Source organism: Euphorbia lathyris, chromosome 10 (assembly GCF_963576675.1).
Source record: "Euphorbia lathyris chromosome 10, ddEupLath1.1, whole genome shotgun sequence".
NCBI lineage: Eukaryota > Viridiplantae > Streptophyta > Magnoliopsida > Malpighiales > Euphorbiaceae > Euphorbia > Euphorbia lathyris.
In genome coordinates, this window is record NC_088919.1 from 18488468 (window position 1) to 18610954 (window position 122487).

The following is a 122487-nucleotide window of genomic DNA, read 5'->3' on the forward strand; positions in this document are numbered from 1 at the left end:
ACCCAGAATTCACCAGCAGCGGATGGAAGAAGTCCGACGAATACCCGACATTGACTTAGAAGATCAATTACGAAGTATGATGGAGCGAATGGGGTATTCGCCTAGGCCGAGAGCAGAGATCCAGAGCGATTCACCTTTTGCCCCTTCGTTACGGGAATTCATTCCAGATCATAGAATCAAAGCGCCTGCCATACCAAAATACTATGGGGATCCAAATTCTGACCCTGAGGCTCATGTCAGGAACTACAGAGAGTTAATGGATGTTGCAGGGGCAAGCGAAAGCATAATTTGCAGGTTATTCTCGACAACTTTGGGCGGTGCGGCATCTGATTGGTTTCGATCTTTACCGGCAGAATCTATTCACAATTGGCAACAATATAGTCGGGATTTCTGTGCGAAGTTCGTGGGCTGTAAAGCAGCAGATGTGACAGATAAGCAGCTGAAGGAGATCAAACAGAGGAACTATAATTCCCTAAGGGAATTTGTTGTCGCCTTTAACGATATCCTGGTGCGATTGCAGAACCCAGATATCGTGAGTATTCGCAACATCATGGCGGATGGAACCACAGATTGGAGCATGCGGGAAGAAATCATCTGTAACAAACCACGCACTGTAGCCGAGCTCATGAAAATAGCAAAGGAATTCATGGAAGTGGATGATGTCAACAGGGAACATAGGGCCCAAACTCGGCGAGAAAGAGATGCCGCTAGAACCACTTCGGACAGTCGGCGTCAGACCCAGTCCAAAAGTAATTTTGTTCGAAGAGGAGATCGTCCCTTTCAAGGTGGAGGATATCACACGCCACTAAACGCGACTCGCCAGGAGGTGTTACTTTGGATCGAAAAGAGCCCCCTGAAGAAGGATGTGCGGTTCCCCGAGGTAAAAGGTCGAACCAGTTTGGGGCGACATCCTAACAAATATTGCAGGTTCCACAGGTTGAATGGCCATGACACAGATGATTGCTACGAACTGAAGAAGGAAATAGAAAAACTGATCGAGAGAGGCAAGCTGAATCAATTTGTAAGAAAAGATACAGCTGATGAGAAAACAACGCTCCCGCATGAGGGAGAAACACGGCCAGAAAAGAAGCAGAAGAAAGGGGTGATAAACGTGATAGCAGGCGGAATCTACGAGCCTCCAACAAAAAGAACTCGCCGTGAATGGCGAAAGAGCAATACACATAGGGGGGATGCCCTCAATTACTCATTTACGAGAATCACGGAGCCGCATGCGGATGCCCTGGTGATCACGATGGCCGTTGAAGGATGGGACGTCAAACGGGTCCTTATCGACACAGGCAGTTCTTGCAATGTCATTACCCGGACAGCATTCAACAAGTTGGGAATCAACGACGAGCGGGTGGAACACACCTTCATGGATGTAACTGGTTTTTGGGGTCAATCCTCCCAAACGAGTGGGCAGGTGGTGTTGGAGGCAGAAATGGGCGATAAGAATCTAAAATGGCGAGGTGATTTAGAATTCGCAATTGTTGATCTCCCACTGGCCTACAACATAATTCTGGGACGGCCATTCCTGTCGGAGACGGAGTCGCTCATCTCAATGAAGCATTTAACGTTACATTTGCCAACACACCAAGGGCGAGTCATAGTTGAAGGTGATCAACTTGTATCTCAACAGGCCTATACATTATCACTTGAACCAAAACCGGAAGAGGAGGATAAAGTCGAAGATAAGCTCCCGGCGGAAGCATTGGGAGAAACGGAACTATTCGCCATCTCGAATGACAAGAACGTGCGAATAGCGGCTGGACTCTCAGAAGAAACAAAGAAGGCCATTACCGAGGTATTGATCCAATGTGAGTCGGCATTTGCCGCCCCAAATGAAGTGTTAAAAGGGATAAGCCCAGACGTAGCAACCCATCGGTTGAATGTAGACAAAGGGGTAACCCCAGTGCGGCAAAAGAAGAGGGGACATGCTCCTGAGCGGCAAAAGGCGATTGAAAAAGCAGTGGCGGATTTGCTAAAGTCAGATGCAATTCGAGAAGTCACCTATCCGGAGTGGTTAGCCAATGTGGTGCTAGTCAAAAAGCCGAATGGAACGTACAGAATGTGCGTCGACTTCAAAGACTTGAACAAGGCATGTCCGAAAGATATGTATCCACTTCCTAACATTGATATATTGGTAGATGGAACTGCAGGATATGAAGCTTTATCGTTCACCGACGTGAAATCCAGTTACCATCAGATACCCATGGAGAAGGCGGATGAAATCAAAACATCATTCATAACTCACCAGGCGACTTATTACTTCAAGGTGATGCCCTTTGGATTGAAAAATGCGGGAGCAACATACCAGAGGATGATGAACAAGATATTTTCAGACAAATCCGGCGAGAACTTCTCGATCTATGTTGATGACATGATCATCAAAAGCAAGAAAATGCAAGACCACCCGCGGGATATCAAAGAAATCCTAGAAGTGTTGATCAAATATGGCCTCAAATTGAACCCAGAGAAGTGCACATTCGGAGCAAGAGCGGGAAAGTTCCTAGGTTTCATTGTTAGCGGCAAAGGGGTTGAGGCGAATCCTGAGAAGGTTAAAGCAGTAATGGAGATGAAGACGCCAAGGAACATAAGAGAAGTACAGAGACTGAACGGGCGGTTGGTGGCATTAGGGCGATTCATCTCATGCTCAGCTAGGCGATGTCTACCTTTCTACAATGCCATCAAAAAATCCAAGTCCTTTGAATGGACGCCGGATTGTCAAGAAGCATTTGAGGGGATAAAGCGATTACTATGTTATCCACCCTTAATGAGCAGGCCGGAAGACGGAGAAGATTTGTTTCTTTATGTATCCGTCACCAGCATGGCGATATGCACTGTGATGGTGCGAGAAGAAAAAGGGCAACAATATCCAGTGTACTACGTGAGCAAAGTCCTGAAGGATGCAGAACTCCGGTATTCGAAGTTGGACAAAATGGCCCTCGCAGTGATAACCACGGCGGCTAGATTGAAACCATACTTTCAGGCGCACACTATCATTGTGAGAACTGGCATCCCAATGCGAAAGGTACTGCAGAAACCTGACGCATCCGGCCGGTTGATGGAATGGTCAATTCGCCTGGGCGAATTCGATATCCGCTATGAAGGAAGACCAGCGCTAAAGAGCCAAGTGCTCGCCGACTTCGTGAACGAATTCACCTGGGATGATGATGAATGTCCAAAGGCACAAAAAGAAGAGTGGAGCATGTACACAGATGGGGCCTTATCTGCAGACGGAGCTGGGCTAGGAGTAGTCATCAAGGGTCCGGAGGTTATTCGCCTGTGCTATGCAGCGAAATTAACTTTCAAAACTACCAATAATGCCGCAGAGTATGAAGCAATGATATGCGGATTGAAGTTGCTCAATGAACTCACCCCAGAAAGAGTGGTAATCTACAGCGATTCCAAACTCATGATAAACCAGATCACAAAAAATTATGTGGTGAAACAGGAGGAGCTTGTAAAATACCATCAGGTAGTCGGCCGATTGACACAAGAGTTAACGCACAAGGGAGTCGTTTGGGAGATGGTGCATGTTCCACGAGGCCAAAATGCAAAAGCTGACGAATTGGCAAAAGCAGCGGCAAGTAGAGAACCATGGAGTCAAAAAGCATGCAGCTTGGAAATAAAATCGGCACCAGCATTCGAGGTTGATCAGATTATGATCATCGAGGAACTGGAAGACGATGAAGATTGGCGGATACCAATCCGTCAGTATCTGGAGCAGGGAGATTTGCCGGTTGATAAGAGCTTAGCCAGAAAAATAATTGGGCAGTCGACACGATACTCAATGCGGGATGGAACTTTGTATCGGAGATCATACACATGTCCATGGTTGAAATGCGTTAGTCGCAATGAAGGAGACTATGTGCTGCGAGAACTACACGAAGGAATTTGTGGCGCGCACGAAGCTTCGGCGGCATTGGCAAGAAAGGTCAAACTGTTGGGATACTACTGGCCCAAGGTGGTGGAAGATTCCCAGAAGATGGTTGCGGAATGTCACAACTGTCAAATCCATACGAATGAAAAGCATGTTCCCGGAGCTGAACAAATCACTATAATGACGGCGTGGCCATTCGCAACATGGGGAATTGATATAGTGGGTCCATTCCCAGAAACAACAAAGAAAAGGAAGTATTTGATAGTCGCAGTAGACCACTTCAGCAAATGGGTAGAAGCGGAGGCAGTAACCGCACAAACACCTGAGCGAATGATCGAGTTCTTACGAGAGAACATTATCATGCGATTTGGGATCCCACAGAAGCTTATAACTGACAATGGCACCCAGTTCAACTGTGCCAAGTTCAAAACATACTGCGAAAGCATGGGAATCAAGAATCATTTTTCTTCGGTAAACCATCCCCAATCAAATGGTATGACAGAAGTTACCAACCGGGCCATGGTTCAAGGCATCAAGAAGCGACTAGGTGATAAAAAAACAGGTTGGGCGGATGAGATACCCCATATGTTGTGGGCATACAGAACCTCTGTAAAGGCAGCAACAGGCGAAACACCTTTCTCGCTAGTTTATGGAGCCGAAGCAGTCCTACCTGTTGAAATCAATTCGCCCACAGATCGGACAATTTATTATTGCGACACACAAAATCCTATCAACATCAGAGATGCTTTGGATTCTGTGGAGGAACGAAGAGAGAAAGCTTACATGCGAATGGCAATGTACCGCAATAGAATCAAGAAATACCACGACAGAAGAATGCGAAAAGTAATAATCAACGAAAACGACTTGGTCTTGAAAAAAGCGGATAAAATACAATCCAGAGATGGCAAAGGCAAGCTGGGCGTCAACTGGATCGGACCATACAAAGTATCCAAGAAGCTGGGACCAGCCACTTTTGAAATAGAAGAAATGAGCGGAAAGAAGCTCCCGCGCACCTGGAATCTAGAGAATCTACGCCTATATAGAAAGGCCGAGTAGTTCGAGGAAATGACGAGTACTCTTTTTCCTTTTATGAGTTTTTCCCACTGGGTTTTCTGATAAAAGGTTTTAATGAGGCTTCGATCCCGCACAATTGGTGTACATATGTAATAAACTTTTTCTCGTCATCAATAAAAGTTATTGCATTCACTCAGTATGTTACAACAAAATGCGGATTCTTTACAAAAAACACATAAATGTGTTGCCTCTTAAAGAAAGGCGGATGCATGATTACGCATCACTCGCAAAAAACCTTAGGGTTAAAATCAATAACACATAAATGTGTTGCCTCTTAAAGAAAGGCGGATGCATGATTACGCATCACTCGCAAAAAACCTTAGGGTTAAAATCAAAAAAAAACCTTAGGGTTAAAATCAAAAACACATAAACGTGTTGCCTATTAAAGAAAGGCGGATGCATGATTACGCATCACTCGCAAAACCTTATGATCAAAACTTATGATTATTTTCGAAAGAAGAATTATAAGTTAAGGCATAAAATTAAGCGGATAAACGAGTACTCAAAATTGCAAAAAGGGTCTGGCCACCCTAGCTATGAAAAAACACAAATATGGAGTCGGCAAAAAGACAAAGGGCACATATAAAGGGCAAAAAAGTGACAATCACACACATATGAAAACCAACAACCGAAAGAAAATATATATATCAGAGCGGTTTGTTACATGGTTTTTACATACAAAAGTCCAAATATAAGTTAAGCTATGCTACAGCTTCCTCTCCTTCGCCCCTAATGCCCTCCTGGACTGCGGCAACTCCCTCATCTCCTCCGGTAGGAGGATCTACTTCAAGCGAATCCTCAACCCTTGAATCGGTAACCGCTTCAGTAACCTCTTCGGTGAGAGGTACCTCTCGCACAGGTTGAGAAACGGCTTGGGGTGCCTCTCCTTCCGCGGGCTGAATAGTGATCTCGCAGCTAATCGGAGGATCCTGAAGACTCTTCCAATCTAAGAAGAGTACCTCATCCATATCAGCATCCTCGGCTTCCAGCTTATCCCACTCCCCAGTTAAATCCTTTTCAGGGATGGGAACTTTGGGGCGGTTAAGTACTAGACCCTGATGCCCGTGCTCATAAGCCGCATGAATCCGCTCCCCATACCAGTAGATGCGGGCGCCATCTTCAGCCAAAATCTCCTCAACCCTCTTCTTTTGGGCCTCCTTGAAAGCAGCTAGGTCGTCGAGGGCTTTTTGCAGTTCATCGGACTTGGCCTGAAGGGATTTAAGGGCCTCCTCCTTCTCGCCCACGGCCTTCTGACAGGTGCCCTCTAGGACCTTCACCTTCCCTTGGACATCATCATAAAGCGACTTCTGAGTCGCCAATTCTGTACCAAGACTTTCCAACTCCTGGGCTCGCTCTGCATCCCTTCGGAGAATGCCCTCAGTGAAATTGATAATCTGCATATAACACGTCTCACAAATAAAAATGGGCGAATAGAAATATGCGGTTACAATGAACACAAGATATTTGAAAGCGAAAGGACAAAGCAATAATATACCTCTACAGAACGCTTCTCGATCCCTTCCACAGCAGTAGGGAGCGATACTTGCTCGCGCACACGGGAGGCAGAGGGAAGTCGCCCGAGGACATTGCATATGGAAGATACAATATCCTTGCAAGAGAAGTTCACGGCCAGGCCGAAAGTCCTAGTCCACCATCCGCTAATATCGGGGATTGGCTGCAAGAGCATAAAGAAAAATATCAAGGAGTGGCAGATAGCTCATGAGGAAAAAGCAGCAATATGAGAGGGAGTAGATCAAGATACCTCGTGAATGGGGGTACTGCTCTTTCCTTTAGACGAGGCGGATACAGGTGCGCCGCCAACAGTAAGGGACACAGAAGTGTTCTTCTTTTTAGAACGAGAGGACTCTGTATCCGCACTTATCTTCCGCTTCCTAGTTAAAGGAAGATCCTCGGAGGCAGAAGCAGGACCTTGTGAAGCGGAAGCCCTAACCGGGGAAGCCGCCCCAATAGAAGGAATCGTCCCTCCAGAAGGATCCGCCCCTACAACGGAAGCGGTTTCCGTCATCCGTTTCTTTCTTCTCGCCAGGGCTTTGGCCTCCCGATCTGCAGCGATTTGAGATAAAGGATCACCCCTGCAAAGGGTTAAAAGAAACCATCAACTTGGAAATAAAAAGTACCTTGCACAAAAACGCGATAAGGAATATAGACAACGCGATCCCCCTCGCGGTATGCAATCGCTACTCGGCTCCTTAGCATATGAAAGGCCTGATCGTATGTCCATACAAAAGGTGGAGTGCTCTTCAGGAACTTGATAACGGCGGATTCTTCCTGGCTAGGATACCCGAAGTTCAAACTCTTTACGTTGGGTCGGCTCCAGCAATGAAGGAAGTTCAGGTTTTCCTCATTAAACTTGATAAAAAAGTAAGATCGATCCCACTCGCGGATCTTGTTCAGCTTCTCGTCAAAACCATAGTATCCGCTCTGGCGGATGAAAGTGAAATACCCCGCCGAGCTTTTGAAATGGTGGAGCTTGGAGAAGATCTTGAGCGAAAAGGGAACCTCCAAACAATCCGCCAAAAATTTGTCCAGAGTCAAATCGGCCCAGCCGTTAGGATGCAGTTGCCCGGGCACGATTCCATAACCACCTAAGACGGAAGCAATCTCATCCGCCAGCGGATAAGTGAAGCCGCAGATAATCTGGGCCACGAAAACAGTGAAGTACCCCTTTGGGTAATCGCCCGGCCCCCTATCCTCTCCAGGAATGATCGTCTCGAGACCTCGGAGCCAGGGATAATGCTCCCGCAAATCATCGATTGTCTCTTGACAAACCAGACTTCCCGACTTGTCCTTCTTGGGTAACAAACGAGGGGTTGGGACAGGTGGCGGAATCAACTTTTTGGGGTCAAAACCTAAACCCTCGTCGGTTGTATTCGCCAGATGAAGGAAGTCGGCGGGATGAGAATTACACCCAGGAGAGCTGGTTGAAGCTTCCTCAACCATCTCTTCGACCTCGTTAGAGACCTCGCGGACATAATCGTCGTCAAACGGCGCGAAATCGAGGTCTGACATGATCGATAAAAGGAAAACAGAAGCAAAAAGCCGAACAAGGAGCAAATGTGAAAAGAAAAACTTACATGAAAAAGACAACACAGTGAAGTGACGGGATTAAGAAGTCAACGCCGGAAAAGAAGTAACGGAATTAAAAGGTCGACGCCGGAGAAAACGAAAGAGGGAAAATGCACAAATTCAAAAACTTTGAAATAATCGGACAAAGACGAAGCGTCCCCTATAAAAAGACCCTAAAAGGGCTCTTGTTAGACCAAGGGGGAGGCATGTGATAACCCGCGAAGCCCAAAACGGGTTATACTCATTTCGCAAGCCCAGCCCATATTAAAGCCCATGGGCTAAGATTGGACGGGACCCAAATGAAGGAAGCGGGCGCAGCGAGTAAACCGCCCCTAATTCCTAAACGGAGCGACAAGACTCCCACTCAGAACCACGTTCGTTGCCATGAAGACCACGAAAGGGACATGGCCTAAAAAGGGGGAACCGCCCTCAGAACGTGGCCCACTAAGGAGTAACCGCCCTCGGCGGTTACCCAAAAATACCTATAAAAGGCCTTAAGAATAAGGGGGAAGGTACGTTCACATTTTTTCCCACAAAGCTATTGCTAAATTATAGACTCATCCTTACAAAAACTGACTTGATCGTCGGAGAGTTTTCCCGGAGATCCTGTCTCCGGTTTTGTTTTGCAGGTAACTCCGGCAAAGGATATCAAAGCGGATCCAGCAAGTTATCAATATGTTATTTTGAGCTTTATCTGTACCCAAAATTAAGAAATTAACCTACCAAAAATAAATCAAATTTGACTTGGTAATTAAAAAGGATTTTTGGTAGGATAATTAATTAATTAATTTTAGGTGAATTATCTAAATAATATTTTATAAGATTATGTGCAGATTTTTAGAGATAAATGTGGAGATTTTTAAGGATCGGAATCAGAACCCACTCGGCACATCAAATTCAACTAAAAATCATGCAGAATATTTTGGCAGATTTTAGGGATTATCTTTGGGCTTTTTGTATTTAAATAATTAGATTTTTTTTCCCCTAAAGATAAATTAGTTTTTATTAGATAATAATTGGAGAGTTATTTTTCCATTAGAATAGCTCTTTATTAATTAGTCTTTCGTTAGGAAAGCTTTTTATTAATTGGTCTTTTATTAGGAATATGTTTTATTAATTAGTTTTTTATTAGGAATAGGTTTTAGTTTTTCATTATAAATAGTTCCATTTGTTAGGAATTATTATATCTTTTATCTTTGTAAAAACCCTAGCTTCCACCTTCAGAAATCCTTTCCACCTCCTCCATCTCCTTCAACCTCCATTGAAGACACCTCCGAGAAGCTCCGTTCATCGAGGATTGCTCAAGTTCCATCCTTAAGTCCTAGGAAGACGCCTGTATTGGTAGACAGGTTCCCTAAAAGGGATTTTTCTTCTCTTTTTATATTCTGTCTAGCCTCTGATCCATGTTATGAATCCTAGGCTCATTGTATCTTTGTGACAATACTTTTCATCTTTAATATATATTATACTTTTGTTTGTTCAATTGTTTTATTGCTTAAATCTTTGTCTTACGCTTTGTCTGATTGGTTTAACTCATTCGATAATCCCAATATTAAGTTGGCACATATTGCGAGCTGAATCTGACCTAGTCAGTGCCTATAGGATTGACGACCCTATAAAAGATTAAGCCCAAATTGCTAAGCCTTAGAGCCAGTTTCGGCCTTACAAGGGAATCACGAACTAGGTACCTCAGGAGGATATGTAGGGTTAATCGCCTCGGACACAAGTGACTTAGATTAGGTTTTAAATCCGTTGTCTAAATAATCTATTTTCATTATTATCGTATCACCTCATGTCCCTTCGGGCAATTACATTGGTAAAAGATCACTTAGGAGTAGAATAATTTAGATATGAGTAGAAGTAACTTAATTAGGAGTAGGTTAATTTAATCAAAACCAAATTCAAACCCCACACAGCCTAGATAACACCTGAGACCCAGTAGTTCGATACTTGCAGGAATAAATCATGTGGATTCGATACCTGGACTTGTCCAGATTTTATTACTTGATAACGATGGGGTACACTTATCCCTTAGTGAGCCTTGCGGTACAAACACCGTGAGGCGCATCAGTGCTCGGCGAGCAGCATAAGAAGGTGCTCGGCGAGCAGCAGCAGAAAATGCTCGACGAGCAATATCAGCAGCCGTAGCAGGAACATCCAACGTTGGACCAACAGCAGCATCAATAGGATCATCCGACATTTGACCAGCAGGTACAGACGACGTTGGGCCAGTAGAGGGAAGCCGTACCAGAACAGCAGCATCTCCCTCAGATGATTTCTGGTACTTCTTCTAATCTTCCAGGAAATTCAAACCAGTATGAACAGTAACAGTAGTAGGTACAAAGCGCGTATTCCATATCAGATCATTCCTGCTTTTCCAAATAGACCATAAGACAACAGCAATAGTACACATCAGATCCTTGCGCATTGTTACGCACAGATTAAGAATGCTGCTACTGAGATATTCATAATTAAATACATATGTATTAATTCCACATTGATTCCAGCAATCAATAGCATAAGGGCACCCAACAAAAAGATGATAATCATGTTCAATATCATTAGGGCAAAAAGGACATGAAGTCGTTATAGACAGATGCCGTATACTAAGCCTATGTCCTGTCAGAAGGCAGTTTGAACATAGCTTCCATAGAAAAGCCTTGATTTTTGGAGGTACTTGAAGCAACCACAACTCACCCCACCCCGACTCATTTATTACATGCCTAGTTTGATTCTCCAATGCCCTGTAACCAGATCTGGCTTTATAAATACCATCCTTCGTGTAGTGCCAGACCAGTCTATCAGTCACAATCCAAAACAGAATCACCATATGTGATATCAATTTGGCTTCAACCTGGTTAAAATAAGCAACCACCTTGCCTCTATCCCACAGATGGGTTCCAGGGACAAAAAGAGTATGTACCTTATCATTTTCATGCCCCTTGGGCAAAGATGTCGTCACTTTGAATGCACCCTCCCTATTTAACCATGGACCCTTCCATATTGATATTGCACGACCATCCCCAACCCTCCACCTCAATCCCAATGACAGTAATTTTATAGAACCCCACACACTCCAAACAAAACTAGGATTATTGCCCAATTTGGAGGAAAGGAAAGAAACTCTTGGAAAATATCTAGCTTTGAAAATTCTACTAACCAAGATGTGTGGATTATTGATAAACTTCCACCCCTGCTTACCCAAAAGTGCCAAATTGAAATCATGCAAATCTCTAAACCCCATACCTCCCTGATTCATCTGTTTACAAAGTTGAGACCAGCCACTCCAGTGAATACTTCTCCTGCCCTCAGCCTTTTTACCCCACCAAAATGAATTCATGATTTTCTGGAGTTCATCACATGTAGATTTTGGCAACATGAAAGTGCTCATACAAAAAGTTGGTAAAGCCTGAGCTACCGACTTCAAAAGAACCTCCTTACCAGCAGCAGAAAGAAATCTGAAACCCCAACTGTTAAATCTTCTACGCAGCCTGCCTTTGAGGAATCCAAAGATTGCTTTTTTAGATCTACCAATGAGAGACGATAAACCCAGATATCGCCCCGTATGCAACGGGAGATGAACCTGCAATAAATTGCAAAGCACAGCTTGCTCCTCCTGTTTTACATTAGGACTGAAAAAAATTCTGGATTTCTGCTTATTTATAGCTTGACCAAAAGCAGCTTCATAGATGGTAAGGATATCCAGAATACAAGTGCTCTCCTTAGTGGTTGCCTTAAAAAACAGAAAGCTATCATCAACGAAAAACAGATGAGAGACCCTAGGAGCCCCTCTAACAATAGAGCAACCATGCAGCTTCCCTTCTTCCTCAGCTTTTGTAATCAATTTAGAAAGGACTTCAGCACAAAGTATAAACAGATAAGGGGAAAGAGGATCCCCTTGTCTAAGGCCCCTACCAGGTTTAATAGGCCCCACAAACGCTCCATTTACAGCCACCGAATATTCAACAGTACTGACACAAAGCATAATCTATTGAATCCAATCATGAAAACCCATTCTAACCAGGACAGCCTGCAAAAAACCCCAATCCACACGATCATATGCTTTACTAATATCAATTTTAAGGCCAATCTCACCAATATTGCCTCTGTTTTTCCGTTTCATGTAGTGTAGGGACTCAAAAGAAACCTGAATATTATCAACAATTGAATGATCCGGTTCAAAAGCGGATTGATTTTCAGAGATAATCCCAGGGAGCACACTCTTAAGTCTGTTAGCCAAGACTTTTGCAATTAATTTGTAAAACACATTACATAAAGCAATTGGTCGAAGATCTTTCATCTGCTCAGGATTGTCGACTTTAGGAATAAGAACAAGAATAGTAGCATTCAAGCTAGGTGGAAATTCCTTCCTTGTCAGAAAACCATTACATGCATTAAACACCTCAGTTCCAATCGTTTCCCAAAAAACCTGGAAAAAAACCCGGTGATAGTCCATCAGGCCCAGGTGATTTGTCAGCTTGCATTTGGAAAATAGCTACTTTAAATTCTTCAATATCAAAAGGGGCAATAAGCATGTTATTCATATCATCAGTAATAACGCAAGGTAAAATATCCACAACATCATAACAATTTCCGGCAGCCGGTTCAAAAAGAGCAGTAAAATAATTACTTACCGCTCGAGCCATATCAGACTCGGCCTCCCAAACAATACCGGCATCATCCCTAAGCCTTTCAATTCGGTTTCTCTGTTTCCGTGATTGAACGCAAGCATGAAAAAACCGTGTATTTTGATCCCCATCAGCAAGCCAAAACGCTTTCGCTCTTTGCTGCCAACAGCGAGATTCGACTTCCAGAAAACCGTTAAGCATCCTTTTGGCTTCAAAAAAATCAGTTACAGATGCGCTATCTGTTCTATCTTGTAGCCTACGCATCTTTGATTTACAAAGCTCAATTCCCCTCATAAACCGATGGTTAAAAGCTCGACCCCTTTGATCCATATTGCTAGCATATGCTGCTAACTTTCTTAAAAGATCAACTTCAACTCCTGCCACCCAACCTATACGCAGACATGAGTACAGAAAGCCTAAAATCAGGAAACCGACTACTCTAGGAGGGAGAGGCCAGTGCCTTATCCAACTTTTCGTGAACCCAGAATCGAGTTCCTCTACTTCTCTCCTAAGTGAACAGCCCACCTTGCATAGCCAAATCCGTCAATGAATTGGAAGCTACTGTATTATTAAAATTCTCCATTAAATAATTCGGATAAGGAGGGCCACCAGCCTTTTCATGTTGAGCAAGGAGACAATTGAAATCCCCAATCAGCAGTAAAGGTAGAATAGAGAAAGAGCAAATTGAATTTAACAGCGACCAAGACTCACTCTGCTTGTTTCTATCAGCATAACCATAAAAACCCACAAACCGCCAATCACCTTTCTCACCATCCCGAATATTAGCTTCAATATGGTGGTCCGAGAAAGATTTTATAGAAACCACATCAGTATCCCTCCACAAAAGAGCCAATCCGCCACTCCTACCCTTGCAATCAACAGAAAAACATCATGGATACTGAAATTGACGGCTCAACACTTCCAGACGACTCTTTAACACTAAAGTTTCCATTAGGAAGACAATATTAGGCTTACTTGATTTAATAAGCTCGCCTAATGATCTAACTGCTCGGGGATTGCCTAGTCCCCGACAGTTCCAGCTTAAGCAATTCATGGCTCTCGGTGGACCTACGCTTCAGGTCTCGCCGCTTCAAAATTGGGAGAAGGTACCAAATCCTTGTTAGGCAAAGAAATAGGAACCTTCAAAGTATCAATTGCAGGTTGTTGAATGTTTTGGAAATTGGGATCCTGAGTTAAAACAATCTCAGGTCCCCCACGTCTTCTCTTCCTATCGTTAGAAAACTCCATTCCCTCCTCCTCCTCCTCATCTACACTCATATTCTCATCAATATGAACAGCACCCTCAGTCAATTTGTGACCCACTTATGGAGCTTTACCCTTCATTACCTTCTAACCAGATGCCCCAATGTCTGTATTAACCAGGCCCAAAGGAGGTACAGTTGCTGTTGCAGGGCAAGGTATCCCCGGATCACGCAACCATTTGACTGTAGCATTTTCTCCACTTCTACGAATAGGAGCCTTCAACCAATCTCCCCAATCCCTTGTCACCACTTCAGGTGTAGTGCCGAACAACTTCTCACAGAATCTCTCAGTATGCCCAAAAATTCCACAAAAGTAGCAGAAATTACCAAGTCTCTCATACTTAAACTTGATATATGCCCAATCACTCTGACTCTTCTTAATCTTCTTAAACCTCTTCAATGGTTTCCTCACATCAATCAAGACCCTAATCCGCATATATTGTCTGCGAAGACCCACATTATTCTTGGAATCATACTCTTGAAATACACCCAAAAAGTCTCCAATTTGCTTTTCCACTACTTCAGAGATTGATCCAATCGGCAAATCATAAATTTGGACCCAGAAAGCAGCCCAATTCAACTCCACCATATCAGGGGAGGCTTCAGTTTTCCATTCCTTCAATACCAGAGTGTGATTATCAAAAGACCAAGGCCCCCCCTCAATCACCCTATCACGGTTAATAACATGGAAAAACTCGAACACAAAGACATTTGTCTCAAATTCAGAAATTGCAACACCTTTAACTGGCTGCCATATGGTGGCTAAACGATTCTTCATGGCTATGACATTTATTGGTATAACCCAGAGTTCTGCACTAACAGATTCGTACTCGAACCACTCAAATCCAACTCCTCTTCCTCCCAAGCCACAATTGACAGATTCGCCAAATCCTTCTCCATCGACAACCAAACCAACAAGAAAGTAAATTGACAAAGAATGAGATGAAAGAGAACAATGAAAAAGACAGAAACAACCAAATACCAGCATTTCTACTCAATCGGCGGTGATGATCAGAAGAAAACCAACTCTCACGAATCGATCGATCGGAGAGGCGCACAACCTCTCACAAACGTGGAGAGAAAAAACGGTTATTTTTTGTTATAGATTATGAAGTTAGAATGGAATCATTCTTTAGTTGTTTATAACTGATGGGTGTCGAATCCACCAAAAGTAATTAATACTTTACTTGACCGAAATATGGATTTGTAACAAGGGTAAGCAAAGGTCGAACCCAAAGGAATATTACTGACTCAAAACAATAATGACTTGATAAATAAACAAAGTAAATAAACAAGGGGTTTTGATTTGTGAGATTTAACCAATTGAGAATTTCAAATAAAATAAAATTAGCAAGAGTAAATATGATTTGTAAACAACGTTTTGGAGAAATCCGATTAAGGGGGTTCGCAGGTAGGTAATTCACTCAGTATCGATCACAGACAGATAAAATAGACTCTTATACACATACCAGATCGGTTTGGAGTATTCTTCCTTAATATTAAACTGGTCAAGCACGCGCGTATAACCAGTTCCTAATCAATAAATAATCCTGCCTTAGCAGTCAAGATTTAATCTATTGACAGCCTGATGAATTAGAAAAACCCGACCTTAGCCAACCGACACTCAGCGTAGACGATTCAGAAACTAAATTACTTGTTCATGCGACTCAAATAAACCTAATTAATTTTGTATTAATGTCACATGAAAGACAATCTCAGGTTGTCAAATCTGAATCTATTCTTTCAAATATAAAACTAACTCAATTTATATTATCGATTGCTACTATGATTGGTTCATTTAGGTAAAACTCTAACTTTACCAATTCAGCCGTATGACAATCCAATTCAAAGAACGATCTACAGTTATCATTCGAAGATTGTTTAATCAATTGAGAATAAATCCCTAAATACAATTAACAAATAAACAGTAGATTAATAAGAATAATTAAAGCACAACAATCTCACGATAATGAAGAAAACCCTCCTTTGAATTAACCCTTAACCGAATATAGAAGTTTAGCTACGAATAGCCATGGAAGAACACATGTTTCTGTTCCAAAGAGAGAACAAAATAATACTGAAAAATAAAACCTAAAAAGAACCTATTTTAAGAACGTAAATCAGGCTTTTTTATAAAGAAAAGCCTCTCCTAAAAATTAGCTAACCAAATAATCTTCTTTTCCAATCACAAATCTTTTCTAATTTTTATATTTCCTAATTTCGTGCATGCTTAGTCATTCCCAACTGTCCAGGTTCATTCTTGATAGAATAAGGGAGAGTCCTGATCAATTCTGGAGTCTGCGATTCCCGAAATCCTTAGTCTTGGGCAAGACTAACTCCATTTTCATTTCAGCTCCTCCGAATCAGCTCCAAATTCCCTTCTTGTCCAAATTTGCTTCAATTAAGTCCAATTCTGCTCCTTTTAATCATTTGAGTCATGTGGAGGCAAATCAAACCAAAAATAGCAATAATACCCAAAATAACACAAAATTAATTAAATAACCTAGCATTAAAGTGGACATTTGAACGTTGAATTGGACACTTATCAAATACCCCACACTTACCCAATGCTTGTCCCTAAGCATATCAGATCATGTCAACAGCTCTTTACTCTTATGATTTCGTGTTAACCAACCTTTCCCAATCCCCCCTCATAATGTGAAGATTATCAGCCATCAACTCTCAAAGCCAAGACATTATTCATGTTTGAACATACAATGTAACCACTTGAAAAATCTCAGCAAACAAGCTTTTGACCATGTACATAAGGTGTGAATTAAAATCAACAGCACCCTCATGGAAATCACTCATTACACTCAAGTGTTTAGGCTATGATTAATTTTCAAGAAATCGCTCAATTCACAACCTAGAATGCAATTACCATAGGCTTGCCAATATGTCAAATCTCCACCACTTAGTATGAATTCAAGTCAATAAATCAAAGGGACTTAAAACAGGGTGTAATGTAGGCTGGTGTTAAGGTTTGAAAAAGAAAGGGAGAAGAAAGGGAAACCAAGAGTAGTAAAAATATACATTCTACTCTGAAAAAGGCCAAAATGAAAAATCAAAACTCAATTATTTACAAACGACTTACAATTCTTGAATTTCAATATGAATGAATGTTCAAGATGAACTTAGATATTAACATACTCTTTCTTTTCTACCTCTGATTTGTTTTTTTCTTTTTTTTTTCTTCTTTCTTTTTTCTTTTGAGGCTCTTTTCCTGGGTTTTCTTCTTTTTTAAAGATAATACTGGAATAAGAAATCGTCCATTTAGACACCTTTTGAAGCACAACCACATATAATTAAAGGACTATTCAATTGAATCCTTATACTTTAACGAACCCGTGATTTTTGAACATGGACATTACTCAAATCAGCAACTAAAATTGAATAAAATAACAGAATATATAGACTCTGATGGCTAAAATGTCCCTGGCCAAGGGATTCAAACAAGGGTTATATCAAGAATAGTGAAAAAGCTCAAATGTGGCTAACTAAGGGCTGGTACTGTTTATTTTTGTTAGTCTTGGGCAAGACTATTTGAAATGGCTAAGAAAAGAAACATACTACCCTTATCATTTTTAATATTTGAATACATCAGTGTGGTCTCGAAATGCATAACATGGCAAGTTCTAGAATTTCAAACTAGAATTGGACAACTCTCAGAAAGAATAGAACAAAGTGTAATGTTTTTGTTCTTGCATGTAGGCTCAAAAACTTTCCAAAAATTGGGGTAAATTGGTGTTGTTTCATTCAAAACGCCTGTCATGTAATGGGAAATTAATCAAGTGGTTCATATGCATGCTCAAGACAATTGTGCAATCCTGACCTTTTGAAATCGACAGCTTTACTCAAAACAAGACTTAGGGGTTTCAATACTAAGTTGGCAACCTAGTTTCAACCGAGTGCAAAACTGAGAGCTAGCATTGTTATTTCTAGGGACAAAACAAATGGTGGACACCCCACACTAGACTCGAGCATATTTTTCGGGTTTTTTTTCACTCGAGGTGGACACCTCACACTAATTTAGCACATATTCCATAAAATTGAACCCACAAAATTGCAGCAGTAAAATAAGGAAATTTCAGCAGCAGTAAATTTTCAAAACAGTCAGAAGCCCTTCAACAAATTAACCATCACACTCAGCCAATTAACCATGAAATCAAACACTTCTATAGCAAAGATCCCTCCCCCACTTTTCTCCTCGCATTGTCCTCAATGCGGAATTCAAACAATCAGGAGAGAAGGACAACAAACAAGAGGAAAGTAATAAATTGAAAAAGAAAAATTCACTTACTGCACTATTTGGAGGAACATGTCCTTAAGCCCACTTAACAAGAAACTAAAGCTTATTCCACCATTTTCAAGCTCTTTGACACCTGCAAATTAAATCGAAAGGAAACACATGCCTATTGAAGAAGATGATGGCAGTTAAGTCAGTTATTAAAAAAAACAAAAACAAAAACAAAACATAAAGGATAACTTGGATCTTTGAGCAAGACCAACTTGGGCTGCCTCCCAATAGCGCCGCTAGTTAACGTCTTTGGCTAGACACTCTTGAACTCTAAATCTAGTCTCCTGGGTCAAGATATTGAACTTCTCCAGAGACTCCAATTGGGATATTCTTGTAAAATGGCTTGAGTCTGTGGCCATTTACTTTTTGCACTTTCCCATTCTCCAGGCTCTTAATTTCCACAGCACCTTGAGGGTAAATCTTCATGACCATGAAAGGTCCTATCCATTTGGACTTTAATTTTCTAGAAAACAATCTCAATCGATAATGGTGTAAAAATACCTTCTGTCCTATTCGAAATTGTTTCTGGATAATCATATCATCATGAAATTTCTTGGTTTTCAACTTATTGATTCTCGGGCTTTCGCAAGCTTCATTCTTCAACTCTTCAAGCTCCTGTACTTGTAGCTTCCTAACACTTTCAATTTCGATGCTCTTTTCAACAACCACCTGTAATTCATCTTCCCTATAAAAATCAGAATCATGTTGTGTTATTGGTTCGACAACATCTATACCACAAACGGAAGACAGTTCATTAGGAATTTTTATGGCCTTATAAACATCAAATTGAACAATTTTACCATCAAACTCCATAGTCATTGTTCCTTTGTGGACATCGATTTTTGTCCGAGCAGTTGTTAGGAATGGTCTACCTAACAGGATTTCCGATGAATCCGAAGAGCGATCTTCATCTTCCATGTCTACGACATAGAAATCAGCTTGAAAAATTAAACCATTAACCTGCACAAGAACATCTTCCAACAAACATTCGGGATAAACTATAGACCGGTTAGCGAGTTGGATTACTACTCCTGTTTCCTCTAAAGGACCAGTATTTAAAGATGAATAAATTGATTTAGGCATGACATTAATTGACGCTCCTAGATCACACATTGCTCTTTTAATGCTAGTATTTCCGATTTGGCAGGAAATAGCAAACATACCTCTGTCCTTGCACTTTTGGGGCATTTTTCCTTGTAGGACAGCAGATACATTCTCACACATTGTTATCTTTTCATATCCAACTTTCTTGGTTTTATTAGCACACAATTCTTTGAGAAATTTTGCATATCGGGGTATTTGTTTTATAGCATTAAGCAAAGGAATATTTACCTCCACCTTGCGGAATGTATCAAAGATGTCTTTCTCCTCCTTTTCATTCTTTGATTTGGCCAAACGACTAGGGAAAGGTGGTCTAATTACCAAAGGTGTGTCTTGATTTGTGGCTTTTTCTCCAGATGACTTACCAACTGAACCTTCTGTCTCATTTTGATATACCTGATCTTTACTTGCAGATTTCTCTAACACAGGCTGTTCTGATTCGGAAATAGACTTAGTCTTGGGCAAGACTAATGCTTTTCCGCTGCAAAGCGAGATTTCACTCACATTCTGTCTTGGATTCGCCTCAGTTTGTGAAGGTAACTTCCCCTGGGATTGTATTGCACTCAGAATGGTTGCTATCTGACTCATTTGCTTCTCTAAATTTTGGAAATTTGCTTGAACATTTACATTGATCTTGCTTTGTTCTTCCTGAAATTTCAACAAGTTAGAAAGAACAGATTGGTCATTAGGATTTGGCAGCATACCTAAATTTGGATCTGTTTGAACATGTATATATTGTTGAGGTCTTTGCTGATATTGTTGGGGAATGTTTGGTTGAAGCACATTATTTTGCTGCTTGTAGCTGAGGTTCGGATGATCACGTAATCCGGGATTATATGAATTTGAGTATGGGTCATACTTATGTGGAGGTTTCCCCTGATATCCGAGGACGGCATTAATCTGTTCCGGTGTTCCTTCATGCAATGTGGGACATTCATTTGTGGCATGTCCAGTAACTGTACAGATCCCACATGCCTTAACTTGAACTACATTTCCTACAACCAAATTTTGCACAAGAGATGTCAAAGAATTTATTTTTTCTTCAATGGAAGAAGTACTTACCTCATAAGCTTTCCTTGGACCATCTTGCTGCTTCCCAAATTGTTGGGAAGTTTCTGCCATACTTTTGATCAAATCTTTAGCCGTATTTGGTGTTTTATCAATAAGGCTTCCCCCACTAGCAGCATCTATCATCTTTCTTTCCATACCTAGAATTCCCTCATAAAAATATTGAATAAGAGAATGTTCAGTTATCCCATGTTGGGGACAGCTTGCACATAGCCTTTTGAACCTCTCCCAATAGTCATGGAGTGTCTCAATATCTTTTTGCCTTATTCCACTAATCTCCCTACGAATCATTGATGCTCGAGAAGCTGGAAAATACTTCTCTAGGAATGCTTGCGTCATGCCAATCCATGTTGTGATGGATCCAGATGGTAGGTTGAGAAACCAGTCTTTAGCTGCATCCTGCAAAGAAAAGGGAAAAGCTCTTAATTTCACTTGTTCCTCGGTTATTCCTTGGGGACTCATACCTGAGCAGACCGCATGAAATTCTTTGAGATGATTATGCGGATTTTCGCTTTCCATTCCATGAAACTTAGGCAAATAATGAATCAGTCCTGATTTAAGTTCAAAAGCCGCATTTAGGACTGGGTATGTGACGCATAAGGGCTGTTGATCAGCCTGAGGTGCATGAAGTTGTCTTAAAGTTCTGGCTGCCATCGTTTCCTCTTCAGATTGTTCACTTTCTTCACTGGAAATTTCTTCTTCCTCACTAGAAGTGGAAGTTTCAGACCTGGTCATAAATTGCTTTAAATCAAGTTAGAATATTCCCCGGCAACGGCGCCAAAATTTGATGGGTGTCGAATCCACCAAAAATAATTAATACTTTACTTGACCGAAATATGGATTTGTAACAAGGGTAAGCAAAGGTCGAACCCAAAGGAATATTACTGACTCAAAACAATAATGACTTGATAAATAAACAAAGTAAATAAACAAGGGGTTTTGATTTGTGAGATTTAACCAATTGAGAATTTCAAATAAAATAAAATTAGCAAGAGTAAATATGATTTGTAAACAACGTTTTGGAGAAATCCGATTAAGGGGGTTCGCAGGTAGGTAATTCACTCAGTATCGATCACAGACAGATAAAATAGACTCTTATACACATACTAGATCGGTTTGGAGTATTCTTCCTTAATATTAAACTGGTCAAGCACGCGCGTATAACCAGTTCCTAATCAATAAATAATCCTGCCTTAGCGGTCAAGATTTAATCTATTGACAGCCTGATGAATTAGAAAAACCCGACCTTAGCCAACCGACACTCAGCGTAGACGATTCAGAAACTAAATTACTTGTTCATTCGACTCAAATAAACCTAATTAATTTTGTATTAATGTCACATGAAAGACAATCTCAGGTTGTCAAATCTGAATCTATTCTTTCAAATACAAAACTAACTCAATTTATATTATCGATTGCTACTATGATTGGTTCATTTAGGTAAAACTCTAACTTTACCAATTCAGCCGTATGACAATCCAATTCAAAGAACGATCTGCAGTTATCATTCGAAGATTGTTTAATCAATTGAAAATAAATCCTTAAATACAATGAACAAATAAACGGTAGATTAATAAGAATAATTAAAGCACAACAATCTCACAATAATGAAGAAAACCCTCATTTGAATTAACCCTTAACCGAATATAGAAGTTTAGCTACGAATAGCCATGGAAGAACACATGTTTCTGTTTCAAAGAGAGAACAAAATAATACTGAAAAATAAAACCTAAAAAGAACCTATTTTAAGAACGTAAATCAGGCTTTTTATAAAGAAAAGCCTCTCCTAAAAATTAGCTAACCAAATAATCTTCTTTTCCAATCACAAATCTTTTCTAATTTTTATATCTCCTAATTTCGTGCATGCTTAGTAATTCCCAACTGTCTAGGTTCATTCTTGATAGAATAAGGGAGAGTCCTGATCAATTCTGGAGTCTGCGATTCCCGAAATCCTTAGTCTTGGGCAAGACTAACTCCATTTTCGTTTCAGCTCCTCCGAATCAGCTCCAAATTCCCTTCTAGTCCAAATTTGCTTCAATTAAGTCCAATTCCGCTCCTTTTAATCATTTGAGTCCTGTGGAGGCAAATCAAACCAAAACAAGCAATAATACCCAAAATAACACCAAATTAATTAAATAACCTAGCATTAAAGTGGACATTTGAACGTTGAATTGGACACTTATCAAATACCTCACACTTACCCAATGCTTGTCCCTAAGCATATCAGATCATGTCAACAGCTCTTTACTCTTATGATTTCGTGTTAACCAACCTTTCCCAATCCCCCCTCATAATGTGAAGATTATCAGCCATCAACTCTCAAAGCCAAGACATTATTCATGTTTGAACATACAATGTAACCACTTGAAAAATCTCAGCAAACAAGCTTTTGACCATGTACATAAGGTGTGAATTAAAATCAACAGCACCCTCACGGAAATCACTCATTACACTCAAGTGTTTAGGCTATGATTAATTTTCAAGAAATCGCTCAATTCACAACCTAGAATGCAATTACCATAGGCTTGCCAATATATCAAATCTCGACCACTTAGTATGAATTCAAGTCAATAAATCAAAGGGACTTAAAACAGGGTGTAATACAGGCTGGGGTTAAGGTTTGAAAAAGAAAGGGAGAAGAAAGGGAAACCAAGAGTAGTAAAAATATACATTCTACTCTGAAAAAAGGCCAAAATGAAAAATCAAAACTCAATTATTTACAAACGACTTACAATTCTTGAATTTCAATATGAATGAATGTTCAAGATGAACTTAGATATTAACATACTCTTTCTTTTCTGCCTCTGATTTGTTTTTTTCTTTTTTTTCTTCTTTCTTTTTTCTTTTGAGGCTCTTTTCCTGGGTTTTCTTCTTTTTTAAAGATAATACTGGAATAAGAAATCGTCCATTTAGACACCTTTTGAAGCACAACCACATATAATTAAAGGACTATTCAATTGAATCCTTATACTTTAACGAACCCGTGATTTTTGAACATGGACATTACTCAAATCAGCAACTAAAATTGAATAAAATAACAGAATATACAGACTCTGATGGCTAAAATGTCCCTGGCCAAGGGATTCAAACAAGGGTTATATCAAGAATAGTGAAAAAGCTCAAATGTGGCTAACTAAGGGCTGGTACTGTTTATTTTTGTTAGTCTTGGGCAAGACTATTTGAAATGGCTAAGAAAAGAAACCTACTGCCCTTATCATTTTTAATGTTTTAATACATCAGTGTGGTCTCGAAATGCATAACATGGCAAGTTCTAGAATTTCAAACTAGAATTGGACAACTCTCAGAAAGAATAGAACAAAGTGTAATGTTTTTGTTCTTGCATTTAGGCTCAAAAACTTTCCAAAAATTGGGGTAAATTGGTGTTGTTTCATTCAAAACGTCTGTCATGTAATGGGAAATTAATCAAGTGGTTCATATGCATGCTCAAGACAATTGTGCAATCCTGACCTTTTGAAATCGACAGCTTTACTCAAAACAAGACTTAGGGGTTTCAATACTAAGTTGGCAACCTAGTTTCAACCGAGTGCAAAACTGAGAGCTAGCATTGTTATTTCTAGGGACAACACAAAGGGTGGACACCCCACACTAGACTCAAGCATATTTTTCAGGTTTTTTTTTCACTCGAGGTGGACACCTCACACTAATTTAGCACATATTCCATAAAATTGAACCCACAAAATTGCAGTAGTAAAATAAGGAAATTTCAGCAGCAGTAAATTTTCAATGCTAGACGGTAAACCCAGATATCGCCCCGTATCCAACGGGAGATGAACCTGCAATAAATTGCAAAGCACAGCTTGCTCCTCCTGTTTTACATTAGGACTGAAAAAAATTCTGGATTTCTGCTTATTTATAGCTTGACCAAAAGCAGCTTCATAGATGGTAAGGATATCCATAATACAAGTGCTCTCCTTAGTGGTTGCCTTAAAAAACAGAAAGCTATCATCAACGAAAAACAGATGAGAGACCCTAGGAGCCCCTCTAACAATAGAGGAACCATGTGTTGAAACACCTTTCCACATAATTTTGATTTGACAAAATTGTTTAAGTATAATTGAAATACATATTCTAAACACACTAAGTTTAAATGCTTTGATTTATTCTACTAATGTGTTTGTTCAATGTTGAGTTAAAATTGTTTATAAGACACAAGAATTAAAAGGCCCAAGCCCAATACGGAAGTCAAGGCCCAAGTCAAACAACTCAGTACAACTCGGCCCGCCTTTGTTAAAACGTTGTCGCTTTGGACGAAACGCAACTCAGCAAGAGAAGGATCTAGAAGACCTTCGGGAACAACTTCAAGATGAAGCTGCTGAGTAGACTCGACAAAGCGTACAAGACAGCAACTGGCTAAGGAAAACTTCCAGACAAAGTATTTCTACTTTGGGTAAAGTTCAGACGACACAGTATGCTGTCTAGTTGACTTTACCATAAAAGGAGAGACATTCTGCTGAGCTGACCGAGGACAGAAGATACACAAATCTGATTGGCCGAGAGCTCTGAGCAAGTCAGGATGACAACGACAGGAAGCCGTTTACCTCCAACGGTTATTTTGAAATTCGAAATGACCGATGCCCAGACGTCTCTATAAATAGGGCCATCAGAAGCTTCATTCAACACAGAACTTGATCAAGCCATTACGCTGACCAAATTTCTACACAAGTTCTGCAAGCAAGAAGCAAAGCAAATCTTACACTACAATTCATACATTTGTGTAAAAGTCTAGAGTGATTATTTCAATCGTCTAAAGTGTCTTAGCAAATCATTGTATAGGACAAAACACTTATCATTTCTAGAGAATAGAAATGAGAGGCTGAGTACTCGGTTATAGTACTCAGCAAGAGATTAGGATTGAGTAGAGGTATAGAGGAGGGTACTCTTGTCATACTCAGTTGCTAAGATTGTAAAAGGTTTGAGGCTCTACCTTTAAAGAGCTCAGTAGAGGATTCGAAATCTCGGAACGTGTTCCGGGGACAGGACGTAGGCTTAGAAGAAGCCGAACCTGGATAAATCTGCTGAGTAAAGTATTTCTTACCTTTAACTCCTTATATATATTGCTTGCTTAAAATAACCAAAAACTGACCAAGTAAAGAGGTCAAGTTGAGTTGTGCGTGTTGAACATCTGAGCTCAGGAATAGACTCTAAGTGCTATCTCCTGACTCAAGCTAAGAAACTGACCTAATCACCAGTTGACTAAGCCAGTATCTTGCTGTTTACTCAGTGCCGCTGTTAAAACCTTTTTCCTTAGAAAAAGAAGTCTGCCCTAATTGCGAAAAAGTTTAAATAGTTCCTAACCCCCCCCCCCCCCTTGGAACTATACTTGCAACCTTACAAGGGACCAATAAGTGGTATCAGAGCTTAAAAGCTCACTGTAAAAGGTCTAACAACCTTGAGCTGATCCCTACCATGGGCAAAAACAGCACTTGGTTTCTCCCTGGAAACCAAACAACTCAGATATTACCTGAGGGGCTGTCCATTACTAGGCCTCCCCTATTCTTCGGGTCAAACTATACCTTCTGGAAGAATATGATGAAAAATTTCATTCAGGCTACAAACATGAGTGTCTGGCTATCTATAGTCCAAGGCCCATTTGTACCTGTCGAAGTTGTGGCTGGCCAAACAGTTGTAAAAGCTGAGGCCAAATGGACAGAGGATGATCTTAAGAAGCTCCAAAATCATGCTTCGGCTATCAATATGCTTCACTGTGCACTCGATGCTGCAGAATATAATAAAATCTCAGGTTGTGAGTCGGCGCAAGAGATCTGGAAAAAGCTGGAAGTCACCTACGAGGGAACCAATAAAGTAAATGAGTCCAAGGTGAATCAGCAGATGAGACTGTACGAGCTGTTCGAGATGAACAATGATGAGGGCATTTCAGACATGAATGCAAGGTTTACCAACATCATTAATGAGCTCAAGAGACTTGGGAAAATCTTCACTGAGGAAGAACAAGACAAAAAGATTCTCAGGAGTCTTCCTAAAGACTGGCAAGCAAAGAAGACAGCTGTTGAGGAAGCTCAGGATTTAACCACCTACAAATATGACGAACTCATCGGCTCGTTGCTGACCCATGAGATATCTATGAAAAACTTCGAGGTGAAGGAAAAATCTGAAGACAAGAAGCAGAAATCCCTTGTCATGAAAGCTGACTCCACTGACGGGAGCTCAACTGATGATGAGGAGATGGCCATGTTCACAAGAAAGATGAAAAGGCTATTCAGGAAGAATGACAAATACTCTAAGAAGCCTTACAGAAAGTTTGATAAGTATAAAGCTGACTCAAGCGACAGCAAATACAAAAAGGACAGCTCAAAGCCCATTACATGCTTTGAGTGCCATCAAACCGGCCATATTAAGTCAAGCTGCCCCACACTGAGGAAAGACAAGAAGAACGGCAAAAAGGCAATGGTGGCTACATGGAGCGACAGTGATGAGTCTTCATCTACAGAAACTGAGGCCACCGAGTCAGCGAAGATATGCTTCATGGCTGACGAACTTGCTGAGTCGTGCGTCTCTGAGCATGCTGACCTATCCGTTGCATCAGATGACGAAGAGCAATCAAATGAGGTAATTACCCTTCCCCAGCTCAGAAACGATATGGTTAATGCCCTGAGTGATCTCTACACACTTGTCAAGAAGTGTAATAAGAAAGTTAGAGCACTCAGCAGGCGCTGTGACAAAGTGGAAGAGGTCAAACTGAGTGACCTCAGATTCCTTCTTCAGGACAATTCAACTCTGCATGATAACATGAAGATCATACATGAGTCTGTCTCTGAAGTCCAATCAGTTTCAAAGAAACTGAGAAAGGACGTCACAACTATCCAGAACCAACTAAAGGTTCCAAATAAAAGAAATAGTCCTCTGAGAACTCAGTACCAAGGTACTCAGCAGAGATGGAATCCCCAGCGAAAAGTCCAGTGTGACTTTTGTGGGAAGAAAGGACACACCACTAAGGTGTGCTGGCACGCTCAGCACTGGGGTGCTGACAAGTCAGTGAAACATCCTAAACAGAAGGTCAGCTGTGACTTCTGTGGAAAGAATGGCCATACTGTCCAAGTATGTCGCCATAAAATAAAATATGATGCTTTACCTGTTGCACCTAACAAGCAAGGACCCAAAAAGAATTGGGTACCTAAAAGTAACTAGTTACAATGCAGGTAAGCCTGAGATGTGCCGAGAAGTTAAAGATGTGGTATATTGACAGCGCATGCTCAAGGCATATGACTGGTGATGAAACTCAGTTCATCACGTTTGAGCGTAAACGAGGAGGAAATGTAAGTTTTGGAGACAACAAGAAGGGTAAGATAGTAGGGTCAGGAACCATCGGAGGTAATCCTACTATTGAATCTGTCTCCCTAGTCAGCGGACTCAAATATAACTTACTCAGCGTAGCTCAGCTATGTGACAATGGGAGAAAAGTTATATTTGATGCTACTGGATGTAAAATATACGAGGGTAAAACAAATGAGTTAATCTTAACTGCCCCTCGCATAGATAATGTCTTTATGCTAGACTTAGAGAAAAAGTTTTCAAAAACTGTGTGCTTAGTATCAAAGGAAGAGAATTCCTGGCTATGGCACAGGAGACTTGGTCATGTAAGCATGGACCTCCTGGCCAAACTAGCAAGAAAGCAATTGGTTGAGGGACTGCCTGAACTTAAATTTGAAAAAGATCAATTATGCCACGCTTGCCAAGCTGGAAAACAAACCAAACAATCTTTTCACAGCAAAAATATTGTCTCAACTAAGCGTCCGTTAGAGTTACTACACTTGGATCTCTTTGGTCCAGTCCAGCCGCTGAGTCTGGGTGGAAGAAGATTTTCCTTGCTCATTGTAGATGACTTCTCTCGGTACACGTGGGTCATCTTGCTGACCAGCAAGGATGAGACCTTTGAGACATTTTCAAATTTGGTTAGAAAAATTGAAAATGATAAAGACCTAAAATTAGCTCACATCCGTAGTGATAATGGTGGAGAATTCAAAAACCAAAAGTTTGTTGAATTCTGTGAAGCCAGCGGCATTGACCATAATTTTTCTGCTCCTAGAACACCTCAACAAAATGGGGTTGTAGAAAGGAAGAACAGAACTCTGGTTGAAATAGCCAGGACAATGCTGGATGAGCATAGGCTTCCAAAGTATTTTTGGGGAGAGGCTGTTAACACAGCGTGCTATATTCTTAATAGGGCTTTAGTTAGACTTATACTCAAGAAAACCCCCTATGAACTATGGAAAGGACGAAAGCCCAATATTGGATACTTTCGTGCCTTTGGCTGTAAATGTTTTATTTTAAATACCAAAGATAGCTTAGCAAAGTTTGACTCAAAAGCTGATGAGGCTATCTTTTTGGGCTACTCAACAAACAGCAAAGCATATAGAGTTTTTAATAAGCGAACTCAAGTTTTAGAAGAGTCAGTACATGTAGAGTTCGACGAAACTAACCCTGCAGGTAGATACCAGCCGCTGACCGAAGATGATCCACACTCAGTGACCACCGCTGACCAAGAACCAGCTACTGAGTCATTCACTAAAAGGCTGACCAAGAGTAAGAGTGAACCTAAGATTACTTTTACTGACCCATCTACTTCTGCGGAGATTGTTGAAACACAGACAGCACAAGACATGAATCTACCTAAAGAGATAAGGATCCCAAGAGGGCACTCAGAAAGTGCAATCCTTGATTCTGCTGGGAATACCCTGATGACGAGGAATCAACTCAAGAAGTACCTCAGCAATGTTGCTTTCGTCTCAGTTCAAGAACCGAAGAATTTCGCTGAAGCTGAGTACGATGAATTCTGGATGAACGCAATGCAAGAGGAGCTCGATCAATTCAGAAGAAACGATGTATGGGAACTAGTGCCTCATCCAAAGAGTCAAAAGACCATTAGAACAAGATGGGTCTTCAGGAACAAGATGGATGAACAAGGAAATGTAGTCAGGAACAAAGCAAGGCTTGTAGCTCAGGGCTACAGTCAGCAAGAAGGTATTGACTACGGTGAGACCTTTGCCCCAGTGGCAAGGCTAGAGGCAATTAGAATTCTATGTGCATATGCATCTTACATGAACTTTAAATTATTCCAAATGGATGTCAAAAGTGAATTTCTTGATGGAGTTATAAACGAGGAGGTTTATGTTAATCAACCTCCAGGTTTTGAGGACCATAAGTTCCCTAACCATGTTTACAAACTCAAAAAGGCTCTATACGGCCTCAAGCAAGCACCACGTGCTTGGTATGAGAGGCTGACCAGTTTCCTGCTGACTAGAAATTACGTCAGGGGCAAAGCTGATACAACCTTATTCATTAAGAGAAAGGGTAAAGATACCCTGCTGGCCCAAATTTATGTTGATGATATAATATTTGGTGCAACTAACGAATCAATGTGCAAGGAGTTTAGCAAACAAATGCAGACTGAGTTCGAAATGTCCATGATGGGAGAACTCAACTTCTTCCTCGGTCTTCAAATTAAACAAGGAAAGAATGGCATCTTCATCAGTCAAGCCAAATATGCCAAGGAGATATTAAAGAAATATGACTTGGAGAATTGCAAGCCAATATCCACTCCTATGGGCACTGACACTGTCCTCTGCGCTGACGAGAATGGTAAGTCAGTAGACAGCAAATTATATCGAGGTATGATAGGCTCTCTACTTTACTTAACAGCCAGTAGACCGGACATTCAGTTTTCAGTATGCTATTGTGCTAGATATCAATCTAACCCTAAGGAATCTCATTACATTGCTGTAAAAAGAATCCTTAGATATTTGCAAAGCTCAGTGAACGCAGGTTTATGGTATCCCAATACTCATAATTTCACACTCATCGGATTCACTGACGCTGACTATGGACGGGATAAGCTGGAACGTAAAAGCACCTCTAGAGGATGTCACTTCTTAGGAAGCTGTCTTGTATCCTAGTTCAGCAAAAAGCAGGCGTCAGTAGCCTTGTCTACCACTGAAGCTGAGTACATTGCTGCTGGTCATTGTGTTGCTCAAGTCCTATGGATTAAGCAACAGCTTGAAGACTATTGTGTTCAAACGAAGACAATTGAAGTCAAATATGACAACAAAAGTGCAATTGATCTTTCAAAGAACCCAATTCAACACAGCAGAATGAAGCATGTCAGCATCAGACATCACTTCATTAGAGACCATGTACTCAAAGATGAGATCAAACTAACCTTTGTCCCAACGGACGAGCAGCTTGCGGATATCTTCACGAAGCCACTGGCCCGTGAGCAGTTCAGCATACTGAGAGAAGCTATTGGTATGTTTAATCCTCTTCAGTAAATTCCTGAACTAAATGAATATGCATGCTGAGTGAATTACTATGCTGAATGATTGTTTTTGCTGTGTACTCATTGAAATCAATTAAACAGCAAATACTGAGTAAACTTGCACACTGAGTTAGTTAGTCTTAAAACTTAGAAATCATCCTTTTATGCAATACTGGCCACTCAGAATATCAAACGCTTGGCATTCTAAACGCTGAGTGTTAGATCCGTTAGAATAATTGCAAAAGCACGCGTATAGCCACCAAGGATGACGTACGCGCCGAATGTGTCATAAATGCCAGGATTATTGTCGGTTCACAATCCCGAGGCAAAACTGACACATGGATTCGATAAGATCCATTCCTCACCTCTATAAATAATGGGTAATTCCCCATTTTTATTCTTTACGCTTATCGAACTCTCTGGCAAAGAAATTCTTTCTCTCTAAAAACCCCTCTAAGCTTTCCCATCCTCAACTATGACTAAGGTTTCCTACAACATCTCCGGTGCCGGCCACCAAAAGTCCAACTCCGGTGAACCTACAGGGAATCCTCCCACACCCAGCAAAGGAAAAGCTGGCCATTCCTCTTCTGGTAAGGGCAAGAATGTCAGGACCTACACAAAGGTCTTCGAAAATGTACGGGAATGGAAGGTTGAGCCCTCAAGATGGGTATCTGAAGCCTTCGTACAGAACGAACAACCCTTCTGTGAGTGGATTTCACAGAATGGATGGACTGAGCTATTTTCGATTAGGGATTACACCTATCCTGACCTGGTAAAGGAGTTTTACCACAACCTCCGTGTTGCAAATGACAATCCTGACTATCTGTGTACAGTGGTGAAAGAGAAAACCATCTTCATCAACCCTCTCTACTTAGGAAATCTGCTCAAATTAAAAACTGAGGGAGCAAGGCTGAGGAGATCTGGAGATCAGGATGGAACTGGGTATGCAACTAACTTCTGTAAACCTGAGGGTCACTCAGGAGAAGTCTCAGCTTCATCTATGGGTCAGCACCAGAAGATGGCTCATTACTTGCTGACCTACTTCATCTACCCGAAGATCAACTGCACTACCTCAGTAACGAACTTCGAGCAATGCTTTATATGGCATATGCTGACGTACACACCAATCAATATGCCAGTCTTTCTTGTCGCTGGCTTCCTACGGAGTACTGGTACGCTGAGGCTAGGATCAATCATCACAAGAATCCTCATTGACCACAAAGTTGATCTTGTCGATGAGGAGATGACTCGAGGATCTGAGATCACATCGGCTTCGCTGAGAGCATTAAAATTCGGACAGCCTTTGAAGAAAGGTAAAGCTGCTGCTGCTGCTGGACAAGCTGAGGAAACTGCTGTCCCAAAGAAAGGGAGAAGGACTAAGGCCCCAGCTTCCCGAAAAAGAAAAGCTGCTGAGACTCCTTCCAAAGATGTTGAGTCTCCAGCTAAAAGGCAGAAGTCAGCTGGTAAGTCAGCTGAGAAACGAAGCAGGCAAGGTGAGCCTGGAACTGAGGAAACTATTGAGCAACCTCAGAAGAAGCAGAAGCCTTCTACACTGACTCCCCTCAATGCCATACCTACAGACTTTGTTGTACCTGGTGACTCCCACTTCACCCAGTGTCAAGGTACAGTAGCTGAGCATGACGAACATGAGGTACAACTGGATGATCATTTCATCTCCCAAGTAGAGGAAGAACTCGATGGTGACAGTACAGAAGAAGAAGAAGAAGAAGAGGCCAGCGGTCAGGATGACGCTGAGGACACTGAGGAGACAGCCAGTGAACATGAGACTGAGCAGGCCAATACTGTGTTGGCTGCTGGAGAAGAGCAAGTACTTGACCAATACAATGTTGATCAAGTCCAAGTGCAAGCTGACCAGCCTCATGATGAGCAACAAGAATCTTCTCCTTCTCACTCAGGAGATCCTAGTCAAACTGTCACTCCACCTCGTAGAAGAAGAAAGTTGGTTAAGGCCAGTGAGAACCCTGTCAGTGAACCTCATGTGCCACCACCAACTCTTCCTGACTTTGTTATTTCAAAGCCAACTAAGGACCCCTCTACAGTCAAGCTGAAATTTTTCAAACGCCAACAAACCTCTACAGCATCGGCGTCCTTAGAAAAGCAAGCCTCTGTTGCTTCTCAACAGGAACATGCTGACCAAAATGCCTCTGCCACCTCAACAAGTCAGGTTGAGCCAATTACTGTTAATGCTATTACTCCAAGCATGGTGCTGACTCCAAACATATCCGCCCCCATCAGCACAGACAGTATTCAAGTTACTACTTCTTCACCTCATCTATCTGCCGATCAATCAACTATACCTGAAACTCAAGTGCAGATTGAAAACGCTATTCCAGTCACTGACCAGGTCACTCCTTTCACTCCTCTTCCTTCCGGTCACACTGATGTCCCTGAAGGCTCTCAAAGCTATTTGAATGCCACTGAGTCCGGCAAAAGGATAATTGACTCAGTGCAAGCGTTGATCAGAGACCTTCAACAATCTACTCCTCCTGCTGCTGGATTATCAACTCTTGAGACTACTCAGCTTTCCCAGGTCACTCAGCTTCTCAACGAAGTTAAGGGACTCAAGGACCTGCTGAACGTCATCATTTCTTTTCAAGCACAGCAAGCTAAGCATGATTCAATTACCAAGCTGGCTGAGATCCAGCTGACAACTGTGCAACACTTGAACTCTTTACAACAACAAATTCAGAACTTGTCAGCTGTGAACCCCGACTATGCCACTTCATCTGAAGTCAAGATGCTCTTTGCTCAGCTTCACACCGAGCAACTCAAGACCAATGAGCAAATGGTTTCTTACAATCAGTGCTCAGTAGAGCAAATTGGTGAGGCTATTCGCTTGCTGAATCTGAATAAGCAAGAGATGGATACTGACGCAATGAAACAGAATGAGATGCTGTCTATCACACGACAAACCTTCAACCACATTCGTCATACCAATATTCAACGTCAATATTACGACACAGCCCTTTTAAAGACCTTTCACCAAGTCTTTGCTGGTCTTACTGAAGCACTCATCTGGCAAGGCAAAGCTCAGGCGTTTAACGTCAACATGATCAGTGCTGCTGAACTCAACATACCCGAAGAGGTATCCACTGATGGAGTTGCAATTTTTGACGGCGTCAATGAAAGCGCTGAGAAACTTAAGGCGCTGTCCCAAGAACTGACTCGAGCTGTCTTAACTGATGCCTTCAGACTTCCTCCTCCTGATGCTGACAAAACGGGGGAGAAAGAACAATCAGCTAGAGCTCAGCATGAGCGTAGTCAGTCTCAGCAAAAGAAAAAGAAATAGAGATAGGCTAGAACTAGAACGTTTTTTTATGTTATCCCTTGTACCTATTTCTGTTATTTCTAATGCACTGACTACTTATATAATTACTTGCATCGTTCATTATATGAGTTATGAGTTATTTTACCTTGATGCCAAGTATTAAGTCATTATGTATCTTCAATTAATCAGCCATGTTTAATACTTATAAAACTTATTGATTGAATCAAATGCTGATAACATGTTTGACATTGACCTATATGTTTATAAAACATTGTCTTATAAAACTCATTGAACCAACAAATTACTCAGCGCACTCTAAATGATTAAACCTTCCGCTTAATACTGAGTAAATAGAATATGTAGAATAAGCTGACCTATATCTGAAAACTGACCTTAGACTTACTCGATCAAACCGTAAAATGTTTAGAGTAAAACCAAGTCAGTAGCTCAACCCTTACGGGGGAGTTTTCTAAGTTATACTAGGTCAACTATCAAGGGGGAGCTCAATACTGAGTTCCTCGCTGAATAGTTTTGCCAACATCAAAATGGGGGAGTTTGTTGAAACACCTTTCCACATAATTTTGATTTGACAAAATTGTTTAAGTATAATTGAAATACATATTCTAAACACACTAAGTTTAAATGCTTTGATTTATTCTACTAATGTGTATGTTCAATGTTGAGTTAAAATTGTTTATAAGACACAAGAATTAAAAGGCCCAAGCCCAATACGGAAGTCAAGGCCCAAGTCAAACAACTCAGTACAACTCGGCCCGCGTTTGTTAAAACGTTGTCGCTTTGGACAAAACGCAACTCAGCAAGAGAAGGATCTAGAAGACCTTCGGGAACAACTTCAAGATGAAGCTGCTGAGTAGACTCGACAAAGCGTATAAGACAGCAACTGGCTAAGGAAAACTTCCAGACAAAGTATTTCTACTTTAGGTAAAGTTCAGATGACACAGTATGCTGTCTAGTTGACTTTACTATAAAAGGAGAGACATTCTGCTGAGCTGACCGAGGACAGAAGATACACAAATCCGATTGGCCGAGAGCTCTGAGCAAGTCAGGATGACAACGACAGGAAGCCGTTTACCTCCAACGGTTATTTCGAAATTCGAAATGACCGATGCCCAGACGTCTCTATAAATAGGGCCATCAGAAGCTTCATTCAACACAGAACTTGATCAAGCCATTACGCTGACCAAATTTCTATACAAGTTCTGCAAGCAAGAAGCAAAGCAAATCTTACACTACAATTCATACATTTGTGTAAAAGTCTAGAGTGATTATTTCAATCGTCTAAAGTGTCTTAGCAAATCATTGTATAGGACAAAACACTTATCATTTCTAGAGAATAGAAAGGAGAGGCTGAGTACTCGGTTATAGTACTCAGCAAGAGATTAGGATTGAGTAGAGGTATAGAGGAGGGTACTCTTGTCATACTCAGTTGCTAAGATTGTAAAAGGTTTGAGGCTCTACCTTTAAAGAGCTCAGTAGAGGATTCGAAATCTCGGAACGTGTTCCGGGGATAGGACGTAGGCTTAGAAGAAGCCGAACCTGGATAAATCTGCTGAGTAAAGTATTTCTTACCTTTAACTCCTTATATATATTGCTTGCTTAAAATAACCAAAAACTGACCAAGTAAAGAGGTCAAGTTGAGTTGTGCGTGTTGAACATCTGAGCTCAGGAATAGACTCTAAGTGTTATCTCCTGACTCAAGCTAAGAAACTGACCTAGTCACCAGTTGACTAAGCCAGTATCTTGCTGTTTACTCAGCGCCGCTGTTAAAACCTTTTTCCTTAGAAAAAGAAGTCTGCCCTAATTGTGAAAAAGTTTAAATAGTTCCTAACCCCCCCCCCCCTTGGAACTATACTTGCAACCTTACAAGGGACCAACACCATGCAGCTTCCCTTCTTCCTCGGCTTTTGTAATCAATTTAGAAAGGACTTCAGCACAAAGTATAAACAGATAAGGGGAAAGAGGATCCCCTTGTCTAAGGCCCCTACCAGGTTTAATAGGCCCCACAAACGCTCCATTTACAGCCACCGAATATTCAACAGTACTGACACAAAGCATAATCTATTGAATCCAACTATCATGAAAACCCATTCTAACCAGGACAGCCTGCAAAAAACCCCAATCCACACGATCATATGCTTTACTAATATCAATTTTAAGGCCAATCTCACCAACATTGCCTCTGTTTTTCTGTTTCATGTAGTGTAGGGACTCAAAAGCAACCTGAATATTATCAACAATTGAATGATCCGATACAAAAGCAGATTGATTTTCAGAGATAATCCCAGGGAGCACACTCTTAAGTCTGTTAGCCAAGACTTTTGCAATTAATTTGTAAAACACATTACATAAAGCGATTGGTCGAAGATCTTTCATCTGCTCAGGATTGTCGACTTTAGGAATAAGAACAAGAATAGTAGCATTCAAGCTAGGTGGAAATTCCTTCCTTGTCAGAAAACCATTACATGCATTAAACACCTCAGTTCCAATCGTTTCCCAAAAAAACCTGGAAAAAAAACCCGGTGATAGTCCATCAGGCCCAGGTGATTTGTCAGCTTGCATTTGGAAAATAGCTACTTTAAATTCTTCAATATCAAAAGGGGCAATAAGCATGTTATTCATATCATCAGTAATAACGCAAGGTAAAATATCCACATCATCATAACAATTTCCGACAGCCGGTTCAAAAAGAGCAGTAAAATAATTACTTACCATTCGAGCCATATCAGACTCGGCCTCCCAAACAATACCGGCATCATCCCTAAGCCTTTCAATTCGGTTTCTCTGTTTCCGTGATTGACGCAAGCATGAAAAAACCGTGTATTTTGATCCCCATCAGCAAGCCAAAACGCTTTCGCTCTTTGCTGCCAACAGCGAGATTCGACTTCCAGAAAACCGTTAAGCATCCTTTTGGCTTCAAAAAAATCAGTTATAGATGCGCTATCTGTTCTATCTTGTAGCCTACGCATCTTTGATTTACAAAGCTCAATTCCCCTCATAAACCGATGGTTAAAAGCTCGACCCCATTGATCCATATTGCTAGCATATGCTGCTAACTTTCTTAAAAGATCAACTTCAACTCCTGCCACCCAACCCATACGAACCATCTCGATAAACTGTTGATCCTTCAACCAGACATTATCAAACTTAAAACTTCTATTACGTTCCACATGCGACCGATGAACCGTTTCAAGAAGAAGGGGAGAATGATCCGAATAGGCAGACATGAGTACAGAAAGCCTAAAATCAGGAAACCGACTACTCTAGGAGGGAGAGGCCAGTGCCCTATCCAACTTCTCGTGAACCCAGAATCGAGTTCCTCTACTTCTCTCCCAAGTAAATAGCCCACCTTGCATAGCCAAATCCGTCAATGAATTGGAAGCTACTGTATTATTAAAATTCTCCATTAAATAATTCGGATAAGGAGGGCCACCAGCCTTTTCATGCTGAGCAAGGAGACAATTGAAATCCCCAATCAGCAGTAAAGGTAGAATAGAGAAAGAGCAAATTGAATTTAACAGCGACCAAGACTCACTCTGCTTGTTTCTATCAGCATAACCATAAAAACCCACAAACCGCCAATCACCTTTCTCACCATCCCGAATATCACCTTCAATATGGTGGTCCGAGAAAGATTTTATAGAAACCACATCAGTATCCCTCCACAAAAGAGCCAATCCGCCACTCCTACCCTTGCAATCAACAGAAAAACATCGTGGATACTGAAATTGACGGCTCAACACTTCCAGACGACTCTTTAACACTAAAGTTTCCATTAGGAAGACAATATTAGGCTTACTTGATTTAATAAGCTCGCCTAATGATCTAACTGCTCGGGGATTGCCTAGTCCCCGACAGTTCCAGCTTAAGCAATTCATGGCTCTCAGCGGACCTACGCTTCAGGTCTCGCCGCTTCAAAATTGGGAGAAGGTACCAAATCCTTGTTAGGCAAAGAAATAGGAACCTTCAAAGTATCAATTGCAGGTTGTTGAATGTTTTGGAAATTGGGATCCTGAGTTAAAACAATCTCAGGTCCCCCACGTCTTCTCTTCCTATTGGTAGAAAACTCCATTCCCTCCTCCTCCTCCTCATCTACACTCATATTCTCATCAATATGAACAGCACCCTCAGTCAATTTGTGACCCACTTGTGGAGCTTTACCCTTCATTACCTTCTAACCAGATGCCCCAATGTCTGTATTAACCAGGCCCAAAGGAGGTACAGTTGCTGTTGCAGGGCAAGGTATCCCCGGATCACGCAACCATTTGACTGTAGCATTTTCTCCACTTCTACGAACAGGAGCCTTCAACCAATCTCCCCAATCCCTTGTCACCACTTCAGGTATAGTGCCGAACAACTTCCACAGAATCTCTCAGTATGCCCAAAAATTCCACAAAAGTAGCAGAAATTACCAAGTCTCTCATACTTAAACTTGATATATGCCCAATCACTCTGACTCTTCTTAATCTTCTTAAACCTCTTCAATGGTTTCCTCACATCAATCAAGACCCTAATCTGCATATATTGTCTGCGAAGACCCACATTATTCTTGGAATCGTACTCTTGAAACACACCCAAAAAGTCTCCAATTTGCTTTTCCACTACTTCAGAGATTGATCCAATCGGCAAATCATAAATTTGGACCCAGAAAGCAGCCCAATTCAACTCCACCATATCAGGGGAGGCTTCAGTTTTCCATTCCTTCAATACCAGAGTGTGATTATCAAAAGACCAAGGCTCCCCCCTCAATCACCCTATCACGGTTAATAACATGGAAAAACTCGAACACAAAGACATTTGTCTCAAATTCAGAAATTGCAACACCTTTAACTGGCTGCCATATGGTGGCTAAACGATTCTTCATGGCTATGACATTTATTGGTATAACCCAGAGTTCTGCACTAACAGATTCGTACTCGAACCACTCAAATCCAACTCCTCTTCCTCCCAAGCCACAATTGACAGATTCGCCAAATCCTTCTCCATCGACAACCAAACCAACAAGAAAGTAAATTGACAAAGAATGAGATGAAAGAGAACAATGAAAAAGACAGAAACAACCAAATACCAGCATTTCTACTCAATCGGCGGTGATGATCAGAAGAAAACCAACTTTCACGAATCGATCGATCGGAGAGGCGCACAACCTCTCACAAACGTGGAGAGAAAAAACGGTTATTTTTTGTTATAGATTATGAAGTTAGAATGGAATCATTCTTTAGTTGTTTATAACTGATGGGTGTCGAATCCACCAAAAATAATTAATACTTTACTTGACCGAAATATGGATTTGTAACAAGGGTAAGCAAAGGTCGAACCCAAAGGAATATTACTGACTCAAAACAATAATGACTTGATAAATAAACAAAGTAAATAAACAAGGGGTTTTGATTTGTGAGATTTAACCAATTGAGAATTTCAAATAAAATAAAATTAGCAAGAGTAAATATGATTTGTAAACAACGTTTTGGAGAAATCCGATTAAGGGGGTTCGCAGGTAGGTAATTCACTCAGTATCGATCACAGACAGATAAAATAGACTCTTATACACATACCAGATCGGTTTGGAGTATTCTTCCTTAATATTAAACTGGTCAAGCACGCGCGTATAACCAGTTCCTAATCAATAAATAATCCTGCCTTAGCGGTCAAGATTTAATCTATTGACAGCCTGATGAATTAGAAAAACCCGACCTTAGCCAACCGACACTCAGCGTAGACGATTCAGAAACTAAATTACTTGTTCATTCGACTCAAATAAACCTAATTAATTTTGTATTAATGTCACATGAAAGACAATCTCAGGTTGTCAAATCTGAATCTATTCTTTCAAATATAAAACTAACTCAATTTATATTATCGATTGCTACTATGATTGGTTCATTTAGGTAAAACTCTAACTTTACCAATTCAGCCGTATGATAATCCAATTCAAAGAACGATCTGCAGTTATCATTCGAAGATTGTTTAATCAATTGAGAATAAATCCCTAAATACAATTAACAAATAAACGGTAGATTAATAAGAATAATTAAAGCACAACAATCTCACGATAATGAAGAAAACCCTCCTTTGAATTAACCCTTAACCGAATATAGAAGTTTAGCTACGAATAGCCATGGAAGAACACATGTTTCTGTTTCAAAGAGAGAACAAAATAATACTGAAAAATAAAACCTAAAAAGAACCTATTTTAAGAACGTAAATCAGGCTTTTTATAAAGAAAAGCCTCTCCTAAAAATTAGCTAACCAAATAATCTTCTTTTCCAATCACAAATCTTTTCTAATTTTTATATCTCCTAATTTCGTGCATGCTTAGTCATTCCCAACTGTCCAGGTTCATTCTTGATAGAACAAGGGAGAGTCCTGATCAATTTTGGAGTCTGCGATTCCCGAAATCCTTAGTCTTGGGTAAGACTAACTCCATTTTCGTTTCAGCTCCTCCGAATCAGCTCCAAATTCCCTTCTAGTCCAAATTTGCTTCAATTAAGTCCAATTCTGCTCCTTTTAATCATTTGAGTCCTGTGGAGGCAAATCAAACCAAAACAAACAATAATACCCAAAATAATACCAAATTAATTAAATAACCTAGCATTAAACTGGACATTTGAACGTTGAATTGGACATTTATCAATAACACAGCAAATGTTTTGTTAGCCTCTCTTATATACGGATATTTGTATAGTTTCTACAGCTTTATTTAGTCGCATCAGTTGCTTCATGGCTAATCTCAGCATTTCAAGTTTGAAAGTTCTTTTAGTAATTATTTGGTTGAATTTGGATTCGAACTGACATGATATTTAAATGGAAAAACTTTTGTTTCGTCTACAAGATTCGAATTTGAGATCCAAGATCAGAAAATGAGCTATTAGCTTGCTTAATAATCTCCAAGTTGAAACTTGAAAATTGAAAAACAAGCACGGACAAGAAAAGGGTGTCTGATCAACTCTAGACCACCAAACCAATCTATCGATTCAATTACAATATATATATATATATATATATATATATATAATTTGCTTGTAACCTTATTCTGCACTATCCTAATGTTCACTGAAAATTATTTGCAAAGTCAATTTGGGATGAATGTAACAAATTTATAGAAGAAAAAAAGAGTTCCTACTTAGAATAAATAGCAGTATTCATATATTCAAAACATTGATAAGAATAAGAGATAACCATTACTTGTAACCTTTGAATTATGATAGAAGCTTCAAGGCAACAAAAAAATAATCGGATAAGATATTATGATGAGTTTTCTTGGCCTTTTGGCAAAGAGCTACAAGTAAGAAAGTTTCCAGACCATTATGTATTCTCAAATCTCAATGGTGTTTCAGAGTTTTCTCATGTAGTGTAATATACATTTTCTTTATCTAAACTCAAATTTGCATGCTTTCCTCAGTGCAGCTGCAAAACTAAGCATATCACAAAATATTAATCAATGTTCATTATCCAAACCTTATGATGACTTCTCTTCTAGTTTCAGAGGAGTAAATTTAGCATTTACTAGTTCAGCAGCAGCACGGGCTGCTGCAGTTGCACGCTCTGCGGAGGCAATGGCAATTCGAGCTCTCTCCAACACATCAGACGATTGTGATGCTGTTCCCCTTTTATTGTCAGTAACCGATCCTGCAGTATGATTCTCAATTGATGCTTCAATTTTGTTAGTATCAACCGAGTTGAGGTTACTTGTGGGGCTAGGGGTCTGAGGATGTGGAGATCCTTGCTTGCTATCTGTAAATGTATTAGGAGTTGCCCCACTAGAAGGTGGAGGTTTATGAGATCTCTGTTCCATGAAAGCTTGAGAAACTCCGGCTTGAGCTACAATTTGCTTTGATCCACCCTAAAGACAAAAGGTTATAAGTCTTTCTTAAGCATTCAAGAGACTGACAATAATAATGGTACAATAAAAGGTGCAGCAGAGTATTCCAGAGCTATTCAAATTCTAATATATCATTCCGTTCAATAGAATTATGCAGCTTAGAACTTTTCAAGCACAAAAGTGGGTTAGGGTCTAAAGCTTTTGGGGAAAATCATATTAATCCTTAATGTTCTTTTTTCCAATGTCACCCTCAACGTCTTTGTCCTAGCTCAGTTTTGCCCTTCTTGGAATTTTCACTTGGAAAATCTGTTGTATTACTGACATCTCAGTTTCTTGGGTTTTCATGAAAAGAAAAAAAAATTGAGTTAGATCACAAACATGAGGGGAACATTGAAAGAAAGGAAAAAAAAAAGTTAGGAGTTAATATAATTTTCGGCAAAAATGTTGAGGTTACTTAACCCCAAAAAAGCAATGTCAAATTAGCCTGACAAAGGAAATTACAACCAGATGAGGAAGTGGAAACGGGGGATGGGAAGGCAAGTGTATCAAAGATAAGCTATATACTTCACGACCATTGAATGAAGAGGTTTTCATGGAATCCTTACCTACTTTTTCTTTCAAATGTATAAATAAGCAGGAAGAGGAGTGGACAGAATTCACAATATAAGATATCTTTAGAAAACATAAGAGCGGTGTTGCACGGGACACTCCTCTTTAGCAGTGTTTCCACTTTTCGTGTCCATGTCCGTTTTCGTTTGCGGGCTATTTTATGAAGGTTATGTTTTAGAAATAACGTTTCTTGGTATCTGTTTCCATGTCTGTGCAACATAGCATAGGAGTGTTCCCAGATGTCAATGGATAGATTATACCATGAATCAAGTAATAATTCCCAACAATGTGCTAAGCAAGCATAATGCAAATACAAATAAAATCAAAAGCAAAAAACAATGCCTAGTTTACCAGCAGATCTTCATGCTTTTTACAAAGCTCAGCTTCTGTACCAGAAGGATCCCAGGCTAAGTTATATTCTTGTGCAATTTCTTTCAAAACCTTAAGCCTTGACTCTGCTGATGGAGCATTAACTGAAAGGTTTTCAATGATCTACATAAACAGCAATCAAAGAATTAATTACCCATACCAACACATTTTAGTTTTCAGGTTCCTACTGCAAAAAATTGTCAGACCAATAGAAGTAAATAAGTTAAAGCCAATTAACTGCACGGTTGACACCAGAGTCAGGACGGAGCTCAGAGGCAGCCATGACATATTCCTTCCCATATTTTGCAGCAAACAGATTCTTGATCTGCAATAATTCTGGCACCTCCGAGCATCTTGGAGCAGCAAAAATTATGCTTGCAATAGCCTCTCGCAATTCAACAGGGCATTCCCTGTTATATAGAAGAGGATGTTCAAAGAAGTTTGGAATAGCAGAGTGGGAAAAAAAAATCTCACTGAAACTGAACCATATTGTTCATTGTGTTGCAAAATTCACCCAGCATTTCTTAAGCAGCACGGGGAACAACTTCCCCCAAGATATTGATACAGTAATTAATATAAGCAATTAAATAGCGTATAGATCCTCTGGAAAAAAGATTCGATTTCTTTAGTCTATATATTTCATTTTTATTAAATTCATTTCTATATTATGTTTTCTTCATGCAATTATTATATTAGATCTGAGGATAAACCTGGAACGAAGGAGAAGAAAATATCCTACAATTCATCAATCTGCCTATCTAAAGGCTCAATTTTAGTCTTCTGAACATTTTATGCAAGGAAAATAAATCTATATTTGAGTTGAAAGACCATTTTGAAACTAAAGTAGCAATCAAAGAATGACATTGATGTTACTGGTGGAATTATAAAAACGTAGAAGTCAATAAAATTCTTAGACTGAATTATAAAGAGATATTTTGGAAATAAATATCAAAGCAGAGTTTCTATTTACGTACATATAACCCCATCATATACTGGTTTATAGATTCAAACTTCTTCACAAATGTACATCATGTCAAAGTCAGGAAATTATTGCTTAAAATTAGCAGTTACCAACTTAAGAAACTATTCCCCATCTTGTATACATGTCAACTTGCACAATATTATACTTCGAAGATATGCATTCATCTCTCATCTTTCTAGTGCTATTTTTCATCTATTGCATAATCAACACAAGAAACTTAATTTGCTCATGGAAATATTCAAGGATCAATTTTTTTAATTTCTGACTAACCTAGGACCAATAACAAATTCTTGCCTTTAACTGAACAAAGTTGTACCACATATTTTGCTGTCAATCAGAAAGAGATACTTTTGCATCCCAAAGAGAGTTTGATAAATGTGAGCTAAAGCCGAGTAGCTAAATTACATGACTCTGCTGAACAAGAAGTTCTTCATACATGCAGTAAATTCATCAAAAACTAGACAATCATCAACTTCAACTCAGTGCCAAAAGGATATGAGCTCAGAATAATAATAATAATAATATATATATATCGAACTGATGACTTCCACCGCGTCAGGGTGAAACTCTACCGCTGAGTTATATCCCTCCCCCATCATATATATAAACAAACTCTTGATGTAGGGCATCGGAAAATTTGTACTAAGACTGGCTCTGTGAATGGCATTTTGAGACTATGTAGTTCTATTGATCCCAATTGACAGAAAATCAATATTCAATGAAAAATTCAAGGGACTACAGGTTGTTTGAAAATTTAAAGAAAAAAATAGTTTAGATTTTGCTAGCATTACATCTGGGTTTATAATTGCATCAGTCTTCAAAGAGTCCAGAGAAAGCACTTTAATGAGAGTTGCAAACTAATTCTCTCAATTACTTCAAGGAGAATTAGATATGTCATGGAACCAATTGAACTAAAAGCTTAAGGTGTGTACAACACAGGCTCATCTCATTATCACGTGTTGAAATTAAATCAACAAATGGTATTGCCACGAATCGGAGATAACATGTCATGAAACCAATTGATCTAAAAGTTTAAGCTGATAGTTAAAGGTCCAACTCATATTAATTTCTGACAAGATAAATATGTAACTAGTAGGCTAAATTTTGCCAGTCTATAACAAAATTTTAGATTCTGAACAAGAAACTAAAATGATTAGGTACCAAACAACTTTAGACCTCTAAAGATAAGAACAAAGTTAAAGTGAAAGGTCCATAAAAGACCCAAAACACTGAGGATAATGAATAAAGGTAGCTGTCCTAAAACTTTGAGGTAACACTCAAATGGAGAAGAGAATTCCCACTAAATATGGCAGTAGTGCAGTAGTGGATCAACTTGCGTACCAAACAAACTTTAAGGTACCTTTCAACAACTGTAGAGCAAATTGTCAAGGATTTTAAAGATGATTCCCTTGAACCCAACAAAACATAAATAAGAAAAGTGGGAAGACAGAGGAGAGTTCATATCTACTTCAACCTATGTGAAGAAAGGAGTATTGAAAGACATCATCTGATCACAAGCAAATAAGTACCTCCAATAGCACATAGCAGAAAATTAAGAAAGAAATTCAAAAATTGTTTATACAAGATACCCTAATATGATTAACTAAATATTTAAAAAGCGTATTATACCAGATTTGGACCTATATCTAATGTCTATAACTCAAGCATCGAAAAACGAAGTTGAAGAGTGGCATCTAATGACAAGTTGCAGCCACAAATTTAGCTCAATTTGTGGAGGCTTTGTAGATGAGTGAAGTGCCATTAGACTTGTTATCTCAGCTTGTTTTTGCTCAACGTTAGTTATAGAGGTAAAAGGCATCAATCACAAAATCAGATCCAATAACTCTAGGTATCATCACCTTATATATATTCACGTGAGCATGAGTATTTCTAGTGCAGACAGAAGAAAAATGGCATTTGTGGATTTTATGAAATCAAATGACAAATTTCACTTTGCCAGTTTAATAAGTTCATCATTGTTAAAACTCAGAACAATTGCAACTTTTGCACCAATATGTGGTAATAAATGTTTCTTAAGTCTTAACAGTATTGGGAGGATTTACATCATTAAGAAAATAGATCCTTTCCATTTTAATACAACAAAAGGTGCTATCAACTAAAACCAACAGAAAATTGCCTTAAAATGAAGGGAAGTAGCATTTTCCAGATGAAAATTATTGAAAAACATGAAATTAAGGCTGAATAACATAACTACGCAAAAACATAAACTCTATACTTCAAATGTTATCAAGAATAATAATTACTTCTGATTTTCAAGAATTGGAACACGTGCAAGAACAAATTCGCAGAATAGCTCCAGGATCTCATAAGCAGCCCATATATTTTGTTCTCGTATCACATGCTCGACCTAACCAAGAAGATGAAGTGAACAAAAAAGTAGAAAAAAAGATTCAAATAATAACAAAGAAACAAAAAATCCGGATCAAGCAATTCATGTGATGGTCAAAACTTAATACAGTACCCGAATTCGAGCAATTGCTTCTTGGCCAGCCTGCAAAAATTGTGCTATCTCCTTGCGCATATGTTTGAGCTGCAAATCCCTCTTATTTTGCAACAATTTCATGCGTGAGATTGCCAGGTTTAAGCATGTTTTACTGCAAAACCCAATTGAGAAAACAAAATTCACACAATCTTCCAATTTTGCTTTAAATTACAATTATGCTTTAAATTTTTTGAGAGCACCTGAAAGTAATAATTTGATCAGATGTACACAATTAAGCTATGGAAACATTAAATAAAATAAGTGGTCAAAACATTTGATGTAAATTAAACGACATTATCTACAAAAGTTATGCCAATAATTCTGATTCTTCTGCAGAACGGCATGAACCCACACACCAAATCTATTGATTGGGTATATCGGGGAAAAAAAAGCGAGTTTCCGTTAAACATCAAACACAATTCAGTGAGCATGAACCTGCATACTAGAAAGAAGTTGACTAGCATAGATTGGGGAAGAAAATAAGAGAAAAATGGCAAATCATAATCAAATCGTTAACAAATTAAGCACAATTTTCAGCAATTAAAAAACAAAACTAGGAAAAACTAGAAAGAAATGTAAAAGCAAACGAAAGATGAATAAAGAGGAGAAAAAGAAATGATCATACCATTTAGTACCAAAAACACCTCTGTTGAAGAGTTGATTTAAGAGTGACATTGATTGTCAAGTTGAAAGGACAGAGTAAGGTTCTGACTTCAAAATAAATTAGCCCCTTTTCTGATCGACCGTCGCTATGTCAAAATCTGTTAATCTGTTTTCATATTTTTCTTCTATTAGGAGTTCGGACCGACGGACTCCGTCGGAGTTGGCTTAAACCAATTAATTCGGAGTTACCTAAAAGAGTAAAGCTAAATAATTTAGTGATTTAAATCATATATAAAATTATAATTAATTTTTAATATATTATTATCTTTTATATATAATAAATTATGATTTTATATTTTAATTTATAAATTTTAAATCTAAAAAATAAATCGTAGATATTTCAAGATTGAAATATAGTAAGAATAATAATTTATTTAAAATTATTATTTGCCATAGTTATAGATAATTTTTTAAAAATAAATTTTTATGTAAATTTTTCAATAATAATAATTTATTAATAATGAGTTGCACATATTATATTATATAATCAATCTATTTGTATTGAAAAACAAATTATATAGTTTATAAATTTTGATAAAACTAATTGCTTAATCTTTGACAACATTGCCATAGCTCAGGAGTAAGAAGGGTTTGGTGGCTATAAAAATTGATCTTGAAAAGGCATACAACAGACAAGATTGGGATTTTATCTCAGATACTCTAGTGAAGGCAAGAATACCGACAAACTGGGATAGGATTATTGACCAGTGTATTAGAACAAGCTCAATGCAAGTCTTGATAAATGGTGAAATGTTAGACTCTTTTAACCCAACAAGAGGAATTAGACAAGGCGATCCCATTTCGCCTTATCTTTTCGTTCTATGCATGGCTAGATTAGACCATATGTTGAAAGAAGCAACTACTAGCAAATTGTTTAATCCTATTCGTCTATCTCGCCAGGGTCCAGATATGAGCCATTTATTCTTTGCTGATGACATCCTAATTTTTATAGAGGCTGAAGTTCAGCAGGTTGAAGCGGTTATAGATGTTATGTTGGAATTCTGCAAAATTTCAGGCCAGAAAATCAACCTTCATAAGTCTAAAATGGCAGTCTCCAAAAACGTTTCTTCTAACTTGGCACGAGACCTTAGCTATGCCTGCAAGATACCATTGACAGACTGTCTAGGAAAGTATCTGGGAGTTCCTCTGCTCCATGATAGAGTGAACAAGATGACATTTGTAGAAACATTGGATAAGTTGAATGCTAAACTAAGCGCCTGGAAAGCCAACTCCTTATCTTTAGCGGGCAGAATGACCCTAGTTCAATCAGTCTCCTCAACTACTGCCAACCATATCATGCAAACAAATATGTTACCGTCATCGATCCTAAAACAAATGGATAAAGCTAATAGAAGATTTATTTGGGGAGGGAACGGGGACGTTAAGAAGATTCATTTGCTGCCATGGGACTCATTGTGTTGTCCAAAGGATATGGGAGGAGCTGGGATTCGAAAAGCGTGTGATACTAACAAAATCTTTCTGATGAAACTCTTCTGGCGGTTATGGAAGGAGCCAGATGCATTATGGGTTCGGATCCTTTCTTCAAAATACAAAAAGGATGTGATTTTTGGAGGAAATAAGAAACTGGTTTCCAACAGATCCCACCTCTGGAGGAGCGTTCATGCTGTGTTTGAGGAGTTTATGAATGGGCTTGCTTGGAGCATTGGGAATGGGGAAAGAGTCTCCTTTTGGGATGACATCTGGCTGGACAATATCAGACTTAGTAACGTTGCTATCATCCCTATCGACAACAACCACAAAAGTTGGAAAGTAGTAGAGGTGATGACGGAATCCGGTGATGACTGAGATGCATCCTAGCAAACAAAAAGGCAGAAATTGGAGATATGCTCGGTGGAAAAACTCAAAGAATGGAGAATTTTCTTGTAAAGCGGCTTATGAACTCTTAATGGAAAATAGAGATCCACAAAACTCTAATACCATATGCAAGAAGATCTGGAAACTTAAAATCCCTCAAAGGATTAAATCCTTCACTTGGCTATGCTACCATGATAGGCTTCTGACTAACCAAGAAAGACAAAGGAGACACTTAATTGAATATGCAAACTGCCAAAGGTGTAGTGAAGGAGTGGAATCGCTGACTCGTGCTCTTCGGGACTGCCCAGTTAGTGCAAAAACTTGGAAGGAGCTGATTCCCCAAGCAGAGTGGAGAAGGTTTTTTTCAATCCCATCACAACAATGGTTTAAGGACTGCTTGTTAAAAGAGGGAAATTTATTTAATTCCTCTAATTGGCACCCCACTTTTGCAATAACTACTCATTACATGTGGAGATGGAGGAACTTCGCTATTTTCAAAGAAAATGATCAAATCCCCCAAAATAAGGGACAGTTCATAAATCAGAAAATCCATGAAATATGCGGTAGCTTGAACAAACTGGATATGCTGATGAATAACAATGATAAGCAGGTAGTCAATTTATGTTGGATCAGTCCTCCGGTTGGAACATTGAAGCTGAATGTCGATGGCTCGAAGTGTAGAGATTCTGAGAAAATAGCAGCAAGAGGGCTCATCCGAGATAGTGAGGGAAAATGGGTAATTGGTTTCTGTCATAATGCAGGTCTGGGCTCAGCTTTCGAATCAGAACTCTGGGGAGTTTTTACTGGAATTTCTCTAGCCATTCAGATGGAATTGAAGGTCCTAGAGATTGAAACGGATTGCTTAGAAGCCGTTAACATCATAAACCACAAGTGTCCCCTGCACCACCCAGCCAGAACCATCATTTGGGGCATCCAGAAAATGCTGAAGCTTTTTGGTAAGGTTAGTGTATGCCATGTACACAGAGAAAGGAACAGAGCTGCAGATTTTATGGCCTCACATGCGCACAACTATCCTGTGAGAATCACGACTCTAAAACGAGCTCCACCCGGCATCAGAAACGTTCTACATACGGACAAGAGCGGATGCTCTCTGGCTAGATTGATTGCTAACTTAGAGTTACCCTCCTGAAGCCTATTTGTTCTTTTTTTCCTTTTGCACTTTCTTTTTTTAGTTTTTTTTAGTGTTTGCTGCACTTTTGTTTTTTTCTCTGTGTTTGCTGTTTGTCTAGGTACTTTTGTTTTCTTTTTTCCTTTTCTCCCTTGCCTTTGCGTTGTAATTTCTTTCAGTTATCAACCAAAAAAAATAAACTAATTACTTAATGCGACTATAAAAATTAATATTTTTTTAGAAAACTATAGAAAATAATATTAGTATTCAATATATTTTCAAAAATAAATAAATAATCAAATTTATGATAATATACTTTTTTAGAAAATAATAATATAATATTTTAATTAGGATAATAATAATGTTTATTTTATTCAACTTTTATAATTTATATACTAATAAGTTATTTCAGTGTTTCATTTTTTATTTGAAATGGATTCCGTATTTTATAATGTTCGATAAATTAATATAATAAGCAGGAATTCGATCAGATTGAGTTCTCCCATGTGTTTCGTGAGAAAAACCGAGTTGCTGATCGTTTGGCTTCAGATCGACACATTGCGGCTCTAGGTGGGTCGATTCTCTCAAGACCTCTGGAGTCGGTGTCAAACTTACTTCTGGAAGATATCGTGGGAGCTTGTTTTCCCAAGTTGTTGCCTGGCTAGTTTTTTCTTTTTGTTTGTTGCTTTCTCATCTTACAAAAGAAAAAAAAACAATAATGTAACGCTCAATTATTTTTTACTAAACCAATTAAGTTTGACTTGAGTGATTAAAGATTTCAAATCGCTTAAACTAAAGATTTCGAGTTCAAGTCCCAGTATTCCAAAAAAAAATTAATTAGAAGAAAATTCACATAAAAGTGTCTAACTAGTCTCGAACCGAGCAATCAGATAAATTATAAAAAAAATTTATTAAAATAGTATATATTAAAATTAATTATTAATAATTTCATAAATTTCATTCCAAAAAAAATCATAAATTTAGTTTCACCAATTATATTATAAAAATAATGATTATTTAATTTATATTTCAAACAACACATATCTAATTTATATTCCATCATTAATTGATAAATTATAAATTTAATAACAAACCTAATATAAAATAAATAGTCTACAAAGATATGTTTATAATTTTAAATTAAAATATTAAATTATTATCAAATTAATTACCTATTTTAATCAAAAATTAATTAAATAACAATACAATTTTATTTTATTTTAACTTATTTTTCACAATCTAAGGTTGTTAACTAGCCGGACTGAGATCAAATTGAGATTTGACAAGGTCGGGCTCTGTTCGAGCTCAAAGCTCGTCGAGCTTGAAATTTTAGGCTCCACTCGAGCTCAAGAGAACCAAATATTGGCTTGGCCCGAGAAAAACTCAAGAATGGCTCGATATACGGTAGAGATTTAATAAGCCAATTTAAATAAGTGCGGTGCTAAATATGACGTTTTTAAAATATACGGTAGAGGTTGGCCTTTTTAGAAAAGTACATGGGACTAAAGATATATTTAAGCCAAATAAAACTCAAAAACATCACTTCTCGTTCTAAGTAATTGAGTTGACATTGTACTGATTTCGACATGTATACAATCTTCATACTGATTAGGTAAATGTCATGCGTCATTATAAACTCATGAATGTTCGAATTGATTTTGAAGCTCAAACACTACATCAAAATGTTATAGCCCTATCATCTGCAAAGCAGAGATGGTTCAACTTTAAAGAACCATACCCTTTATGAAAACAAAAACTAATAGGCATACGAAATTTCAGAAAACTAAAAACATATTACAACAAGGAAAGAATCATTCAAATCCTCTATTTAAAAGAAATTGAGATATAACTGAAAATGTAGAATTTTGCTACTTGATGGAACTCGGAAGCATAGCAACAATACTATATTGTAGTGAAGTTCAAACAACAAATTCTCTTAAATAAATAAAAAAATCAAAACTACATGTGATAAAGTAAAACACAAATTAGAATGCGAAAATGTAAATTAAATTTAAAAACCATGATAAATCTATAATTCTATAAACCAAAGTCATGTCCAACCCATAATGAGAATGGCACATTTAATTCTATAAACCCTAATTAGGAAATTGAATATCAGATTATACCCCCATAATCATTATTTGTTGAATATTACGGTTACATAATAAATTATTTTGTCTTGATTTTTTTGTCTCATTTATGTTGAATATTAATGTTATTTAATATAAATGAACATTTGACTTTGTAAAACAAGTATAAAAGCTAATAAATATGTATTAAGCCGTTAAAATGTACCTTGTTAATAATTCTCTAAACAAAACAATTTTAGATATGATAAAATAAAATCCAAATTAGAATGCAGAAATGTAAATTAAATTTAAAACCCATGATTACCGTTACATAATATAAATGAATATTTGACTTTTTTGAACAAGTATAAGCCATTAAAATGCATATTGACAGAATGCAGAAATTCAAATTAAAATAACAATTAAAACCTCACATTTATTTCTATAAACCCTGGTTTAGAAAGTAACGTCAGATTCCATATGTAGCAAACCAAAAGTGAATTCCCTATAAATCATACACGTTCAACTAAACCTTTTCACTTCTACAACTCCATATTCATTTTCATTCTCCTAGAAACCAAACACCAAATATGGCCTCCCCTTCTTCTTCTTTTTCAAACTCTATAATGAGCCAAGAAGAGTTGAAGATATTTTATAACATTTACAGAATGTTATACACTAAGCTTGTTATTAATCTTGAACGTGACCCAGCCGAGTCAATGCAAGTCATGGGTTTTTTTATATGGCTAGAAAGGGCACGCCATGTCCGATTTTTGGTCAAAGAATTAGTGTCTTTGTCTGATGCTCTTATAAATTCCATTGCTGATCAGGCTCTTTTTTGCTTGAAATGTATGGAAACACAACAATTTATTCGTCTTCCTACCGTTCCTTTACTTCTCAAATTGTCAAAAACCGGACTTTCCCTTAGTTTCTTCCATGAAAACAGTGTAAGTGTTCTAAATTGGGTTCGGGAGATTGTGAAACAAGTTTGCTGCAAAGTATTTCAAGATATTTTTGCAGAAGCAATGACTCTAAAAGCAGGGAAGAGAATACTACCCTTTTCTAATTATTCTCCTAATGTGTTGCGAAATGCTTCCATTGGAAGTAGTTCTCATCATGATAATCGGTATGAAGGAGGGAATTCTAGTCATAGTGAAATTGTTGACAAGTTGAGTGGTATTGAGATTGGTACTCGCGGTGAAGAAGAGAGGGTTCCGGCGAACGATCAGTCTCTTTTTTTTACCTTTTCAAAAGGTTATCGGGTTTTTGAAGAAGAAAACAGAGATTACTTCACTAGGTTCCCTCTTCATCTCTTTTCATTTAAATTTATATGCACTATTACTCATTCTAAAATCTTTTATAATCTATAATGGTCTAGGCCCATATGGATCTGACAAATAAAACATTGTTGATAATCGAATCCAAACAGAAATTTTTAATTATAAATTGTTTACAGTTATTAGGTTCAATTTCACAGTTGAGCTTATTTCGATTTTCTAATTAACTGATAATTTTATGTGTTTAAATAAAATACATCAAATGTCATTCTAGAATTCTCGAGGTCATTTGTATTCTACCACTAATAAATGAACTACTTTATTAATTTATTAACATCAGTAATTTCCATACAGTGTTTAGCATAGCTTTATTTTCTTTATTATTTTGTTTAGTGTAATTTTATTAATTTGTGTTTGGTTAATTTGATTTATAAAAGTGCATACTACATGGAAACTGTATAGAAGCAATATACATGCAAAAACTGTCCACATAGGAACATTAGCCGTTGTATGCAAGATGTACTTTTAAGCCGAAGCAATACACATGTGTTGTTCGTTCGCCTGGAATAATGGAAACAATACTAGAGGGAAAGAGAAAAGTGAAGTTCTTCATAAATACAAAACATGTTTGGGCTCGAAAATATATTGGCAAAAACCCCAAAGTCCCTCCATAATGATCCTCACCATCTTCGCATCCGACTTCTCCTTTCCTACTTTGATATCATATGTTAAAATTGGATTTAGATTCTTTCAAGTTGAGTTTTAACTTTTATGTACTTTTGTTTCTTTTAATCTATTTGCTTTTTCGAATTAACTTGTATGGTTTGGACTTCAAGGTTTGATTGGTAATAATATCTAACTCTGCATGGATCTAATGTTGATTTGGATAAATTATACTATGTCACATAGTGCTATATAGGCATCCTATTTAAAAGTAACAATAAAAAATATATAGTATAATTCCTTAATTAATTGCCATAATAAAGCACACTAAACAATCCAAGGTTAGATGTAAGCATACATTCAATATTAATTTCTAATCAGTGTATCTTCAAAAAAAATACTAAAAGTACCCTAAGCTATACTTCGGGATTTCTAAACTATTTTCGGCCGAAACATAAATGCATAGTTTAAATTATATAAAAAAAACTGCAATAATAATGGGTAAATTACATACGGGATGTACAACTTTTACATGTTATCACACTTTGGTGTACAACCTTTAATTTTGCACACTAAAATATACAACCTTCTGTTGACTTCCCACTAAAGTATACAGCAGGTAAAAATGACCGGTCAACCCTGTTAACCACTTGGTCAACATTACACATCATCAATTTTCACTACTTAAAAATTAAATGTGGTCCCTACATATTATTAAAACCCTTGATAAAAATAAATTTCCTAATTCCATCTTTTCTATTTTTTCTCACACTTTCTCTCTCATAAAATTTATTTTGTCATTACTTCTCTAAAACCTCTCTCCTCTCTCTCCACCATTTTTTCATATCCAGAACTATCTTCCTTTCTCTCTCTAACTAGCCCTTTCTCCTTTTTTTAATTTTTTTTTTTTTGTCTCTTCTCAATCAACCATCTCCTTTCTTTCTCTCTAACTAGCCCTTTCTCTCTCTAATAGGTTATTTCCAGTAAACTCATCACTTCACATATTAAAGAATTGTAGTTACATAAATACTTCCTCAGCCCTGTAATTCATTAATTAAATACAACGCTAAGCTCATGTAATTCATTTTCCTTACTGATTTTTGGTTTTATAAGTCATTGCTTAATAAATTCTTCACTCTTTAACGCAATTGCTTTATCTATTTCACCAAACAAATCATCACCAGAACTCTCACCAGTTATAGAGTCCTCAGTCTCTACAATTGCATTAAGATACGTCGACTGATTTTTTTTTAAGTCGTCTTCTTCACTTTTCCGGGCACGATCAGCTTGGATGTATATTTGTGCGAACTTTGAAACTCCATGAGCAGAGTCTTCCGGAGCTTCGGGCGGGTCGTCGTCCGAAGGGCTAGGGTAAAATTTTCCCTGTTTGCCTACGGCGAGTGGTGGATGCGGGCGACGGGTAAAGGAAAATTGAAGTTTCGAGAGAGAAGGAATAGATGTAAGAGTGAATGGTTTAAGAGAAGGAGAGTTGGGAAATGAAGAGAAAGAGTGTAATTGCAAAGTGAAAGTGAAAGCCATTAATGGAAGGGGGAAGTTGCAGAGTGGAAATGAGGGTTTAGTGCTGTGCAGGAGATGAATGAAGGGGATAAGGGGGTTTTGCATTCACGGTAATACGATGCGTTTCAATTGTAGTTATATAAAAGTAATTTAATAATATGTAGGGACCATATTTAATTTTTAAGTAGTGAAAATTGATGAGGTGTCACCTTGACCAAGTGGTTAATAGGGTTGACCGGTCATTTTTACCTGCTGTATACTTTAGTGAGAAGTCAACAGAAGGTTGTATATTTTAGTGTGCAAAATTAAAGGTTGTACACCAAAGCGTGATAACAGGTAAATGTTGTACACCACGTATGTAATTTACCCCAATAATAATATACACTTTTGAGATTTCTAAGCTCTTCCTCTCTTTTCATTTAAATTTATATACATTATTATTCATTCTAAAATCCCTATATATTTGGATACAAAGTGCGGTACTAATCGTGTGATTTTCTTTGGTACGGAGTTATTTTTTGGATGATGAAGAAGATGAGCAATAGAAAGAAATGGAAAAAAATGGAAAAGTTAGGAATGCTTTGTTCGAAGCATTTTTAAAAGTGCATTGAGAACAAATATATAAAAAAATCTAAAATATAAGAGTGATTTTTTAGTTTTTTCTGGTTTTATGTACTTCCTGCCTTCTTTCTTGCTTAATCCAGTGCAAAGTTCTTCAGGTTTGAGGGTCAACACTATACTCTGATACAAGCGAGTTTCATTTTTGGGGTCAACGTATTATTTTTGAATATGGAAATGACTTTAAACCATATGTTTGTTGGATCATCATCCAAACTGTGAGCCAATACATGAAAGATTTGTTTATATGGTGTCTATCTTTGATACCACTTGCCATAGTGCTCGTTGGAATGCCAATTAAACCAGCACTAATATGGCCAAAAATCACAAAAGGGAGAGCTCCATGCTATCTTCCACGACCGGTTTGATTTTATACCTGCAATGAAACAACTATTTAGTAGATTACCTATTATAAGTGCTATTTGAAGAAGCAAAATTATACAATGGCAGTGGCAATTCATCGATATATATAGTTTTTACACCAGATCTTGACATCGGTATTCTACATGATGCTTCTACAAACGCATGCTCGATACCACCAACCTTAATAAAAGACCAGCAAGAAATAAACATGAATGGAATGCTAATATTTTTAAGTCAAATGAGTCTATATATTTACTGTATTTTAAAAAAAATATACATTAGTATGAATGTGTTAAGTTATTTGAATTTTAAAGTTGCATATTAGATGGCTGGAAGAGTCTAGTTTCAGTTATGATTTTTTTGCTGATTTTTAGGAAAATATTTTATGTTATACTGTAGGTAGATTTTTCTTTCAATTAGTTGTATTTTAACATTATAAATAACTGCATACAACTCAGAATAATTTGTAGTTTTTTAAAAATACATATTCTTCTCAAATATCTTTGTGTATTACAATTATTTGTCTTTTTTCTTTTATCTTTTATGCATAAGAAACCAACAAAGTGGTATCAGAGCCAATTTAATTTGAAACGATTTGTGAGTTCAAAAATAAATAAAAAAAACCCAAAAAACAAAAAGCCAAACACAAACACAAACAAGCTAGATGGATTCAAATTTTTCTTTTTCTTCTTCAATTTCACCTCCGGTATTTGATGGAACAAATTATCAAATGTGGACTGTGAAAATGGAAGTCTATCTCGATTGCCATGATTTATGGAAAACTGTGGAGAATGTATATGAATTTTCCGAATTACGAGAAAATCCAACATTGGCTCAACTCTGTGTATTATAATTATTTGTCTTCTTTCTTTTATCTTTTAGGCATAAAAAACCAACAGAATGTCATTCTGGAGCAAAAGTTCTATTGTGGATTTCCGTTTCTACTCGAATGTTAATTACCTCGTATGCTTATGATGTTATCTTTACAAAGAGGTTTATATGGTTACTTAACCCAGTTAAGCAATACATATATATTAGGATAATAACATACATATTAGGTTGTTGAATTTGAAGCATTAAATGTAAGTTGTATTATAGTTATACTTCTTTAAGAATGTTGTAATTTCAGAAATTTCCATAGTGGGAAGTCATCCTTCTTTTTATAAAAGGGAAAGTTCTTGCTCAAAGTTTGGAAAATATAAAAAGAAAAAAAATACATTTTTTCTCAATAAAATTACTTAGTTTACTTTTATCTTGATAAAATCACTTTAAACGTTTTTCAATCATCTTTTTCACTGAAACATCTGATGTGACATCTCAATATCACATTACGTATTAAAAATATATAACTATATATTTTAAACGACAATCGATGCGTCACGTGGATTAATTTATCGTTAAAATTTTAATTGACAATCTTTATATACTTAGGTTGATTTGTGGTTAAATTTTGTATTATGTCACATGGCATTGAGACATGTGATTATGTCACGCTATCAATTTCGGTATAAAAAAAGGCAAAAAGCATTCTGAGGCCCTTGATCTTTCATTATTTAGTGCATTAAGCCCTCGATCTTTCATTTAGATACATTGAGTCCCTGATCTTTCATTGTTTAGTGCATTAAGCCCTCGATCTTTCATTTAGACACATTGAGCCCTTGATCTTTCATATATGAGTGTATTAGACCCTTCTGTAAATCAAGTGTATTAAGGGCATGTTTGATTCAACTCTTAAATAATAGATGTTGTTGTTGATGTTAGTTGTTTGCGGTTGTAGTAAGCTGTTTGTTGTTGTTGGTTGTTTGTTATTAGCTGTTTAATTATTAGTGTTTGGTAATATTATATTGAATTGTTGCTGTTAATATTTAAAATGTCTACTATGGACATGTGTTAGACGAGGTGCCGCGGCCTAATCTCCCGGGCGGACCGGGGGGTGGACACCTCATGGCGACGTAAGCGGTGATTGGCGCCGAAAGCAACCAATCGTGGAATCAAGCTGCTCGGCAGGACCGGAGCTCGGAGATATGGAAGAGTCGCCACCCACGAATGGGAAAATGAACACCGATCCCTTGCGGGAGACCGGTGTGGGTTCGGGAAACTTAGGTACGAGCCGAGAAGGCTAGCTCCTTTCCGGAGAAAGGCTACTAGGCACCCCGACATCGCCCGGTTATGAACCACCGGCCTCCTACTCAGCATGTTAGGCGATAACGGACTAATCGTATACTTCTTTAAGTTTAAAATTCATTTGAAACCTTTTCTTTCTCATTTTGGAAACCGTTTTGAGCATATATTATTGAAAAGCCACTTTAGTAAAGAATCACCCATTTACATCAGTTCAATATACATATAAAAGAGAGGGGAAGAAGGAAGAATTGATTTGTTTACAACGTGATTTACATTTCGTGTTGCGTGTTAATTCTATACTAACTCATTTCCCCCAAAACGAGTTCATTCACATGGTTCGCACCTTAATCGCCGTTGGAACGATTTAGGTACGTTTCTAAAACCTCGTTTGATGAAGTTCACCCGAATCGCCATTGGAACGACTCGAGTGTTTGAAAACGTTAAGGTAAAAACCTTTAATAAGAAAACGTGGTTAAGCATATAAGTCAATTTATTTTATATAAATCATTTAAGAAAACAATTCAAAAACTCTATTATTCACAATGAAAACGATTTTAATTATAAGGTTCGCTTAATCCATCGTTGGAACGGACTAAGGTTTTAAAACGTGGTGTTTTAAGAAACGATTTGAAATGTCAAGAAAACACTATTTATTTACATTAGGAACCTCTAAAAATCCATTAGTTTAAATAATTAAATTGAAAACTCTTTTTGTGATTTATTTTCCCCTTTTCACTCAATGGACTCTTTACTTGTCATAATTACAACAATAAACATATTAAATCAAAATTCACTCCCAAATAAAGCTCATTGGAAACATGGACCCATAAATGTCCAAAGAATAAAGAAAATAATATAGGTATATATATACATTTTAGCCAAAAAAGGAAACATGAAATAAGGATAAGTGAAAAGATACTATATAATACATATATAAGGAATAATAATGAAAATATTAAGTATAATACATGTTTACTTTAAATATGTGAAAATAATAAATAAAACCTCTAAATAAGAAAATATTATTTGTCCCCAAAATAGTTTTATCTAATAATAACTAATATAGCCCAAATAGTCCAAAACTATATATATACATACATAATGTAGTTTAAATATCAAAATAATACCCATTTATCCACAAAATATCTACAAATTAATTACTTTCAAAACACCCAAGTAAATAACATTCTAAAATAAAACCCATTATCACTTAAATGAATAAAAAAGAAAATATATATATACATATACTTATATTAGATTAAATTAAAAATGATATATAAATATTCTAAATAACTATATGCACCAATTATCCAAAAATAATTTGAAAATATTTATTACATAAATATACATATATGTACAAAGGATTGAAAGCTTAAAAGTTGAGAAAGAGGGACCAAAACAGCATTTTTTACATTTCAGCAGCTTTACCGACGGAAATTCCGTCGGTAAACAGCCTTTAGCGACAGAAAACGGAAAATTACAGCAGCACTTCAATTATTTCCAGATTTATTCAAAAGCTTTAAATTAAGTCTAATTCAATCGTTTTGGATTTCCGAACTACCAAAAATGGATCATAGTCAATAACGGAAGTTCTTAAAACGACGTTTTTATTTTAAAACATTATTTGGAAATTTCTTTAGTTAAAACGTATAATTACAACGTTTTCAATACCCGAACTACCTTTTAATCGGATCACGGTCCGTATTGGGATATCAAAACGAGGTTTTTTACTTCAAAACAAAACCGAACGTTTATCTAACAAGAGACGGGAATTAAATAAATACGAAAAATTAAATAAAACGTGATAAATAAATAAATGACAAAATAAATAAAATTATAACATAAAAATAAATAAAGGAAAAGAAATAACTTAAATAAAATAAAACGAGTCTAGTCCTCGGATAATACCTCAAGTTCGGTATCTGACAGTCGAAGCCGATTGATTCCACGAGTCGTGATTTTCCGGTTTTTTGTGTTTTTTTAGTAAAAATTTAACTTTGGGAAAATTTGGATTTTTTTGGGGAAAAAAATATTTTCTCCAAAAAATTGACTTTCTCTCTCTAAAAATGTTTAGAGTGAGAAAGCTCCAAAGAATCCCCCTCCACCCAAATGCATGGGGATCCGTGCCTTTTATAGGCAAACGGATCCCCGGCGGAATGGGCGACGCCCGAAAAGAATCGGGCGTCGCCCAAGGGGGTTGGGCGGCCGCCCAAGGCATGTTGGGCGGCCGCCCAACCTCACGTTGGGCTATCGCCCAACAATTGTTGGGCGATCGCCCAACGCAAGGTTGGGCGTGCGCGCCCAACCGCCGTTGGGCGTTCGCCCGACGTCGGTGGGTGCTCGCCCAACGGCCGCCGGGGCACGTCTCGCGTCGTCGGGCGCGCACGCCCTGCGGCCGTCGAGCGTGCGTTCCGTGCCGTCGGGCGCCCACGCGTCGCGGCCTTCGAACGCGCGTTCCGCGCTGCCGGACGCACACGTCCCGTGGCCGACGAGAGCGCGCTCCGCGCTACCGGACCCGTGCATCGCTCGGACGTCGAGCGCGCGCCACTTGTGGTTGGATGCGTGCATCCGACGGACGTCGAGCGCGCGCCCCGCACCGTCGAGCGGGCGTCCGACTGTCGTCGACCGCGCGTCGGATGCCGCTAAGCGCTCGCACCATGCCGCTAAGCATTCGCGAGCCACCCCATTGGCAACAGCGACCCGCCATAACTCTTTCTTCCTTATTATGTACTTATCATTCTTCATATATTTTTTATTTTTCAAAACTTCCGGAATCAATCGCTTCAACCGTCTTGTTTTCAGGTTTTCGTCACAGGTCCTCCGACTCGGTGTCTACAACATGTTTTAAATTACCCAACAAATAAATTATAAAATAAAAAATGTATTAAATAAATTAATAAAAATAATTTAAATAAAAAATTTATTGAACGCAACAAAACCTTATTTTTCGATAATTATGTTCTAAAAATAAAAATAATGTTAAAAAGGAAACACATTTTGTGGAAATAAGAATGATAATTTTGTCAATAACAAGTAACTAATTTTCGTGAAAAGCTCTAAAATGATGCAGTGTCCAGAGAAAATATTAAATATTGCGGTTATATAAACCTAACCAAACGTTACCTTAATACACTTATATATTAATTGATTTATGGAAGGGTCTAATACACCCATATATGAAAGATCATGGGCTCAATGTGTCTAAATGAAAGATTGATAGCTTAATGCACCAAACAGTGAAAGATCAGGGGCTCAAATGTCTAAATGAAAGATCAAGGGCTTAATGCACCAAACATTGAAAGATCAGGGGCCTCAGGATGGTTTTGCCTAAAAAAATGATCGAAAAACATCTGAAATGACTTTATTGGAATAAAAACAAACTTAATTGATTTTATTGAGACAGTTTAAATTTTTGTGACCTTTTTTATATTTGTGACCACACACATACTAATTAGTAATTACCCTCATATTTGAGATTTTTTTAACAAAGATAAAATTCAACCTTTAAGTTAGCATGGATTCATTCTGTCATTGGATATCAATTCAGTTTAAAATTTTGTTGTTTTTAACTTAAAATCAAATTAGACCCTGTTATTTTTGACTGAAATTAAGTAAATTGAACTAAACTAAACTTATATTATTAGACTTTAAAAATAGAAATAATTATAATAAAAAAATTATAATGGTTCTAATAATAAATAATTATAATTATAATAAATAATAATAAATTACTGAACTGAACTGAAATTACTGATACTGAAATTAAGTGACAAAGAACATGACCTTACTCCAAAAAGTATAATTTATTTTTAGTACTTCCATTTTCTTATATTTACATTTTAATATCTGAATTTTATTTTTACACTTAAAAACTATTACTTTAAATATTAAAACGCATCTCGACATCTCTTTCTCTCTTGTTTCCCAAAAGGTACTTTGCTCTGATACCATGTCATGTAATCAATTGAACTAAAAGCTCAAGTTGATAGTTAAAGCTCAATCATAGATCTTATATTAATATCTGACACTTTCAACTATCTAATATTTTTAATATATATGTTAACCACAATTCATAGTTTATTCATTTTCGTGCTTAAACATCAATTTAAAGCCTCATTAAGCAAAGCAGTGTATGATATGCCATTTTTTTCATCATTTTTATAACCTTAATAAAAAGGATTTAATTTCACTCGTCAAAAAAAATCAATAAAACTCAATCCATTTACTGTGACAAGTTGATGAGCATTTTGCTTTTCAATACCTAGATATCAAAATTAAAAAATACTTTTATATATTTTAAATATTAAATCTATAAAAATGTATTTTTTAATATTTAAATTTACACTCATGGTAAGTGTTCCAAATAATAGCAGAAGTCTTCTTTTAAAATTGTTACAACAAATTAGAGAATATAATGAAGAATTTTGAATTAAAATTTCGATAATTAGGAATTGAGAGATAAAATGTCCCTCAACTTGTCATAGTCAATGGATTCAGGGCTTAAAAAATGACATTTGTATGTAAAAAATTGGCTTAATACATCAAAACCCTCTGAACTTGTATAAAAAGCTTTATTGACCCATTGAGCTTATATGGTATCTCGTTAGTACTCTCAATTTGCTTAAAATAACCTATTAGCCACTTGAATTTATTTAAAGTGATATATTGACCCCTAAAATTACACCATTTTAAACATTATAAGTATTTTCACACTTTTGTTTTGGTATCTTTTTAGGGTCATTTCAACTTGGCAATCAATTTTATTTCTTGATTGATTAAGATAGAATTTTTTATCTTTACAACTTTAATTTATAGGCAGTAACGGAGCCAGCCTAGGGCTCAAGGCCCTCCAACCGCCAATCCATCCTTGAATAATATCGATTCAGTACTTAATAGCTTTCTAATTTTAGTTTATTTTGTCGTATTTTAGAGTGTTGGAAGCCAACTATTTTTTTGTCCAATCTTAACGGACTTGACCTTAAACTTTTTTTCTCAACTCTATAAATCTAATTCCGACACCAGCCATAGGACTAAAATTAACCCTTCCATATATAAATTTCTAACTCCGTCATCACTGTTTAACAGAGGTTATTGTTTGTACAACCCTAATTCATTAACTCTTTTGGGATTCAAATCTCATTATGGGTTTTTGAAACTTCATTCCTTATAAGTTGAGTATTTCCACTTGTGATAAATATAGGTTAGAGTGGCATCATTCTTTAGTTGTTTTAATCCTCCTAGTTGCTTCATGGATGATCATATGTTAAGCTCAATATTTCTCCAAGTTGAACTTTTTTAAATCACTCATTCAATTAAAAAGCTCTGTACCAACTACAGTTTCATGTACAAGATTCAAAATTGAGATCTGAGATGAGCAAATAAGCAGCTTGTTGATTAAAGAAAACAAAAACAAATCATTAACAGATTAATATATATATATGACTCTTTACAGTTTGAACAAAAACAGTAGAAAGAATCAATTATGGGAAGACAATTGAGAAGTAGATGGAGAAGGAACATCTTCAGGTTGTCTACTAGGCTTAACCCATCTTCCATATTTGTTCAAAACTAGACCTTTATGTGGCATTTCATACCAACATTCTGGTATTCTTAACTTCTCTACCAACATATTACTACCCTTATTTACTAGAGCCAAATCTCTTCTAGCATTCCATCTAAAATTCATTTTCTTCCCCAAATATCCATCTACCAAATGCAGATACACCTCCAAATTATGACACCCTGAGACGTCTGCATCTTTTCTCAAGTAAGGAGAGGTTGAAATATCAAGCTTCAACTTAGTTCCCACATGCCTATAAACCCAGTTCAATCTAGATGTCATTCTGCTCACCTTATTCAGTATATTGTTCAGTATGATCCCAGGCACTTTTGGGACTATATCCTGCTTGATCACCACACGGAGAGTGTTGATTCGTAGCTCATTGAGTTTCTTCCTAAATGATAAATTCCCTACTCTCGGAGCACCAAAAGATATCACACTTATGAATAGGCCAGGAATTGAAGTTGCTGCTTCATATGCATTGAGTAATGCTAATGCACCTCCTAAACTATGGCCTGTGATTGTCAAGCTAACTTCTTCTCCATTTTCTGTGTAGATTTTCACTAGCTTTTTCACTTCTTGCATAACTTGTTCAGAAGCACTTGACTTGTTATACCTAGTGAACTCTCCTTTTGACTTGTATATGCTAAGGAATCCTTGTTGAACCTTAATGTCATTTTGATCATCTTCATCTCCATTGTCATCAACAAGCTCTAGCTTTGTTCTAAGGTCGTTATACCACTCGGTTGGAGCCACCGTCCCCCGCCACGCCACCACAATGTCTCTCCGGCCAATCCTTTTGGACTCCTCGTTGTTACTAACAGCAACATATCCCATCCAATTAGAGTCTTTGCTCCATGAATCATATGATTTAGCTAGCCATTCAGGGACATCAACATGTGACATTGCATAAATGTATCTCTTAACCTCGTAACCGTGCCTTGTTAGGCCTAATTCGTCGAAAAGCTTCATCTTGTTGTACCTGCAACTTCCACAATACTCAGATAGAGGATCAAAATCGAAGGCATCATAAGTTGCTTGAACAAATTCTCCATACTTGAGGATTTCTTGGCGAACCCAAGGATGAAGAGGGTCAAGGAGGGTGTCCCAGTTTGTAGAACCATGGATTTGTTGCCACATGGATGAGATATCTTCTTTAAGAGAGAAAGTTGGAGTCATTTTATCTCCTTGATCAATGAAAGAAGAAGCGGTTCGAGGAAGAAGAAGATGGCCTAATGTTCTGTGAGGTTGGCAGCCATTTTTGCTATTGTTTTGGAGCTGTTGATGATGGATTTTGATTGTGGAAAGGCGTGAGGTTCTTCTGAAAAGAAGACGACATTTCTTCCTGATAGCTTGCCATCTGGTCTGAAGCTTCTTTTTCAAAACCTTTGTGGCCTTTCTGAATCTTGGTGTGGCTGTGACTGGTCTATATGGGGACATCTCCATTTCTGGATTAATGATTTGAAAATGAGTATTATGCAAGAGGGAATGAATTAATTATGAAATCAGGAGAGGGGTTTGTGATTATATATATTGATGCAATCTTGAATAATTCTTATTCCAAAAGTGGTGTTCTTTCTTGGAAAGTAATTGATTGCAGAACTCTACAAGTTAAATAAACAAATAAAAGACTCGGTCTTGGAGAAGAATAGTTGATATATAATAGCAGCTCAGAGTAGACTCGTTGTAACTATATTTGACCAAATTTAAAATCTAAGGTAGGAATGGTAGTTAATTTACTTGTAACATATTTTAGCTGGGTATATATTTCAGTGGTGAATGCATGATTATTAAGTTGGAGTAGAATTTACACAGATGTGTAAAATAAAATTTACTAAATTTAATTTGTTCAAATTTTTTTTATTTATATACATGTTATAATCTAAATGGTCAAGAACTAATTTTTAAATAACAATATAAAGCTTTTCAAAATTAAGCTACATTGTGTTTAAGATTCTTAACATGTAAAAAAATGTTTAATAGAAAAAATCTGTTTTAGGAAAGGTCTAATAATAGGTCAAAAAAATTTAGAAATTTAGATTTAAGAAGGATTTAGCAGACCAAACAATTTAGAATTTTGGTTTTAAGGATGGCCTAACAGGCTTAAAAAAAATAGAATTTTAGATTTAGGAAGGAGGATCTAACCGAACTTGGACCAATTTTGGGGTAATAATTCAACACTCGATCTAAATTTTTTGAAAACAGTGGCCCGGAACCACCACGACCTCAAATTTTGTGGACATGAAAGGACCAAAACTACTCGTGGTCATGGTGGTTACGGCAGCCGGAAAGCCCCATCCCCTCCCTGTGTCTGCCTCTGTACTTTTTTACAACTCTCTTTTAATTGAATTTAATTGTTATCAATTATCATTAACTCTGTATTAATTTTACATATAATTGTCATTAATCTTACATTAATTATGTATTAATTGTTCGTTATTAATTCTTTTTTAGAAGGAATATCGTTTCATTATCTCTATTAATTATCATTATTCCTCGGTTTAGAAGTAAATAAATAAAATATAGTTAGGAAAAAATTGTAAATGGATAAAAAAACGCAAAAACAATATTAAAGTGGAGTTTCCCGCAATTAGACCTGTCCATGGGTCGGGCTGGGCCGGGTTCGGGCCGGGCCTGGCGGGCTTTTATGTAAAAGTGCTCGTCCCAAGCCCAACCCAGCCCAGTATTAATTTAGGCGGGCTCGGGTCGGGCTGAGTTCGGGCTTAAAAATCAAATCCCAAGCCCAACCCATATAAGCCCACCTAAAAAAATATTATTAATTTTTAATTGTAAAAAATCAAATTTATACTTAAAATAAATATTTAATTATAAATATATAAATTTTTTAATTAATATTCTCGGCCCGTGATATTTTCATATGGCCCAAGTCCGCCCAAAAAATAGGCGGGCTTTAGCGGGCCTGCGCCGGACTGGGCCTAAAAGTAAATTTCATTGTCCAACCCCGGCCCAAAGGACACGGGCCTGGGTGGGGCGGGCGGGTACCCAGGCCCGTGGATAGGTCTACCGGCAATATAGATAATAAAAGTTGATCTTGTCTTTTCCTTTCTTTTAGGAACAGTCCATTATTAGAAAGGTATGCGGGAAATTGGAATTATAGTACTATTCCAAGAAGAAGAAACCATGACTCTTCAAAGTCTATGTATTTTTAGGCTTGCTTGGAAGAAGGTAACCAGTAAGAGGGAGGAAACTTCTAGGACTACTAATTATAGACAATACTTTTTCTTATTATTAAATTATATTACCAGTATAATTAATTTATTTTATACAAAAAAAAATTATTAATTTTGTTTAATTTTTTTAAGAATATAGTATCTACTACTTTTTATCCATGCATTTTTTAAAGTTAGTAGTAATATTTAATTTAATAGTTGAACAGCCTCTACCAATACTTAATAATTTAGTAGTTAAAAAGTAACTTATATCATCCAATAAATCTTAATATATTATCAAATATATCTTCCTCCCAATTTTTTAAAAAATATATATATAATAATTCTTTAACATTCTCGTTAAAGACTATCAGGGTCTGTTTCTGTTTGCTGTTATTGACATTTAATAGATACTAGTTGTTTTTTCTGTAAAGAACAGTTGTTTCGGAATTTTACCAAACACTTTATATTTCATGTTTAGTATTGAAAGACAAAAAAAACAGTTGTGAAAAATAATATAAAACAGACACTGAATATGTAGCAAATGAATGATTAGGGTTTGAGGTGAGTTATGTAGTTTACTCAAGAGCTGATATGGAACTGCATTGCAAATTATCAACCTCAACATTTCGATGCACGTGGATTAACCTAAATGACCTTTTTTTAAAATCAATTATTCGGATTAACCTACCAAAAGATAGGAATCGAATAACCACTTGGACTCTCACTCTTAATTTATATTATAATAGATTTGAGCATACTTAAATTATTATTTATTCAGCAAAGCAAGTGTATTTTTTGAAGATTAGTTTAATATACTCGGGTGACCTACTTTTTTAAGATAATATACAATACTGTAGTAGTTTTGGCAATTTTAAAGATCAGATCTGATAAAACAAAATCATACAACAATAATGTATACTTACGTTCAATTATAAAATATTAAAAATTGAAACATTCATTCCATTATAGATATATAACAAGGTGGGTCAAAGCGAACCATAATTCCACAATTTTGACGAACAAACATGTCCAATTTCTAAAATTTCGATACTTTTTTAACCCGAAAATCAATAACATTGAAATGTCAAAAGAAACTTCTTAATCAAGTAACTTTTTTTTTTATAGAAGCTGGGACGATACAGTAGCAATGATCCTGGAATCCCAACTAGGTTAGCACTCCAAAAGCACGCACTGAAAACCCGATATTATTAAAAAAAATAATAATAATTATGTAACACATGGAGACAAGTAACTATAATTGTTATTAGCAAGAGAACACATTATTGCATGGACATTTAAACCTTCTCGAATATGGTTATGGTCTTAACAGAGGGACAAATAGTCCTTTTTGAAAAACCTTATTGTTGAACTCTTCCGAATTCTTTCTGATTCCAAAGGAAAGAACTTATATCAGTATCTCAATTTCAATTCAAACACAAACACAGATTTCATTCACACTCCATCTTCTAAGAAACCGAAAAAAAAACGGAGTTTTTAATCTTTATCTAAAGAAATGTGCAAATTTACTAAGATTAGGATTGATTTCTTCTCTTACGTACAACCTTTAAACTTTTTCCCTTGTAGAAGAGTTATGAGTCTTACTTCCGTCCAAGGCACCAGCACAGCACTTATAATAAGAGACCTGAGGCACCAGCAATTAGCATGCCGCCTGACTGATTTAATAATCTTGAGTTCAATTTGGAAATAATCCTAATAAACAATCAATCAATCAAAGTGACACATTAATGCTAAATACAATGAACTCGCCTCGCCTAAGACATTGACAGTTCCATACAAATAAAAAGATACGCTTTTATAGAAAATGCTTACCGGGTTTTCTCATGTTGGATTGCCTGAACCTGAATGACGTTTATCCGTTGTACCGTCTCCTCTAGATGAATAAACAACAACCACAAGAGAACAATGTAAGGGCCATTATAATAAATGTTTCTTAATCTAAGTCTGTATTAAGGAATTGTAACATCAATGGTAAAGGTAATTTGGGGTTAAAAGAAATAACATAAAACTGCTGTAACTCTCCAGTTTAACTGCGCTGCTACTTTTACACCGTACCATGCATAATATAAGGCTAAAGGAAATGTGTCGATTAAAGTCATCCACCAACAAAATATTGACCTTGCAAAGGCATGCTAGTTTAATTAAATGAAGGGCATAACCATAGTAAACTTGCAATTGTCTAAAATATGAAATAGAATTCATGTTAAAACCTTGTCAGGCTGCTTCTTCAAGTTCTCAGGAGGACCAGGTGCCAATCCACTTCTTTTTTTATATTTCTCATTGCTTCCATCCTTGTCGCAAAGTTTGACCTTTGTATGATCGTTGTCCATTTTCTCATTTTTTAGTATCTTGTGCTTCTTCTCTTTATCTTTTCTCGACTTCCTCCTTGATCTCATTGATGCAGTAGGAAACCCTTTTTCGGCCTGCTACAACAAACCAAAGGAACAACCAGAAGCAGCATCCAGGGTGAGAATGAAAATTTAGTTTTGTAAGCCTACCCACATAAAATTACTAATCAAAACTAAATCTTTAATCACTGCAACCCAAAGCTTACGAGACTCATGCACAAAGTTTAAATCATTAAAAAGTAACATAGATATGCTGCCTGTGGGAAGCAAATTTCCCCATCAGGTGTTTAAGTTCATGCCAACTGTAAATCCAACTACACCTATAAACATGTATATAAGTTCTGATGTCCAGTAAAATAAAAATCGGAAGCCCTCTCCACCATTCTGATTATCTTCTTTTAAGGGTCAAAGTCTGAGATAAAGCAACTACGGAATGAAAGCAAAAGTCGTATACAAGGCTCATTTTCTATCCAAAACTAAGTTTTATGGAAAAAAAGAAAAGAAAAAAGAAGAGTCACAAATGAAAACTTCCTGCTTTTGAAAATATGATTCTATAACAACTATAAAAAGATGAAAGAAGAACATCCATTATCGTGTAGAAGCACCACACAGAATAAGACAATGATTTAACTGTTTGGCCATGTTGTTTATTTCAAAAAATTTAAGAACCTAAATCTCATTCAAAAGACAATATCAAGTACTTCAACATTTCAGAAGATGAATAATAAAAAGATGTACATGCCAAGAAAAAACAAAGATGTGTGCAGATTTACAAATACACAGTCAACTCAGTGAAGTGGACAAATTAGACATAAGCTCAACACTAACCCAACACAAAATTAGAGGGTTTAGGTTTACTTAATTATATCATGTCATGTCCACCTAATAACATGTTAGTGTTAATTTGTTTTAAAACCAACCTGCAAGTGGACTCGACACAACACAAACACAACCCCATTTGCCACCCCTAAGTTACATTATCTAGATATTGATTTATTAATATATGAAAACACATGTCTTCAAAACTCAATGCACAATTTAGCCTACTGAAAAAGAAAAAAACCTTAAATCTAATTTTCCAATGAGAAGTTCAACATTCGGAAAGTTTCTAAGAGAACACAATTTTTGGCAAATTCCTTACAATAGGCAGAACAACTTGAGTGGTTTCCCTCACTTGAAAGGCTTCCCTTAGCAGACCTATATCAAAAGCTCGTATGTAGGCATTTCTATCTCTCAAAAGTGGGATATTCTGAGAAAGCTGATCCAGTTCCACCCCTTCTCCTTTCTTGATTTCTCTGTCACCCACAACATTCTGGAGATAATGGCTCTGAGATATGGACAACGGGAGGGACCTCTTGCAAAAGAAATTATGATGAGGCCAAAGCTTGAACTTATTTATGAGATCTACAGCACCACAGAGCTCCCTTGGCCCTTGTTATTCAAAAAGGATCCTCATAAGCACAAATATAGCAACAAAATGTTTATCTGCTCAGTATAAAAAGACCAAATCCGGAAATAAAAAGTAACACCATAAGCAATTATTCAAGAGCAAGCATTCTTGTAAAACTATAAATGTCAAGCCAGACCATGCCTCTTGTTTTCCATGTGTACTTGAATCCATTTATGATTAAAAGTGGTTTAATTTATAACCAATCATATCACGTGAGTTGATAGCCGAAAGTAGCCATACATGTGAAAAAAGGAACATTCAGCTTTGATGCGTGATAACTCTCAGGTTAATTTACCAGCCACTGTTTTGAATATGCTGAAGGGAAAAGTTACTCATAACACATCAACAAACATAGATAGCAATCTAGATATTCAGTTAGATAACAAACACACAAGAAACATTGGTAATATTGTGCACCATCTTACATAAGAAGAGTGGTGGTGGCAGCACGCCATTGACAGGCTTTACAAATGAGCTCATTTGAAAAATAGTTGTATAATTAGCATTCATCATTCAAGAAGGTCCGCAGAGTAGCATACACATTTTGAGCATCTACGTCACAGGTTCACATAGAGAAGCATACACGAGCACACAGGGAGGGAGAGAAAGAGAGAGGCTCGTATAGGCACTTAACAAGTTAACAACATAGATACTCAAGTCAACAAAGTCTTGGTCCCCAAACTAATTGAGCTTACCTAAATGGCTCCTATTTTTAATACGCTGTTTTACAGATGAACTTTCTCTTCTCATGCTTAATTGTCTTTTACCTTTTCAGAGTTGCACACCGGTTTCTTTCAACTTCTCCTTCAATCTCTAGTACTAAATAAACTCCCAAAAGAAAATTATGCGGATACACCATGTGTAAAACTCAAATCACATTCACAGAAATGTATGATGAAGTCAATGAAACAGACAACTAATTCTAACCATTCGTAAGACCTCAGCAATAGAAAGTCTTAACCTAGGAACATGCAATACTTAAACTTCTTCCGATTGAACAAAAGATAGTCTATTCAATGGCCTGAAATCTATAATAGTAAGATTAAAGGTTTGTATTTCACTAGTCAAATCAGATTTTCTTTTACCTATTATTTAGACGGTGCCTTATTGTACCTCCTTGTTCCATCTTCTTTTACCCTAACGTTTTAGAATCTACCCAATTCTACATAACATGGGCAAAATCCCAATGGTCTAAACTTTCCTATACCAGCTCCTTGAAGAACTGATTGAACTCTTTCATTTCGTTGCAAAAATTTCCTCATAATATAGATCCACACGTCCTGTTTACACACACTTTAGAGATCCAGCATGTTAAAGCCTTAGAAATTACCAAAGCTCTTAATATTTTGCATAAAGAAACAAGTAAATTACTCTTCCCACACTGTAGCAATTATTAATAATTCTAAGAAGCAAGCTTTAAATCATTCAAAGCAAGGGTTTAAATGTTTGAGTGAATGCCATTTCAAAGCTCTTCCAAGTGATCATCTCATGATCAAAAGGTTAATGAAGCTCAAATTGATGTATCACTGTTATAAACCTCATGAGTACTTCCCAACATGAGGCTCCAATATGCAGTGAATCAGAAAACAAGATGGATATACAACAAAAGTTTCGTAAGAAAATAAAATAGGTTGTGGGTACTGCATCCTGAACAGCAATTAAAACATCGTGTGACACTAAAACGGAGATAAAATCATTACCTTAAATACACAGTGGTAATAATGAACAAGGCGCAATCAAAGCTTTAATTGAAGAAAGAGAACAGAAGGTGCATGTAAATTTAATGCTCGAATTAAACCATGATCCTAAATGTCAGAACTCGGAACAAATAATTGCAGTTTTGGAATAAGAAAGTAAAAAATTATTAAAAGAATTAACAGACAATGGATATACCTTGAGAAACTAGAAAATAAGTAATGACAAAAAGGATTCGTAGATTGTTGCATATTCCAATACTTCAAAGGAAAATACTTTTCGATTTTAAGGTAAGCATATACGAGCCTTTGTATCGTACTTAGCTGATAATGTCAAAATGTTTCTAAAAAAGGTTACAACCTCATATGTGAACTAACATCTCTCTAGAAACTACGAGTTTTTACGAACAAAATTAGACATTCCAAAACCTAACTCTAAACAACGAAAAAGCATTAACATTAAAAATTCAAAGGATATTACAAAACTTTCCTCAATCAATTCACATCCTTACAATTGAAATCCTAAAGAATAAGTTCAAACAATATGATAGACAACTTTATATAACAATTGAAAAATCTCTTAACTTCCAAGGATTTAATGGACAGAAAAGTTATTTGGCTATATAAGTATGTGGATCCTCCAATGCTCACTATAAGCATTCCATGATACCTTTTTCTTTGGCTTCAGCTCCTTTGGTAACTTCCAACTCAACAGAGTTGGCATAAATGTCAACAAGAATATAAAAGAATAGCCAACACACGTAAAATACAAGCCAGCTTTATTGCCTCCGATTGAAACTACTTCGAACCTCTAAATATTATCATGTCTTATTTTTCCTTTTTTTGTATCTGATATGTTTCACTCGCATATCCAGCAGTCAGCACAATCCATGACACAATTACTTGCTCAGACATTTCATTGATCACATAACAAACAAAAACTATTCCTGCTTTAAATCATATTGCTGAATATTGCTTTTCTGTGGATTCAGAATGTCATTCGAAACAGAGTCATAAAAGATTCACTTTCAGAATATTATTTCAATCCATCCTTAGCATGCATTGCGCTCACAGGTCACAACATCACATTTGTTTTAGTTTAGTAACTTCTACTGACCAAGAAGGGTTGATGAGAGTCCAGAGCATCTTACCCCCTCCAAACTTCTTGCTTTCAGGATCCATCATTTCACAAAGAAACAGAGAGCTGTCTCGTCTGCATCTATCATGAAGTAAAAATAGTGAAGGCATCCAAGTTAGAAGCTGTTAATTCCATAGCTTCCCACTTATACAGGATACTAGAAATATAATGAACATATACTCTGCGTGCATAAATAGCAACTTGATTTTTGATGAACATGTATATTACTACCATTTTGCAACAAAAAACTCACCAGCAATTAGTTGCTCAATATATGAAGAGAATAAGTAGGGTAACATATGGATATCATCAATTATATCCAAAAGGGCTAAACTAGTGAAGCTCTTAAAAATGCTAGTATAAATATTTCACCCAGTTGTTGCATAAACCATTCGTCACTCACTTTCCAAAACTAGAAATTACCCAGAAACTCAACCCAGCTCAAACCCATTTAACGCCCATCATATCCCAATCGGAGCAAAGCCATTGCTGTTGTTCCTCTTAATTCATACAAACCTAACTATCAATAATCCCAAAACAAGGAAACAAAATAAACCCATAATTTACCAAAACAAAAAATTACAACCCACGACATTATCAAATCATTCAATTTGGGAGTTAAAGCTTTGGCGAGTAAATAGAAAACGAAATTAACAACAAGAACCAGCTCATACACGTACGAGGAGATGGGAATAACCTGAACAGGTAGGGATTCTACCAACTATAGTTCGTTTATCTTGCTTGTGTTGTTTCTGGAAGATCCCAGGAGGGCGGGCGATCTTCTCGCCATTGTGTGCGGTTTATATATTGAAAGGGACAGTGGGTGAGCAATGGTTCGGTTTATCCAGAATCGACCCACGAATAATGTTGTACCGCCCATATGGGTCGGGTACCGCCTTTGGCAGTATGCTACTGTCCCGGCGGTACCTCCGTCCTTCTCACGAGGAAAAAGAATATTTTTGGGCTTTCTATGCCTGCGGGCTCGTTCAGAAAATCGGAAGTTTTACGGGAAATGACACCAGGATCGAAAATTTTGATTTATTGACCGTTTATCAAAAAAACTTTAGAGCTTGTTTGGATGGAGGTTAATGAAAGTAAGGTAAAGTAAGTGTATTGAGATTACCTTATTTGTTTGGAGGGTAAATTGAAGAGTGAGGTAGGTGAGGTTAGATGAAGGTAAATATTTTCTTGTTCTCTTTACACCCCAATTTGGGGGTGAAGCATGGTTAAATATTTTCTTTTACAAAATTACCCTTATTTCTTTTATGTTTCATCCAAATGAAGACTATGTTTGCTGTAGATGAAATTTTTCTTCTTTTTCTTTTTGATTTTGCTGTCCTTCTTTCTTCAAATGTAATAAAAAAAATCCCAGATGTCTGCACCTCAATAAAAAAAAAAAACTAAATTCCATCATCCTCATTAAGGTTGATGCTTAATTTAAAAAAAATTAAATTAAGGTTGATGCTTAATTTCATAAAAAAAACTAAATTAAGGTTGATGGTTAATTTCGAAACTAATTAACGTTTAAAAATGGTACTAATTTAAGTCCTAGTAACAGAACGATATACGTCATTGATATTATTCCATTAAGTTTATCAATTGTACGTGGAAAGAGAAATCATAACTTAACAGAGTAATAAGAATGACGTGTCCAATCCGTTATCGATACCTAAATTGATATTTTTTTTAAACGTTAAACCTATATTGGTGTTATTTTGCACGTTAAGCCTAAATTGATACTTCCCAAAAACAATAAGCCTATTTTGGTACTTTTTACCTAGTTTAAAAGAGTAAGGATATAAGAATAATTTGGTATATAACCTTACATTACTTTACCTTCAAACCAAACACAATTACATTATTTAACCATCACTTACCTTACCTTCCATCCAAACACAACAAGTTATTTTATAAACCTCACTTACCTTACCTTACCCTACCTTACTTTAATTAATCCCCATCCAAACAAGCCCTTAGTAAAGTATAGGAAGAACACTTACCTTAGAGTGATAATTCTACATGTTTTAGATTTACTTCTGTACGGAACTGTTTTTTTACTTTTCAATACTAAGCAAGAGATAGAAAGTATTTGGTAAAATTCTAAAACAGTTGTTTTTTTTTTTTTTGAAGAAAAAACAACTAATATTACTACCTATCAACAACAGCAAACAGGTAATAGTAACAGCAAACAGGACCAGTTGAAACAAACGGGCCTTTAGTCGGACTATTTTCGTCGTGTTGGATGTGCGTTGAATGCTTGGAATTGGTATGATGATATGAGACCGAAAGTATATGTAACAACCCGGTTCGGAGTGGGTGGCGTCGGGGTAGAAGACCTGAGTAATGAGCGGTCCTAAGGGATGGTGATGGGGGCAGGAATGATCTGAATCTCACATCGAAAATTGAGAGGGAGTGATTGGGGCTATTAGTAAGATGGGAATCCAATACATGCAGACGCGTTTTAAAGCCGTGAGGCCCAATATGTTGGAATTGGGCCAAAGCGGACAATATCTATATGGTATTGGACCAGGATGTTACAATTGGTATCAGAGTCGACTCTTCATGTACGATGTGTGGTTCGGTGACGAACCAGACGGAAGCTGGTGGACCTGTAACGACCCGGCCCGGAGTGGGTGGCGCAGGGTAGAAGGCCTGAGCAAGGAGCGGCCCTAAGGGATGGCGATGGGGGCAGGAATGAACTGAATCTCACATCGGAAATTGAGAGAGAGCAATTGGGGCTTATTAGTAAGATGTGAATCCAATACATACAAACGCGATTTAAGGTCGTGAGACCCAATGTGTTGGAATTGGGCCAAAGCAGACAATATCTACATGGTATTGGACCAGGGTGTTACAGTATAGGTGTGAGCGCACAATACTTTTCAGAAAGGGCGCAGTAACACTGTGAGATCTATTATTGCAAAAAGAAGTATTATTGTATCACGAGTGTGACCCGCACATTTTAGCAGTAGCTATCATAAAATGTTGAGCTTATAGCTGAATTGTATAGAGTCGTCACTCGATCCACTAGACCGGAAAATTTGATATAGTAGATAGAATGCTCGATTACTACACCCTTCATAGATAGATTCGTGACACTCTCTTATTCATCTCTAATGTTAAATTATGATTTAAACTTTGATAACTTGATTAGAAAAAGCATTTGAGATATCATCTCATGTTGTTATTGGCCCTAGTTGTAAGTTTTTCATCCAATTTTTGGCCTTATCCCTTAGAGAGAATGGAAAAAGCTTAAGTCGGATGAAATCATCAAACACTCCTCGATTTGTTCGGAAAGTATTGCACATGGTGACAAATCTTGGATGTGTGAGTTTGGATCTTTGTTGGGTAAGCCTCCAAATTGCACTAAGGCTTGAAGCATTTGGATCATGAAGGTTTTTATTTCAAAGAGATTATCACCCTCGTTTGGAATCACTATGCAAGACGAGTGACCTTCAGTTGATGGCTTTGAGTATTCTTTCATCCGCAAGGGGGAGCTGCTTCCTCCATGTGTTATCCCCTTGTTGTTCCTCTGCTTGCTCTACGGGTTCAGCTGCTTATTCAAACTAATCATGATTCTGGCCAGCTAGCCTGTTCCTTCACTTGGCTCTCCTGGTTGCGTTTCTTCGTCTAAGAGTTGCTTTGATTTCTAAGTCGATGGGCAAAGGAGGGATTCCAGCTCGTCGCATAAACAGAGAACATGTGAACTGAACAACTGCACACTTTAGCAAACAGGTGATAACCTACTAGTATATAAACAAATAACAATGACTTTAAATTTTCCATCCCCAACAACGGCACTAAAAAATTATTGCCCCCCAAAAGGTGTGACTCTAGTAAGTGCACTAGGTACAAGTAATAAAGTGAAAGTATATTATCATCTTCACAGGGATAGGACGGTCAAAATCCAAAGGTATTCTTATAGAACAACCAAGTTCTTAGAACGGTGAGTTGGGTGACTTAAAGTTGAGGTGTGGATAACTAAAACTAAACGCAAGATAAATAGGAAATCAATCAGAGCTAATAATAATCATATAAAGTAAATTGAGGCTGAATCAAGATAAAAGAGAACAGGTTGGAAGCGCAGCCAGACAACCAGTGAACAAGTAAATTCCTCCCTAATGAACGATATTATAAGCATAGACCCAATCTATCTTTCACTAATTTCACTAAGGTTAGGTCTTCCATTTTCCAAAGATCCTTTAAAAGCATGCAAGTTAGTTTCCTTTGTGTTTACACAACTCATAAGCATTAAGAACAAGAAAGCATTTTAACTATAAGCTAAAAACCCTTGGTACATTGTTAATCGTGTCTCTAGCCTTAAACAAAGTGTGCTAGATGGTGTTTTCATCTCCTAACTCGAGTCTCTTCGCAATTATTTGACTAACATATAGCCTAGCTAGACCTATAATGAGTACGGACCCAAATAGCAATCACCAAAAGATATTTACATTAGGGGAGAAATCACTTACATCCAAATATTACCAAAAAATGTTTTAGTGCTTGGAATGTTTATTGGAATACTCCTACAACCTTTAGAAATAAAATGAGATTTTTATTTAAAAGGAACTTACCTTTAATAATAAAAACTAGGAAAATCATAATAAATGAATAATAATTTTAAAAACCATTCCAATCCAATGATCTAAATATTTATTTGAATGCTACTGAAACTTTAGAAAAAATATGAGATTTTTATTTACAAATGAAATATTTTTAATAATAAAATCCTAAATAAACTAAAAATCTCAAAATAGATATTTCTTCAACTAAAAATTCATTTTTAATCAAAGATTCTTACAAAGTAGAGTTTTTACTTAAATCTAGTACACAAACACTTTAAAAACGGACTCCAGACATTAAGTTACACAAAATGGATCCATAAAAGATGATTCATACTATGTCCTTGATGAACATAGTTAGAACATTCCTATTTTTGGGAAATAAACTTCAAAAAAATCATTAAAAATTGAAAATAACTTGGATTAAGCCAAAAAATCAAGAATAAATTAATTTAGCTAGAAAAGCAATAAAAATGTCTTTTTGTTTCTCAGAAATTACCCTTGGAGCATGTCTCTAATGCGGTTGATTTTAATCCGCTAGATCCTTCCTGACTCCGATTTTGAGACCCGAAATGAGGTAAAAATGTTTGAGTTATTGACTATGAATTACTCAAAACTTTTATAAAAAAAAGACAGAAAATTAAAATAAAGCATATTTCTCTCTGGAGCTACTTTCTCTTTCTTGAAAAAAGTTTCTCAAAAAATTCTAAAAATATTGGTATCACTTAGAGCTAATTTTTCTCTAACTTTTGATATCTAAATCAGTGAATTCAAACTTGTATTTATGAGAGAGATTGTCCCTAAAATCCAAAGTTGTATCGAATTTATGGATAGAGCCGAGCGGATGAAATTGGGCCGGCTCGGATCTAATTAGAATCGGTCGGCTCAGATGAGGCTCGGCTCTAATTAGAGTCGGCTAGCTCAGATCCGGCTCAGCTCTAATTAGAGTCGGCCCCTCCCTATTTCTACCAGGCGACTATAATTCGTACGATAAAAATTTCAACATTTTTTGAATTTTTTCTGACAGATCCCTTCGTGTCGGGTGTGCCTCTAATCGAAAAGATTTTATACTATTCGACTCTAATTAGAGGCAGCTCGATTTTATTTTAAGCCGGTTCGACTCTAATTGCAGTTTAATTAGAGCCAAAGGCACGAAATAGAGCCGAGGAGGCCGAAAAATTCAGAAAAATCTAAAATAAATTACAAATTCTTAGTTAGGTTTTTCTAAGTGGAATACCATTTTTTATTTTCAAAAATTAAATTAAAAATTTCCGGGGTAGCCCCCATCTCGTTCTATGAAGGAAATGCAGTGTTTCAGAGTAGTTTCTCAGAAAACATCAGAAAAATTATGAAAAATCTACAAAAATATGAAACAAAGGAACGTCATGATACTTTTTCAAAATAAAATAAGTAGGTACTAATGTGAATTCTTGGGGGATCTCAAAGCTTGGAACTTGTCAAAGAACTTGGATCTTAGCTCGTTTAATCAAACACAAAGACGTAATTAATCTCATCACGGAAATCAGACGAAAAATCTGTGCTCACACGTGCTAACTGGAGGAACACGACTTGAAACCTGATGAACTCATGATAGCTTCCCATGTCAACACTCACCATACCAATGATAATAAAGTGAGAAATTTCACCTTATGAGATGCATATACGACTTCAAGGAAAATTTAGTTTGTTCTTGCAAAATAAGGACCCAAAATCCAGTTAGAGATTCTCTGATAGTGAGGTTAGTCTATGCTTAATACAATTCTGAATAGCTAAAGTGAGAGTACTCTTGCACAATATAAAACCTAAGGTACCTTAAGGGTCTCGACCCTTATATAAGAATAAGAGGTAAAGAAACATATTTAGAATATGATTGATCTTTTTGTCTTCTAACTATGGTTCTTTGATAAGAGCCAATCACATTCAACTTGAAACTCCTAATTAGAATATGACTGAATTATTCTAATCATGATAAAGATAATCTAGAAACTTACTCTAGACATCTGGTTTAAAATCAGGCGAGACTTGCTTCGTTCATAAACCGGACCAAAATATTTTCCGATGTTATCCTAAAAAAGATAATAATTTGATAAAACATTAAACAACTTATGATTAAAAGAAAATGGAGTGTAATACACCTTTTTCTGTATACATTTGAATTGGGATTGGAGTTAGAATACTTGAAGGCAGAATATGAAAGAAATAAATGAAAGTTTACCTTGGCTAAGGATATGTTATTAAATTGTATTGCTAACATGAGAAGTAAAGTTAGACTTTTAAATGAAGACATGTTTAGTCCCCCTGTCCCTTAGGCGTTCATGTCGCCTTATTAATGTCCACATGCCTAACATAATCATTGATTAGATTAGATTAGATTAGATAAGATGCACAGAACAAGTTCATTTTCTACAACAACATCATCTTCATGTTGCCACTTCACTACAATTAAATAACATAATGACATCTTTTAAGTATGTATGACATTCTTTTTTTTAGTAACATAATTATAATTATAGGACAAATAGGAGATTAGGTACAAGTTTTTCCCATAATAGTGTAAGAGAGAAACTGCCAATGAAAAAGTCAAACCCATCACTAATAATTGTTAATTAGGCATGCTTTGTTTCAACTGATAACCAACCATTTCTCAAAATGTCTTCACTACCATCAAAACATTAAACAAAACAAACAAAATCTAAATCTAAATCCATAAACCAAAATCATTAAAATTTGAAACAAAACACAAAAAAGACACAGAGAGTGAAAAAGGAGGGAGAGTGCAAGCAATCTCTCCTTTTTGGATCTCTTAATAAATTCATCAATCATCACCCTTCTAGGCTAGCTCATATTAATATATGCATACCTTTCATCTGGTTTTCGACATCTATCTGCTGTATTAATAAGTTTTCTTTTCCTTCATGGAAAACAAAACAAGAACTCGAGCCTATTCGTCTCCGGACCTGGGACCTGCCTCACCTGCTGCTGCTGCTGCTTCGTCTTCATCTGTTATGGATACTCCTATAAGGCTTGAAGATTATAGTTTAGAAGGTAATTCATTTTTCTTTGCTTTTTGTTTCAATATTACATTGCATTGCTTAAATATAAATAAAATCTTTTGCCCAAATGTGAAGGTATTGCAACAAATGTGAAGCTCCTGCTAAAACTAATCCAAGAGCATAATGGAGCCAGCACAAATGATGATAGGAAAACACAGAGGATGGCAGGAATGATGACCATTCTAGATGACGTCAAATCACGAGTCGAGAAATCATATCATTCAAAATCTTCCAGGAAACGATTGGCTGAGCTTCGGAGATGCAATACTGAACTCAGGCCTAGCAGAGTTGTGGTTGCAACACCAACACCCTCACCTTCACCCTCACCCTCACCCTCAACCCCAAGGGAAAGGAAATGGCAGCAAGAACCGGGAATTGATGAATATGAGAGACTCAGGAAACAACTCAGTGCAAGCTTGGCTGCAAGAAAGAGCCTTGAAATCATGTGTTGCAGCTTAGGGAAAGAAAAGAACATTATGGCTTGTGAGCTTTCCAGAAAGAACAGTGAATTGAATGGAATGGAGGAACTTGTCAATGATCTCAAGGCTCAGAACAAGACATTATTGGCCAAGCTTCAATCTAATGCCCCTGACCACACGGAGATCAAGAATGGTGCTATTGGATTTGGAGGGGATGCTGCTGCACTTTCCGACCAGCTCCTTAAGTCCCTCGACAGTTATCGGTCTTTGAAGAGGAAATACAAGGGTGCCAAACAGGAAAGCTATGAATGTCACTCGACAATGGACGAGATCAGCATGGAAGTCAATGCTGGTCTCGAAAGACTCAGTAGTTTCAAAGAAAGAATGGCCTTAAACAAAGATCAATCACCTGATATTCAGCAAGAGAACTCTGCACTGGAGCAAATGTTCGAGAGATTTCACATCAAAATATCCAAACATGTAGAGAAGAACATCATGTGTGCTAAACCTCACGCTGAGATCACTTCCAGCAGCGAGAAGTCTGTTCTAGAATGACAACCCCATTTTTAATCTTTACTAATTTTCTCACACAAGAAAAGGGAAGCACTTTGTAATATGTCAAAAGTAGAAAGGCATCACATTATAGGCATACTTTCTGTGTTTAGTAATACTCTCCACAAGTTTGTATTATTCCAAATTTTGTTTTCTTTCCTGTCCTGTCTTGAGAGGATGATGCTCAGCCTCTTGCCCTCTGTAACTCTCATCTTGATGATTTAGCATACTCGATTTCTTTCAATTTTATCTGCTGCACACAAGGACTTTATTTACAATCCTCTTATAAATCATTTTCGAGTCCACAACATCATCAAATTTGAACAGAGAAAATCTCCATTGCAGTAATTTATACAGGACTACGATTTGAATTATAAATTTAGAAAATAATATAAGCAGATAACTGACATCTACAAGTTCCTTCAATTTCAGTAACAGTGCAATTTGCAAGCTGCAACAGAGTTCAATACACAAGAATTACCTGTTGCCTTGGCTCCAGTTGTACCAGCCAGAGAGTGCTTAGCGTCAGACCTTCTTTGGTTTAAAATCATACCTTTCTTGATGAGATCACACTTGTTGGATAACTCAATGCTGTAAATTATGAACGCTGGAAGTGCAGATGAACCCAATGACAAAGCCCCTTGGACTCCATAAATGGGTTTTCTCTGCAGAATAGCTCCTCCGCCAGCAACTATAGTGTCTTGGATGTATCCCTTGTAAGAATCCAGAAAATCTCTCATGAAATAGAACTTCAATCCTTAAAAAAAAACACTCTGTTTTCTATGAGCTGAACTATTGATGTAGATACTATTGAATTAAGAAAGAGGGAGAACAAGACTATCAAGCCACATAAAGACTAGACAAGCACAAGCAAATAGCATTTAGAACCCTTGTATTGTAAATGAGGCTTGCGAAAGAATTAAATCCAACCTTGTTCAGAATTCTGAATCTTCCAAGTTGTGGACCATTTCTGATTCAAACTACGAGTCTAATTTTCAACATAAAAGCTTCCAAGCTATGTTGCACGGAAACGGAAACGGATACGGAAACTGAAACGGAATTTCTGAAAAACATAGGAAACGGAAACGTGGGGGAAACGTGTAAATATTAAAAATATAGGGGCATATTTATAAATAATAAAAATATAATAATACATTAAATAAAAACAAGATTGAAGAACAAGATGAAGAAAGTCCAAGCTCAATCAAGATTCAAGAGACAAGGATTATATGAGAAAAAAATATGGATAAGTTCTTTAAATTGAAGGATACAAGTAAGTAATTATCTCTCAAATACAATGTTTCAATTTTCTTAGTCTTAGGTTAAAGAGGAACTGCAAAATAGAAAGTTTGAATTTCTAGAATTTTAATCGAAATATGTAGGGAAAACCGTTTTAAAACTGAGAGACGCGTTTCATATTTTTGGTAATTACGGAAACGTGCCCGGAAACGTTTCGTATCAGTTTCCGAGAGTTTCCGTTTCCCACATCTGCCGGAAACGGGGAAACGCTTGTCATGAAGAGTTTCCGTGCATTATAGCTTCCAAGCTACCAATAATCACCACAGGAACAAGAACCATCTCTAAAATGGTGAAATCGGCTGCAATCCCTCACAACAATTTCTCTATTGTAAACTTTGGATATGAATTTGATTGCCAAATGACAATCAGTGCATACTCTCAAATTCTTAACAACTCTAATTGGGGTTCCTGGAGGTGTATTAATGAGCATAAAAGCAACTGCAATCTTCTCACTATGATAAATCAAAGCATTTTCCTTTTCCTCCTCTTCTATATCAGCAAGCACATTCCCCGTGTAAGGCACATAACCTTGTAATTTGAGTTTCTTTGCTATCTCCATTAACATTGCATATATCGCCTCCGTTTGGGGATGAGTTTTGTCTCCCATGACAAATTCATACACACAATTCCCTAGTTCAACAAGGCTATGCCCTGGACCTTTTCTTATTCCATCATTAATCATTGTTCTTCTCACATTATGCACATCTGCCCAGCGTTGCTCAGATGCATAAAGATTAGATAGTAGCACATAATCCCCACAATGCTTAGGCTCTAATTTTAACAGCTCGGCCCTTGCAACCTGTCCTAACGCCAAATGCCCGTGTATTGTGCATGCCCCTAGCAAGGTCCTCCACACAATTGCATTAGGCTGCAATGGCATTTTCTGGATATATTCATATGCTTCCTTCACCAAGCCTGCTCTACCTAATAAATCAACCATACATCCATAATGTTCAATTCTAGGCAAAATCCCGTATTCCTCTTTCATCTTGTTGAAGTAATTGAACGCCTCATTTACCATCCCACAATGACTACAAGCATACAAAACTCCAACAAAAGTGATCTCACTAGGAACTAATCCCAAATCCTCCATCATCTTGAAATGCTCCAGTGCTTCCTTACCAAATCCATTAACAGCTAATCCAACAATCAGAGAAGTCCAAGAAACTACATTCCTTTCCCCCATATCATCAAAAATCTTTTGTGCCTCCCTAATCCTTCCACACTTAGCATAAAGATCTAAAAGGGAATTATTAGTATGAAAAGTCTCCTTCAAACCAACTTTGACAATATATGCATGAACCCTCCTACCCAAGGCCAATGCACCAAGCTCAGCACAAGCAGACAGCAAGCTAACCATAGTGAACCCATCTGGCTGAACACCCTGAACGCCCATTTCCCTATAAAGAGACAAAGCTTCATTGGGTTTTCCGTTAAGAGCAAACCCATTAATGACAGTATTCCATGTCACAAGATCTCTCTGATGAATTAACTCAAACACCTTATATGCACTCTCGTATTTACCGCAAGCAGCATACATATGCACCAAACTATTTTGCACAAACACCAACGAATGGAATCCATTTCTTAAAGTAGTGGAATGTATGTTTTCGCCTACTCTAATATTCACGACCTTGGATACAGCCTTTAAAAGGAAAGGATAAGTGTGTGTATCAGGGTGAATGCGATTTAGACGCATTTGTTGATACAATTCAATAGCTGGTTGTGGATTCTGACTCTCAGCATAGCCTCTGATCATAGTATTCCAGGTGAAAACATTTGGGGTTTGGGTTTGGGTAAAGATAGTATGAGCATATGTCATGGGGGCTGAGAGGGAAACAATCAAGTAAATTAGGTGCTTGCCCATGTCTGGATTGGTGGGTGGGATACCATGCCTGATGGAGAAAGCATGGATTTGTTTGATTTTGAATTTGGATGAGGCACAATTTTGCAGAAGGGCAATGCATTTCTTGAGTATAAAAGAAATCGTAGTTTCTGGAGAGGTTGAGATTGGGGGTTTGAAATGGGTTGTGCGGTTTTGAGCTGAGCATGAGATGGAACTTTCAGCAGTTATGTGGAGATTGTTGGGGGTATTTGAGGGCATCACAGCATAATGAGAGTAAAACAGAAAATTTTCTTGGTTTTATTCCACTTAAATAGTCTGATAAAACGACCTCTCTCACCAATTATTTGGTGGTCGAGTCATCCTTAGTACCATATGCTCAATTTTAATCATATCTTTTCTCTCTTTTTTAACGAGGGAGGCTCTAGAGAAATCGGCCCAGAGGCCCGTTTAAAGGTTTCAAACTTATTTTATTGGATAAGTTATACAATACTCTGATTGAGTTAAGTGAATTATATTTCCACTCTTCTAACACATACATCTTAATAAGCATGTAAAATTTGTTCATTCATCGTTAAATCTAGACTTATTAAAATTCTAAGATGACGGTGAATGAGCAAATTCACTTGCTCATTAAGATACATGTAAAAATTTTTGATTATATTTATGACCGTTTGAAACGAATTTATTTAAATATCAAATTAAATTAAAATTGACTACAAGGTTAAATTTATATTTCATTAACGAGGTTTAAATTTACTGTATTTGGTAAACATTAAATTTAATATATATTATGTCTATGTTATATGTGAGGCTAATTTGTTCTTCTTTAATGATGGATTTTATATAAAAAGTTAAAATATAGTAGATGGTTTACTCATTATCAAAATCAACCTTCTTAATTTTCAAATGGTTGTTGGTAAATGTAATTATAGTTATAGAGGTAAGTCCTCGATCATTAATATAATTTTTTTTATCGGTGCTTAGTGATAATTTAATTAGGTTTTGTAGTGAGTGTATCAGTGGAATGAAATTGAAGTTGAAATGTTATTTTAATAAACCTGAGTCTTGGATGAAAAAGTAATGGTAAAACCACATTGTATTGTATATATGATTATAACAACAACACTTAATAAGTTGAAGAACACTGGTACAAGTGAAGTGGATTGACTTATTAGGTAACAAATATATATGTAAGGAAAAGTGGGAAAACATGACTAGTCCAAGAGATTCCAGTGAGGCGAGACAGGAGCAGTAGGAGCAGGAGTAGGAGTAGGAGGATCAAAATCAAAAGTCTCCCATTTGGTAGTAACAATGACAGGCTTTACTTTTGCATTTGATATCTTCAGCACATCCAGACTTTCCACACATTTCTGCACTCTCTTTCCCTGCAAACTTTTGAGTGTAGAAGCATCTCCTTCGGCAGAAATGGTGTCAAGCTTAATTGCTTGTCTAATGAGCATCTCAGTTAATGTTGTTATTTGGAGCTCTGGCACCTTTATTCCTTTTGATATTGATTTTTCAATTGCACTAACCTACATACCAATTTCACCCCAAATATGTATTCAAAACTTTTTTTAATTAGAAGCTCGGATGTTGAAAAGTTGCATATGAAAATGGCTAATCATATCCTAATAATATTCCATTTACATCTCACCAAAGATCATTAGACAATTAATTCCATTCACTAATTATAAGTCAATTTAGAGTTAAAAGAGACGTGTAGGATTTAGTGGCCCAAATATACCAATAAAGGCCTAAACACGATTACAGAGATCCAAATGCAATTGTCGGAGCTCTAACCTCCTATTGTAAGGAAATCTTGTAAAATCTTATAAGATAAAAGATTCCTATCATGATTCGGAATCCTTGAGGGATACTAAATCCTAAAATCACAAGGATTTTTAAAGAAGTGACAACCTTAACCTGCAAAACTCTATAAATAGACAGAAATTGACACAAGATACGGTACGTTAACTACTATCTCTAAACTAACTCATATCCTTCAATTCAGTCCTAATCATAAACTGACTTAGACATCGGAATGGGTTTGCTCGACTTTGACCCCGTCTGACCTACGTTAATGTTTTACAACAACGTCGGATTATCAAGATACTTTGATCACGTAAGCATAATCAGATAAACAGTCAGGGCCGATCCTGAGATTTTAGAGGCCCGGGGCGAATTACTAAATGGGGCCTAATAAATAAGTGGAAATAAAAAAAGGGTTAATTACAAATAACTACCTTGTGGTTTGGCCGATTTGCGATGTGGTACCTGTGGTATTTTTTTTTTTGCAAACACAACCCTATGGTTGTAAAATTTTACATGTTTTTTTTACTTTGCCAAATTTGGCCGATAACGACTTCGAAATGAAAATTTTCAAGATCTAAATGATATTTTAAGCAACTTTAATTCTTCAACGTTTTAGGTTTGAGGTCATTTAGGTATTGTTTTTTATGAGAGAGAAAGATAATGTTTAGAGAGAGAAAACTCCAAAAATGATGATTTTGAAAATTAAGAATATGGTTCCACAGTAAATATGATACCAAACAAGTTTAATTCTTGAAAATTTTCATTTCGAAGTCATTATCGGCCAAATTTGGCAAAGTAAAAAAAAAACATGTAAAATTTTGCAACCATAAGGTTGTGTTTGTAAAAAAAAAAATACCACAGGTACCACATCGCAAATCGGCCAAACCACATGGTAGTTATTTGTAATTAACCCATAAAAAAATAAGTAGAAAAGTAAATTGTATAAAAGAAGATTACTTAAAAATGACACCTTTCTTGCTACATTTAACAAAATATCTAATAGAAACATTTTATATTGCTTTAAGTACCCAATTTCTTATACAAAATGATGTCTATGAGCATTTCTAGAAGTAAATTTTTTAAATTTAATAAATTATAAAATAGTTCTAATAGATTTTATGCTCTTTACGATACAAAGCATGATAACAGAAAAATGAAAAACCAAATTTGAAAATCACATCATTTAATGAGATTTAGCGCCTAATTTCTTGAAATTGGAAGATTTTGATACGTTTTTCCCCAACTTCTTTTGAAGACCGACTAAATCAGAATCTGATAGAGTTTCTCAAAGACAACAAAAAAGTCTATTAGTAATTGGAAGTTTCACAGTGAGGTGATTAGAAAACAAAATTGATTATATAGCTGATGAATTGAGAAGGTGAACTGAGTATGTAGGATAATATTACTGTTTAATATTCTTTGGGATTGGAGTGTGATTAAAAAAGGGAGAGATAAATTATAAATTTTTGTTGGGATTGATATGTGGGAGAGAGAATTGTAGAAATAATTTGAGATAAATTAGGGAATTGATGCCCAAAGTTTTTATTAGGAAATTTGGAAAGAATCCGAGATAAATTAGGGAATTTAGAAAGACTATTTAATAACTGATGTCAACGTTTTTTATCTGGAAAAACTAATTTGGAAAGAATCTAATCTTAACGTTTTTAATCAACTATAATTTTTTTTTTGAATTTAATTAAGTATAATTTAATAGGTACTAATACATTACTATAATTGGAGCCCTTCTCATCCTTGGGCCCTGGACAGGCGCCCCTCCTGCCCATGCTCAGGAACGGGCCTGTAAACAGTTATCACATTCTATAAAAAAAAAATTATATTCAATTTGAAAGTATAAAAGAGATCATCGTTCAGAATTATATTTTCCGATACAAAGAACTTATACAACCCATAAAAGAAAAAGAAAAAGCTTGTTTTAAATTTGTCCAAAAAGATTAATTGACTTTCTGAATTTTTAAAGTGTTTCAATAGCCCTTTGAATTTGCATAAAATATTTAGTTAGCTCTCTAAACTTTCCAAATAATTAATTGATTAGATTTTATATAAATTTAGAGGACAAACTGAATATTTTATATAAATTGAAAAAGTTATCAAAACACTTTAAAAGTTCGGATATAATATTTTTTTTAAGGCAATTTGCCAAAACACAAAGAAAGTGTACAAATGTGATATTGACCATATTAAAATAAGAGAATGACTGACCCCATATCATATTAACGCCATGCTCAAGCTTTTTACTTGTAAAATTATTTGGTCCTTTTTCAGTACCCAGCTGTTTGATCATGACCCTCGCCTACTCCAAACGTTGACCCAATTCATAACCATTTTATAACCCCAAACGAAGAAGAAAATACTAATAATTACCAGTTATTACCCCTGTTTTGAAGCTCAAAACTTATATTTTATCATATGAAGTAATTTTATGAAATATAAAGCACAATGGCGAATGAAATAGTATCCAGCTTATTGCATAATCCAAGTTATCATTGAGCATAATTGTAACAAAATTATTAATGAGGAGACAGAATAGAATTATGAAAAAAACAAGGTACCTGGTGTGCAAGATCATCAAGTTGAGTGGAAACAGAAGAAATGGAAGATAGAGCAGCCTGAATTCTACCATTCTTACGCATTTCAATGTATCTCCGTTCAATGCTAACCGGATCCTGTATTACTACGACTTTAGAACCCTTTCTGACTCCACAAATATCGAGATACTCTCCATTTCCTCTTTCTTTTCCTCTATATAACACCTTCTGTTCCTCCGGTTCCAACCCCGTTTCCCCCTTTATTATCTTCTTCAACTCCCCGAATGTCGCCTGAGAATTCACCGATATCTCATATCGGAGACCACCGTATGCAATTCGGACCCGGATTATCTCCGGCGGAACATCATCGGGGTGGTTTTTGTTTCTTTTCTGGACCATCATGCCACCTGGTCTCATCTCCCACTCGGAAGTACACGTTGAAGTGTCATCACTCATCTTCTTAGCAGTATTCATGTTATAAAAATTGTTGAAATGATCTTTTCTCTTCCCTTCTTACTTGCCGACACTACATGTGTACCTTTGTGTTTTGCTTATATTATAATACAGGAGATAAATCACAGTAAGCTCTTTTGACCAATCGGAATTCTGACACGTGTCAGATGGTCGTGTGGTTGTTTGCATTGACAGCTAAGCACTCTGTTGCCGACACACACAAGCAATCATCCAACCGTAGAGTATAACAATTTGGGCTATATATAGATAGTATGTCATACAATAGGATTATTCTAGGGTAAATGTCTAAAATAATAAATTTATTAACTTTCCTTCTTATTTTAATAAAATCATTTGTATTTCTATGTAAACAAAGTCATAACAATATATGTAAAAGCAAATTCAATAACTTTATTGGCTTTGATTTCATTATTACTAAATGATTAAAAATCAAATCATCTTTTACCCAAACAAAAAAAACAATCAATTTATAATATAAGAGCAAATCTAATGGATGTTATATGTATGTTACTTCAAGGATTTAGAAACACCCAACTACTATACCATATGTTACTTCTTTATTACAAAATTAAGCAAGTTACCAATTGTGGTAACAAAAAAATAATAAAAATGATAAATTATAATAATGTGGGAAGTTAAGGTTATGCATGGAAATTTGTGCATCTCAAATGGCGCATGCAGTGCACGCACCACATGAGGTGCGTGAATTGTCTTTTGTGGCCTTGAAAATGATAGACAAATTGTCTGCTACACTCTCTCACCTTCTATTTTAATTATTTTTGGGGAGCTGTTTCAAATTTTCTCTTTTTATTTTCAATTTTGTTGCATCAAATTGCTGTTCAACAGATTTGTGGTAAAAAATATTTCTTTTTTAATTAAAAAACTTTGTAAATAGTGGACACTACCAAATAGTGTAGGAACAAAGAAATATACTAGATGTTTTCTTTTTGTGTCTCAAATGGTGGTGTGGCACTCAATTGTAACATATGAGAGTTATAACCACTACACTTGCTCTAAGCGTCAAACATTGTTGCGTCAGTGTAATACACGTGCCAAATTCAGTACGTCTAGCACCTGCAAAAGCAAAGTTTCTTGTTTTTTTAGTAGTACATATGCTGTTTTAATCCTTCTTGTTTAATTTAATTTTTTTACCTTTCAAAATGGTTAAATAACAAATGCTCTAACATGATATTATTTTGAGGTGTAATTTATGTCTAGGTATTGGTTTGTCACCACTAGTAGACGAAAAATTTTAGAGTACTCCCGGAATAATACTTTCTACAAACAATTCATGTCATATACATATATTTTTTTTCCATTATACTAATCATCTTCCATATAGTGATAGATAAAACGATTTTCATTCGTCGGGTGTATTATTTTCGAAGTACTGTAAAATTTCTCGTAATAGACATGCTCTTATTGAAATAACATATAATCTGTTAATAATTTTTTTTGTCATGATTTTATTAAAATAAAAAGATTGTCATAATAATTTATTGAAATAAAAATTTACCGACTTTGTTAAAAAAAAAATTGATCACTTTTTAAAGTATATCTTAAATTTTGGTGACCGTTCATGCAATCAATTTGATTATTTTATTATAATAGTGTTGTTTTTCTTATAGTTTTACTTTATTTGAGACTCATCAAATATTTATGCCATATTTTTCCAATTAAAGATTTTTTTTTTTGATACATTACAATTTAAATTTGAGATTTCTAATTTAAATGATAATATTTTTAACCACTTAAATTAATTGTAATTTGTGATTTGGTTATTGTAATATTGTTTCTAGGTGAATTGTTTAAAGTCGTTTTATTATTTACGTGGTTGGTTTGGTATCTAATTCTAAGGTTAACGGATGAGGTAATTTACTAATTTCAATTATCTATCCATATCATATGGTTCATGTCGATTTGATCTTCTTTTCCCAATTATAAATTTTATTTCTGAAATTGATTTATAAATTTGAAAGCAAAGTGGTTTCTGTGAAATTGAAGAATAATTATGTTGCTTAAGTTAGTTATGTACCCTATTCTTAAGGGATAACTAAGTATTAACAACTGCCTTAAATCAGTTAATTAGACTATGTGATCCACTTCACTACTCAACCTACTAATTAAGATAATCTATATCCATTTGTTAGATAGACTAGACCAAATGGAGGGCCATACAACACTTAGCCACTTTTATAACTTATTATTTTTATCTATATATTACATCAGAAGAAAAAAGGAAAAAAAAAAAAACCTAATACATTAGCAGCTGGTTGAATTTGTTCAAAATAGTAGATTGACTCCCTGAATTTTGTAAGTGTCTCACCGGCTCCTTAAACTTGCTTATTTCGTATCACCGGCTCCCTAAACTTGTCCATAAAAGTAGATTAGTTCTATGAACTTTGCAAGTATCTCACTAACTTCCTAAACTTGTTTATTCTGTAACAACTAAATACAAAAACTTCATTATTGAATATTTTCATTTTGAGGTCGTTGACGGTCATTTTGAGGAGTTAGTTAAAATTGAATGGCCACCGGTGTCAAAAGGTGTAAAGTTTAGTGGCCATGTGTGTAATTTATCCGCTAAATTTGCATTATAAAATTGATAGTTAAGTCTATTTTTGTGAAAGAGAGCGGACCTATATGATGCTTGATTATCACATGCAAGCACGTTGCTGTTGCTGTCTGTCTGACCGAACCGGATCGGATTGGGTTGGATTGGTGTGGTGTAAACACTTAATTTTTTTGGAGAAAGTTTTCATTTAATTAAATAATTATTGTTTAACACTTTACTTATTTAATTAAATATTTTATCAATTTGAATTGGTCTCTGATCACAACCATGACTTATAACCTTCCCTGGTTAGCTCGATATCGTCAAGATTCCCTGACTATTGCATGGGAACAGGTCCATCTTCGAAGTATTTTGCTCCCTACCTTTTCTCCTATTAACCAATTCGTCAACATGTTTGATTTTTTCGAAAAATTGAACATTTCTTCTTCTTCGAACCCAGATAGAGAACAACAGTTTTTTACTAAGGTTATTATTCATCTTCTCTTTGTTTCGAAAATCTGTTATCTTCAAAATAAGAAATTCAACGGTAGTTTCTTCTTAGGTGTATTTAGAACGATTCTGTAATATGCAAGTCAGAATCACATTCCTAACTAGAATAGTTCATCCTAAAGGTGACCGACTTCTAGACTGCTTACACATATCTAAAACAGTAGCGAGAACATCTTAAAGAGAGTGACCTCATTCGCGACTCATCCTAAATACTTTTATTCGGTAATTATATTTTTTCGATTATTGTGCAATAACAATTTTAAGATGTTATTTGCTGCAATTGCTACCGAATAAACCAATATGATGATTGATATCAACAAACCATTTTGGTTTGAGGAGGCTCACTTCCGAGATGGAAATGAAAGATATTTTTCTACCTCACCACAAAGTAGGTTGCATCTGTTCTTACCTCTGAAAAACCTATTATTCTTGAAACTGCCACCGAAGCAGAAAAGCATGCTGCAAAAAAATGGACATAGACTGGTTTTCTCTATAAAAAATTACATCCTTAATAACTTGGTAGATGATTTATACGATTACTACAATGCTGAGCAAAAATTTGTCGAGGACATCTGGAATGCTTTGCAAACGAAATATGACACATAGAAGATTGGAATAAATAAGTATGTATGTTGGTGGATCATATGAATGGCGGGTAGACATAGATGCCTATCACCATGTTTACTATGATATACATATGTTTAAGAAATATACAGATATGGTTGAGGATAAGAAAGTGTTCTTGGGTGATTTCCACACCACCATTGTTGCTGGAATTGGTAGTATAGAAATGAACTTCACCTTTGGAAAAAGACATTGACTTCAAAGGATGTTATATATGTTGGTCCCTAGTAATTAGTTCCAAGGGGGGGTTAGGAACTAATGTAACTTTTTTGCTTTTAATTATGCTGACTTAATGTTATTTTAAAAGTTTGATAACTCAGCGTGTTGGTCAGCACGGCCGATTGATTAGTCAGACAATTTTAGTTCTATGCTGACTAAGACTGCTTGACTTGAGAGTTGGGAATTGACACTTGAAAGGTCAGCTTCCAACTTAGCACTCAGATTTACTCAGTTTCAGTTTTAATAATTTATAAGCTGAGTAAATGCAACAAGCAACACATACACACACACACACACACACATATATATATATATATATATATATATATATTGAGAGAAAGAGTTTAGAAGTTACTCAGCACGACTTATCCTGGTTCGGCCTCTCTGCCTACGTCCAGTCCCCAGTTCCTCCTGGGATTTTCAATCCAATACTGAGCTCTTTCAAGGTAGAGCACAAACCCTTTACAAGGCAGTGAGTATGCAAGAGTACGTCCTCTATTCGTCTACTCAGCTCCTACTAAGTACTACAACCCAGCACTTAGATTTTTCTACCACTGAATACTTACAACCAAGTACTCAGCTCAACACTCTCAATATTCCTATTGATCACACACTTGTTCTTTTTCAACTAAAGAACACCTTAGATGATTACAAAACAATCAACCTAGCATTTACACAAAGAATAGAAAAGTTGGTGTAAGATCTTTTTGTATTTGAGTGCTTTCAAGATTTTCTCTCTTGTATTTTTCTTTTGATACTTCGGCAAATGATCCAAGAACTACTGATAGGGGTCAAAAACCCCTATCTTTTAGTACGGTTTTAGAGACGATTTTGTATCTTTTATTTTCTTTTTATTTACTTTAATAGTAATTTATTATTGCTTTGTCAATTTTATGTTTTTAAATTACTTTTTAGCTTTTTATTAAATATTCCTAACTTTTGTCAAGTATTTTGTCACTTTTACTAAATTAATCTCTATTTGTTATTTTGAGTTTTATCTGTACCCAAAATTAAGAAATTAACCTACCAAAAATAAATCAAATTTGACTTGGTAATTAAAAAGGATTTTTGGTAGGATAATTAATTAATTTTGGGTGAATTATCTAAATAATATTTTATGAGATTATGTGCAGATTTTTAGAGATAAACGTGGAGATTTTTAAGGATCAGAATTAAGGACCCACTCGGCGCATCAAATTCAAATAAAAGTGATGCAGAATATTTTGGCAGATTTTTAGGGATTATCTTTGGGCTTTTTGTATTTAATTAATTAGATTTTTTATCCCCAAAGATAAATTAGTTTTTATTAAATAATAATTGGAGAGTTATTTTTCCATTAGAATAGCTTTTTATTAATTAGTCTTTCGGTAGGAAAGCTTTTTATTAATTAGTCTTTCATTAGGAAAGCTTTTTATTAATTAGTTTTCCATTAGGAATAGGTTTTTGTTTTTCATTATAAATAGTTCCATTTGTTAGGAATTATGGGCATCTTTCATTATTTGTAAATTACTTTAGCTTTCCCCTTGAATTTCCTCTCCATCTCCTCCATCTTCATCAACCCCCATTGAAGCTCCTTCAAAGCTGTTCTCGAGGAATATTCAAGGTCCGTCCTTAAGACCTAGGAAGCCGATTGCAGAGTAGACAGGTTCCTTGAAAGGGATTTTCGTATCTCCTTTTACTTTTCCTTGTTTTTACTCTTTGATACAGTCTATGAATCCTAGGCTAATTGTATCCTGTGACATTGTTCTTCATCTTTAATAATATTTTAGCTCTTGTTTTGTTCTATGATTGTTTGTTTAATCTTTGTTTTACGCTTTATTCAATTGGTTTAACTCATTCAAAAGCCCCAAAATCGAGTAGACACATATTGTGAGCTGAATCTGACCTAGTCAAAGCCTAGGAGATTGACAACCTCTTAGTTGATTAAGCCCAAATTGCTGAGCCTTAGACCTAGTTCCGGCCTTACAAGGGAATCACGCACTAGGAACTTCAGGAGGGTAAGTAGTGTTAATCGCCTTGAATACAAGTGACTTAGATTAGGTTTTTAATCAATAGACCTAATAACCTAACCTCATTATTATCGTTCATACCATGTTCCTTCGGGTAATTGCATTAGTGAAAGATCAATTAGGAGTAGTTTAACTTAATTAGGAGTAGTTTAACTTAACTAGGCATAGAATAACTTGGTTAGAACTAGTATAACTTAGCTAGGAGTAGCGTAATTCAACCTAGGAATAGATTAACTTAATCAAACCAAATTCAAACCCCCCTAAGCCTAGATAACACATGAGACCTAGTAATTCGATACTTGTGGTAAATAAGTCCTGTGGATTCGATACCTGGACTTTCCAGATTTATTACTTGATAACGACGGGGTACACTTATCCCCTAGTGAGCCTTGCGGTAGCGAATGCCGTGAGGTGCATCAAGTTTTTGGCGCCGTTGCCGGGGATTTATTTCTTCTGCAATATCGAACCAAAGGTCGATTTGTTAGTTTAGGCATTCATTGTGAATATCCTTTGTTTATAATCGTTTATACTTGTTTATATATAATCCTTTATACTTTTCTTTTTGTGAATATTTGTTTTTTATTGTTATTTCTAATGATTCTTCTTTTTTGAGAAAATGGCTAGAAACAATGGAAATAAGGAGTCTATTACGCATTTGCTTAACTTTCTATCTACTCACGAAGATCAAACTGACGATTTGTATGCCTCAATTAAAAATTTATGCATACAAAAAGGGATCCTAGTTGATTCAACCGCAGACGAATCAATTAAAGAACCCAATTTGGTAGGTCAGGTTGATAAGGTAATATCTTTTCCCATTTTTTTTTTTTGGTAAGAAGGGAAGAAAAAAAACAAACAAACAAAAACCTAACCCGGGATCAGTCTAGGAAGACTGACCCCAATCCTATCCTCAAGAAGAGAAGGTAACAGAAAAGAAGGAGGAACGGAAAGGGTAGAAACACCTAACATCCCCCCATGCCCAGCAGCTGCCAAGCGATCCGCCACGCGTTTTTGCTCCCTATAAATATGGGAGAAGGTAAGAGAATCGAAGGCAGGACGAAGCCTCAAGATGGCTTTAATGAGATTCTGACTCTTAAGACAAACAGCCTGTCTATCCGAAATCCTGTTGATAGCCTCCAAATTGTCAGACTCCACCGAAAGTCTTTTAACACCCATGCGAATGGCGAGTTTAATGCCAGACAAGATCCCCCAGAGCTCTGCAGTAAAGGAGGAGCCCGTACCTAAGTTATGGGTAAACCCAGCCAGCCAGGCGCCACCAGCATCCCGAAGAACTCCACCAGCAGCAATTCTGCCATTACTAAGGCAGGAGCCATCCGTATTCAACTTGACAACCCCTTCCCTAGGCTTCCTCCAACCAACTAACTGGACCTCTTTAACCGGGGAGGGGTGAACCAGGGGCTCTCCTTCAAAACTCTTTGTAATAACAGAGAGTTTTTTCGAGAAGTAAAACCGGAGGTCAGGAATAAAGACAGTCTTCTCAGCAAATAACTCTTCATTCCTCCATTTCCACATTTGGTGACAAATAATAGCGAAGAGAATAGCCCCGTGCTCCATACTGGCCAACAAATTCCCATTAACGCCTTCAGAGAACCAGTCAATATCAGAGAACCCCATAAACGAAGGAAGGATGTGGTGAGGAATCAGTCAATATCTTTTCCCATTAACAATGAAGAACTGATCCCTAATTATGAGAAACCAAAAGTTTCAATATTAATTGAGGAATCAGTTGAAATTGAGCCTCTAGAGAAGAATCCAAAAATAGAAGAGTTCGGTTTTGCTCCAAGTCCAGAAATTTTCATTCTCTTTGATTTACCAAGGGAATAAAAAATGGAGCAAACTAAATTTTTTCATAACTTATTTAAATTTTATCCTTTGTTTTTATTAAAATTCTTTGAAACTGATAATCCGTTTTGCAGGTACGGATTATTTATTCGGGAATTTGAATTCCTAACGCGAATGTCAGCATACACCTAGGCGGGAATTCTATGTCGAGCTCACCGACTATAACGTAGCGCTTCTTGGGAGGCAACCCAAGTTTTAATAAAACTTTTCAGGTTTATTTTATTTAGATTATACATTGATCTTTTAGTTTAGTCTTTTTAGTTTTCTTTTACGTTTTTTTAAAGTGTTCGTTTAAAAAAATAAAAAAATAAAATAAATAAATAAATAAATATTTTTTTAGTTGTTTAGTTTACTTTATTTTATTTTATTTTTTTTTATTTTTATTTTTATTTTTTTAAGTGTTCAGGTTTAAAATAAAATTAAAAAAAAAAATTGGCCCCAGGAGGCCCAGCTCGCCGCGAGCTAGGCACTGGCGCCCAGTCCGCCGTTGGGCGCTGGCGCCCAGCCCGCTGGGCACTGCCGCCCAGCCCGCTGCTCGGTCGTGATAAGAAAACTGTTCGGGATGTTTAAATCCCGAACGGAGCTAAAAAATAATAATAATAAATTAATTAATTAATTAATTAATAAATAAATCGTGTCTCGTTGTTTTATTTTAATTTGTTTTATTTTGTTATAATCCCAAGAATTGTACACTCTATCCGAAGTTAAAGTTTCGTTATTTGTCCTTGAGGGCTGAGAACCGAATCTAAGATTGCATGACAACTAGTTTAGGTGTAGGACACAATCCTTGTATCTGTAAAAACATGAGCTAAAGTTTGCATTTAGACCCTACTTTTGAAGAAATGCTAAAATCATTACTTAGGTAGATAAGTTAAGAATTGAAGGCATGTGATATTAAACTTGAGCTTGGGGAGAACTAGTAAGCACAAAATTGAAACCCAAAGAATTGTGAGTTAAATTTGAGCCTAAGAGCGAATATCAAAAAGCTCTTTTTGTTGACATTTTTGTGTGAATGTTTTGACTTGTGCAAATATTACAGATTTTGCACCTAATACTGAGTACATGCGATGATTTGAGATGTTAAACGATGAATCAGCCTCATTAGAATTAACCTTTTTCTTTACCTTATTTTATCTTTTTCATCTACTCTAGGAAGCCCCTTTGAGCATGTATTTTGTATCTTGTAGATTTTCTTTCGTTCTAACCCTTATTTTTGCAAACTATCACTTAGTTTGTTACCTAACCCAAGTTTTTGCAAAGCTCAATTTGAGCCTTTGTTTTCTTCTAGCGCTTTTTCTTTGTTTATGGCATTATAGTAGCAAGCCAAAAGGCTAAGAGGTGAATGAGCATCATTATTTAAAAAAAAAAAAAAGAGACAAACAAAAAGGGGAGAACTTCATTCCCCAGTTCTTGAAATCAAAACGTCTCAAGAAAAAAAAAAATAATGAATAAAAAGCTCAGTCACTTCATATTTGCTAAAGCCATTTTAACTTTGTTTTTCTAGCGCTAGAACTATTAACCCTTGTTGTACCTTTAACCCTCTTCTAACCACATTACAACCCCAATTCGAGGCTGTTTTTGATATCATCGGAGTCATGTAGCATAGTAGAGGAACTCGGATGAACGTGCAAAGTCAACGTAATCCTAAGCAAGAACATAAGCCGAGAGTAAACACTTTAGCCACCAAAATTGTGTGAATTGAGTGAACTACCTATGGTGAGGTGTTTTACTTAGCTATCCCCTTAAGCTCGTTTAATTAAACATGTATCATTTTCTTAAAAATATGACCTATGATAATTGAAATGCGGCTTTTGAATATCGTGTCTCTATTTTGTACTTCCGAATGCATGTAATTACAGATGCTCGAAATTGTGTCAGGCACCTAGTAAAACCAGGAGGTTTTCTAGCTTGGCTTGTGATTGCGGGTTTAGTTTTTAGTTTACTTGGGGACAAGTAAAACTTTAAAGTGTGAGGAGGTTTGATAGGGGTCAAAAAACCCCTATCTTTTAGTACGGTTTTAGAGACGATTTTGTATCTTTTATTTTCTTTTTATTTACTTTAATAGTAATTTATTATTGTTTTGTCAATTTTATGTTTTTAAATTACTTTTTAGCTTTTTATTAAATATTTCTAACTTTTGTCAAGTATTTTGTCACTTTTAGTAAATTAATCTCTATTTGTTATTTTGAGCTTTATCTGTACCCAAAATTAAGAAATTAACCTACCAAAAATAAATCAAGTTTGACTTGGTAATTAAAAAGGATTTTTGGTAGGATAGTTAATTAATTTTGGGTGAATTATCTAAATAATATTTTATGAGATTATGTGCAGATTTTTAGAGATAAACGTGAAGATTTTTAAGGATCAGAATTAAGGACCCACTCGGCGAAATCAAATTCAAATAAAAGTCATGCAGAATATTTTGACAGATTTTTAGGGATTATCTTTGGGCTTTTTGTATTTAATTAATTAGATTTTTTATCCCCAAAGATAAATTAGTTTTTATTAAATAATAATTGGAGAGTTATTTTTCCATTAGAATAGTTTTTTATTAATTAGTCTTTCGGTAGGAAAGCTTTTTATTAATTAGTCTTTCATTAGGAAAGCTTTTTATTAATTAGTTCTCCATTAGGAATAGGTTTTAGTTTTTCATTATAAATAGTTCCATTTGTTAGGAATTATGGGCATCTTTCATTATTTGTAAATTACTTTAGCTTTCCCCTTGAATTTCCTCTCCATCTCCTCCATCTTCATCAACCCCCATTGAAGCTCCTTCAAAGCTGTTCTCGAGGAATATTCAAGGTCCGTCCTTAAGACATAGGAAGCCGATTGCAGAGTAGACAGGTTCCTTGAAAGGGATTTTCGTATCTCCTTTTACTTTTCCTTGTTTTTACTCTTTGATACAGTGTATGAATTCTAGGCTAATTGTATCCTGTGACATTGTTCTTCATCTTTAATAATATTTTAGCTCTTGTTTTGTTCTATGATTGTTTGTTTAATCTTTGTCTTACGCTTTATTCAATTGGTTTAACTCATTCAAAAGGCCCAAAATCAAGTAGGCACATATTGTGAGCTGAATCTGACCTAGTCAGAGCCTAGGAGATTGACGACCTCTTAGTTGATTAAGCCCAAATTGTTGAGCCTAAGACCTAGTTCCGGCCTTATAAGGGAATCACGCACTAGGAACTTCAGGAGGGTAAGTAGTGTTAATCGCCTTGAATACAAGTGACTTAGATTAGGTTTTTAATCAATAGACCTAATAACCTAACCTCATTATTATCGTTCATACCATGTTCCTTCGGGTAATTGCATTAGTGAAAGATCAATTAGGAGTAGTCTAACTTAATTAGGAGTAGTTTAACTTAATTAGGCGTAGAATAACTTAGTTAGAACTAGCATAACTTAGCTAGGAGTAACGTAATTCAACCTAGGAATAGATTAACTTAATCAAACCAAATTCAAACCCCCTAAGCCTAGATAACACCTGAGACCTAGTAATTCGATACTTGTGGTAAATAAGTCATGTGGATTCGATACCTGGACTTTCCAGATTTATTACTTGATAACGACGTGGTACACTTATCCCCTAGTGAGCCTTGCGGTAGCGAACGCCGTGAGGCGCATCAACTACCATTGTCCTTTTATAGATGAAATTCTGAAGATTGGATCATTTGAGATGATTTAGCCGTTAAGTCCAAAATGGCTCTTTTAGCAGACAGCTTCTGGTCAGCTTCAGTCTGTTCCGCCATTCTCTTCCTCTGTTTTCTTCAGGCGTCAGGTTTTGTCTTCTTGCATCAGACTTGTCTTTTTGTACCGGGTTTTCTTTTACCAATAATCCATTGACCCATGATTCTTGGAATTAGTCTTCTTTGTATTATCGAGGCTTCAATTATTGGTGCAGAAGATTGGCAGACTTTGTTATTTAGTAAACGGATCCTTCATGTTGTCCTGACTGTCACTCAGCTTCATTCGTTATCTTCGAATATTCAACTTCCATACTGAGTTCCTTCTTATTCAGCTTCGTTATGTTTGTATAATTCTGAAGGAGTCTTCTGATTTAGTCAGCTTCGTTCTGGCAACTTTGAAGGAAGCTTCTGATGCTAAGTTCTACTCCACTCAGCTTCTATTCTTTCATGTTGAGTTCCATTCAACTCAGCTTGGCTTATGCTGACTTTTGTCCTGTTTAACTTTATATATATTTTTGCACTCAATATTGAACAAACATATTAGTACAATTAAATCAAAATATTTAAATTTAATTGCCTCTTAATCATGGATGATTTTGTCAAATCAAAATCTTGTGGAAAGGTGTTTCAACAAACTCCCCCATTTTGATGTTGGCAAAATACATAATTATGGAACTCAGTTATAAGTTACCCCATGATTGATTTATTTTTGAAATAACTCCCCCGTAAGGGTTGCACATATTGTCTTAACTTAATTCTAAACCTTCCAAGATTTAGTTGAATTAACCTTAAGACATTTGTGTATACTGACTTAGTTTAATGTTAGATTCTTCAAGGTCTGAGCTAATTGGATTTAAGTCAGCTTTCAAAAATATTTGAAGTATGTTGTTACTTAGATTATTACCTTGTTAATGTATACTGAGTATGTTATACTTCTTAATTTGTTTGTTCAATTTTATCGACCAGATTTAGGAAATAGTACTTGACATAGATTAAACCAAAAGATAAGGCAAAAAACATATATGAAAGTTTCTATGCTAAGTTCTAAACATGTACTAGACTATATCTAGTTCTTCTTCTTCTAAGCTTGGTGGTCAGCTTGAGCTATTCCTTTGCCTTTGTCTTTACTTCCTGAGGCATTTCCTGCAAGCTGAGTTCGCTGAGTTCCTTCTTGGCTTGTCTCCCCCGTTTTGCCCTCATCGGGTTTATAAATGAATGTGTCAGTGCGAGCATGAGAGGAGAGGTGAGTTGAGTAACGCTGGAGCCTCTTAGTACTCTCTCGCAAGCCATCAATTATAGGAACACTGTCATCTTGGACATGGCGAGGAACCCGAAGAGAACTGCTAATCATGCTGAGCAGGCATTCATGAGATTTGCTAAGCCAGGTGAGCGAGCTGGTGAGCTGACCAAAAGATTGGTGATACATCTTGAGTAAGGCAGAGTCATAAAATATGCGCTGGGCATTGTTGATGCGCATTGCCTTCATAATCGCCTGGCAAAAGCTCAAGAGTTGACTGTTGGAAACTGGATCAACATCCATTTGTGCTTTGTTGATGTTGAGTAAACTTACTGCTTCGCTCAGTTGGTCAATTGTGCACTGGGAGGAGGAAGATACTAAGTCACGCGTACTGGTCAGCTCAGCATTAAGCTTGGTAAAGCATTCTTGAAGTTCATCAGAGGTGGCAAACTCAGCATTGCCATGTGCACTTGATTTGGTCAGTTCTGAAGTTAACTTAGTAAAATATCCTTGAAGTTCAGAGGAAGTGGCATACCCTGGATTAACTTCTGATGGTTGTTGGATTTTGCCTTCAATCGAGTTCAGATGGTTTACCATGGAGAGAACCAGTTCAGTCAGCTTTGCTATTTGATCTTGGCTTGGTTGCTGAGTTTGAACAGTTGTTATAATACTTACCAGATCCTTGAGTCCTCTTAGTTCATTGAGAAGCTGAGTGATGCCAGATAGGTGGGAGGACTCAGTATGAGACGATCTAGTAGCATCAGCTTGAGAGGGGTTCAAATCTTGAAGCAAGGACTGAGCAGAGGCAATGATTCGTCTTCTTGACTCAGTAGCATTCAAGTATTGGAACTTGCCAGCATTTGTCTCAAAGGTTGGAATTGAGCTTGATAGTGGAGGAGTAGGCTCTTTGCCAGATTGATCACCTTAATTGGTGACTGGACTTTGATGCAGATGATTTTCAGGAGCTGAGTTGTCAACATGCTGAGTTGGAGGTGGAGTTTGGTTAGTCATGTTGACCTGCTCATCCTGAGTGGGTGAAGTTGAAGCAGGATTTGTTCCATCTTGAGCAGTTGGATTTGAATCTTCAAGGGTTTTGGCTTGTTCCTCATCCTGAGTAACAGAGGCTTGTTTTTCCTTTGAAGGAGACTCAGGGTCGTTTGCAAAGTATGCGAACTGTAGCTCAGACATGCCAGTAAATTGCTCTGGAAGAGGAGAGTCTGCAAGGAGATCAATAACTTGAGTTTTATGGGCTTTCTTCTTAAGCCGCTTGAACCTTTGTTCCTTGGGAGGAGAAGGGTCGGCATCAATGTTCTCCTCATCAGTATCAATTGTCTCTTCTACGACTGTTGGATTCTCATGTTACTCAATAGGATCCTTAACAGCAACGTTTTCTTCTTCCTCAACTCTTTGCTCAGCATCACCCTGAGGTTGCTCAACATCAGCAGGTTCTTCCTGCTCAGTATGGATGTCTTCCTCAACATGAGTTTCTTTGTCAGCTTCCCTTTCTACTTCAACATTTATTTTCTCAGCTTGTTGCTCAGTTTCTTTCTCAGCTTCCTTTTCTAGGTCAGTTCCATGACCTTTGGACGATACAACCCAATCTATGGGATCAGCTTCAACTGTCTTTAAGGAATTAACATTCTTCCTTTTCATCAAGGGGGATTCTGGAGTTCCCTCTTCTTCATCCTCAGGCTCTTCTAGCCTCTTTCTTTTCTCTGCCGACTCAGCTTTCTCCTTAGCCTTGTCAGTTTTGACCTTTTCTTGAGACACTAGTCTCACTTTCTTTGGAACAGCATTGATGTCTTTGGAGCATGTGTCAATGGCCTTTCTCTTCTTCCTCTTCTTTTCCTTAGGTGACTCAGCAAGAGCCTCTACTTCTTTCTCAGGCTCATTTTCAGGCTCAATTTCTAGCTCAACTTCATCATTTTCCTCAGCATCTACAACTTCTTCATATCCTTTCAATGGTTGATTGTATAATAAACCAACCAGCAGAGCTGCTGTGATCTCATTTCCCAAGGTATCAGTTTCATTGATTGTCTCAATCTGTTTGTCCTCAATGATCTTAGTGATCAGAGAACCCAGCCTGAGCTTCTTTCCACTGCGTTGAAGAGCCCCAACCAGAAAGACGGGCATGTTAAGTGGAGTGTAGGTCAACATGTGCCATATGAAGCACTGTTCAAAATTGGAGGCAGATGGGGCTGAGTTGAGTTTGGGGAAGATGAAGTTGGTCAGCATGTAGTGAGCCATCTTCTGTTCTTGCCCCATACAGGTGATGGGTATTTCACCTTTATGATCTTTGGGTTTGCAGAACCCCTTGATCTTGTCACGTTTTTCCTTTGGTACTTTCTCTTTTGTTGTCCTAAATTCTATTCATTCGTCTGGTAAATCAAGCAAAGTAGCTAGATAGGCAGGGGTTATGGTGATTTTCTGACCTTTGACTGTAGTCTCCAAATAGTCAGCATCATCCTCATCAACAAGCATGTTAGAGTAAAATTCTCTGACCAGCCTGGGGTATGTTTTTCCGGCGAGTGAGAAGAGACCGGTCCATTTGTTCTTCTCGATCCAGTCACAGAACGGTTTCTCTAAAGTAATGAAACCTGGAGAGAACCATCTACATTTCAATACTTCCAAGTTGTTGACCTTTTTATGGACCTTGATCATATTCCTTTCGATTTGCCTCGAAGAACCAGCGGGGTCAGCTTGAGTAGGTTTGCTAGAGGTTTGGCCAGGCTGAGTGGTGAGGTTAGGGATTTCGTTCTTGTCGGAAGCCATTGTTACCGAGGAAGGTTTTTCAAGGTTTAGGGAGAAAGGAGAATTCGATTTCAGAAGATCGTAAGCGTAAAGAGTAATGAGTGGGGATCCTTCCACTACTTATAGAGTTTTGAGTCATTAATGAACTAGCCGTTTTCATCTTGGGACTTTAATCGACAAAGATTCCGCCATTTATGACAGGTTCGGTGCATGGGTATTCATTATTACTTGCGTTTTCCTACGTATGATTTGTTACACGTGTCATTGTTTATCGGTGCAAGTGGGCATTTACTCAGTTTGCCAGAATATGAGTCGTTTATGATACTGAGTTTTTTTTTTAATTCTATGTAGATGGATTTCCTATCTCTTAGTAACTCAACATACGTTAATCACACAGCATGTACATCTACTCAGCATAAGGTGATTACTCAATATGTATATTTACTCAGCACAGAATATTTACTCAACATTTGTATCTACTCAGCATAAACTATTAAGCTCAATCGTGTAGTAGTTACTAGATTGATATCAGTTAGTATGACAATCACTCAACATTTATTCAAATACTTAGAATTATTGAAGAGGATTAGACATACCGATAGCTTCCCTTAGTATGTTGAATTGCTCACGAGCCAAAGGCATAGTGAAGATATCTGCAAGCTGTTCATTTGTTGGCACATAGGTCAGCTTGATCTCACCCTTTAATACGCGATCTCTAATGAAGTGATGCCTTATGCTGACATGCTTCATCCTGCTGTGTTGAATAGGATTCTTGGATAGATCAATGACACTTTTGTTGTCACATTTGATCTCTATTGTCTCAGTTCTTACTCCATAATCCTCAAGCTGTTGCTTTATCCACAGGACTTGAGCTACACAGCTTCCAGCAGCAACGTACTCAGCTTCAGTTGTAGACAGAGCAACTGATGACTGCTTCTTGCTGAACCAAGATACTAGACAGCTTCCAAGGAAATGGCATCCTCCTGAAGTACTCTTACGTTCTAGCTTATCCCGTCCATAGTCAGCATCAGTGTATCCTACGAGTGTGAAGTCATTTGAGGCTGGATACCACAAACCTGCATCAACTGAGCTCTGCAAATATCTAAAAATTCTTTTTACAGCAATTAAGTGAGATTCCCTTGGGTCGGCTTGATATCTTGCACAATAATATAATGAGTACTGTATATCAGGTCTACTAGCAGTGAGATAAAGTAAGGAACCTATCATACCTCGATAAAGTTTACTATCTATTGACTCACTTTTCTCATATTTTCATAGGACAGTATCAGTACCCATAGGGGTTGATATGGGCTTACAGTCTTCCATATCAAATTTCTTTAACATCTCCTTGGTGTACTTGGACTGACTAATGAAGATGTTGTTCTTACCTTGCTTGATCTGAAGTCCAAGGAAGAAGCTGAGTTCTCCCATCATAGACATTTCAAACTCAGTCTTTCGTCAGTAGCACCAAAAATTATGTCATCTACATAGATTTGTGCAAGTAAGGTGTGTTTACCCTTTTTTCTTAATGAACAAGGTTGTGTCAGCTTTTCCTCTGACATAATTCCTAGTTAGCAGGAAGTTGGTCAACCTTTCATACCAAGCTCTTGGAGCTTGCTTCAGGCCATATAGGGCCTTCTTGAGTTTATAAACGTGGTTTGGAAATTTTGGGTCTTCAAAACCGGGAGGTTGATTAACATATACCTCTTCGTTTATAAAACCATTAAGAAATTCACTTTTAACATCCATCTGATACAATTTAAAATTCATGAAACTAGCATATGCACACAATATACGTATAGCTTCTAACCTAGCAACTGGTGCAAAGGTTTCACCATAATCAATGCCCTCTTGCTGACTATAGCCTTGGGCTACAAGTCGAGCTTTGTTCTTGATTACATTTCCATGCTCATCTAGTTTGTTTCTAAAAACCCACTTAGTTCCTATGGATTTTTTATTCCTAGGTTTAGGTACTAAATCCCATACCTCATTTCTCGTGAATTGGTCAAGCTCTTATTGCATAGCATTGATCCAATACTCATCATGCTCAGCATCAGCAAAGTTCTTTGGTTCATGAACTGATACGAAAGCAACGTTGCTAAGGAATTTTCTAAGCTGGTCTCTAGTCATTACTTTGTTGTTGGCATCATCCATGATGGATTTTTCTGAATGTCCTCTTGGAATTTTTATCTCCTTGGGTAATGTTGAGTTGTTTGGAACAGGTGTTTTTACAATCTCTGCAGGGACAGATTGGTCAGCAAAGGTAATTTCAGTTTCGATTTTACCTTTGGTCAGTTCTTGTGCTAGTGACTCAGCATGTCCATTATGGTCAGCAGAAGCTGAGTTGGGTTCTTCTTCTGTGTGTTGAGTTGTTCTTCCTGCAGGGTCAGTTTCATCAAAATCTACATGGACTGACTCTTCTACAACCTGGGTCCTTTTATTATAAATTCTATATGTTTTACTGTTTGTTGAGTATCCTAAAAAGATCGCTTCGTCAGCTTTGGCATCAAACTTTGCCAGATTATCCTTAGTGTTGAGTATAAAACATTTACACCCAAAGGCACGAAAGTATCCAATATTGGGCTTTCGTCCTTTCCAAAGTTCATAAGGAGTTTTCTTTAACATGGGTCTTACCAAGGCCCTATTCAATATGTAACATGCTGTATTGACAGCTTCTCCCCAAAAATACTTTGGAAGCCTATTTTCACTCAACATTGTCCTAGCAATTTCTACTATTGTCCTATTCTTCCTTTCAACAACTCCATTCTGTTGAGGAGTTCTAGGGGCAGAGAAATTGTGGTCAATACCATTAGTTTCACAGAATTCATCAAACAATTGGTTTTTGAATTCTCCACCATTATCACTTCTAATGTGAGCTACTCTTAGGTCTTTGTCATTTTCAAGCTTTTTGACTAATGTAGTAAACATCCCAAATGTTTCATCTTTGCTACTCAGCAAGATGACCCAAGTATACCTAGAGAAATCATCCACAATAACTAAGGAAAATTTCTTACCTCCCATGCTGAGTGGCTGGATAGGTCCGAAAAGATCCAAATGTAGTAATTCCAATGGTCTTTTGGTTGAGACAACCTTTTTGCTATGAAAAGACTTTTTGGTTTGTTTACCTTGCTGACAAGCATTACAAAGTTGATCTTTTTCGTACTTTAGTTTGGGTAATCCCTCAACTAATTGCTTTCTAGCTAGTTTGGCAAGGAGGTCCATGCTGACATGCCCAAGTCTCCTATGCCATAGCCAGGAGTTGTCCTCTTTTGACACCAAGCATATACTTTTTGAAAATTCTTTTTCCAAACTCAACATGTACACATTTTCTACACGAGGGGCTGTTAAAATCACATCATTTGTTTTTCCCTCGAGTATTTGACACTTAGTATCATCAAATATAACCTTCCTTCCACTCTTGCAAAGCTGAGCTACGCTTAGAAGATTATATTTGAGACCTTTAACTAAGGAGACTGACTCAATTTTAGGGTTACCTCCGATAGTTCCTGAGCCAACTATCTTGCCCTTCTTGTTGTCTCCAAAGCTTACACTACCTCCTCGTTTAAGCTCTAGTGTGATGAACTGAGTTTCATCACATGTTATGTGTCTTGAGCATGCGCTGTCTATATACCAGAGTTTTGATTTCTCCACGCATGTCAAGCTGACCTGCATTTTAAACTATTCGTTTTTAGGTACCCAATTCTTTTTGGTCCTTTCTTGTTAGTGTAAACATGTGCAAAGTCATATTTTAACTTGTGACGACATACTTTTGTAGTATGGCCACTTTTACCACAAAAGTCGCACATAGTTACCCTTTGAGGGTGATGTTGAGTGTGGTCAGCATTGTTGTGCTGAGCATGTCAGCATACCTTGGTAGTATGACCTTTCTTACCACAGAAGTCACATTGGACAGTCTGTTTGTTATGCCAGCACACATCTTTTGTGTGTCCTTTCTTCCCACAACAGCTACATTGAGTAAACTGTTTATGCTGACCAGTGCCTGAGTACTCAACATGGGGTTTATTCTTAGTTGAACCTTTTATTTGGTTCTGTAAAGTTGTGACATCCTTTCTAAGTTTCTTTGACTCAGTTTGAACCTCCGTGACAAACTTATGTAAGATTTGCATGTTGGTATGTAAATCTGAGTTGTCCTAGAGGAGATATCGGAGGTCACTCAGCTTGACCTCCTCAATCTCGTTGCAGCGCCTGCTGAGTGCCTTAATCTTTTTGTTACACTTCTTAGTTAGTGTATATAAGTCACTCAGGGCATTTACCATTTCGTTTCTAAGCAAAAGTAAGGATGTTACCTCATTGTTGTTTTCCTCCTGCTCAGAATCTCTAGAGAGGTCAGCTTGTTCAGATTGAGATTAGTCAGCTCCATCATCTGCCATGAAGCATATGTTGGCTGTTTCATTTTGCTCAACTTTAGATGATGTCAACTCATCACTGTCACTCCATGTGGCCACCATTGCCTTTTTGCTACCATTCTTGTCTTTCTTCAGATTAGGACAGCTTGACTTAATATGCCCAGTTTGATGGCACTCATAACATGTGACAGGCTTGGAGCTGTCCTTTTTGTGCCTGGTGTCACTGGACTCAGCTTTATATCTGTCTCCTCTCTTGTATGGCCGCTTACTATTTCTTTCACTTCTTCGGAACAGCTTTTTCATTTTTCTAGTAAACTTGGCCATTTCCTCATCATCAGTTGACTCAGCTTCTGTGGAGTCAGCTTTCATCACTAGTGATTTTTGTTTCTTGTCCTCAGATTTTTCTTTAGCTTCAAAGTTTTTCATGGAAATTTCATGGGTCAGCAAGGAACCAATCAGCTCATCATATTTGTAGGTGGTCAGGTCCTGAGCTTCCTCTACAGCTGTCTTCTTAGCTTGCCAGCTTTTGGGAAGACTTCGTAAGATCTTCTTCACCTGTTCTTCTTCAGTGAAATTCTTACCGAGTCTTTTAAGGTCATTTATTATGTTGGTGAACCTGGCATTCATTGCTGAGATGTCCTCATTGTCAATCATCTCGAACAGCTCATACAATCGCATGTGTTGGTTCACTTTGGATTCCTTGACCTTGCTGGTGCCTTCATAAGTCACTTCCAGCTTTTTTCAGATCTCCTGTGCTGACTCACAACCTGAAATCTTATTGTATTCTGCAGCATCTAGAGCACAGTGAAGCATATTGATAGCCGAAGCATTATTTTGTAATTTTTTGAGGTCATCCTCTGTCCACTCAGCTTCACTTTTAACAATTTTCTCATTGTTAACAGTTTTGTATGGCACATGTGGACCTTGAACAATTGCAAGCCATGCACTCATGTTCGTGGCTTGTATAAAGTTCTTCATCATATTCTTCCAGAATGTATAATTTGACCCAAAGAATAGGGGAGGTCTAGTGATTGATAATCCCTCGGGGAGTATCTATGTTGTTTGGTTTCCTGGGAGGAAACGAGTGCTATTCTCACCCATTTTTAGGGATCAGCTCAAGATTGTTAGATCTTTGAGTAGTAAGCTTAGGCTCTGATACCACTTGTTGGTCCCTAGTAATTAGTTCCAAGGGGGGTTAGGAACTAATGTAACTTTTTTGCTTTTAATTATGCTGACTTAATGTTATTTTAAAAGTTTGATAACTCAGCGTGTTGGTCAGCACGGCCGATTGATTAGTCAGACAGTTTTAGTTCTATGCTGACTAAGACTGCTTGACTTGAGAGTTGGGAATTGACACTTGAAAGGTCAACTTCCAACTTAGCACTCAGATTTACTCAGTTTCAGTTTTAACAATTTATAAGCTGCGTAAATGCAACAAGCAACACATGCACACACACACACACAGATATATATATATATATATATATATATATATATATATATATATATATATATATATATATATTGAGAGAAAGAGTTTAGAAGTTACTCAGCACGACTTATCCTGGTTCGGCCTCTCTGCCTACGTCCAGTCCCCAGTTCCTCCTGGGATTTTCAATCCAATACTGAGCTCTTTCAAGGTAGAGCACAAACCCTTTACAAGGCAGTGAGTATGCAAGAGTACGTCCTCTATTCGTCTACTCAGCTCCTACTAAGTACTACAACCCAGCACTTAGATTTTTCTACCACTGAATACTTACAACCAAGTACTTAGCTCAACACTCTCAATATTCCTATTGATCACACACTTGTTCTTTTTCAACTAAAGAACACCTTAGATGATTACAAAACAATAAATCTAGCACTTACATATAGAATAGAAAAGTTGGTGTAAGATCTTTTTGTATTTGAGTGCTTTCAAGATTTTCTCTCTTGTATTTTTCTTTTGATACTTCGGCAAATGATCCAAGAACTACCATTGTCCTTTTATAGATGAAATTCTGAAGATTGGATCATTTGAGATGATTTAGCCGTTAAGTCCAAAACGGCTCTTTTAGCAGACAGCTTCTGGTCAGCTTCAGTCTGTTCCGCCATTCCCTTCCTCTGTTTTCTTCAGGCGTCAGGTTTTGTCTTCTTGCATCAGACTTGTCTTTTTGTGCCAGTTGTCTTTTACCAATAATCCATTGACCCATGATTCTTGGAATTAGTCTTCTTTGTATTATCGAGGCTTCAATTATTGGTGCAGAAGATTGGCAGACTTTATTCTTTAGTAAACGGATCCTTCATGCTGTCCTGACTGTCACTCAGCTTCATTCGTTATCTTCGAATGTTCAACTTCCATACTGAGTTCCTTCTTAGTCAGCTTCGTTATGTTTGTATAATTCTGAAGGAGTCTTCTGATTTAGTCAGCTTCGTTCTGGCAACTTTGAAGGAAGCTTCTGATGCTAAGTTCTACTCCACTCAGCTTCTATTCTTTCATGCTAAGTTCCATTCAACTCAGCTTGGCTTATGTTGACTTTTGTCCTGTTTAACTTTATATATATTTTTGCACTCAATATTGAACAAACATATTAGTACAATTAAATCAAAGCATTTAAATTTAATTGCCTCTTAATCATGGATGATTTTGTCAAATCAAAATCTTGTGGAAAGGTGTTTCAACAATATACACCAATGTTGTCAGAACCGGACCGGACATCAAATCGGATTGATGACTGGGTCACGGGTCACTTGGTCGAACCGAATGGTTCGGATTGGTCGAACTGGATGACGTAATAAATAAATAAATAATATTTCTATACATTAAATATATATAATTAATTTAAAATTATTTTTATACATTATATATATCCAAAATAAATTATAAACAATTTTGGTTTGTTATTTTTTGTTAATTTGAGTCTTAAATATATAACGAATAAATTAAATTCAGAAGAAATTGAAATATATCAACGTATTATATGCCATAAGATCTTTTTAAAAATATATTATAAACTCAAAACGGACAAATAATGAATGAGAAATTGATGCTCAAAGTGAACCATTTGAAATGGTTTGGAAGAAGATAAAATGAAATTAAACATTTACATCTCACGTAGGAAAGAAAGGAGAAACTTAACTAGTTTATAAGTAAATGGGCTTTACAAGCTTTTAACCAGTTACTAGGGAAAATGCTGTCTTATGGGGGGGTCCTCTCTTATGGGGGGGGGGGGGGGGGGTCCGAGCCTAATAACATTGATATACACTCTAAAGATGAGAAAATATCTTGTTTCATACCATATTCTTAATAAGGCATGATTTACTTGATATATAGGAATAAACCTATTTATTTTAACCAAAAATGGAATGTTTATAGGAAAATAACATGCAATTGATGGGATATTTAAGCTTAATATTTAAATTAATAAAGTGAATGATTATATTTATATTTTGTGTAATTTTAATATTTGACATGCTCATCTTTATCATGTGAATAAATAAATAATTAAGAATATGAGTAACCTAGGCTTGGTTCCAAAATTATCTCTGGATAAATTTGATAAATGTGATTATTTTTTTTTGCTGAAAGTTGGGACGCGAGTGCAGGTCAGACATCCCAACTAGGTTGGCACCCCCGACACAACCCTCAACCCGAATATTATTAAGAAAGGAAAAAAGAATTACATGGGGAGAGGAAAAAATAAACAATGAAAAAAAGCAAGAAAATCTACAAAAAACGAATGTGGGCTATACTACAAATATCATCAAACACAAAGTTCTGACAAGAGTTTGGAGCTGAGTTCCACCATAATCTCGAGTCTGCATCCTGACATATCTTAGCAAGACGATCCGCAGCTTAGTTCCCTTCCCTAAATATATGGGTTGCATTCCAATTCATACCTGAAAGCTTCTGAAGACAGCTGCACCAGGCCCGCTTTATTCTCAAAGGCACCTCTCGGGAAGACTTTTTAAGCAGATTAACTGCGTATGTGGAACCCGACTTTATCCACAGATTCATCCAATTCCTCACCCTTGCCTCATTCACAGCAAGGATAATCGCTTGAAATTCTGCAACTTGAGCGCTCGAGTCTGTTAAAGGCGCAGCAAAGTAACCCGTCACAAAACCACGGTGGTTTCTGAATATACCACCAGCCCCAGCCCGACCATTCAATCCCGATGCCCCATCCGTGTTGACTTACACCAGCTAACCGGAGGAGCAATCCACCGAACAACCCTGTAATTCGTCTCAGCGGCGGGCGAGGACGTTCTGCCCCGCTCAAAGATCCTTCCATAATTAGCAACATAAGATTGTAACATAAATTTTGGATTGAAGGGATCTCTTCCTCGAAGATTGCTCTGTTGCGGATGAACCAAATGTACCAAATACAAGTAATAGCCGAGAAATACCATCGCTTCCTCAGGTGTTTACTCACCCGAGCCCCTGCAATCTGGTCACTGAAACTGTTGATATAAAAAACCGGACATCTTACCCCATTTACGATGCATACCAACCTCCAAAGCATCGCTGATATATGATAGTGGAAAAACAAATGTTACAGGCTCTCTCCCGCTTCTCTGTAGAGTGCGCATCGTGGGGCTAATACCATCCCCCTCGATTGCAGTAATTCTTGAACCGCCAGTCTCCCGTGCAGGAGCAACCAGCACGTAATGGCACGTCTGGGCGGGATAAACGGGTTCCACAGAAGGTTGCGCCAACTAACGACATCTCCTCGATGAAGACTAGCATAAACCCCCTCTGACCGTTAACTCATTTGAAACTGCCGGCTGCCAGATGCAGCAGTTGCCTTCCCCAAAGCTATCAACATTCCTGGTATTATTCTGAATATGAATAGGAAGTGACTGGAGATTAGCCCAATTTCCATTCTCCCTAACCTCATTCAAAGGTTTGTACAGCGTAGCCTGCGTTTTTCTCGGAATCTCCATCTGATCCACAACAGTCAGAACTATCCATCTGGTAGTCCAGAAGTTCAGACTAGAGGCTTCCCCAAACCACCAAAGAATATCCTTCCCAACAACAATGAACATGGCTTTCAAAGAAGTCCAAATGGTGGAGTTATAAATGTACCTTTTCTCCAAACCCGAGCGATCCAAGGACCTTGTTCGGAGCAAGGAGATGATGAAGCTAGAACCTTGTATAAGATCCTAGCAGAGTTTAGCCATTAGAGCCATGTTAAATACATTGAGGTCCTTAATCCCCAAACCACCATGCCTAGTATCCATACTGTATTTAGCCCAAGGAACCGTGATGAATTTTCTTTTATCTCTGTCACCAGTCTAGAGGAAATTACGAATTGACTTGTTGATCCGTGTGATCAGCTCACAGGGCCACTTGTATACCATGCACGAGTGAACTAGGGCGCCCGTTAAGGAGGCCTTGATTAGCGTAAGCCTGCCAGCGATAGAAAGGGACTGCCCTTTCCAGAGATTGAATTTGGTGAGGAACCTGTCCATGAGCGGCTGAAGGTAACGAGATCTGGGAGCTCCTTGAAACAGCGGAACTCCAAGATAGTTGAAGGGAAGGGATCCAATCTGAATGCCTAAGATGCCAGCGAGGCAATTCCTCCGATTAACAGGAATGAAATTGCCAAAATAAGCGTGTGACTTATCCCAGTTGACAGTCTGACCAGATACATCCGCATAGAACCTGAACAAATCTCTGATGCATTTCATATTGGTAAGCGAAGCTTTGTAGAAAATCATCATGTCATCGGCATAGAGGAGATGAGAAGGAAAGACCGAGCTATTGGTATACTGCATAGGAGCAAAACTGCCTTCCTCAATCAATTTGGAGATCCATCTAGCAAGAAAATCTTCAGCAAGCCCAAAAAGAATGGAGGAAAGCGGATCTCCTTGCCTAACCCCGCAAGAGCAGCTGAAAAAACCTTTGATTCCACCACCAATTGCAATTGAAATTCTAGCTGATCTTAGAATCTCAAGAATCCAATTTCTGAATTTCAGAGAAAAACCAAAGGAGTCCAGAACGGCAAGCAAAAAATTCAAGTCCAAGGTGTCAAACGCCTTTCTGATGTCTATTTTCAAAGCCATATTGCCCCCCAAAGCATTTCTTTTTAAGAAGATTGACACCCTCAGAAGCAGCTGCAATGCAATGGTGTATACTTCTCCCAGTAATAAACCCAACTTGATTTACAGATATAATGCGGGAAGCTATAGGCGCAATTCTGTCTGATAGGATTCTGGAAATAATCTTGCCATTGCAACCGGTTTAAAGTGCTTGATGTCGTTGGCCCCTTCAACCTTGGGAATCAGTGAAATGATGCCGGAATTCATTCTAGGGAGCATATAACCCGAAGCAAAAAAGTTGAGAACCATTCTGCACACATCCGGCCCCACTATATCCCAGCAATGCTGATAGAAAATCCCTTCAAACCCATCTGGTCCAGGCAAACTATCCTTGTTCATACTGAACACCGCATCCTTGATCTCAGAATCCATCGGCGGCCTGGTTAGATCCTCATTGTCAGAATCAGTCACCGAAGTGGGGATAACCGAGCTAATTGCCGCGTAATCGACATGCCGTAAACCCCCAGTGAAGAGCGATTCGTAGTATGCAATCACATGTTGGGCGATAACCCTCTCATCAGACACTAAAGAGTTATCAATCATCAGACTAGAGAGAGAATTCTGCACCTTTTTGACCTTCGTAGCCCGATGAAAGAACTTAGAGTTACGGTCCGCGGCGATGAGCCATTTCTCCCTGCTTTTGTCACGGAGGAGCATCTCTTGCCTGAGTAATTGAAGCTCGATATCACGCTTAGCTTCCTCTTCCTGAACTATACTCGCTTCATTCAAACCATGTTTTGATATGCTTATCTAAACCTCCTCTAACTTTTTCATAGCCGCCGTAATGTTACTATCCACCCTTCCAAACACCTCCCGATTCCAGGCACGGATCTTAGGACGAAGTGTTTTGAGCTTATGGCACAGCAACTGAGCCGGGGGTAAAGAATCAAAGCAATTTGACCAGTGTTCAGCGACTAACTGGTGAAGAGAATCATGGGTTGTCCACATTGAAAGGAACCTGAATCTTCCTATGCGAGCAACCCCAGAACTACAGGAGATAATTATCGGACAGTGATCCGATTTATTCCGAGGAAGAACCGAGCACTGAATGTTATCCCAGCTATCAATAAACGCCTCGTTAACTAGGGCCCTGTCTAATTTACACTCTATATGATCACTGCCCAGCCTCCCATTCGACCATGTGAAAAAAAGACCAGAACTCTCCACTTTCGTGTAGCCACCCAGGTTAATAAACTCTCTAAAGTCTTTGCAGCTTCTTTGAGACGGAGGTCAGCCTGTTTTTTCATGCGCCCCTTTAACCGCATTGAAGTCCCCAAGCACAAGCCTTTTTTCATTCCTATCCAGACCATTTATAGATTCCCAGAGAAGACGACGCCTTAGGGCACTGTTGCTTCCATAAACAAACGATACCTGATACGCTTGAGAGCCCTGACTATAACCGCAAGTGATGTGCTGCTCATGATTTACAATGGAATGCAAGCAATTAACAATACCAATTTTACAGAAGATCCAAAAGGAGTTACATTCATTGCGGAAGATGAATTGTAGACCAAACGATTGCCAGAAGAGAATCGAAGTTCTCTCAAATATAACCATTAGTTCCGATAGACAAACCAAATCCGGATGATTAGTTCTACATAAAAGCTTAAGTGAACGTTGGGCGTCCGAATTATGGATCCCTCTACAGTTCCAGTACAGACAGATCATGTGTACTTGGCAGACGTTCTAGCCCGACCCTTCATACGGGCGTCATTAGACTTAGCTTTGGATTTCTTTCTAGAGGTAATCCAATTACTTCCTTGAGCCGCAAATTCACTATCAGTATGAAGATCACCAAGATCTCTGTTTTTAGATCTAAGAAGATGTTGTTCCCATTCCATGGACTCGGAAGGGAAATTTACCTCATTATGCCTGCTCGGACGATTCTACTCAATCTCCCCAGGTTCAATATCAGTTCTTTCATCAGTCAGAGCCTCAGGTCCATGATTCACTCTCCGAGCATCCATTTCCCGCTGCTCAGATTCATGCAAGACTATTTGCAAAGTATTCGAGCTAATGACCCCTTCTGCGATTGGGGTAATATCGGCATGATCATCACCCGTAATCTCAACATTCTCCTCCGCCTTACTCGACGTAGTCTCCTTACGCCTATCAGCACTGATATCTACCTGTTTTTTAGCCTTCCCTTTCTTTTTGCTAACAACATCAGTGTTTCTCCGACATTGAGCTGAGTTGTGCCCAATGGAAGAGCAGGTCCCACAAATGGAAGGGAGATTCTCATAGTCCATGAGAACCCACTACTTGTGATTGTCCGTGTCAATCCATAATTCTGACTGAATCTCCCTAGACAGGTCGACATCCACAAGCACTCTGGCATAGTGCCCAAATTCACCATTGACGATGTTTTGATCAAACCGAATGGGAACGCCCACTGCTCTAGCAATGCTAGCAAGGATCCTGGGATCCCAAAACTCCCAAGGCAGATTATAGAACCTAACCCATACCTGAGTAGATGTGCTCTTCTGAAGTTCGGGGTTGAATCCGGGAGACCATGGAGAGAATCTGATGATGCCGGGCTTCAAAGCGATGGCCCCAGTCCCCCAAATATCTTGCAGGGCACCTTCATCCGACATGATTATTTGATAAAAACCTTTCCCAAGAGAAATTAATTTCCAGTCAAAATTACGTTTCCATACCCGGTTCAATCTCTGCTTGAATCTGCGTGCCTCCAGGGTTTTCCCCCTTTGTTCAGCGTAACCCGACCAATAATCGAGTGTTGCACCAATTTGATTCTCTCCTCATATAAGTCTTGCTGTATACGAACCACAGGGAAGCCACCTTCCTCGGAAAAATTCGGTTGAGAGGGAGTCGGAACCGCAGTGGAAGAAGTCGAGCCCCTAACCACATCAGCAAACGAGGTTACAGGCAAGGTCGAAGCCACTTTCTTTCTTATAGTATCGGAATCCAGCTTGGAGAAGCGCTCGAAAGCTGAACGGTCGAATAAGTGAGCAATTGCAAACGGCGAAGCGCCGGCCGCCGGAATTGAGGGAGCCGCCATCGAAGCTAAGTCATTCTTTCCATCTAAAAAAAAGTTCATAAATGTGATTATTATAGTCAAACAAAAATCATAAAAACACCTCATAAGTATGAGGCTAGGGAATTTGATCCTCTATATTTAATTCATTATGATATTTGTGAACTAGATGAAATATTAGCAAACAATGGTAAAAATACTTTATTACCTTTATTGACGATTGCTTTGGTTTTACTTTTCTATATTTCATGAAAAATAAAGTTGATGCTCTTTACATGTTTAAGTTATTTGTTACTGAAATAGAAATTCAGTGCAATAGAAAAATTAAGAGACATCATAATGATAGAGGCACAAAATATGGTTCTAACATTTTTATTGATTTTTATAATTCATATGGAATCATTCACGAAACCATTGCACTATATTCACTTAAGATAATGGAAAGGCTGAAAGAAACAATAGGACACAATAGAATCTGTTGTTGCTCTTATGCTTAGTTCGGGTGTTCACATTGGTGAGGAGAAACTTTGTTGACTGTTTACTATGTGTTTAATAGAGCCCATAAGTCAAAGAGTAAAATATTTCCTTACGAGATTTTGAAAAAATAGACCACCAAACTTCTTATACTTTAGAACTTGGGGTTGTTTGGCTTATGCTAGTAAGGGTTATGAATGTGTGTTCTTTAGGTATGTTGTGAATAGTAAAGCACATAAGTTCTAATGCACGTGTTGTTTTGGAATCAAATAATGCTGATCTTTATGATGATAGATTTCATTTTCAATTGAAAAATAGTGGGGGTGCATCATCTAGTAGCATGTCTGTTGTTAGTCCTGCTGTGCAAAATGATAGTGGGAGATCTGAATCTAGAAAAATAAAAGACCTAGAGTCTCAAAAGAGTTTGATCCTATTTTTTGTACATATAATAGAGAAGGATCCACTTAGCCTCCAAAAAAACGTGACCTTTTTAGATGTTGATCTTTTGCCCGAATTAATCAATAATGAAACAGACTCTTTTGAGTTAAACAAAACTTAACACTTAGTTGACTTACTATCAAGTTGCAAACCAATAAACTACAAATGGAAAAAGAAAGAAGAAGAAGAATGAAAAAAAAAATGAGGAAAAAATGAATTAGGAGGAGAAAAAAAAAGAGAACGAAAGAATAATAATAATAATAATAATAATAAAAAATTTCTTTCAAAAAAAAAAATTTTTGTAATATAAAATACTTTTCGATCAATTAACCAATTAAAGGAGTGAGAAATTTTGTAGACAAAAAATGCATCATCACATTAGCATTTTTGATAGTGTTAACCGAAAATCCGCAATTTACAATGTTTTGAAAACCGGATCGGACGTTGAACCGGTGAGACAACTGGTTTAAGGTTCAATAGGTTCAACCGGTTCAATCGGAATGGTTCAACCGGATAAAAAAATAAATAAATATATATAAAAAATAAAATGATGTTTCATTGAACATAAAATTAAAAATTTCATATATATAATAAATAATTCTTAAGTTAACATATTAATTAAAAATGAAAAATTCATACAGATAATATAAAAATTCACACATCGGTAACCAATCCTTAATTTAACACATTAATTAAAAATTCACACATCTAAAATCAAACACATAGTTTAACACAATATTAAGATTAAAATTAAATTAATTAATACCAATTATTAAAGAGGTTGTTCTCTACCTAATTTTTAAATTTTTTTCTTAATTCAATATGTTTTTCAAAAAATGACAAAAAACCAGGGTCAATCCGGTTCATTGGTTCAACACCGGTTCACGGTTCAACCCCGGTTTGATGCGGTTTAATATAGTTGAACCTGTATAGCTAAAACGGGACCGGACACTTGACTGGTTCGCGGTTCGACCGGTTCGACCGGCCGGTCCGGTCCGGTTTTCAAAACACTGAATTTACTAATAGTGACAACCAAAGTCTTTCGCAAAAAAAAAATCATATGGCATCACGTGATTTACAGTGTAACATATGAGTTGTTTTTTTAAATTAATCTCATTTTCTATATCATGTTTATATAATTGGGTAAATGTAATATACTAGCAGATCCATCATATTATTGTAAGGTCCTTAAGTTTTATTTTAATCAATTATTTAGTCCTTCTATATTTTTTTAGATGAAAGTCCAAATTGCCCCTAGTTATTTACATAAAAAAAAAACTTATCTTTTAGTTTCAAATTTAATCTAAATAGTTTTAATAAAGTTTATGAAGTATATATACACCGAAATTTATATAATTGTATACACTAATTATTAAAAATATATTTTTATTCTCTTAAATTTTTATTTTTTAATATAAAGTCTTTAAAGTAACATTAAATATTAATAAATTTTTTTAAATCATATATTTTTTTTCTTCATTTATAAAATTTATTAGAGATAAATAAAGATTACTTTTTACAATTTATATAGTTTTTCCCTTATTTTAATAATTTTTGAAATATTTTTCATTCATTTTTTTAGTTAATAAAACTGAGAAAATTACATAGAAAATCATGTTTGAATTTTTTTTTACAATTAACTATCCTATATTTTTTTTATCACAATGTATTTTTATTTAAAAATATAAGAAAATCATATTTTTAATTATTACTTTGTCAAATAATTAGTTTATCCCTTTTTTGAAAGGATGTGTCTATCCATATAAAAACTGTCTATTTGACATTATTGAAATTTTTTTGACAAGCATAAATATTGAGTCTTATTACGATTTTCATGTAACTGGTCTAATAAAATTTAGGCTACTAAATTAAATTTCTATAATTATATAAAATTTAATAAATTAATTACTCAATATTGCAGAGATTATGTAGGAAAAAAGGAGAAACAAACATAAAATAGTAAAAATAGATGTTTTATTATTAAAACATAGAGTAAAGGGTAATTTTGGTATTTTAAAATTTATTTGGTATAATTTGACCATTGACTCAAGCATAAGGATTAAGGAGTTGATAAAAACAAAAACTGAAGGACTATATAATTATTTCTAAAAACAGAGGGACTGACTAGTGTATTAAATAAAAACATAAGGACCTTATAATTATTTACCCTATATAATTTTAATGTATTTTAAAAATTTAAATTAATAAAAATT

The 122487-nt window shown here is 36.9% G+C and overlaps 5 protein-coding genes across 11 annotated transcripts; all 5 read right to left on the minus strand.

Annotated features, from left to right (window-relative positions):
- Positions 1 to 40069: 40069 nt before the first annotated feature.
- LOC136208947 (uncharacterized) lies at positions 40070 to 47123 on the minus strand. 2 transcript variants are annotated; one of them, XM_066000246.1, is made up of 7 exons: positions 46909 to 47123; positions 46263 to 46395; positions 46045 to 46148; positions 43037 to 43208; positions 42781 to 42921; positions 41457 to 41841; positions 40070 to 40520 (listed from the first exon to the last, which is right to left on the minus strand). In XM_066000246.1, exons 1-6 carry the CDS (start codon positions 46956 to 46958, stop codon positions 41458 to 41460), a joined length of 984 nt encoding a protein of 327 aa, XP_065856318.1. In that variant the 5' UTR covers positions 46959 to 47123; the 3' UTR covers positions 40070 to 40520; position 41457. The 2 variants fall into 2 exon arrangements, with proteins under 2 accessions (XP_065856318.1, XP_065856317.1); XM_066000245.1 differs by lacking the exon at positions 40070 to 40520 and having other exon boundaries at positions 41285 to 41841; positions 46909 to 47122.
- Positions 47124 to 63934: 16811 nt separating this feature from the next.
- On the minus strand, positions 63935 to 65595 carry LOC136208272 (phospholipase A1-Igamma1, chloroplastic). The gene has a single exon (XM_065999079.1). It carries the CDS (start codon positions 65526 to 65528, stop codon positions 63999 to 64001), a length of 1530 nt encoding a protein of 509 aa, XP_065855151.1. The 5' UTR covers positions 65529 to 65595; the 3' UTR covers positions 63935 to 63998.
- A 2903-nt stretch (positions 65596 to 68498) lies between these two features.
- Positions 68499 to 74837, minus strand: LOC136208629 (mediator of RNA polymerase II transcription subunit 19a-like). 5 transcript variants are annotated; one of them, XM_065999703.1, is made up of 6 exons: positions 74601 to 74837; positions 73917 to 73984; positions 70763 to 71052; positions 69484 to 69696; positions 69086 to 69146; positions 68499 to 68965 (listed from the first exon to the last, which is right to left on the minus strand). In XM_065999703.1, the coding sequence occupies exons 2-5, from the start codon at positions 73948 to 73950 to the stop codon at positions 69126 to 69128; spliced, it is 558 nt and encodes a 185-aa protein (XP_065855775.1). In that variant the 5' UTR covers positions 73951 to 73984; positions 74601 to 74837; the 3' UTR covers positions 68499 to 68965; positions 69086 to 69125. The 5 variants fall into 5 exon arrangements, with proteins under 5 accessions (XP_065855775.1, XP_065855773.1, XP_065855771.1 ...); XM_065999701.1 differs by having other exon boundaries at positions 69484 to 69699; positions 73917 to 73978; positions 74601 to 74835; XM_065999699.1 differs by having other exon boundaries at positions 69484 to 69699; positions 74584 to 74835.
- A 6234-nt stretch (positions 74838 to 81071) lies between these two features.
- On the minus strand, positions 81072 to 85917 carry LOC136208663 (pentatricopeptide repeat-containing protein At4g21065). 2 transcript variants are annotated; one of them, XM_065999758.1, is made up of 2 exons: positions 83420 to 85917; positions 81072 to 83202 (listed from the first exon to the last, which is right to left on the minus strand). In XM_065999758.1, exon 1 carries the CDS (start codon positions 85890 to 85892, stop codon positions 84036 to 84038), a length of 1857 nt encoding a protein of 618 aa, XP_065855830.1. In that variant the 5' UTR covers positions 85893 to 85917; the 3' UTR covers positions 81072 to 83202; positions 83420 to 84035. The 2 variants fall into 2 exon arrangements, with proteins under 2 accessions (XP_065855830.1, XP_065855829.1); XM_065999757.1 differs by having other exon boundaries at positions 81072 to 82739; positions 82971 to 85917.
- A 782-nt stretch (positions 85918 to 86699) lies between these two features.
- LOC136208664 (BAG family molecular chaperone regulator 2-like) lies at positions 86700 to 90529 on the minus strand. The gene is made up of 2 exons (XM_065999760.1): positions 90017 to 90529; positions 86700 to 87166 (listed from the first exon to the last, which is right to left on the minus strand). Exons 1-2 carry the CDS (start codon positions 90464 to 90466, stop codon positions 86849 to 86851), a joined length of 768 nt encoding a protein of 255 aa, XP_065855832.1. The 5' UTR covers positions 90467 to 90529; the 3' UTR covers positions 86700 to 86848.
- Between the last annotated feature and the right edge of the window lie 31958 nt (positions 90530 to 122487).

Coding starts and splice junctions, on each gene's coding strand:
- LOC136208664 (XM_065999760.1), bottom strand. CDS start 90,466: ATGAATACTGCTAAGAAGATGAGTGATGACACTTCAACGTGTACTTCC. Junction 87,167..90,016: donor TTGATGATCTTGCACACCAG/GTACCTTGTTTT, acceptor ATTGGTATGTAG/GTTAGTGCAATTGAAAAATC.
- LOC136208629 (XM_065999701.1), bottom strand. CDS start 73,950: ATGATGGATCCTGAAAGCAAGAAGTTTGGAGGGG. Junction 71,053..73,916: donor AAGCAAGAAGTTTGGAGGGG/GTAAGATGCTCT, acceptor TTGAATAACAAG/GGCCAAGGGAGCTCTGTGGT. Junction 69,147..69,483: donor TGAAGAAGCAGCCTGACAAG/GTTTTAACATGA, acceptor TTATTCATCTAG/AGGAGACGGTACAACGGATA.
- LOC136208272 (XM_065999079.1), bottom strand. CDS start 65,528: ATGGAGATGTCCCCATATAGACCAGTCACAGCCACACCAAGATTCAGA.
- LOC136208663 (XM_065999758.1), bottom strand. CDS start 85,892: ATGCCCTCAAATACCCCCAACAATCTCCACATAACTGCTGAAAGTTCC.
- LOC136208947 (XM_066000246.1), bottom strand. CDS start 46,958: ATGTCACTCTTAAATCAACTCTTCAACAGAGGTGTTTTTGGTACTAAA. Junction 46,149..46,262: donor AAGCAATTGCTCGAATTCGG/GTACTGTATTAA, acceptor CTTCTTGGTTAG/GTCGAGCATGTGATACGAGA. Junction 42,922..43,036: donor ACTCTGGTGTCAACCGTGCA/GTTAATTGGCTT, acceptor CTGTTTATGTAG/ATCATTGAAAACCTTTCAGT.